Genomic DNA, 141,460 nt, shown 5'->3' on the forward strand with positions numbered 1-141,460 from the left:
CGATAACATCTCTATGCAACTAACAAACTAACATAACAGCCTAACAGATTAACCGCCAATGCCAACGGCTAGTACAGCTCACTGACAGCTGTAGAGACTTGAGCTCGGATACACTACATGCATGAGCATGAGATGAGGCTGCTCGTGTCTTGCAGATGAGCTATCTCTAATAGGCCCCCTCAAGATGGACTATATAGGCTTTTAAAGTCCATCTTGGTAAGTAGAGTGTGAAATGGAGCTACAGCCAAGGGTTTGGTGAAGACATCAGCTAGCTGATTGTTGTTGTGAACATGTATTGTTGTGATTACTCCTTCAAGTATCTTGTCACGAACCGTATGGCAATCGATCTCGATATGTTTCGTACGTTCATGGAAGACCGGGTTAGAGCTAATATGGACCGCAGCTTGACTGTCACAATATAAAGGAACCGGCTTCTTTATGTCTATACCAAAATCCTTTAGTAATGCGATTATCCATACTACTTCACAACAAGCAAGGGCCATAGACCTGTATTCAGATTCAGCAGATGAACGAGATACCGTGTGTTGCTTCTTGGACCTCCAAGATATCAAGGAAGTACCAAGAAATAGGCAAAAACCAGAAATGGATCGTCGGGTATCAGGGCAACCTGCCCAATCTGCATCAGAAAAGATGCTGAGTGAAAGATCAGCTTGTGAAGAGTAGAACAAACCATGGCCTATAGTTCCTTTCAAATACTTGAGGACTCTCTCAGCAGCTATAAGATGATCTGAGCAAGGTTTTGAAAGAAATTGGCTCAGTTTGTTAACAGCAAAAGTGATGTCTGGACGTGTGATGCATAGGTATACAAGTCTTCCAATGAGCCTTCTGTATACTGTGGGATCCTCTAGTTGTGGTCCTGCATCAGCTTGTAGCTGTTTAATGGAGTCCATGGGAGTGGATGCAGGTTTACAGCCAAGCAACCCAGCATCAGAAACCAAATCTAAGGCATATTTGTGCTGAGAAACAAAAATGCCAGATTTATTCCTAGCAATCTCAATGCCAAGAAAGTATTTGGGGTAGCCCAAATCTTTGAATTTGAAATGCTCAGCAAGGAAGGTCTTGAAGTCAGATATCAAGGATGCTTCACTACTTGCTACAAGAATATCATCCACATAGATAACAATTCCAAAATAGCTGCCAGAAGCAGAGTATTTGTAGAAGAGGGAATGGTCAGAGGCTGACTGAGTTAAGCCAAAACCTGAGAGGACTTGAGAGAATTTGAGGTACCATTGTCTGGATGCCTGCTTGAGACCATAGAGGGACTTAGTGAGTCTACAAACGAGCTGTCCAGATCCTGGTGGAGGATCAGTAATGATCAAGCCAGGAGGTAGAGTCATATAAATCTCTTCTTCTAAATCTCCATATAAAAAGGCATTGTTGATATCAAGGTGAGCAAGGGTCCAACCCTTTATAGCTGCAAGAGACAACAATAATTTGACTGTTGTGAGTTTAGCAACAGGGGAAAATGTGTCATGATAATCAACACCAGCTTGTTGAGTGAATCCCTTTGCCACCAAACGGGCTTTATACCTCTCCACAGAAGCATCAGCCTTAAATTTTATTTTGTACACCCATTTGCAAGAAATGGGGACTTTACCCGGTGGTAGATAAGTGATGAGCCAAGTATTGTTTCTGATCAAGGCTTGCAGCTCTTCTTGCATAGCCAGAACCCATTCTTGGCTTTGAGAGGCCTTTTTATATGTAGAAGGTTCAGAGAGGATAGAGAGCAAGATGATGAATTGCTGATAAGGCTGAGATAATTTGGATAAGGAAAAAAAAGATGAGATTGGATATTTAGAGGTGGAGACAGAATTACAAATGTAATCTGTTAGATGTGAAGGAGCTTTCAATTTTCTGCCAGATTTTGAAGTTTGTGGAGGAATGAGAGGATCAGAAAAAGGAGTTTGCTGAGGAATGAGAGGATCAGGAATGGGAGGATCAGTATGAGTGAGAATAGGAAGGTCAGATTGTGGATCAGAAGATAAGGGAAATTCAGTCTCATGAAAAGAGACATTTCTACTGATGAAAATTTCATGAGTGTCAAGGTCCATGACTTTGTATCCTTTGTAGCCTGATGGATATCCAATGAAAATGCACTTAACAGCTCTAGGAGAGAATTTGTTTTTGCTCTTATCCAATGTGGATGCAAAACAAAGACATCCAAAGGATCTCAGATTTGAATAAGATGGAGTTTTCTTGAATAAGGCTTGGAAAGGAGTTGTGTTGTCTGGAAGCACAGAAGATGGAGTTCTGTTGATGAGAAAAGAAGCTGTTAAGATGCATTCCCCCCAGAATGAGATGGATAAATGAGATTGAAAGAGGAGACTACGGGCTACATTGAGGAGGTGCTGATGTTTCCTCTCAACTCGGGCATTTTGTTGTGGAGTTTCCACACAAGAATGTTGAGCTATAGTCCCATATGAAGATAGAAGAGAATGGAGGTTAAGCTCAGGGGCATTGTCACTCCTCATCACTTTTATTTTCTTGGAGAATTGAGTGTTTACAGTGGCAAAAAATTGGGTGAGAACTGGCAGAACTTCAGATTTGTGTATGAGAAGGAATGTCCAAACAAATCGTGAGAAGTCATCCACTATGGTTAAGAAGTACTTAAAACCATCATGTGTAGGGGTGGAAAAAGGTCCCCATACATCACAGTGAATCATATCAAAAATCTCAGATGATTTGTATGTTGAAGTGGGAAATGGGAGCTTCTTTTGTTTTGCAAGGGGACATATGTGACATGCAGTGAGTTGAGAGTTTGATGGAGACAATATGTTGGATAAAAGTCTCAATTTATTGAGTGAAGGGTGTCCTAATGCCATAGATCAAGGCTTACAACAGAATTTACAGAAGCAGAATTAAGAGAATGAGTTACAGTAGAACTTGAACAAGGCTGAATTGCTTCTGAAAAATCAAAGATGTACAGGTTTCCAACTCTATTACCCTTCCCAATCACTGTCCCCAGTGAAGCTTCCTGAATTGTGAAGGCATTATGAGTAAGGATGACAGTGCAAGATGAGGAATGAGTGAGGGCACTGACAGATATGAGATTGAAAGAAAAAGATGGAACATATAGAACTGAAGTGAGAGTAATTACAGAAGTGAGTTGTATTGTACCTAAATGAGTAACAGGAGCTGTGTTTCCATTTGGGAGATTGACAGAGGCATTTTCAATAGGTGTGGCAGAATTGAAGAGAGATTGATCAAAGCACACATGATGAGTTGCACCTGTATCTAGAATCCAAATAGATGAAGTGGAACATGAAGATGAGATAGAGTTTATGTAAGGAGTGAAGAAAACAGTACCAGAAAAATTGCTGGATGATGAAGGCTGAGATGTGGACTGAGCAGAGAGGTCATTAGCTGAGGTGTTTGCTGGATTTGGAAGGTTATGGAGTTGCTGACTCTGCAGAAGGCTGATGAGCCTTTGATACTGATCAATACTTGGCAAACTTGCAGTGTCTTCAACAAAATTAATAGACTTCTGCTGTTGAGAAAACTGATTTCCAGACTGATTTCCAGCAAAACCAGATTTATGTGGATTAAAACCAGAGGATGGAGTAGGTTTGCCTCTGCCTCGAGCAAAACCTGGAGGAAATCCATGGAGGAAGAAGCATTTTTCCACTGGATGATTTGTTTTACCACAGTGAGAACATAAATATCTGTTCAATCCTCTGCCAAATGAAGATGTGGTATTAGCATAAGGTAATTCACTAGTGGTTGGGATACGAGGAGTGTTATTTCCATTGATGAGTCTCTGTCTTTCCTCTTGAATAACCATGGAGAACACTTTAGACAATGAAGGAAGAGGAATCATGGAGAGTATATGAGATCTTATCTGAGAGAAGGAGGCATTGAGTCCAATGAGAAACTGCATAGTGCAGTCATTCTCTTGAAACTGATTCCACTTCGAAGCGCTATCGCAGGTGCATCTGGAGCAAGTACACCATGAAATAGGCTGTGAACTCTTGAATTCATCCCAAATGATGCGGAGGTCAGTGAAGTAGGTGTTAACATCAGCTGATCCTTGAGAAAGGGACATCAATTGTTGTTTGAGTTGGTAGATTCGAGCTGAATCTCCAATAGAGAACCGTTCCTTTAGATCGAACCAGATCGAATATGCATCATCTAGATACATAATACTCGAAGAAATCTGTGGAGATAATGAGTTGCGAAGCCAGGAGATCACCATACTATTACATCGAATCCATGACTGATACAATAGATCATCACGAGCAGGGCGAAGAATCGATCCATCGACAAAAACAAGTTTGTTTTTGGCAAGGAGCGCAGTTGTGAAGGATCTGCTCCATGCTGCATAATTTGATCCAGTTAGAGGCTGTGGAACAAGGAGAATGCCAGGATTATCGCTCGGATGGAGGTAGTAAGGACTCGATGTATCTTCGGATGGAGCTGGACGATTTCGATTGTTCATCGTGAAGGAGATAAGGAGATATGAAGATTTGAAGATATGAAGAACTCGAACTCAGATGCGGAAGATGATAGTCACTGATACCATAACAAGATAATGAACATGACTTGATCTTAAGAATGAAGGAAGAAAAATATTATGGAGAGAAAGATATTTTCTGTTATTGAATGAATAATGAATTACAACTGATCACCACCTTATATACTAAGATTGTGATGGTGTACATACAACAAAGGCATACGATAACATCTCTATGCAACTAACAAACTAACATAACAGCCTAACAGATTAACCGCCAATGCCAACGGCTAGTACAGCTCACTGACAGCTGTAGAGACTTGAGCTCGGATACACTACATGCATGAGCATGAGATGAGGCTGCTCGTGTCTTGCAGATGAGCTATCTCTAATATAAAACGTTGGTTCCTGTCGCATGCTCAATATCTGAACTTCTTCACCGTCCTCATTCTTGCTTCGCTTACCTGCTTTAACTCCTTATTCCATTCATGTACTTCTTGTCAAAGATCACAAATCAAAGAATTACCAAATATAGAAGCATGATTATAGGAAAGGATATTAAATTGATATGGAATAAATATGTAGTACATAGTCTAGGAATAGATTGATCTATTACCTAATTTACATTGTACATCTTCCCTATATTATGAGGGAAGAGCCGAGAACATCACATATCAAAATATACAACAATCATATTCCTCTAAAAGCTCTCCTATTGCCTAGAATTGTAGTATGAATCGCCTATCTCTCGATTACCATCGTTAAGATGGTATCAGAGCAGGTGATTAGGGTGAGACTCAGAAAAATTTCATCATAGTCTCATTATACCTTTCCCGACCCTTTGAACCTGCAAAAACACAACCAATATGTCAGATTCTGACCCACAAAAAACCAATACAGCCGTTACCCTCTCAGCAGATCAATTTGCTGAACTAATGAGACTAAGCATGTCTCAGAAACCTCAACCCCAACAGACTTCATCAATCGAATCACTAGGCGAGTTGCGCCTGGCGGAGAAACTTAACGGGGATAACTACCCGTTATGGGCGAAGCTAATGAGCCGAGCAATCCGAGGGAAGGGGCTGGCATCTCACATAAATGGAGTTACAGATCCCCTTCCTCAGACAGACCCGAATTACAACCGATGGCAGCAACGGGATGATTGTTGCTTCAATTGGATAATCAACAACATCGACGCCAGCCTCGTGAATGAGGTGTCCCAATACGAAACAGCGTACGACTTATGGGATAGTCTAGCCACGACGTATGGGAGCGGCGCCGATCAATTCCAGATCTCAGACCTGCATAGACAGGCATATAGCATCAAACAAGGAGAATCATCACTAGAGAGTCTCTGGCAGAAACTACAGGATCTCTGGATATCAATCGATACCAGGGATCCAAATCCCATGGAGGATGCCTCAAGTATTGAAAAGTACAATCAGAACACACAGAGGCATCGATTATACCAGTTCGTATGGGCACTAGACGATCAAAGATACAGCAAGATAAAGAGAGAGATCATGAATATAGATCCTATACCAACGGCAAGAAAAGCATACGGGTTAGTCCGAAGAGAATCGGTCAACGAGAAGCTGCTCAACCCAGAAGGAAAAGAATCGGGAATCGGATTAGGGCTCGCAATACACGACCGAAGTCGACCGCCTCAACACCTCCATCACCCATCCAGGAACCCAAACTACTCAAGGGACGAAGACAAAAGCAAATTGGTCTGCAGTCATTGTGGAGGCAAGAAGCATACCAGAGAAACATGTTTCCACATCCACGGGTTCCCGGAGTGGTGGGAGGAGATGAAAAAGGCGAGGCAAGCCCGGAACGCAGGACGAGCCGGAGGAGGCAGGGGAGGCGGAAGGGCCTCGGTCACCATAGCTCACGACCGCGACCTCAGGACCACCGACCGCGCCTCCTACGCCGACAATTCGACGGGTGGCAGCGGTGGCAGTGGTGTCTCCGGAAGCAGTAGTGGCGAGGTCCGAACCGGAGAAAAGTCACCAATCGCACCCTCAATCGCATCAGCTTCAATGGCTCGGACCTGGACTGAAGGTAATGTATCACCAATTGGTGACCGCACAGGCGAAATCGCCGGCAGGTGCAGTAATCGGAGGGACGAAGAAGGCATTAGGGTTCCCACAGGCGAGGCGGCTAGGGTTGCACAAAACCCAAATATACCAAATATACCAAACCTTTTGTCCAAACTACCAAATCACCCCACTACTTCCGGATTTACCGATTTCTCACCCCAAAGATATCCTAAATCCCACATGGACCCCCGAGCAGAAAATACCCCTCAAATTGACCCCAACAGTTGTCAAATATCGCACGCCTACCCCCATAAATGCATATATTCCCAGAACTCACCCCAAAGTGTACACTTCTTGCAAAATTACCCCCCAATTGCGAAAAATTTGCAGATTGCTCCCGCGAGGCCCGATATTCCTACCTATCAGCCAGCCATAGCCTGTCGTAACTCATTCGAAGCACTAGCCTATTCATCTACCTCAATTTCAGGACCCAAGGACACCCACTGGATTTTTGACTGTGGGGCGACCGATACAATCTCATTTGAAGCCTCCGACTTTGTTACCCTCACCACTTCAAAAAAATCCTATGTCCAAACTGCCAGTGGGGACCTAGCACAAGTTATGGGGGCAGGCACCATAAATATCTCGCCAACTCTACGCCTATCTAATTGCCTTTTTGTTCCGTCATTATCTCATAAATTGTTATCAATTAGTCATGTGACTAAGGAACTAAACTGCAAATTACTAACGCAGTCCCGATTTTGCTTATTACAGGATATCAGGACGGGGACGATAGTTGGGCGTGGCACTGAGCGAAGCGGACTGTACTATGTGGACGAGATAGCTCAACAGAGTGCTGCAATGATGCTGACTCCCGGACTGACTGACAGACAGGCTTGGCTTTGGCATCGTCGGTTAGGGCACCCATCCTTGGGATATTTTCATTTACTTTATCCTGAACTAGCTAGAACTCTGAACTCTTTTCATTGTGATACTTGTGTTTTGGCCAAAAACCATAGACATTCTTTTAAGTTAAACAATACAAGAGTCAAATCTCCTTTTGCATTAATACACTCGGATGTTTGGGGACCCGCTCCTATCACAGGGGGCCAAGGCTTTCGATATTTTGTGCTTTTTATAGATGACTATTCCCGTATGACTTGGATCTATTTTTTGAAAAATAAAAATGATGTGTTTGACAAGTTCGTAGATTTCTATAACCTTATTCACACTCAATATAAACATACCATTCAGACACTTAGATCCGATAATGGGGGGGAATTTGTCAACCAAAAAATGCAAGAATTTTTTAGAATAAAAGGGCTAGTCCACCAAACCACGTGTTCCTATAACCCGGAACAAAACGGGGTAGCCGAACGAAAAAATCGTTATATCCTGAAAATCACCCGAGCCCTCCTAATTGAATCCAAAGTACCCAAATCTTTTTGGCCAGAAGCCGTAGCCACAGCCGTTTACCTCATAAATCGCCTACCCACGGGCATTCTTAGCTTTAAGACCCCCTTAGACACCTTTTCCAAACACTTTGAAATACCATCCTCTTTGTCCCTCGAGCCCAGAATTTTCGGATGCTCTGTTTTTGTCCATATTCCTAAACATGAACGCACGAAATTTGATCCATGTGCCCTCAAGTGTGTCTTTATTGGCTATGGAAAAAACCAAAAGGGATACCGTTGTTATGACCCAAAAACCAGGAGAATACACACAACCATGAACTGTGATTTTGTGGAAGGGGAGTACTACTACCAATCTAGCGGTCAGGGGGAGACACAAACCTTAGACAATAGTCAAAATAGTGACCTCCTAGATTGGCTACCCGATATTCAAAACCACCACTTAGAGGAAGAATCACCAGGGGAACCACAGACAGGGGGAGAGTCCGAGCCAAGCCTTGTCACAGAGGTTGGTCCACCTGAGGAAGTTAGCAACACCGCCGGGCCGTCAAATCCAATAGTACAGAACGACGAGCAACGTGACATCATTCTACCGTCATCCCCGTCTTCGATTCCTGAGGTACATAGTTCCAATCTTGATAATATCCCTTTGGAATAAACTAACCTTGATAGGGGAAATGATGAAGAATGTGAAATCAGTGGCCAAAGAAGCCCATTGCCCCCGAGGAGAACAAGAGGGGTGCCTCCTCGACGGTACTCACCAGAATGGAAAGGAAGAAAGGCTAAATACGCTATATCCAACCTCACACAGAGTCACTTGTCAGAAATGGCATGGGCTTTTGAAACTGCTCTGTATGAGGAAGAAGACATTCCACAATCATTTGAAGAGGCAAGCAAACATAAACACTGGCGAGAAGCCATGAAGAAGGAAATCGATGCATTGGTGAAGAATGGTACATGGGAGAAATGTACACTACCAGAGGGAAAGAAGCCAGTTGGATGTCGATGGATATTCACCATAAAAAGACGAGCAGATGGTTCAATCGAGAGGTACAAGGCAAGACTTGTGGCAAAGGGATACACCCAAGTCTACGGAGTGGATTATGAAGAAACATTCTCACCAGTGGCAAAGATGGAAACCGTGCGGACACTATTATCCGTAGCGGCAAGCAGGGACTGGAATTTGCACCAGTTTGATGTGACCAAAGCCTTTCTCCATGGGGAACTAGAGCAGAACAAGGAAGTTTACATGGAAGTCCCACCAGGCTTCTCCGCTGAATTTGGAAAAGGAGAAGTGTGTCGATTACGAAAAACTCTATACGGCCTGAAACAGTCTCCACGAGTATGGTTCGGCAGATTTTGTCAAGCTATGTTCAAACACGGATTCAAGCAAAGTCACTCCGACCACACACTCTTCACGAAACGGAGAGGCGACAAGATAACATGTTTAATCATATATGTTGACGACATGATTATCACCGGAGACGATGTAGAAGAGATACAGAGGTTGAAGGAGAATTTGTTTAAGGAATTCGAGATGAAGGATCTTGGAGCACTAAAGTACTTCTTGGGGATAGAAGTGTTAAGGTCCAAACACGGAATATTCCTAAGACAGAAAAAATATGTCCTAGATCTGTTGGCTGAAACTGGTCTCCTTGAATGTAAACCGGCAGAAACTCCAATGGTTGCCAACCATGGTTTGAAACTAGAGGAAGGAGCAGAACTCGCAGACAAAGACAGGTACCAACGACTTGTCGGAAAACTCATCTATCTCTCTCATACGAGACCCGACATTGCATACGCCGTTGGCATTGTAAGTCAGTTCATGCACCAACCTCAGACTAATCACATGGAGGCTGCCTTGAGAATCGTGCGCTATTTGAAAGGGACTATAGGATATGGTGTATTCCTAGCCAAGAGGGAAGATTTGGAGATTGATGGCTACACCGATGCCGATTGGGCAAGTAATCCCGTGGATAGAAAATCTACAGGGGGATACTTTATGTTCATAGGAGGAAACCTGGTCTCCTGGAGAAGTAAGAAGCAGAAAGTGGTTGCTCTATCTAGCGCCGAGGCCGAGTTCCGAGGAATGAAAAGTGGCCTCATGGAAATCCTATGGCTAAGAAGACTACTCGCAGAACTTGGTTTTCCACCTACTCGAAAGAGTAAGTTGTACTGTGACAACAAGGCCGCCATCAGTATCTCAGAAAATCCAGTTCAACACGACAGAACTAAACATGTGGAAGTTGATCGACACTTCATCATGGAGAAGCTAGAAGGAGGCATCATTGAATTCCCGTTTGTCCGTTCAGAGGAACAACTGGCCGACATCCTGACCAAAGCTGTCCACCCAACTGTGTTCAAAGAAGTATTGTCCAAGTTAAGCATTGGAGATACCCTTGCTCAACTTGAGGGGGAGTGTCAAAGATCACAAATCAAAGAATTACCAAATATAGAAGCATGATTAGAGGAAAGGATATTAAATTGATATGGAATAAATATGTAGTACATAGTCTAGGAATAGATTGATCTATTACCTAATTTACATTGTACATCTTCCCTATATTATGAGGGAAGAGCCGAGAACATCACATATCAAAATATACAACAATCATATTCCTCTAAAAGCTCTCCTATTGCCTAGAATTGTAGTATGAATCGCCTATCTCTTGATTATCATCGTTAAGACTTCTCCTGATGTTCAGACTGCAACTGTGAGGGTAGCTCTTCAAAACCCATTTTATACTGATTGATTTCCCATCCCACACCTACTTATTATTCATAGGTTTTTTAATAATAAAACTTTTTCTAAATACCTATTTATGATATTATCAACCCGAACTCTTGCGGACCTGATTTAGTGGCGTAACAATCTAGCATAGCTAGATATTATTGACCACTATTTAAATTGTCATGAGTGAGAAACTCACATCTTTTATTAAATAATACCACTACCTAACTAATATCATATGTTCAATGTTACTCCTTCCGTCCCTTTGTTTCTGAAAATTTGTTACATTTCATTTTTGCAAAAAAAATAATAGGAGTAATAAATAGTTAAAGTGGAGAGAGTATAAAGTAAGAGAGATAATAATGTAGAGAATACTATCATCTACGTTACTCTCTTTCTTATTTTACTCTCTCTCCAATTTTATCTATTTATTATCATTTTTCTGAAACGAGTGCAGAAAATGAAATGTGACAAATTTTCAGGGACGAAGAGAGTAACAATTAATGAGACATTGGTACTTAGAAAGAAAAACCTATCTCATTGTAAGATTCGTTTAGTGCTCTATCACACCAGTGCTATTAGTTTTAGATATACACTATAATATTTCATGATAAATAGTCAAAGCCTATTTAAATTGTTAAATATTATTTTATTTTTACAATGTGTAAAATTTATTTTTAGAGATGAAATATTTGTAAAACAGAACAATTTTTTTATGCTCCATCCGTCCCAAGTTACTTGAGTCGTATTCAATTTTGGGTTGTTCCAAGTTATTTGAGTCATTTCTTCTTTTTTTTGCTTAAAAACAAAACATTTAATCTCACCTACTTTATTCTTTCTTTTATTTTACTCTGTCTTCTTTCTCTTACTTTATTTTATCCTCAACTTTTAACTCACTAAACACAATTTTCTTAAATCTCGTGTCGAAAAGAAACGCCTCAAATAACATGGAACGGAGGTAGTACTATTTAAGAAGCTCCAAGCATGTTTTACAATATACAATAATAAACATGTTTATCTGCAATTCGTGATTGACAAAATGTACCGATTAATTCGGAATGAGCGACCGAAAATGTTGTGATCCCATAATATGACCGGGTTTGAATTATATTAATGCTAAACTAAGTAACTAACCATTTCCAACTAAAATTCATCTCGGTCACAAACTCCTAGTGTAATAACCTAATTTACCAAAATGTAACTCAAATTAACACCAAAAATAACCACACAAATCTTCCTCTGAATCCAGGTTGCTATCTTGTCTCTTGATTTTGTATACTGAAAATTGAACCACGAATTTTTTTTCACCCCCTTTTTGTACTTCCCCATGTATGCAAAATGAATACTCCTATATATGCAAAATGAATGCTATGCAACTCTAAACAAAGGTAGACAAACTATTTATTGACCGTTTAGTCAAGTTGTATACTCCTATTTGATTGTGGGCTGATTGCTTGTGGTTGTTCGTTATTGTACTCTATGTAGTATTTAATGCAATGAATTTAATAATATAAATAAATGTTTAAATTAAAGTTTGATATCATGCTAGTCAAGATAGAGAGAACCACTGAATCACAAATTCTTTAATGTAAATGTCACGAAGCATAATAGATGGCATCATATGACAATTATATCATCCTATCCACTAGTCTTAATTGTCAAAGGCCATGCAATACTCAAAACAGTAAAATGGTTGAAGCCTTTTCGTCAATCAACCTCTCTCTCTCTCTCTCTCTAAATTGAAGGCAACAAAGAAAACGTTTGGCCCTGAGTAGACAATATCAATATAAAAAGGTCCACTGCCATTCCAACACACAAACAATGATCTTAACAGTAGTGCACATGTGGACCATATTAATTTCAAGGCCATTCCAAACAAACTTCAAAAGATTAGAGGCCCTCCCTATTCATTACATACATGTCCAAAACTCGAATCTTTCCTTCTTCTTTTTCGTTTTCAGAATAATCTTTCATTTCTCTTTCTTTTTTTTTCTGGTAAAGTATATTCCCAAGCAGGAGAGTGAGGAAGATACAAATATGATCAAAGAGCGTCCACTATTCTAACCAAAAACAAGAACCTAAGCTCCTCAGTGTTCTAACATCTAAACTTGTTCTTGTCCATCACCAAAAATTGATCAATTCTCTCCCCCGCCCACTTCCAAACCCACCGAAGTTCCACCATGAAAACACTTGCCGGTTTCATATGTAGCATGTTTACCAGTCGAATAACAGGCGCGTGCACGCAGTAGGAGCTCCGTCCGTCTTCTCTTCTCCCTTGTTCAAATGTCCTCGGCCCCCTCATTGTCCCAGCATATGTCTGTCCCAAATTTCCCTCTCCCTTGAGACTCACAGCTTCTTCTTCATCTTTCATTTTTTCTCAGACTGCCATGGATTTAAATTGTCATTTCCTGGTCAAGAAATCGTAAAATTTAACAATAAATTCACAACTCCCATTTATTATAATTTATGCAGTAAAACAAAGTCATATTTCTCAACCTAATATGGGATTGCAAAACCTATTTATAGTTTTTGTAGATACTTACCAGCAGGTTGTTTCTTCTCAGTAGGCTTCACCTGAACAGCAGCTGGAACGGAATGCGCGTAGGAAAAGCCAGCAGGCAAAAGGTTCCCAGCAGCCTGTGAGGCAAACTGCGGTGCATTGATTATTCCCTGGGAAGCCAATCCGCCACCCTTCGCATTAGCAGTGGCTGCTGCAATTGCTGTAGCTGGACCATTCGTGTTTGCACCACCCAATGTGACAGGAGTGCATAAAGATAAACTCCCAGCCGATGTCACCGGAGCACCCGGTGACTGCTGGTGTTGGTCTGTCTGTCTTCGTGGCATATAATATCCGCTGGCACTGGGTGTGGAAGAGCTTTTACTCGCAGAATGTTGAGATTGGGATTGTGTATATGGATTTGAGAAGTACAACTGTTGCTGCATTGTTTTAGGCATCTGTTGCTGAGACTGGTGTTGCATTTGAGGTTTCTGTACGCTGCCAGAAGAGGCTGAAGCAACATGAAGGTTTCCCAAAATTGATGGAGATTTCTGGTTAGAAACGGATGGTGGGTTCTTGGTTGGCTGTGTTGACAAGGACGAAGCATGACCCGTTCCCATTTTGTTATTCGTAGAAGCAGATGAAGTTGTTCTAGGGCTCCCACTGGCTCCTTTGGAAACGGAAGAGGTCGTCGGAGAGCCTACCATCATAGGGGAAGACGAAGTCTGGTTGTTGCTGGGATGTGCTTGACCTTGTGAGCCTGTTGATGGTTTCTGATTCCCTCCAAAGGATATTTGAGCATGCATCGGGGCTTGAGTCCGAGCATGCTGTTGGGGAAGGTTTTTTAGCGTGGTCGTAGTTACAGAAGGGGTTTGGGGGGTTGAAGTTCTACCAGGGCCTTTCCATTGAGGGGACTGAGATGGGCTGCTGCTGTTGCTCTTTACAAGATTTGTTGGGAAACCAGAGAGGCCACTCGGAAACTTCAAACCCATGGCTGAAGATGAATTGAAATGCTGCTGTCGACTAGCTGCATTTGCTGTCATGTGCTGCTGCAGACTAACTGAATTTGCTGTCATGTGCTGCTGCAGACTAACTGAATTTGCTACCATGTGTTGCTGCAATTGCTGCTGCAGCTGTTGGTGCTGCTGTTGCTGTTGTTGGTGCTGCTGTTGCTGTTGTTGGTGCTGCTGTTGCTGCTGCTGCTGCTGTTGCTGTTGTTGTAGCTGCTGTTGTAGCTGCTGCTGCTTGAGCAGCAGCGTTTGCTGTTGCTGAAGTTGAACTTGAATGCTGTGAGCATTCTGAACATTCACGGCATTAGAACGGGAGCTGCGAGATGCACCAGACGAAGCATTTAGAGACCGTGTGGAGCTCTCAATCACGTTGTTCGTCTGAATTGACGAAACATGCCCATCAGTCAAGTCCGACCTTGCAAATACAATGGATTGCTGCCCACCAACACCCATAGCCTTTCCCGTCAAGATCTTGCGTTCATCTTCTTCTGTGGAATTGGAATCTACACCGCTAGATTTAGCATCATCAGAGATTCGGATGTTCTTCTTTTGTGCAGCCTGAGCACCAGCCATCAACTGGATATTCTGTCGCGTGGCTTCTGAGGAGCTCTGAAACATTGCGTGATTCTGAGCCACAGATGTCATATCGATGCCTGGGCCACCACTAGTTCCATTGATAGTACCAAAACTCATCGCGAAACTATGACTTGCAGGCAATGACTCCGGTCCTGTCTTTGATACCGGCTGCAGCTGATGCCCTTTCTTGTCAGCATGATTACTATTCGCGCTGGTAGCACTAGCAGCGCCACCCCCAGCACCAGCCAAAGTGGCTGGATGAGTCATTAACCCAAAATTCTGTGGGTACATTGGCATCGCAAAATTCTGGCCATAGATATTCATCGAGGCTCGAGAACCGCGGCTGTCAGTCGTTGATGGGCTGTCTTCCCTACTGGGTTCGCCCTCAAGGTGTCTTGCCCGTGATTGGTGTACATACTGGCTGTGACTCTGTTGCAATTGTTGCTGGGATGGCTGGGAGGACTTCAGGGACGACATGTTTTGCAAGCTAGCAGTTCCAGAATCACTGGAGATGCCAGCACCAGTTTGCGTTCTTGGATGCTGGCCCTGCAAATGCTTCTGTGAATTCGAGGAACCACCACTCGATGGGCTTGCATTTTGGTGGGCTTGCATCAACTGTGACTGGATGGATGGTGGCTGAGCGTGCTGAAGTTGTGAAGGATGAATCATCTGTGAGGAATAGAATGAACCATTGAACAAAGGCAGCGCCTGGGCTGGTGTACCCCGGTAATTCGGGGGTCCCCCTACAGCAGCAGCCGGTATGGGAAACGGGTACCCGTTGTTCTGTAGGATCGCCAAATACTGTGTCTCATTAGAAGGCATATTCGGGTAGTTGAAACTCACTGCAGCTGCTGAAGTGGAATTCGTAACACCAGAGCCACCAGTGTTGGACGAAACCCCAGCAGCCGGAGATTTCGCACCACTAGGCCGTGGGGCAGCCGACTGCTGCTGGTTCAAGGGGAAGATGAAAGTAGGCCCCTGCTCAGCACCATACAAACACTCAACACCACTCCACCAGAATAGAGTTGCAGCAAAATTAGAGACGTAAAAGAAAACATACCAGTATATTACTAGGAGCAACGGGAGGCAACGCTTGCTGGATTAGAATCTGTTGCTTTCTCTGAGCAGAACCAGACGTACTGGCCGGCTGAGAACCCTTCTCTTTCCCAGCATGATTGGGGACGTTCTGGGCCTTATCCTGCGCACCTTTAACAGCAACATTGCCGTGCAACTCCAGCCCAGGTATGACGTTAAGATTGCAAGGCTTCGACCCAAATAAAGAAGCTGAGCCAGCAGGTCCAGGCCAGAAGGGGTTCATCTTCATGAACTGCTGGAGGTAATGTATGTTCCTAGCAATGTGGCAATGTGTAGCACAGCGTTTTGGCCGGGGCTGAGTGAACATCGGCTGCAAAAATTTCAACATAAATGATCACCAAAGATTCACCACAAAGGCCATCATCATTGCTCCATAACAAAACAAGTAGAAAAATAGTTTACCTGAATATGTGCAGGAGCAACTGGACCACCATCCATCGATACAACTCCTTGCAATGGGGCCATATATCTGCTGACAAAAACAATGAAACACCATCAAAACAGAACCAGCATAAAGATTTCAATGAAATCAAGCAAAAGCAATCATACCCCATCGGAGGAAGCCCACCAGGCCAGTTTCCCATGGACATTGGCAGCGGTAAAGAGCTTGTTGAATGACCTGAGTTCAGGAAACATACAAACCTCTCAGCATCAATCTACACACCCAAGGCACAAGGCCATATATTCACCATATAAAAAGAAAACCTACCAGATTTCTCTGTGGGCTTCAACGCTGACTGTGATTTGTTTGCTGCAGTAACTCCATCTCCGTGGCCAAGGTCCCTTTCAGACTTCTCCAAATCGAGATGCAAATCAACATTCCTCTCCTTTGATTCGGCTTCTTTTAGAAGCTTCTTTTCTTCATCCCTCCCGTTTCCACTTTTGCAATTTTCGTCGGCTGGATCTCTCAAATTCTGCAGATAAAAACATCAGAAGGCTGCCCATCAAAATCTAAGAATCCAAATAAAAACAGTAATCATCTATCAACGTACAGCATCAGTGACCTGAACAACCGGCTTCTGTTCCACTGGCGAATCCCTCAAATCGATCTTTGCTTCTTTTTCTGGAGAAGGTTTAGCTTGCGGCGGCGTCGCCTGAAACCACCGGACTCAAATTCCATTTAAGCAACAAAAACACAAGAAAACGGACTTCAAAAAAATCGTTTCTTCGCTCACCATCAGATCTATTTCAAATTTCTCTTCCTTCCCATTCTCCAACTCCATTGCCGTGGAATTGCTAAATTCAAAAATACCAAAGTTAGGGCAAATGATGAGAAAATCATTCCCCCAAGAAAATTAAACCCAAATTTCTGTACTCACATTTTAGTAGTCGCCGCCGCCGGTGAATCGCCGTTTTGGCTAACCTCCGCTCTCACCGCCGGAGAGTCTCTCTCTTTCGGCGACTTCATCTCTTCCTTGCTCTCCCTTAATTCTTCAGAGACATGCTTCATCTCCGACTCCACCTTCGGCGCAGCCGGCTCCACCGCCGCTTGCGTCTGTGGATCGACCAAATCGGCAGCCGCTTCGTACACATTTTCAGCTGCGGACCCCGATTTCTCCGTAGTTATTGATGAAATCTCGCTCTTCGGCGTCTGATCCGCTTCAAGCTTCGCCGGAACGGGGCTGCTCCGAACGCCGTGGCTCGAGTTTTCAGGTATCTGCCGCGGCCTCTTTCTCTTTGGAGCTGCAAAACGATAAGCGACATTTTTAGCTCTCTCAATCAGAGAAAATCTGAAACTGAATACGGCGTGATTGAACACTTACGGACGGCTGAAAGGGGCCCAGAATTGGCACCCAAATTGGGATTATTGGCCGAAGTAGAATTAGAAATCGGCGATGAATTATGCGATTTCACATCGCTGCTCAATCTGTTGATTTCTCTCGACTCCTCCTTCTTGGATGAAGGGGCTTGTGACTGAGTCATCAAGCCGTACAACACCTCGGCGATTTCAATCTCCAACTCTTCCGGATTCGAAGAGCTCGGCTTCGACGCAGCCGCCGCCGCCGCCGCCACTTTAGGCGGCTTCAGCTTCGGAGCGGAGTTGCTCACCGCCTGTTTCTGCAGATTGCAAAAGTTCAGGATTAAGAATCTTTGGAGTTTTAAAAAATTATTAACCGATTTCAGGCACTAACAAGCTTCTTTCTCATGGCATTGGAAGAAGAGGGTGATATAGGAGCCGCCGGCAAAGGCGTCGCTGGAGAGCTCCCGAGATTCGGTTCTCCACCTGAAACTCCGCCGCCGCTGTTGTTGTTGCTGCTGATTGAAATCCAATCGTGAGACCTTTTCGTGGATGCTTTACGAAAATGAAAAGAAATCAAAAGGTTTGACCTAAAAAAACATCGAGAATTAGGAATCGGAGAAATGAGGTGAGTTTTCCGTGTCTTACCGGAACGTGCCTTTCTAGGAACGGAGGCGCTGATCATTTCATCGCCGGATTTCCAAACCGGTGGCACTCTAGAAATCTTGGCCGCCGTTGAAGAAGTGGGAGGGAAGCTTTTTCTGTGCTGGAGATGGTGATGATTGCTGCTTACAGTGTTATTATTGCTGTTGTTGTTCTGTTGAGGTTGACTAAAACTACTAGTGCTATGGCTATGGCCGCCGTGATGGTGGTTTGGAGCGGAACCAACCGCCTGCGACAACAATCTCACGCCTCCAGCGGCGTTGTCTTCATCCTCGTCGTCTTCTTCATCATTGACGCTCTCTTCTGAAGTTTCGTCTCCACCTCTTCTCCTCTTGCTCCGGCTAGACCTTTCTCTCAAATCCCTTTCTCTATCCCTCTCCCTTTCCCTCTCTCTCTCCCTCTCCCTCTCCCTCTCTCGATCCCGATCCTTCTTCACTCGATCTCTTAACCTCACCGATTCCTGCAACTCCAGACCCGCATCTTCATCTGCAAACAGCAGCAAAAAAGGCTTGATTCGTTAGTATAAAAAATTGGGAGTCGGAGACAGATCTGTTGATGAGAAATGAGAAAAATCAACCTGGAGAGTCTCTGAGACTGTTAGTTCGGTGGCGGCGGCGATTGAAGCCATTGGAGCCGACGATACTAGCTCTTCTGGCTTCTCTGTTTCTGTCCATCACTGAAATTTCCCCCCTTTTGATGCAGAGTTTCAGCTTGACCCAGATGAATAAATCCAATCAGATATCTCATCAGAGGTGCCTATTGCATAATTCGCCGGAGAAGGAGATGAGACTCGCCGAGAAATCAAGATTCAGAATGAATCCGGCGGATAAAACAACAATCTTTTTTCTCCAAATGGACTCCTCCTCTTCCACAAAATCCCCTAATTCAGCTCTCTGTCTGTCTGTCTGTCTCTCTCTCTCTACCCCTATAAATGAAGCTTTTTTTAATCTCATCATCTATTCATTTGTTGGAAGGGGGTATTTCACATCTACAAAAGCCCTCGTGGAAACATCACATGAGGTTGCTTTGTCACACGAATTGATCTCAGTCGTTGAGATTGGTTTGATCGAACGCCCCAGAAAAGCCATATGCCAGCGTGGCGGTATTACGAACAGAACTACTACACCACTATGAAATCGAGAATCCCACCGCTACGTGTCGGTTTCTATCTTTGGATTCAAGCTTCCATATTTTCCGATTTTTAATATACGGTGGTCATTTTGCTTACGTCTCTAGCAAATTAAGAAAATCGCATGAATACAAAATTATACTACTAGTATTTAATCTCATTTCCTTTTTTATCGTTTTATCGTAATAGAATCTCTATATATTTTGGGAATATTACACACTCAAACTATGGTACACAAATATAGCAAAGTAAAAGGAAAACGACGATTATAAGGCCATCTACAACGTTGTTCCTATATTGTTCCTAAACCGTTCCTTAAACTACCATTTGCGGGGCTCACTGTACTTTTTTACTACATTCCTTAACTAAGGAACGGAACATGCAACCCTCCATTCCTTAACCGTTCCTTAAATTACTATTCATTCAATTTCATTTTTTTTTTCCAACTCAATTCAATTAAAAAAATACACTTTAATAAAAAACAAACACACTTTATTAAAAAACACACAACATTAAAAAAAATTACAACTTAAACTTAAAAAAATAAAAAACACATAATTAAAATCCTAAAAAAAATAAAAAACACAATAAAAAACACACAATTAAACGTGGGAAAATAAAAAAACTACTCCGCCGGCGAATCATCCTCCGGAGGCGGTCGAGGTTTAGGGGGAGTCGGAAGGCCAAGTTGTGCTGCCATAGCAACAATTTCGTTCCACCAGGCCGTGAATTGGGCGTACTAGAAGCGGGAAGTGTCCGCCATTGTGGCGGTTATGTACGCCACCATAAGTGTGTCCGAGCCTCCCCGCGAGCCCGATCCCGAGGTCGGCTGGCTTGATTCGCCTCGGCCCTTCCCGCTCTAGCCGCCTTCGCCGCCTTCGTCCCTTGCGGCCGACGGCGCCCACGGCTGGACCCCCCGTATTCGTCGGGCGTTGGATACCCCGTACCCCCAAACACATGCGGTTCACCCTCGCTGGCCTCACCGGTGTCACCAGACGAGTAGTTGCCGGTCGTCGTGTGCTTCGTGCGCTTTGAGGTTGAGCCCGAGCTCGAGCGGACACCGCCGCCCACCTTTCCTCGTCCTTGACGAGCTGCCAAATATCAATAAATTTGAACTGTAGACCGGTGTCCTGGTGGAAGGCGAGCAAAGCCGCCCTCAGAATGTCGGCGCCCGAAGCTCCGCTTTGGTATTGCGCCGCTTCGGCCGAGTAGATGCCGCAGAATTTTTTGACCTGTACGTCGACCCGGCGAAAGTGAGCACGGAGCATTGTATATTTCCGCTTCCGGGCCACTTTCGGCTTAGTCTGGTGGTAGACATCACGGACCTTTACCCAGAAGCACTTGGCGGCTTGTTGATTCCCGACGATGGGATCATACGAGACGGTGAGCCAGGCGTTGTACACCGCCTTTGTTTCTTCGTTGCTGTACGGATGCCGGCCCAGATCCTCTGGTTCATCCTCCTGTTCCTCCTCCTCCTCGGCCGCCTCAGACGCAGCCCTGGAGCTTCCACCGCCTCGGCCTCCTCCCTGGGTGGGTGCAACGGGGATATTGACAAACACAGATTTTGCATGTTTTTAAGGACTAGATTTGACTTGTTTTAAATGTCAATCATGCAAATTATGTTCTTAAATTGCATATGTTATACATTTGGTATTTTTGACGTGTTTGTTGATAAATGATAGAAAAAGATAGAAAAAGGTGTAAAAATGGCCAAAGTGCAGCAGCCTCTGTTCGAGCCCATTATGGAAGCGATTTTGAAGTCCAATCAGTGCCTACTAGATACTAGTCTCTTCGTCTTCTAAAGAACTTCGCGTGGATACCTTAAACATCTAAATCGGAGTTCTGTGGAGAAAGTTATGGCCATTTTACAAACATCGCGCAGTGCAGTCAAAATCTGGCGGAAATTAGGCGGAAATTCACGGAAGAAAAGAAATTATTATATTGTGAAGCCAAATCTCTCCTATTTCTTGTAGGGCACGAAATTTATCAAAAATAAACCTTTTTCAGCTTATAAATACCCATAACCTAAATTATAATCTTTATCTCAGAGCCTCCAATCCTTCTCCATCTCTACACCTCTTTCCATTCCATAATACACACATAATTCATCCATCTTCCATTGGAGCGGAGCTCTGCAGATCCAGGCAAGAGAAGACTGAAGATTGAAGATTCAACCTTGGGTTTTATCAATTTCTTTCATGTCTCGTACTTTAATTGTAGTTTTTACTTGTCTATGAGTAGAACATCTTTTGTAGAATTTTTGGTATAGATATTCGATTGATTTTCCTTGTTAGCTCTTGCAGTTAATTGATTTATCTGGTGCTTTCTGTGTTCAATTGATTAGCTACCTCTTGAATACATGTTAGAGTTAATTAGAGTACTCGGGAGACGAAATAATTGACTTGGAAAAAGGGATAATTCACACCTTAATTCAATAGAACTCGGGAGAGTTGAGGTTTTGAGTGAGGTCTTTGATCTTATATGCTTTTAGGAGTTAGGGGTTTAAGGGTTAGAAGGGGACTTCAATCCTATCACCTAATCTACAGGTTTCTCACCTCGGGAGGGGGTTTAATCTATAATTGTGATCGACTTAATAGCTCTGGAGACCGTAATTCAAGAAAGTCGATTGTGTTTTTGGATCCTAAAATTCTACATTCTTAAGCCTGCTTTGTATTATTTCTTTTTATGTTTTCCATTTTTTTCTTTATTTCTTTCAATCTAGTTTAGTTAATCAACCAAAAAAACACGTGTCTCTGGATAATATATGACGCTTAATATATGGTAGTCAGTTGCAATCTTATTCCCTGTGTTCGATATCCGGTACTGACCTTTAGCTATACTAGATCTACCCTGTATGCTTGCAGGTATTTTTAGTGCTAATAAATAGTGCATCAAGTTTTTGGCGCCGTTGCCGGGGACTATTATTGCTTTAAGCTGATATTGTAGAACGGTTGATAATACTAATTTGGAGTGTAATATTTTGTTTAGTTTTGTTTTAATTGTTTTTATTGTATTTGTTTTGCAAGGAGCACGAAACACAACAATGGATTACTCTGCGCTCCTATGGAAGATGCAATTATCTGCTACAACATTTGATATACTCCGTAGAGCGTGAGTGAGATATAAAATATGCTTGCTCTCTTGTTTTTATTATTTTTTTTGCTTTTAGTTTTCTCCTCCGTAGAGCTGAAGTTTTTCTCCATAGAGCTTAAGTTAAATAAAAAAAATAATAAAAAAATCTTTTCTTTAAACTTTTTTTCCTTTTCCGTTTGAATTTTTTTTTCCTTTTCTTTTTTTTTTCTTTTTCCTTTTGTTAAAACTTCTTATTCTTCGTATTTTTTTCAAGAAAATCTTTAAAAAAAAGTAGAAAAACTAGAACCTCCTTCCCCTTATTTTTATTTTATTTTATTTTCTCCACATAAATCACTCACACACACTTTAAATTCACATCACTTAAGCAAATTCTTTGTACTCTACCAATTATTCATGTGCTTAGCTCTCAATCGACACAAGGTACGTTCTCTTTTAATTTCTGAGCTTTGATCTTGAATTTTTTCCTTGAATGGCCTTGTTGTTGATTTATATATTGGAAGTTTGGATTGGAGTTTGATGGAGGTTGATGAATTTGTGAGTCTTGGATTTTTGGAATTAATTATTGTTGGGTGTGCTTGAGTATGTTGATCTTGTTGGATGAAAATTGAATATCACTTTTATTGATTGTTGATACACATAGTTCATGTTCATAGCATTGCGAGGCTATTTTATCTTGCATGAATTGTGTATATTTCTAGAGCTTAAATTTTTTTGCTTGATCTTAGTCTATTGTTGAAAATTTTTGCAATTAATTGGGAGATAGAGAATATTACAGGGGATGAAAAATGATCACGTTAAGGTACAAAAGGCATCCCACAGGAAGTCCCGAGAATGGGGGATAATTTATGAGCTTCAAAGAACGTCAAGCTAAAGACGTTAACCAAGCGCTTGTTGGGAGGCAACCCAACATCGGTATCTTTTTTTCATATTTATTTTGTTTTCTTAGTTTACTCACGTCCCTACCGACTCTACAAACTTATTCTTAACTTAGTTTTGAATAAGTTTGGGGGGATGAAGTGGTGGACCGTGAGTTTAGTTGTTTTTGCTTATTTTTGTTAGTTTTTTTTTAATAATCCCGAGGTGAATCTTGTCACGGGCATAACATAGAAAATTTAGAAATACTTATGTTTAGGAACATCAGACCGAGTTGCCTATGATAAAAATTTCGTTTATGTGTTGGTTGAGTTGACTTGATGCACTGATTTGAAGGTTTAGTGAAAATGTGCATAAATAATGAATTGCTTGTTTGCCTTGAATCATGCTTATACCTTGTGAGACTTGAGCCATAAATTTCTTTCTTGTGTGATCTATCTATGTTCATGTATTTGTTTCTAGAACTTGCTCCTAGTCTGCCTAAGTTTACATAGTGTTTAAATGATAAAAGAGGACGTTAGGCCATCCTTCTTAGCTACTTTATATATCTAAATTTATGACCTTATTCAAAATATTTTTCCCTAGCTAGCCACTTTGAGCCTTTAAAGCCTTTTTCGTTGGAAGCTAAATAAGGGGGAATATCCATACGCTCTTTGGAGAAAGTTAGTTCATATCTTATGAAAAGAGTTGGAGAGATAAGGTAGAAAGAAAAATAGTGTGCTTACTTGTGAAAAGTGCATAGACATTTGTGGTTTGAATGAGATATTTGGTTGTGCATAAAAGAAAAAAAAAGAAAGGATGTACAAAAGAAAAAAAATGAAAAGAAAAAAAAATCAAAGGAATTTGGGAAGTGAGAAGAAATTTAGACAAAATCTAGAATTTACTGAGATTCGAATTGTTGGTGCAGTGCTATGTTTGATGTAGTAGAAATTGATCACTTTTGCTATGTTTGGGATTAGTTACTTTTTAGCCATATTTCCTCACCTTACCAAAGAGCCTACATTATAACCGAAAATAAAGACCTTTCGGATTTTTTATTTTAATTACATAAAGTAGAGGAAGGATTAGACATCGAGCAAGCCTATGGTAAACTTTGCATGTTGCATGATCTGAGAGCATATATTCTTTACCTTATACACTTTGAGAGTGAGTGATAAACACATTCTAAACACTTGTGAGCGCATGTACTTCAAGGTGATCAACGAGCTAGTAATGAAAATGCACTAATAAGCTTTGCTTAATTTGATTTATACTCTTGTCAAACTCTTCATTTCTTGTTACAATTTTTGAGGCAACTATGAAGTCTAGTACTAAGCATCCGTGTTTCTTTAGTAGTTTTTCTCTTGTTTTGTTTGAGGACAAACAAATAATTAAGTTTGGGGGAGTTGACAAACACAGATTTTGCATGTTTTTAAGGACTAGATTTGACTTGTTTTAAATGTCAATCATGCAAATTATGTTCTTAGATTGCATATGTTATACATTTGGTATTTTTGACGTGTTTGTTGATAAATGATAGAAAAAGATAGAAAAAGGTGTAAAAATGGCCAAAGTGCAGCAGCCTCTGTTCGAGCCCATTATGGAAGCGATTTTGAAGTCCAATCAGTGCCTACTAGATACTAGTCTCTTCGTCTTCTAAAGAACTTCGCGTGGATACCTTAAACATCTAAATCGGAGTTCTGTGGAGAAGTTATGGCCATTTTACAAACATCGCGCAGTGCAGTCAAAATCTGGCTGAAATTAGGCGGAAATTCACGGAAGAAAAGAAATTATTATATTGTGAAGCCAAATCTCTCCTATTTCTTGTAGGGCACGAAATTTATCAAAAATAAACCTTTTTCAGCTTATAAATACCCATAACCTAAATTATAATCTTTATCTCAGAGCCTCCAATCCTTCTCCATCTCTACACCTCTTTCCATTCCATAATACACACATAATTCATCCATCTTCCATTGGAGCGGAGCTCTGCAGATCCAGGCAAGAGAAGACTGAAGATTGAAGATTCAACCTTGGGTTTTATCAATTTCTTTCATGTCTCGTACTTTAATTGTAGTTTTTACTTGTCTATGAGTAGAACATCTTTTGTAGAATTTTTGGTATAGATATTCGATTGATTTTCCTTGTTAGCTCTTGCAGTTAATTGATTTATCTGGTGCTTTCTGTGTTCAATTGATTAGCTACCTCTTGAATACATGTTAGAGTTAATTAGAGTACTCGGGAGACGAAATAATTGACTTGGAAAAAGGGATAATTCACACCTTAATTCAATAGAACTCGGGAGGTTGAGGTTTTGAGTGAGGTCTTTGATCTTATATGCTTTTAGGAGTTAGGGGTTTAAGGGTTAGAAGGGGACTTCAATCCTATCACCTAATCTACAGGTTTCTCACCTCGGGAGGGGGTTTAATCTATAATTGTGATCGACTTAATAGCTCTGGAGACCGTAATTCAAGAAAGTCGATTGTGTTTTTGGATCCTAAAATTCTACATTCTTAAGCCTGCTTTGTATTATTTCTTTTTATGTTTTCCATTTTTTTCTTTATTTCTTTCAATCTAGTTTAATTAATCAACCAAAAAATCACGTGTCTCTGGATAGTATATGACGCTTAATATATGGTAGTCAGTTGCAATCTTATTCCCTGTGTTCGATATCCGGTACTGACCTTTAGCTATACTAGATCTACCCTGTATGCTTGCAGGTATTTTTAGTGCTAATAAATAGTGTATCAGATATCCTCCCGAATCTGGGACAATCCCTGAGAAGGCCGCGAGGCGGCGGGTCGAGCGTATGCATCCACATCGAAAGTGGGTGGTTGGTACCCACCCAGCGTCGCCGACCTGGGTGCCCGGCGTCGACGAACTGGAACCACCAAGTGTGTTGTACATGGTCTCCCAATCGCCGAACGCGTTGAGATCCCACCCACCGGAGCCGCCACCGCCGTAGTTGCCGTCGCCGGACATTTTGTGAAGAGATTGAATATGAAAATTGGAGAGGAAATGAAGTTGATTTAGGAAGAATAGATGTTTAGTTGTGTGTGAAATGAGGATGAATTATGAGTATTTATAGAATACTGTATAAAAAAACGGTAATATTACCGTTAAAAAAATTTATTAAATCAAATTTTTTTAAAAAAAATAATTATTGCGTCAGCACGTGACGTCGCCCGGCGAGTGGGCGTCACGCACGAAGCGGGGAGAGCCACGTCGCCGAAGCGCGTGGCGGCACGGACCGTGCCGCGGGTCGAGCCGTCGGCACCCGGCACGGCTTGGAAACGGCTCCTCGACGACACCATGCACCGCAACGCGTTCCGCTGCGAAGTCGTTCCGGCGGAACGGCCCGCGGAACGCCGGCGGCCCGCGTTGCGGGTGCTCTAAGAAATCTCGGTGTGACCAAATATCGGTAAAAGCCACGGTCAAATTTCACTATTTTTCGGTTTCACATAAACAAAATCTTTTTGAATTCAATACAAAATCATTTCCACTAAAAGAATAAAATTGAAGGTCCCACGAATTACGGGTAGGTGTAAATAAAATTTAAAACCCTTCGTCCAAATAAAAATAAAGCATTTCCCATTTTTAGAATCAGATTTCAAGATTTAGGTGTAATTAATTAGTTGGGGTTGAACACTTTTTCGCATAAGTGACAGGTGGGCCCAATTCTTTTAGAGCATCCCCAATGGCGGCGAGCGGTCCGGCAAGCCGATTTCCGGCGCTCGCCCGTCCGCTCGCCGAACCATTGAAACCGGCGAGCGCCATTTCGGCGAAAAAATCGGCGAGCTCTGGCCGATTCGCGAGCACTCGCCGGTCTGCTTGTCGCCATTGCAGGCTCAGGACCGTCGAGCAATCGGCGAGCGAATTTTATGTTTTTTTTTAATTTCGAAACACTATATATACCCGATTTGCACGTCATTTTCATTCGCACCATTTGTTTTAACGAGTACTCTCTCTACCTTAATTTCTGTACAAGATCAACAACGGGAAATGAGCAACGTTGGTGGTAGTAGTGGTGGGGATGATGTGGAGTACGATCGTCGAATGAACGAAGCGTTAGAGGCCTATACGAACCGTGAGATTGATCGGCTGCTGCAGAGGGCCTTGCAGCCGGCGGTACCTCGACCTCGACCACGACCAGTTGTCCACCACCGAACAATGATTGAACGTGATCACGTAGTTGCACATCAGCGCCTATACGCAGACTACTCACAGGAGCCGCGGTTCAACGACAACCATTTCAGGCGCCGTTTTAGGATGAGCAGAGCCCTGTTTATGCGTATTGTTAACGCCTTGGAGCAGCGATATCTGTATTTCCACTTCAGGCACTATGCGGCTGGCATACCCGGCCACACACCTATTCAAAAGTGCACTGCGGCAATCAAGCAGTTGTCCTACGGAGGCGCGGGAGACATGTGGGACGAGTACCTCCACATCGGTGAGTCGACTGCCCTTGAATGTATGAAGTATTTCTGTCAGGGCGTGATTGAAATTTTCCGTGATCAGTACCTTCGAAGCCCTACTCGCGAAGACTGTCAGTATCTGATGCAGATGCACGGGGAGAAGCATGGGTTCCCGGGTATGTTAGGCAGCATAGATTGTATGCCTTGGGAGTGGAAGAACTGTCCCGCTGCCTGGAAGGGGTTATACACGACCGGCTACAAGGGAAAGAATCCCACGATGATCCTGGAGGCCGTTGCTGACTACCGGCGATGGATTTGGCATGCCTATTTTGGGATAGCCGGGTCGAACAACGACCTCAACGTCCTCAACTCGTCGCCCCTTTTCAACGAGCAGTGCCAGGGCGTCGGTCCGGCCATCAGTTTTGTCGCCAACGGGACCCAGCATGATATGGGCTACTACTTGGCGGATGGGATATACCCTAGGTGGCTCGTCTTTGTGAAGACGATCAGATGCGCATCGGATGAGAGGAAGGCCTACTTTGAGGAACGCCAGGAGTCGGCGTGCAAGGACGTGGAGCGCGCATTTGGTGTGCTCCAGCCTCGATGGGCGGCAATTAGGGGTCCAACGCGTTTGTGGCATATCGACTGCATTGCTGATATAATGTACACATGTAGTATTATCATGCACAATATGATTGTCGAAGATGAAGGTGTACGACTGACCAGTTTGGCCAACGACGATAATGAAGCCGGTCGAAGCCACGGCATAGCCGCCCCCAACGTACGAAATGGGGTCCCGCATGATGAAGCCGGCCTCCTCCAAGCACATGCCGACATGCGCCAAACGGATGCTCATATTCGACTCCAAAAGGATTTAATTGAAGAGTTGTGGGCGCGGAGGATTGCACGGCGCTAGTTTTTTTTAATTATGTAATTTTTTTAAATGCACTTTTTTTAAAATTTAAATAAAATAATTGGATTTTCTTGTATCTGTGTCGTAAATTTAATTCCGTATTTTGTGTGATTGTCAATTATTTGTTTTATATGGGTGATGTGGCTAGGCTATTGCTGGGCTATTTGCTTGTCCTAATGACGTGGCAGGAGGAATTTTAGTGCTGATAATGCTGCAGAAGGAGTTTGTGGCTGGGCTATTGCTGGGAGAAAGCCATTGGAGATGTTCTTAGGGCACCCACAATGGGGCGCCCGATGGCACGCCTGATGGCGTCCATCGTCCTCGGGCACGGACGATGGCACCATTGTGGGTGCCTGCCATCGGGCGCGCCCGATGCTCACGGCCGATACATCGTCCGCGGCGTATAGCTCGGACGATAGGCTATCGTCCGCGTCATTGTGAGAGCGGCGGACGATGTCGCTGACGATAGGCTATCGTCCGCCCCATTATGGGCTCCGCGGACGATGACACGCGGTTTGGTTTTTTTATAAATACCCTTCATTTGTAACATTTCATTTCGCGATTCCACTCTCGAAACTCGCATTTTTTATTACTACGAAATGGATTCATCAAGTCCCAACAGTCCGATGTTCAGTGGTGAGGCGGGTTGGCCGGGTACAGAACCTGACGAATATCGTTCATTCGCCGCCAACACGCAGTACGATCCCGAATTCAGCACGGAATCGTACGATTTGTCTGACATGGAGCCGTCACCAAACCGACCCGTCGCCCCCTCCCGCTGCGCCGCCGCCGAGGCCGCTCCATCCGCCCCCCGCCAAAAAGAAGCGGAACCGGCAGCGCGCGTACAAGTTGCCACCTCCGGAAGTATGTGAAGAGTACGCCCCCAACCGTACAAACTACGCTCCGGATGAAACCCTCATATTGGCGAGGTGTTGGGTGGATATATCGGAGGACCCGATATTCGCGAACAACCAGAGGCAGATCGCGTACTGGGAGCGCATTGCCGATCGCTACAATGAGGCTAAGCCGCCGAGAGCGTACAAGCGCCAACGGGAGCAGCTCCGCAAGCACTGGGACCAGGTGAAGAAGCAAATCAACCTGTTCTCGGCGGAGTACGAGAAGTGCGAGCGGGGGCAGGGGAGCGGCGAGAGCTTGAGAGACGTGCGCTCCAAAGCGCTGTTGTCGTACCAGTCCCTGTACGGCGAGTTCAAGCACGAGGCCATCTGGGCTCTCTTGAGGGACAAACAGAAGTTCCAAGGCGGGATTGTGCACATCGGGGCGGTAAAGAGGACGAAGACCACCGAATCTGGTGGTTACACGAGCAGCGACAGCGGTAATCGTCCGGTTGACCTCAATCGGACGTACATGGAGGAAGATAGTTCCGGCACACCGATGTCCTCCCGGCGTCCCATAGGCGTCAAGGCTGCGAAGGCCAAGGGGAAGGAGCCGACGACATCATCCTCGACCGCCGCAACCCCATCGCCGTTCCCGATCCCGACCCCGACCCCGACGACCGCCGCGTACGACCAGTTGGCAACAGCCTCGATGGCGAGGACGATGTTGCAGACGCACAAGGCCCTCAAGAAGTGTACGGACCCCGAAGAGCCGAATATCTCTGGCCGTTGATCGATGAGCTGTGTCGAAAGTTGGGAATTGCGTAGATTAGCCGGTTTTTTGTGTAAATTTGAATCGTGTAACTTGTTTTTTAATCAATCTTCGCCGGTTTTTAGTTACTTGTTCTTTTTTTTGTTAATTTTCATTTGCACACTATATTTGAAAACATTTAAATTATTTAAACAAAACAATAGTACAACTGATGACGTGGCGCGCTATAGGGCGCCCCATGTAGGTGGAGGGCTAGGAGGATAAAACTGATGACGTGGCGCACCATAGCGCCTTAGGGCGCCCCACTGCTAATGCTCTCAGTTGAAGTTGGATGTGCGAAATATATATTAAATATGTCCTAGCTGGCAGATAGTGGAGGGGCTGGAACGGATCTGGGCCGTCCGAGTTTTTTTAGGTGATCGGACAGCGGAGAATTAAGACTGGAAAAATATAACTGAAGTCGCGGTCACGGAACTACCGAGGAGTGAGTGGGCCCACCGGTTTGTCTTTCTTTTTTTTATATTTTGATTACTCATAATTAATTATATTACACCAGTATTTATTTTATTTTATCTAACTTAACTCTTATGCTTAACTAATTGTCACGTTGCGGTGGAAAAATTGGAAAATGTTTATAAGGAGTCCCACTAAAGTCTAAAAATACGCTCATTCAATGTGCCACCGCCGCTTCCTTGCTCCTAGTCATTATGAAAATATTACTAATATTGTTTGATAAGTACTATTAAGAAATTTTTGCCACTTTAAGATGGGATTTCACTCCATTAGTATAAAGCCTGGAGATGTTTTCAAATATACGCAGAATAAATACTAGTACATGTTATTTTTAATGCGTACTTGTGTAGTGCATAAAAAATATACCCATGCAATCAACTCTTCCTACTTTTATGTTGTGATTATTCTCTGATCAAATTCCTTAGATACTATTTTGATCGGTGTTTAGTGTATATAGTCAATTGTATGAATGCATGCATATTTGAATGCGGACACTTTTGTCTAACAAATAGTGTTTCCGGATATATGATTGGACATAATCCATTAACTCTCTACTATTCAATTAATCATTTATAGTATTACAAATCCACTTAAATGGCCAAATACTATATGGTTCGATCTTTGCAAAAAAATTACAGTATCATAACTGTTGCATTGCTATAAAATCAAAGGTAGCTTTTTCGTATGACAAAAGGGAACTTAAGTAACAATACTAATTTACTTAGTTGTTTCCTATATTAGAGTATAGATGAACTCGTGCTGTGACTATGCAAGTGTTGTTATGTGTCATAATTAATTAAGATTTAAAATTTGTATTGAAATTTTATTTGGAATATGAGAATAATGAAATTTAGCCAATCCCGTTACTTAAAAAATTAGTTACTTACTAAACTATGCAATTTGTCTTGGAGTATTTTGAAGAATATGTGGGGTTCTTTGCGAATCTTTTATTTTAGCTACTTAATAAATGTATCTCGAAAGCGATGCATTACTTTATTCATAAGTGGTTGTAATATAATATGACCATAATTAAATAATGGAGGTTGGAAGCAATCCACAGAAGAGTAGATGATAGTACTCCCTTGTGCATGTAGGAGTTACATGACGATATTATAATTTTGTTACTTGCAATTGTTAGGAGTATTTGTTATTTCTACCATTTATAATCACTAATTTCATCGACTTGGAATTTATATTATTTTGTTATTTCGATCATTTATAATCTTATTCATTGTTCTGTTTAATTATTTATTGGGTGTTTGTTTGTGTTAACATGCCCAATAGGTCATTCTCAAATTAATTACAAGAATATGAGTTTTGCACAAGCTTGTAGTATATAAAATAACATCTTTTGATGCTCAAACAATGTTGTTTAAAGCAAGTTTTTTACCTATTTTTTTGCATATTTTTCTTTTCACTTTTTAATTTTATTATTTTAATGAACATTATTATTCTGAGCATCATTAAGACATTATTTTGTACACTAATGAGACAATTGTGAAAAATTAAAATTATGTAATTTGATACTTAATTTTTAAAGTATATAAAATGGGTCAAATATTGTGATTTAACCGACTATTATAGCATCCACATCTCATTGTGGAGATATACAATAGCATTTTAACAATCCAAGTGCTATCTCCATTACTCGCATCTTTGTGCATACAAGGCCCTTAAATATTAAACACTTCACACTCTCTTATTTAGATTTTTGTATTTTTATAATTCTGATTAAATATGGCATATATTATGTAAATATTAATTTTTCATTATTAAAACTTTAAATTACTTAACTTTTAAAAAAATCTGATAATCACATAATCTTTAAAAAATAAAAAATTTACATAATTCAAAAATAATCACAAACTTTAAACCAAATTAGGTAAATTAAGTCGAGAGTGTATCAATAAAAACAAATTTATTGCTTAATCTACTCATCGTTGATACCTAACAATCTTTAGATATGACAAATGATATAGTCGTATTTTACATAGTTTGGGGTTTGATTTAGTATGTTTACTTGGCTTCAGAGTGTCCACTATGGTATAGCCGCGGCCATAGTCCCGCCGGGGCGATCTCGGGGCGGTTATAGTGGAGGTGACGCCCGCCCCCGGGGCGGACGAGGAGTGTGGGCGCGGTAGGTGGCGGACGGGCATGCGGCGACTCCGGGGCGAGGACGCGGCGACTCCGCGGCGGATAGGCGTGGCTCCTATAGTGGAGCGGTGTCCGGCGCGGCGGTAGGGGGCGAAATTTTTTTTTTTATTCAATTTAATTCATCTATAAATACATCTCATTCCATTCATTATTTTCACACCATTCCAACTCTTCATCACTCAAAATTTCTCTCACTAGAAATATGATAATAGAAGATGACGGATTTGCGGCAGAGCGCTGGGCACCGGAAGAGGGCGCAAGTACAAGTCACGGTGTTGCCTCCGCGCCTATCCAGATGGGCGTACCACGGAGCAATGAATTGATCCAACGTTTCGCTGATATGCGCAAGACCACATCACATACCACACTCCAAGCCGATTTGATTGAAGAAGTGTGGGCACGTAGGGGAGGTGGCGGCGCAGTGTGAACACCTTTGTGATTTGCACTAGATTAAATTTTCGTTGTGAGTATAATTTTTCCTGTACTTTAATACTACGAAAATTTGTACTTTAATTTTAATTTTAATTTCTTCACTATAGTAGTTTTCTTCTAATTACGTATAGTCCGATAAATTTATTCATAATTGCTTGAAACATTAAAATAAAAATTTTGGGGCTATTGGTGTCCACCATAGTGGCGGAAGCAAAAATTTGGGGCTGTGGATAAAAAAATTGGGGCTATGGACAAAAACTGAGGCAGGGCTATTTGGGTGTCCGCTTTATAGTAGACACCCTTAGGACTTGTTTTTCTTGATTTTGTCTAACTTCCCATCAATTGCTTTTTATGATGAGTTTGTTGAGTTTTAAAAGAAGAGGAGATAAAAAAGATGAATTCAAATCAGTCTCTAAAGGAAAACATTGTTTTCAGTTTTAACTTTGTGTGGGTATCTGATACGAGTAGTCCTTTAGTTTAGATATATTTTATCTTCCATATCTTTTGTTTAGTTATCTTTTGATTCCTAGTATCTTTTCGTATCTTGTTTTCTTGTTCCCTAAGCTAGTATTCTAGTATTATAAATAGGGCTAGGTTGTTATCATTTTATTCATTCAACGAATATATTATTTTCCACAAACTTGTCCTGAGTAACAAGAATATCATATTTCATTTCCAATTTGTTGTTCATCGGAGAACGTCCGTAATCAGCAATTCGTGAGCTTTCCTTCGAGCACGTCGAAGGTTCGATCACCTTATCTCTCCGAGAAGTTAGCCATCCGGCCTCGTTACGGAGAACGTCCGTAACAACTGGTGCTTTCATCCAGAGCTCATCCTCCATCTTCGTTCATCCCTATTTCTCCAAATAAATCACAAATATTTCTTACCGCGCTTGCGGCTGAGAGTGACAACTGTGTATCTCATCGATCAATCGAAACCGCTTTCACTTCCGCGGCAGAGCGTCGAGATCTTTGCAACTACACCGGAGATACCGTATATCTCATCATGTCACGCAACTACACCGGAGTCGGACTGAGGGATCAAATCTGCATGCCGCCGAGTACAGATTACATTCGAGACATAGTGATACCTCCGTTAAAAGGCTCGACGCCACAAGAATTGATCGGCGATCCGTCGCATCGCTTGTCGGCGAACAACCGCCACCGCGATGGCCAACCGCGGCGGCCACTGCGCGATAATCCAAAGGCCAGAAATCCGCCGTGCGACGTTACAGGAACAACCGCGATTTCCTCCACCGGTTTGGAGAAGATCTTAGCGCGATTTGACAGAATGGAACGCAGGCTGGAGAAGTTGGAAGTGCCCGAACATGATCCACACTATTTCTCGGATGAAATTGATGACGAAGGGTATCACTCCCCGCGCGACGCTTGGGCGGCAGACGATGATGTCCACCGGCCTTTCATCCACGGACGACGAGACCGTGGTGGGGATATCTGTCATCGACGAGGCGCTGCCTGCGCATTACATTGGCGCGACGACCGTCTTCCGCAGCAGAACGTTCATCGGGCGCCGTACCGCGATCGCCCCGAGCCTCGCCACCGCACGTGCTGGGACAGGCCGCAGGATCGATACCTGGGGATGGACGAGTCCGAACAACAACACTATGTGGACTTCTATTCTGGATCGAGGCGTCGCCGGACTTCTTGGGATCAGCCCTCCCGAACATCTGGTTGTCGTGTGGGAGAGATTCGCGCTCCTCCGCTGCCGAAACCACCGCCACAGCCGGTACCAGAGCCAGAACTGTTCTATGGCCCGACGCATCGTGGGACATCGGACACTCCCGCATCAAAACACACGACGCGCCCCTCTTTCGGCCCCCGGGGCTTTCTTCACGCTGATTCAGACGTGCCGTCACGATTCCCACCTAGCGCGTATACTGGCCAGCAGCGAGAGCAGTCCCAAACCCGGAACCGGCACCTGCACCCCACGTTCCCAAGCCCCCGTACCCCCGCACATCCACAGCACGTGCTCGACCAACAACCACAGCCAAGTCACCGCCGCGCAGCGCCACCGGCCCCTGTTGCTGCGCCGCCCCCGCCGCTGCACATGGATCAGCAACGATCGCCATCCTGCGGCCATCCTACGACTCGCCTCCGTCAAGCTGAGGCCTGCCTCGAATTGTCCGCTACTGTGAAGCAGCCCCTGCTCCAACGCCCGCCCTCCTACCTGCGTTCCCCGAGCCTCCACTCCGCTACGAAGCTTGTTTCTTGTGAAGAGAAATACGTGGGAATTGAGGGTGATGCAAAAGTGTTGAATCAAGTTGACTTGCGGCTCAATGAGAAGAAATTAGTAGATGATGAAGTACGAGCTATAGAGGTGGATAAAATTGATGACGATGATGGTCTTCATGATTCAAGTAAAAGGAATGAGGAAGAGGCATATGAAGAGGAGGACGATTCCACAGAGGAAGTGCTGAAGGTCATTGCCTCATTCCCCCCTGTTGTTCAAGTGCAATCCAAATCTATTGTTGAGAATTGTTGGGGCAAGAAAGGAGATAGTGCCTACACCGGTTGGTGCATAATTATTGGTGTATGTGTGGATTTGAGTATCAGTGATGTTACAAGTATGAGTCATCGATCAACATCGCTCGATACCGATGCAAGGTTGATCCCTCCGCGCAATGACATGCTGGATTCGAACATTCTCGGAGGCGTGGACAAGCTTGTCGTTGTGGCGTGGAATTTTGCCGACCACATTGGGTCTCCTATGTTGATTTTTTATGGCTGTGATGAAGAGAGACGTTCAGCTGTTCGTTGGGCGTTTGATCCAGGAGGAGATACCTCGCCAAAGCTTCTGCGTTCGACTCTCGCCCTTGCTTCGTGGTTCCCACCTTGAGGACAAGGTGGATTTTAACCGCGGGGGAGTTGATACGAGTAGTCCTTTAGTTTAGATATATTTTATTTTCCATATCTTTTGTTTAGTTATCTTTTGATTCCTAGTATCTTTTCGTATCTTGTTTTCTTGTTCCCTAAGCTAGTATTCTAGTATTATAAATAGGGCTAGGTTGTTATCATTTTATTCATTCAACGAATATATTATTTTCCACAAACTTGTCCTGAGTAACAAGAATATCATATTTCGTTTCCAAATTGTTGTTCATCGGAGAACGTCCGTAATCAGCAATTCGTGAGCTTTCCTTCGAGCACGTCGAAGGTTCGATCACCTTATCTCTCCGAGAAGTTAGCCATCCGGCCTCGTTACGGAGAACGTCCGTAACAGTATCTAACAAGTCTTAATTGGAGTCCAGTAAAGAAATTATGATTGTTTTACTAATATTTCATAGTCCAATCATAAGTGACGAGTTTTTGGCATAAATTCAAGATTTTCAAAATATACATGCCTTTTGAAACCAAATCTCTTCCATACTGGAGTTTATGCCTTATAAGATTCAAAACTTATTAAATCTTAACCCCCTCCACCCCTAATAATTTAGGCATGTCAAAATGGATAGCGGGTATTGGATACCCGATATCCAAATCCGAAAAAATCAGGTAATTGGATACCTGATATCCGATTTTTCGGGTTTTGGATCGGGATCGGGTAGTGAGAATTTTGGATTATCGAATATCGGGTTATCTGATAGCCGATCAGGTATACCCGAATTACTCGATTTTTTAATTAATATATTATGTTTTCATTATAAGTAAATGTAATTTTCTTTCTTAATTACATATAACTTAATAGTTAACGTATAGGATTAGGGTATACCCAAAAATTCACAGCTCCTCACTCCCCTCTCCTACTCTCTCGTTGCGCCTCCCTCCGCCGCCGCGGCGTTGGCCGTCTCCTCTCAGTAGTCTCTCCCTCACCTCTCCCCCGCCGTCCTCCCTTTCTTCCACCCTCTACTGCCCAGTCTCTCAATCTCCTCTCGGAATAGTAGTAGTCCCGTCACTGCCTTAGAGCACCGGCAACGCATCTCGCGGGTGTCTCTTATCTTGTCCCCCCGAGACGAGACAGACGCGGGACGCGTTGCAGCGTCCCGTCTCGTCACCATCCCCCCGAGACGCCCGTCCCACCGAGACAGATGGCGAGCCGTCTCGCCACGCGCCCGCGTGACGTGGCGCGCGTTGGCGCTAGGCGTGACGCCCATTCGCCGGCCCGTGAGTGGGCTTCGTCACGCTGATGCAATAAATTATTTTTTTAAATCGAATTTAATAAAAAAATAAATAAAAATTCAAACGGTAATGTTATCGTTTTAGACCGTTTTTTATTTTTTTACTTTATAAATACTCATATTTCATCCTCATTATACACACAAATATACATCTATTATTCCCAAATCATCTTCATTTCCTCTTCAATTTTATCTAACCTCTCCAATTTTCATCACAAAATGTCTGGCGACGGAAACTCTGGCGGTGGCGGCTCCGGCGGGTTTGACATCAACGCGTTTGGCGACTGGGGGCATGTACAATGTATTGGGTGGTTCGGGTTCCGGTTCGTCGACGCCGGGCACCCAAGGCTCGTCGACGCCGGCGGGGTACCAACCACCCCATTTTGATGTGGATGCATACGTCCGTCCCTCCGGCCCGAGGTATTAGCAGGGATTATCCAAAATTAGGAAGGATTATCCGGATGAACCCACTCCGGAAGGAGGACGAGGTAGTGGAAGCTACAGGGCATTCGACGCCGTGGAGGAAGAGGCGGAGGCGGGCGAGGAGGAGGAGGATGTAGGCCAGCATCCGTACAGCCGCAAGGACACGATGTCTGTGTACAACGCCTGGATCAGCGTCTCGTACGATCCCATCGTCGGGAATCAACAAACCCGGAAGTGCTTCTGGGAAAAGGTCACCGATGCCTACAACGAGATTAAGCCGAAAGGGTCCCGCCACCGCACATTGAAGATGCTCCGCACTCACTTTGACCGATTCGACAGAGAGGTCAAAAAATTCTGCGGCATCTACAAGACTGAAGCGGCTCATTACCAAAGCGGAGCCACGGGAGCCGACATTCTGAGATCAACTTTGCGAGTCTATTTGGACGACACCGGCAAAGAATTCAAACATGTCGATGTTTGGGAGGTAGTCAAAGACGAGGCAAGGTGGGCCAGCGGTGTCCAGTCCAGCATGGGCTCGACCTTGAAGCGCACGAAGCATACGGCGGGTGGCCAATACTCGTCTAGTGGGGGCGGTTCAGGCAGCGCCGCACAAGAGGTTGCCTCGCATGAGGTTGAGGGCACGGCGGATGATGCAGGGGGTCCTCCCGTGGGCGCCGTCGGCTGCAAGGGACCAAGGCGGTGAAGGCGGTTAGAGGGAGGAGGGGCCGAGGCGAATCAAGCCAGGCGAGCTCCCACGGGCCGCCCCGCCCTCCTCCTTAATGTCCATGTACTTCACCGCCACGATGACAGACACTTTCCGCATGACGTCTGCCCAATTTCAAGCCCATCATGCCGACATTGTGTATCTGGCGGGACAACTTGATATTCCGCCTCCCGGGGATGATTCGCCGGCGGAGTAGTTTTTATAATTTCTATAAAATTGTATTTTAAATTGTGTCTTTTTTTATTTATTTTGCCACAAATTTAATTATGTATTTTTTTAGGATTTTAAGTTGCAATTTTTATTTTATTTAATGAAGTGTGTTTTTATTAATTGAATTTGTTGGAAATAAATATAAAAATGAAATTGAATGAATAGTTAAGGGATGGGATGGTTAAGAGACGGATAAGAGATGGAGCCATGCCCACCGGTTCTGGTTCCGGCGGTTAACCGGCGAACCAGAACCGTGGCGATTTCCTCGAAACGGAACCGTCACAATTCGGGTCGCGGTCCGGTTCAGGTTCAAGATTTTTCGAACCTGAACCGTCACCGAACCACCGGTTAACCGGATGAACAGCCGATTCGGGCGCGGAAACCAAGGCATCGGGGAGGGCAGCTTTTCGAGCATGAAAACCGGCCGGTTCCGGCGGTTTTTGGACCGGAAACCGCCGGTTTTCCGCCAAAAACCGTTGTTTTTTCCGAAAATTCAATTTTTTTTTCCAGATTTCAAATTCGAATTCTTTCATTTTCCCCCCATTTTTATCTATAAATACCCCAATCTATCCTCATTTACATTCACCCCACTCGTGTGTTAATAAGAGTTTCTCTCTTCAATCTCTCAATTCTCTCTCTTTGTCTCCAATTTATCATTTGTGCTATTGGGCTTCCATTTAATTACTCAAGTGCTACTCTTATTACGCATTGTTATACACTTATACTTGTTCCCGTAGTTCTATAAGTTGTCTTTCTTTCTCAATTGCTTAAACAAAAAAATATATATTGTTCCATATTTCTACATTTCTATTATATAATGTTGTATACTTGTATATGTATTGTAAATTGTAATGTATCGTTGTCCGTTACAACTCAAATTCAATAAAATTGATATCATTTTCATCTTATTCGTCTTATTTCAATTTAAATTATCCATTGTCTTGTTCCAATTTATTGTATAAGTCCAAATTTCAAATTTATATTACATTATTGTATGTTGTATACTTGTATATGTATTGTAAATTGTAATGTATCGTTGTCCGTTATAACTCAAATTCAATAAAATTGATATCATTTTCATCTTATTCGTCTTATTTCAATTTAAATTATCCATTGTCTTGTTCCAATTTATTGTATAAGTCCAAATTTCAAATTTATATTACATTATTGTATGTTGTATACTTGCATATGTATTGTAAATTGTAATGTATCGTTGTCCGTTACAACTCAAATTCAATAAAATTGATATAATTTTCATCTTATTCGTCTTATTTCAACTTAAATTATCCATTGTCTTGTTCCAATTTATTGTATAAGTCCAAATTTCAAATTTATATTACAATATTGTATGTTGTATACTTGTATATGTATTGTAAATTGCAATGTATCGTTGTCCGTTACAACTCAAATTCAATAAAATTGATATCATTTTCATCTTATTCATCTTATTTCAATTTAAACTATCCATTGTCTTGTTCCAATTTTTTGTATAAGTCCAAATTTCAAATTTATATTACATTATTGTATGTTGTATACTTGTATATGTATTGTAAATTGTAGTGTATCGTTGTCCGTTACAACTCAAATTCAATAAAATTGATATCATTTTCATCTTATTCGTCTTATTTCAACTTAAATTATCCATTGTCTTGTTCCAATTTATTGTATAAGTCCAAATTTCAAATTTATATTACATTATTGTATGTTGTATACTTGCATATGTATTGTAAATTGTAATGTATCGTTGTCCGTTACAACTCAAATTCAATAAAATTGATATCATTTTCATCTTATTCGTCTTATTTCAACTTAAATTATCCATTGTCTTGTTCCAATTTATTGTATAAGTCCAAATTTCAAATTTATATTACATTATTGTATGTTGTATACTTGTATATGTATTGTAAATTGCAATGTATCGTTGTCCGTTACAACTCAAATTCAATAAAATTGATATCATTTTCATCTTATTCATCTTATTTCAATTTAAATTATCCATTGTCTTGTTCCAATTTTTTGTATAAGTCCAAATTTCAAATTTATATTACATTATTGTATGTTGTATACTTGTATATGTATTGTAAATTGTAGTGTATCGTTGTCCGTTACAACTCAAATTCAATAAAATTGATATCATTTTCATCTTATTCGTCTTATTTCAACTTAAATTATCCATTGTCTTGTTCCAATTTATTGTATAAGTCCAAATTTCAAATTTATATTACATTATTGTATGTTGTATACTTGTATATGTATTGTAAATTGCAATGTATCGTTGTCCGTTACAACTCAAATTCAATAAAATTGATATAATCTTCATCTTATTCATCTTATTTCAATTTAAATTATCCATTGTCTTGTTCCAATTTATTGTATAAGTCCAAATTTCAAATTTATATTACATTATTGTATGGTGTATACTTGTATCTGTATTGTAAATTGTAATGTATCGTTGTCCGTTACAACTCAAATTCAATAAAATTGATATCATTTTCACCTTATTCGTCTTATTTCAATTTAAATTATTCATTGTCTTGTTCCAATTTATTGTATAAGTCCAAATTTCTAATTTTAAAAAAATCGAACCGCGAAACCGCCGGTTTTCGAACCGGAACCGGAACCGTGAAATAGCCTCACGGTCCGGTTCTGGTTCCGACTTCGACCAAACCGGAACCGGCGGTTCCGAACCGGAACGGCCGGTTTTGGAACCGTGGGCAACACTAGATGGAGGGTTGCAGGTTCTGTCTCTTAGTTAAGAGATGGAGTTAAAAGTATAGTGGGGCCCATGAATAGTTAAGAGATAAGACGTTTAAGAAACGGATAAGAGACAACGTTGCGGATGGCCTTAATATTTAAAATTGTTTACATAACTTTTAATATTTGGTAGTACATGGAGAATTGACAGTATATAGTGTAATTTTTAATATTTGGCCGTTCATGGAGAGTTGGCAATATACACTTTCAAAACTTGGCAGTATACGTTTTTTAATATTGTGAAATGCTCATTTTGTGTTTAGTTTTTCCCTTAAATATTAATTTAACTTTGTATTAAATTTAAACTAAATAATATTAAATAAATTCTAAAAGTTTGTAGTTAATTTTTTAAATAAAAAATCGGGACTGGATATCCGATTTTTCGGGACTGGATACCCGAGTCGGGTATTTGGGTACCCGAAATTAAATTCGGATCGGGTATTGGGTATGAGATTTTGAGAATTTCGGGATCGGGTACCCGGAAATTTCGGATCGGGTATCCGCATGTATCCAATTTGACAAGCCTACCTAATATAAATTAGAGTAATTGTCCAGATCTTAAATATCTTGGAAATTTTCAAAAAATAATTTAATAATATCTGAAGTTCAAGATAAGAAGAAGAAGATAGAAGACGTCAAGATTCATCCTATGAGTTTAATACAGATGTTTACTTATGTTCTACTTTATAATATTGTTTTTGTGTACCAGTAAACGGGTAAGTAAACTATATTCTAGGATTTGAAACTAAATACTAATTGATAGGGGTTATGGTGCCCCTTTATAGCGGAATACTTGCAATATACAATTGAAAATAAACACTAATTGATAGGGGTTATGGTGCCCCTTTATAGCGGAATACTTGCAATATACAAAAAAATCAGACATATTTGACTGATTATTGGCTTAATACTTCACATGTTAAACAATATGCATGCGAGAATACATATACTTCATGCCAAGGAAATTAACCCTAATTCATGAAAATATTAAGGTCTAGAATTACCGAATAGATTCTTCAAAGAATCGCCGATCGCTTATGCTTTCTCCACGTGAAGTTCTTTGTATTCAACTACGAATCTTCTAATATGTTCTTGAAATCGGATATATGACCTTTGAGTGGGCAAAGAATTGTCAGAATCGAAAAGGACTTGACAAGAAAGAAGACAGAACTTCAAATACGTGAATAACTGAAATTTTCAACCACTTTATCACTAGGCCAACTCACGTATAGAATTATCATTTTTTTTATACTTCATTCGTCTCTTAAAAATTGAAACTTTTGAAACGACACATCTTATAATGTAAAATGGTAAAGTAAGTGAGATATAACGAAAAGTGTGTTAATGTAAAATGAGTCTTATCTCATTACAGAGAAAGAAATTTCTTAAAATAACACTCCAATATTTATTTTTAAGGGACAAACAAAAAGTAAAAGTTTTCACTTTTAAGAAGACATTTGTAGGGAGTATAGGGTGTGTGATCAAATACTAACCAGTAATAACTAATAACTAATTTCAATTTTGTAGTTAAAAATATCAACACAAAGACATAAATTTACCAATCTTCTTGGGTTGATAAACTTATATTTTTGTATTGCTATTTACATTTACATGTTGTATTGATATAATTATGTCTTTGTGTTGATAATTTTAATACACATAATTGAAAGTTATTAGTTATTACTATAAATTAGAATTCCCTCCGTCTAAGAAAAATAGAGCATATTTGCCATTTTTGGTTGTCCATGAAAAAGAAAGCACATTTGAAAAATGAAAGTTTTCAATAACTTCTCACTTATTTTTTTCCCTTCTCGCTTACTAATAATATAGACCTCATATTCCATACACTACTACTCTCTTACTTGTTTTTCTTTTCTCTTAATTTTTCTCTTCTCTCTTACTAATAATATGGATCCACCTTCCACTAATACTACTCCTATCTTACTTTTTTCATTTCTTTCTTATTTTATCAATTACACATTAAAACCCGTATTATTCACAATGTGTCTTATTTTTCGTGGACGGAGGAAGTATTACCCTAACGCTGACCCGGGAGTATAAGAGTATAAAATATGGCAATACAATAAACTGAAATTACGATACGGATCAATGTTAAATGTTAGTTTTGAACCATGCTTCTCAATCATAGCATTTTCCATCACGTTCAAATTTGATTCTGCACTAGTAATCGATTAATGGATTAACATTATATGTGAACTATTCGAATAACGCATAAAATAATAAAATAAAATAAACTAATTGAAACACTAATGCAAGTTTACATTGTACAAATCTTATAAAATCTCCAGACATAAAAGAGTAACACGTCCTTAGCTCTTCTTTTTTGTTACATCGAGATTCAATAAATTTTATATTTGTACTAGGCATATCATTTTACATATATAAATAATATATATTCGCCTTCCACACATTGTAAAGTGTGTATAGACTATAGATAGTGTCAACGTAGCAAATAAATATGGGCATGAATTGCCACAAGCGTGTTGATACACCGAACTTCACTATTTTAATCAAAATTAAGTTTTATTATTCCAATATTTATCATATGCATAAAATAGTGGGCACTAGCCTTAGACTTAGAGCATCCACTATGGATAGGCGCGGCGGTAGCCGCGAGGCGCGGCGGTGGGGCGGCGGATTATAGTGGAGAAGGTGTCCGGCCCGGGGGTGGACGCGGCGAGGGGGGGAGACGCGGCGGACGCGCGATAGCCGTGTGCGCGGCGATGTCGCGGCGAGGGGTCTATAGCCGCGCCTATAGGCGCGGCGGCTATAGTGGAGTGCACCGCCGCGGCGAATTCGCCGGTCCCGAGAAATCTCTCCTTTGAGCTTCTCTGCTGCTAATTTACTGGTAAATTTCTTCCTTACTATGTTAGAGCTGCTTGATTTTGGGGTTTATATTTTGCTAGCTGTGTTTCTATTCCACTATTTCTCGAGAGATATTTCCTGGGTTTTGTGTTATTAGCGTGTTGTTAGTATGCTAGCTTCTTCAATTTCGTCTCGCTGTTGTGTTTTTTTTGTTTCATTTCATTTCTATAGAATATAGTTGTCAACATTTTTCACATGTTTTAATTTATGCATTTTCTCTGAAACAGTAGGTTTTTGCTCCATTTAGTCAAAAATCTGTTGTGCCGTCTTTGTTTTGATGATTTCCTTTAAGGGAGTGAGCTGTTAGATTTAATTAATGCATTTAATTTTCAACAAAATACAGCAATAATTAAACATTGAAAGTGTTCGGTTTTCTGTTTAATCTACTCCATGTTAGTATATGAAGGTGTTGGCATGGCTGTGGAGCTAAAAGAAGACGAGAAGGAGGAGAAGGAGGTGAAGAAGAAGACGACGAGGAAGCCGACTCCGACACCGAGTAGGCGGTGGCGGATTTTTTAGTTGTATTTTATTTTACATATTCGTTGTAAAATTTTACCGGTTTGAAATACAACGAATATTCGGCCCTAATAATTACCTAATTTTCTATTTATTTATAATGCGATTATTTTAATTATAAAATTTTGGGGCTATTGGAAGTGTCCACTATAGTGGCGGAAATAGAATTTTGGGGCTATGGACAACAAAACTGGGGCTATAGACAAAAACTGGGGCGGGGCTATTGGGCGTGTCCACCTTAGGGTGTCCACTATAAGGTGGACACGCCCAATAGCCCCGCCCCAGTTTTTGTCTATAGCCCCAGTTTTGTTGTCCATAGCCCCAAAATTCTATTTCCGCCACTATAGTGGACACCTCCAATAGCCCCAAAATTTTATAAATAAAATAATCGCATTATAAATAAATAGAAAACTAGGTAATTATTAGGGCCGAATATTCGTTGTATTTCAAACCGGTAAAATGTTACAACGAATATGTAAAATAAAATACAACTAAAAATTCCGCCACCTCCTACTCGGTGTCGGAGTCGGCTTCCTCGTCGTCGTCTTCTTCTTCTTCTCCTCCTTCTCCTCCTTCTCCTCCTTCTCTCTCGCTGCTGCCGGCCGCGGTTTCCCCAGGAGCATTATCAACAGACCCCAGTCGACTCTCAATCCGAGTGATGAGCCGCTTGTAGACGTTCCTGAGGTACGGGTCAGTTTCCCCTGCGTATTTGCTGCATACGTCTTGCAGTTGTTGCATCAACTGCACGTCTATGGTATTGGCCAATACCTCGTGGGGTTGCACCGTGGGCAGTGGGATTGGGGCAGACTGGGGGAAGCGCGATCCGGACGCGGCTGCCGATATGTGGGAGGCACTTCTACCCCCTCTGGCGCTGCGGATAGAGGCTTGTTGTCCCGGGGGCCGTCGTCGCCTTATGTGAGTCGCGGCTGGCTCTTCTACTTGCTCGTCGGACTGCTCGAACTCGTGCGAGCCGCTCCCACTGCTGTATTGCCCGGCAAGGTTGTGCCTTGTGCGCTTCGGGCCAGGAGCTGTTCTGGGTCGCGCTTCTCAGCGCCGTCGGGCTTGAATTCCTCGTATGCCACACTGACGCGCCTCCAAAAGCTCCCCGAATCCTGATCGGTGCCCACCACGGGGTCCGAAGTGATAGAATCCCACGCCTTCGCCACGGCAATGCTCTCGGCTTTGGTGTATGGCTTGCCGCGGCTGGACCCCTCGCCACGGCTAACGCCGGCGTCACTGGCCGAGCTACTCGCAATGCCGGCCCAGCTGCCCGAGCGTCCACGACTGCCGCCGGTGCCACGACTGCCGCCTCCGCCCCTAGGGCCTCCGCCCCTACCGCCACCAGGGCCCCGACTGCCGCTACCTCCTCGGGTCGGAACGGGCGTTTCCACCCGCGCGGCCGGCGTGTCTGGGATGCCGCCAGAACTGAGCAGACCCATCATAGTATCAAATGCGTCTTGATCTGCTTCGGTGATCGGAGATTGGCTGGCTTGGAAAGGGGAACCCGGCCGCGGCTGGTGAAGCGCGTCTAGGTTGGGTCTGTAATCCCCAAATGCGGAACGATTCAGATTCCGCTGTAAAGGAGGCGGCGTTGGAGAAGACCTCCACGGCTGAGATGGAGGAAGGGGTGGACTCGATGCCCATGGTGGGGGAGATTGATTCCAATTCCAATACTGGGACGGAGTCCCGCCATATCCGGCAAAACCCGACGGCTGTGATGGATTGGTGTCATATCCCGATTCCTCAGAGTCGGATGAGTCGTCGTTTCCTCGATTCATTTTTTTAGAGAGTAGTTGTGTGGATAGTGAGTGGATGGATTTTGTGAAAATGGTGAAAAATAAGTAGAGGGGGTGTGGTATTTATAGAGGGGATGGTGGAAAAAACGTCAAATTTCTCGTTGCCGGCGAAATCGCCGCGGCGGTTCGATGCACTATAGCCGCCGCGCCTATAGGCGCGGCTATACACCCCTCGGCGCGACATCGCCCCGCACACGGCGATCGCGCGTCCGCCGCGTCTCCCACCCCTCGCCGCGTCCAGCCCGCGGCTATCCTCCTTCTCCACTATAATCCGCCGCCCCACCGCCGCGCCGCGCGGCTACCGCCGCGCCTAACCATAGTGGACGCTCTTATAGTGGAGAGTCTTATACTGATCAAGGTCCCATTTCCACTTCCATCTGGGAATGCATAAATTGATTGTTTATTAGATTAAAATATACAGATCAATTAAATATTATTGTACTACCTCCTTTTATTTTTGTAGATTCTGTTGAACTCTGTATCATTTTGACCTTACTTAATTAAAGTAGCATATTAGAATATTATTACTTTGATAGTGGAACCAGACAATCTGGCTTGCTCTAACTAATAATATTAAAAAATCAGGTGGGGATAAAGACATAATAATTTTGCATTTTTTAGTCATCAGATCCCAAGCTACATGGTTTTGGACAAAATACCAATCAAATATTTATGGTTTCTAAGAATTTATTTATTCCGCCAGATGTATTTAAAAATAGGGTGATTTTAGTTAATTAATAAAGTGAGGTGTTTAGTCCAGGTTTCCCCTAATGATGGGCTTTTTATTGTTGGGCATCAGCCCATTTCGATTTTAAATAGTAGATCAGTTATAAAATTGAAAATTTGGAAGAATTCTAGTACTTTCAAAAGTTCCATCTTTTTTGTTCATGCTATCTTTATAGGTTCAATTTTGGTAATATGATTAATATGTTCTGTCCAAGTATAATATGATTAGATAAGAGTTTTATTACTTTCAAAAATGGAGTTTTTATACTATTTTAAATAGTTGTACCTCAAACTCAAACACGCACAACGAAATTAATAAATATGTTGAAGAAAAAATTAATATGTTTGCAATCCGTTTTATATGTGGGCCGATTTTAACCATATTATGCGTCAACTTATATGAAGAAAATTCCACAAACGACACCATTGCCTTTTGCCTTTTCCGGAGGAGCATAACTAGCATCTACTATAATTATTAAAATAGTTCAAAATGATAGTATTAGTTTGATTTTAATAGTGTCTTATAGAAGAAATCCTATATTCTTATCCAAAACAATGAAGACACCTAAAAGCCACACAGTTGTACACATGTGTCTAGATACCAATGGTAACATCCTCTACCCCACCCTACCCTCCCCTCCCCTCTATTAGTTCTTGAATTTCCGCACTCTATAAATAGCTCAAATCCATGACCTAAATACTCATTTTCTCTCATATCCTGGTTCAAATTAGAGAATTTTCTCACTTAGCAATACACTGATCAAACTTGGACATGGCCGGAGGCGGATTTGCAGGCTCGGGAGGGGGCACAGAGTTCGAGGCGAAGATCACACCGATAGTCATCATTTCTTGCATAATGGCCGCCACCGGCGGCCTAATGTTCGGCTATGATGTTGGTGTCTCAGGTTAGTTACTTACGTTGATTCGATCATATAATTATGATTTTGTTAGAATTTTAATTTGGATATTTAAAAATAAACAGTATTTGTTGTCCTTTAATATCAAGTACTATATGTCTAACAAATAATCTTCATTATTATCCATAGATAAAAAATACTAATGTTTTGCAGTAAAATCTTCATTATCCATAGACGAAATAAAGTTGAAGATACTACTAATTCTTCATCATGGAAAGAATCACGTGATTATGATATATTTTATTTGATTCTTATACAAATTTCAAGAGCCCACTTTGTAAGTTTAAAATTTTCAAACTCGTGATCTTGTGAAGATTTTGTAGTACTAATAATTTTCAAAATGAAACTAATATTAGTCTGATTTAATTTATAGGCGGCGTTACGTCAATGACTCCTTTCTTGAAAAAATTCTTCCCTGCGGTTGCTGCGAGGGCAAATGACCCAAAATTAAACAGTAATTACTGCAAATATGATAATCAAGGGCTGCAGTTATTCACATCATCACTCTATTTGGCTGGTTTAACTGCAACCTTCTTTGCCTCTTACACAACAAGAAAGCTTGGGAGGAAACTGACCATGTTGATTGCTGGTGTTTTCTTTATTGGTGGAGTTGTTCTTAATGCTGCAGCCCAAGATCTTGCCATGCTCATCATTGGTAGGATCTTGCTCGGCTGTGGCGTCGGCTTCGCTAACCAGGTACAAGTTTGTTACACATGAAATGCTACACAATATTCCATATTTTGAACCAATTTTTTCTAACAAGATGGTTTGATTATTGGGTCGATGACATCAATAAGTTGTTGTTTGAACTGATTTTATTTTCACTATATATAGGCCGTTGGTAGTTTTAGACGTTACAAGTGCTATCTTTAGTAAATCACATTTTCGACTTTAATCAATAATAATATGTGTATAAACATATTCAAATTTTGTACTCCATATAATTATGATTTATAGGGTTTCAACTTTTTAGAAAATATTATAATGCGGATTTTATGTGGTCCAATACTTTTCACATGTCATGGGGTATCATTTAATATTTTACTATTCATTCATGAGATTAAAAATAAAAGTTGCACCAAAAAATAAATGCCAAGTGGCGAAGATATTTTGTTTTTGTGATCATTTGGTTAACTTTTTTAGGCTAGTAGTTTTCGAGTTAACAGAATAGGTTAATTTCATATCAGAAACAATATCAACAAATTTTCCCAAGAAAAAGATGTTTCCATGGTTAGTCATTAGTTATGTGTCGGCAATTAACTGGAGTTTATTTGGACTGTACAAAGAAGTTATACTCCATAAGCACTTAATAATTTTCATATTTTAAAATATTTGGAGATCGACTAAGTTCCCTATGTATGGATTAAGACACTTATGTCGCGCAGTGTGACATGAAATAAACGTATCCAGCTTTTTATCTTGGTGGAGAAGAAAAAAATCCCTTTTTCTAACTTTATTCTCAGCAAATATCTTAACCGTCAATCATTACTTTTTCCAACTTTATATTGGGACTATTATTATAATCCTTTTGTTTTACATATATACCACTTGAACATTCACCTCTAAAACAATTTAATCAACGCCTCTGAAAAAATCAATCAATTTCCATGTGAATTTTAATTATAGTAGTAATAAAAAATGGTGAATATTTCAGGCTGTCCCACTCTTTTTATCAGAAATTGCACCTACGAGAATACGTGGAGGGCTCAACATTTTGTTCCAACTTAATGTTACGCTTGGAATTCTTTTTGCTAGTCTCGTCAATTACGGCACTGCCAAGTAAGTTATTTTTTTAATAAATATTTGAAGGTTATTTCTTGATCGAATAATCAGTATAAATTTGTATTAGTAAAGTCAGTACGTCCCAGTGCATGTAGGCTTCCTATTTGATGAATGTGGTCATAGTCAAAATTTTGGTTTTGCTCAAACTTTGAATTCATGTCATGTCGTATTCAATTTCAAATAAAATAATTTACAATAAATAAACACGATAACATAATTTAGTGGACACATGTGCCCATCGTCATCAATATAGGGTGACAAAAACCCCACAACGTGGATAGTGAACTATTGGTCTCTAGTTAAAGACAATATACTTGATAACTACTTTAAAAGTTTGACAATTTGATTTTTCCAAAATTTTAATATTGAACTGTTGGTTTCAAAATTAACTATGTTGTTACACCATCAAATCTGCATAAATTTTCTTAAAATTGTGCAGATATATGTAATGATCATGGTGTTGTGCACTTTATTTTTGCCAATGTATATTATTGTAATGAAATGGTGCAAAAGCAACTAAACTGCTCTTCGTAATAGTAGTTATTAATAGGAGGAACTATAAGATAAAAAAATGGTCACAAATTTAAATTAGTACTACTATTTTAAAAAATTGAGTGTGAATTTTAGGAGTTGTATGTAACAGAATCAAAGGAGGATGGGGGTGGAGGGTGTCACTGGGGCTGGCAGGTGTCCCTGCCAGCCTCCTCACCATTGGCGCGTTGATGGTAGTCGACACGCCAAACAGCCTAATAGAACGCGGCCATTTGGATGAAGGAAAGGCCGTGCTCAAGAGGATCCGGGGAACAGATAATGTAGATCCCGAGTTCTTGGAGCTCGTTGAGGCTAGCCGCGTAGCCAAGCTCGTGAAGCATCCTTTCAGGAACCTACTCATGAGGAGGAATAGGCCTCAATTGATCATAGCTGTTGCCTTGCAGGTTTGTTCAATATTTGTTTTAGTTTTGTTATGTTTATGTTTTTTGTTTTAGTGTTTGTTGATTGTAAGGTATTTGTTTGTGCAGATTTTCCAGCAGTTCACAGGAATTAATGCCATAATGTTCTATGCACCTGTCCTGTTCGACACGGTTGGATTTGGGAGCGATGCAGCTCTGTATTCGGCCGTGATCACTGGTGCTGTCAACGTGCTATCCACGGTGGTGTCCATCTACTCAGTGGACAGATTAGGGAGGCGCGTGCTGCTGCTGCAGGCCGGGGTGCAGATGTTCTTATCGCAGGTGGTCATTGCGGTGGTGCTAGGCATAAAGGTGAAGGATCACTCCCTGGATCTCAGCCATGGCTATGCGATCTTCGTGGTGATCTTGATATGCTTGTTTGTGTCTGCCTTCGCGTGGTCTTGGGGCCCGCTCGGGTGGCTCATCCCGAGTGAGACCTTTCCCTTGGAGACTAGGTCGGCCGGGCAGAGTGTGACCGTGTGCGTCAACCTGCTCTTCACCTTCGTGATAGCGCAGGCCTTTCTCTCGATGCTCTGCCATTTCAAGTTCGGCATCTTCCTCTTCTTCTCCGGTTGGGTGCTCGTGATGTCGTCGTTCGTGCTCTTGTTGGTGCCAGAGACGAAGAACGTGCCCATCGAGGAGATGACGGAGAGGGTGTGGAAGCAGCACTGGCTGTGGAAGAGGTTTATGGATGATCATTATACTGATGTGGTGAAAAATGGACATGATAAAGGGTTTGATCCTCATTCTCAATTATGAACATTTTTGTTGTTGGGATTTACATGAATAATTCAATAGATAGATGTTAGTATCATATAGCACAGAGCTGTTATGTATCCTTCTGTGTTATGACTCACTCTTATATGCTATTCCACACTTTCATCTGAAACCGATGTGAGATCGTATCAAAGTAACTGATCATAACTATAAATAGTTCAGATATATTTATGAAAGCAATAAATCCCAATAAAAACAATTTCATGGTTGCACTTGTTGGCATACTATGCTGCTCTTGATCATCTTTGCCACAATTTTGACACAAATTGCGAATCCAATCCGTGACCGTAACACATAAAAATAACGAAAACTTCAAGCCAAATGCGCGTACATTTCATCGATCTCTTTAGCAAAGTGAGCTTTCGCTTGTGGCCTCTTAATCTGCAATTCACACCACAAACATTTATCAACATAACTCAGACCAACTAAAACCTTCCATTTCCTATTAAAAAAAAAAAGAAACAAGAAATCTCTAACTACAAACTCTTGCCTTGAATGTTGGAGTGAGCAATCCATTCTCCAAAGTGAATGGTTCAAGCACAAGAGCAACATCTTTTGCAAACTCAAAGCCTCTCAGCTGCAAAACACAATTACCAGAAACTGCAGTAAACAACATATTTCTATTGATCTTATACTGTTTTTTTCAATCTAATCATGCTGTTGGCTATTACTTGAGCTTCCTTTGCTATGGAGTCCATGTCAGCCAGCACAGCACCCTTCATCCGAGGATCACTGCATAGCTGCTTCAAATCTTCATACTACTCAAAGAATCGAAGATATCAAGAAACGCTGAAGAAATAGGCTTGCTGAGAAGGAGCAGAAAACAAAAGGCATCATTATTTACCTCAATGCCTTCAGTCGCAGCCCATGTTTTCAATGCATCATGATCCACAGCAATAATTGCGACTAGAGAAGACTTCAGGCTGTCGCCTACAAGCAAAAAAACACGAAACAAAGTCGTTAATCTCCTCTTCGTACACAAAATACTACTAATATATTTTTTCCTTACCATGTATAAAGCATTGTGCAATGAACTTGCATTTTGTGTATACATTCTCTATTTTCTCAGGAGCTATGTACTCTCCTTGAGCCAATTTGAATATGTTCTTTTTCCTGTCAATAAAGGATGTTAGAATAGGGCCATCAACAAAGCAATGAATCAATCAACCTAATTGCTAAAATCGCGTATTCTCACCTATCAATGATCTTCAATCGGCCTTGTGGCAACCATGAGCCTATATCTCCAGTGTGAAGCCATCCATCCTCATCGATTGCTTCCCTACTGAGAAAAATCAGATAGCTACATAAGTGCTTCTCACAGGCAAAGAAAGATAACGAGATATCAAAGCATGTACGTTAGTTCCTCCGCTTTATAGTATCCTTGGAACACAGTGGGACCTCTCACGCAGATCTCACCCCGTGGATGGGGCTGGTCCTTGGATGTATAGTTCATCTCCGGAACATCTACGAGCTTCATCTCTGACAGGAAAAACAACAACGTTAAATCAAGAGTTCTTTTGAGAGTGTTTGTGTGTGTCTGATGATCTGATCACACTCACCACAAGCAGGATGGGGAACACCAACATGGCCGGATAAAACATCGGTTTCATCCATGTTGCTTATGACACAAGAAGCCTCTGTCATTCCATATCCTTCAATAACTGTGCAACCAAAGCATCTTAAAAAAGTCCATACTGATCAGTACCAAAATATTCTTCGTTTTCTATTTTTGAACAGTTAGTAGTGATATATACTTACACTCGTAGAAATTCCATGACTTGAGGAGACAAGGGTGACGCGCCAGACACCATGTAACGAACTCTGCCTCCCAGTATTCCCTTAATATCCTCAAACACCAAACTCTCGAACATTGGAGGCGGTTTCTTTCCTGAAACAGACACGAGCACATCTGATAAAAGTCTAATAATCTCTGTAGCTATTTTCGTGCGTGGAATTTGAGTTTACCGGTAACTAACGACTGCTTCTTAGCTTTATAAGCTGCATCAAACAGCCTCTCCCTCAAATCACCGGATGATTTTACAGAGTTTATCACTCTGCAATGGAGTAGGCATCTTAATCATTCTGTGGAATACAAGTAATGATGTTTTTTTTGGAAGAACAAGTTTTTTTTTTTTACCCTGCGTATATCCGATTATATAGCCGTGGGACACTGCAAAATACAGTCGGTTTCAAGACAGCGACATCCTCGAGTAATTTCATGCTGTCCTATGTAGCAAAAATGAAAGAACTGAAATAATGTACTAACAAATAAAAACTGAAATACAGTTTGTGAGTTATTAACTAGAAGACTCTTCATTCATATTCATACCCCTTGAGAAAAACCAGAAGCTCCTCCAATATACGCCACCGTGATTTGGGTAACACGCTCGTATATGTGTGCTAGAGGAAGATATGATATGAAACTGCCAAGTGATAGTGCAGAAATTTGTAACATAAATATAGTATGAAACAATATCTAAAGATAAAATGGACACATTTTATTTTATCGTTTCAACTCACAGATCAGATGGATATAACTTGAATCCCATGCTCGAACCAGCAACGTTGGCAATCAAATTTCCATGAGACAGCACGACTCCCTAGCCATAGAGAATTTCACTTTGTTTATGAAAGTTATACACAAATTTAGGCAATGAGGGCTCGAAATTGATACCTTTGGAGTTCCGGTTGTGCCACTAGTATAGCATATTGTGGCAATATCGTCGGATGTTGGTGGACAGAAAGGCTTAAAGCTGCTAAGACCCTAAATAAATATTGTATTACAAAATGAATATGAAGTCTCTCGATAGGGATTCATTTTGAAAATACAACAGATGGAGAGACTTACTTCAGTATGTAGTTGTGAATATGAGATTATTTCTACTCCTGTTGTTGAAGAAAGTGATGCCATTTTACCTTCTACTCCTCCAACAACCTGAAAAATACTAAGGAAGATGAAGCAACAACCTTATATGGTTCGACTCTTTTTTACCACGAAAATCATACCACAATCAGATGTACTGATGGGATCTCAGGCAGAAACCTGAGCAGCTGCAATTCAACGCAATAATCGGACATTAGACACAACAAACAGGATTAGATTTGGCAAATCATTTTCCATCATATGAAGCCCAAAATCCCGAAGAAGCTTCGTATTTGCTTAGATCATACTTACGATGTTTAATGTTTTTGTATCACAAAATATAGCTCGAACAGCTGCATGATTGACAATGTATCTAACTGCTTCCGGACCTGAACGAAGCACTTTGCATTTAATCGACCACATCTATTCACACGAAGATATAGAGATAGTAAATCACTGACCTAATGTGTTGTATAAAGGTACAGAGACAAACGAATATGCAGAGCAGGCATGATCGATCACAACCCATTCGGGTCTATTAACAAAATAAAGCCCGACACAAGATCCCTGTCATGCAAACACGAACACAGTCAGATAACAAAGGGATTTTAGACTCAGAGTTTGCATCTATCTCACCTTTTGTATCTGACGTCTCACGAGGCTAGAACCAATAGCTGACCGCGAAGTGTCCGCTTCCCCATAGGTCATCCATCTGTACCTGTTGTAGCATGAAACTGTAAACGAATCCAGTTTTGATTAAATCCCAATACAAGCAATGTTCTTAAGCAGGAAACTTACTCTCCCACTGTTCCATCTTCTTGGAATCGCGTTCCTAAGTACTTGTGATCCCGAAATGTCTTAACTGCGTGCCTACACGCTCACAAAAAGTTACGAACAAAACAGTGAGCATCGATGTCAAATAAGCATAGTTGTGATTGAAGAAGTAAAGTTGCTTACACAAAATTGTCGTGCAAGGTTGCGATCTCAGGATGATCAGGAAATCTACTAACAAGTTTGAAAGGCGATCGTCGATTTCTAGAATAAATAAGACAATATATTATCTGAAAAGCAACAAAAAATTTGCAATACTAGTAGGCAAGACAAGTCTAAACCTGTAGACATTCCATTCTCCACTCTGCAGCTTCTCCGGAAGCACAACACTGTATCCTTGCTCTGCTCATAAACAACAAATCACTGCTTCAACTTAACCAATCATGATTAAATTTAAATCAATATCAATTTTATTTTTGGTGACAATCATGAAACTCAAAATAAATCGCCCTATAAAAGCAATCAGTGAAGTGATCAAGTACCTGAAACAAATTCACCGGCGATGGGGTGGTGGCGGAGATGCAACGGCTGATCATTGCCGGCGGTAGAGTTAATGAGATGACTAGTAAGTTTGTGGAGACGGCGTTGGGCTGTGGAATCCATTCTTTTTCCAGCTCAAAATTTTACAAGGAAAGAGACGAAGTAGATGAGTGGTGGCATGGGGAATACATAAACGTATATTCATATAGTTTTGTGAACATTTATTTGTCACATTTGATATGGACATCTTACTATATATACTATGAAGTTTGAAGTATGAACTAATCTACATGTCGTGTGTAGGTGTCAGTGTCAGTGTCAGTGTCAGTGTGTATGAAAATCCAGTGCGCTTACTATTAATTAATTGATTATTAATTGGAGGGTAATGAATTAATTAAGGTGATTAGTGTCTTCTCTTTCGTGGAGACCAGCTCATTTGTCGTAGAAAATTATTGGATTTCAGTAAATATCATTTAAAAAAGAAAAAAAAGAAGAGTGATTTAGTTTTTAATAGAAGAGTGTGCCTGAAAGAAGCAAAACGGGAGAGCTCAGAACTCATTGTTACTTCATTAAAATCTTGTGTGAAAATATAAAAAATAATCTAATACGCCATTGTCTTAGTGCTCATCGATCCAAATGTACAAGCTTGAAGCTTCCCCAAATGAAGAAAAATTGAGTTAAATTAATGTATGCTAGTGGAACAAACAAAAGTAATACATGTCCTAAACGCAGTAAAGATTGGACAATAATATATTTACGTTTCTTGAAAACTGCTTACTTGGAATAGATTGCAACGAATTTCTCATCTTGTTCAGAACATTTCTCTATTTGTAAATTTATCATATTAAGGATTAAAAAAATTCCAGTATTTTCCCTCATTTCTACAAAAAATTATTTCGCCTTTTTTTTGTTCTTTGTTTTTACTTCATGTAAACATAAACTAATGGTGTGATAATATTACTATCTCTCACAGAGTGGAAATAAAAAAGAATATCAAAGGGACAAAATATTTTGATGAAAAATAGATGGAAAAGAAATGAGGAGTTTACAAGGAGAGAACTTTTTTATCCATCATTTTTCAATGGCTTTTCAACTCTCTTTGCCTGTGTCTCACTATTTACATCAAGTTATAACATAATATTGGAGTCGATGCATACAACGATATAAGGGGAGTTTGTGCAGTATATACTTACAATTAGTGTGGTTTTCTTGATTTACTTTGCATAAAGAAGGTTTTGTCATTGACTATGTGAAAAACTTCAATAAAACCGTGATGAACTAGAGTAGAGTGGGAGTTTATGGAAATGTAAGCTGAATCGGCAGTTCATCTTAGATCTTCTAAAATAATTCCATTAGCTGATGTGCAACATCTGCATCGTAAGGTTGCAAACAAGTTAACGATAGACAAGCTAGGATATCATCGTGAATAGGGAGTCGAAAAGTATGTGCGAATTGCGATAAACATTTTCCATGAGAAAACTCTAACAAACATCTTTCTGGCAATTCATAAAACTTAAGCCTTCGACATGGAACTTTTTCAATATATTCGCATAATTGGATAGAACTCATGACAAGTGTAAGTATTGCCAAACCATGGCATTCAACACCTACGGCGTAATTCACCAATTGAACTCTCAACAAGGACAATTTTAGGCATTCCAATGAGTTTGATCCCATAAAGTGTGTATCTTATTCTCTATTTAAATTAAGATCAGAGACAGACACAGAATATAATGTAAAAAAATTATTGTGAGTGTGGTACCTTTAAGTACAGATGGCGGTGTGTGGAACTCATTCCAGATGCTATCACATGAAGCAAGATTCATATTCAGGAATTTGGCAGCAAGGTAGGCAGCACCAGCAGCTATCTGGTGAGGTTTGAACTGAAGCCATAGTGAACTTCTAAGTCTACAAAAAAAAAGAAACTTCATTTCAGAATAAATGTTGTCTTCAAAATATGAGATATGTTTATAAAGGCAAACCATTTGAAGCAGAAGCAACACCAACAATTCAACTGGCATGGTCTTATTCTCATTAAAAATGCTTATGTTTTGAGATGCAGTTGCCACTTTCCACAACCAGAAACTGTTCATACTTAACCAAATTCACATTTCATATAACAAAATGCAAATAATGAATCCCTTACCAACTAATAAGGCAGCAACCAAGTTGGATATACCAAAGATTCTTCTGGGAAATGCTGGCTGATATCCCAGTATAAAACATGTCAAAACATCTATAGATCAATTAACTCCAACTCCAATCTCTGCTGCCACAGTCTACCAACAACAATGCTGATGTTGATGCACATAAAAGAGAATAAACTACGTTCCCAGGAAAGCTCGGGGTCACCTTGTAAGGCATAGGACTAGCAGCAGAAATGCTATAATGTCCTTAAGACTTACTGTGACTTCATAAATTAGTTTTAGCACTAGACTGTCAGTCCACCAGAAATTGAGAGTATACTTTGCTTTTGTTGAATGCTCAGAAAATACAGACTATATTCAGGGTGTTGGATCAGCAATATATTATTGACTAAGTTACTAATTCAGATATAATATCAGTATAGCTTACTACTGGTCATGGTATATGTATATATGGACTGATAATACTTGAAATAGTAGAACTTACCCTTCACTGACAAAGTTCAGGGCCATATTCAACAAGACAGACTGCGCAAAGCCTAGTTTCTGAAGCGTAGATGTCAGAGATTCATATGGATGCTGCACATTTAGCTCGAAATTTAAAGTTGTTAAGACCAATTGCTCAGCATCAATCATCCGTTCACGATATTTTTCTAACCAATCCTGTTCAGGAAATGATCCACACAGCAAAACAACTAAATTAGAGCAAGTTTAGACTCTTAGGTAATGGAAACAACAGAGTAAATCAAAGAACAGTTCACCTAGGTTATATCTGCAAAGGGGCCTTTCCTACCCAGCAATTAAAAAGGCCAAACCAAAAACTTAGGAACCCAATACATCAACATTGAATTCTCCAAGAAATTTTATTCGTTGGTCATGTTATGTTATCTATCTTGCTCATAATCATATTATACGTTCTATGCCTTGATAAATCTCAAACATATCCACAATTTACTGAAATGAAGTAAGAGCATTAGTTTGCTCCGGCACGCTGCTATTATCATATCTCTTAAATTCTTGAAAACTGCCTTTGAATACCTTCTAGTATCCTCTCAAAATGTTTGACAATCTATTACACACATAGTGATTAGAAGAATGAGAAGATTGCAGAAAAATAACATATTGCCTAATAAATTAAGGAGATATAATCAGTTATTGTAGAATGATGCGTGAATAAAATAGTGCTCATTGTATAAGAAGGAACAAATGCTAATTATATTCCTAAAAACTCATTACAACAGAATTGATATTGCAAGTTGAGAACCATACACTTCAAACCAAATCGGGAATGATCTTTTAACAGTTTGCATCGATTAACTTACACCATAAGGAAGAAAGTCAAGCTAAGACAAGGAAGGACGAAAGAAGTAAAGAGGATACTAACAATGGGTAACATATATGAGAGAAGTGAGAAGTCTTGCTTGTGGAGAATTTCGCACGATGCTTTTAGTACATCATTCAGAGCGCATGGTGTCTCCTCAGACTTGGAAGCCAGGAAAAGTACTGCAGTAGATATCAGCTGCAAGCAAATGATAAAAGTACCACTCAATTCAAACCTCCAAACGCCAATTATTTTGAAAACCAGCATATAATTTAGAAAGCATAAGCAATTAAATTACAAAAGCAAAATGCCTGCATTCATAAAAAAGAAACTTACGAATCTATCATGAGAGGCATGAGAGCGGCGAACAAAGAAACGATGGCAGAGAACCATGGCAGTCCCAATGGTTGTTGGCGGTCTGATATTTTAATAATATTGCATCTGAATTTTTGGATAACTAACATAAAACATAGCAAAACAAAAAGATACTCGATCCAATATAGTTCTAGAAGGAGTGGAATTTTAAACTAAGTCATGTACAATGCTTTTTTAAAGGCAATTTTTTTAAACCCTTCATGGCAAGATACTTACAGATGAAGCCTAGCCCCAACATTTTGAAGGAAGGAACAATATGAGTATCGCAGATATGTTTCATGCAGCTGATCAATGCCATCTTTTCTCGAAGGTGAGGACTTCTCTATGTCATCCCTCGACATGAAAACCACTTCCTCATCCTCAAACTTTAACCGGTCACGCTTCGATATGGACAAAGCATTCACATTGGCACCACCAGACCTGGTTTCAGCAACAACAGCAGAAGTTTTGCAGACTAATTGGGCACCGCAAGCATTATAGTATTTGGAAGGTTTGCATGGGTCAGCAGTACGATATACAAGATCATTTTGGGATGTCTCTTGCTGCTGATAAATAATCGCAGTGCTTTCACAAGAGAAAGTTGAAGTCCTTCTCCTTTTGGAAGATGGTTCATAAACAGGCTCATGACAGTTATACGTGAGTTCATCCAAACTATATGTTTGACTAGAGCCATGGTAGTTGTTGTAGTCATGTGTGCCATAGACCCCATAGTAATTAATAGATGTGTCAGTAGTCCTCACGATCATATTGCTATTTCCACCACAAGGTGATCGATGATCTCTGTGAAATTTTCCACCTCGTGGTTGCTGAGGGCGCGCAGAAGACATAATTCCTGCTCAGTTAATCAAAGTCAGAGAAGATACAAAAATGCTACACCCAGAGATTCTATCAGTGATATTTGTCATGGACTTAGGAAGTCCATGACAAATACAGCATACCAACAAAACTTCAAATTATACACCGTTATTCATGAAATACAAATCAAATGTATAATTATTTCAGCACTAGCAAAGCTACAAAATATCATACTGTTCGTAATTTAGTTAGCTATTTGACTAAAAGATATTACTAGTATATACCTTTAGGGATGCATCAAAACTAGTATTTGAGAGTTCAATATCCAAAATCCTATCAACTTTAGATGAATATGAGCAAGATACAGCACAAAATCGATATCCAACGCAATTAGATGCAATATTCTGCAAAACAATTTTAAACTCCAATCATTTACCCCGAACTCAAACCCATTTTCGAGTACATGTCATACCAAAAAGTAGTTTTACTCCAACCATTTACACCAAATTCAAAATTTACACAATTTTTAAGTTTTTGTCTCACAAAATTTTTGCAGTAAGACCGTATTTGGGGTTGTTTCACAAAAAAACACTAAAAATGAGTTTGCGTTTGGTTGGAGAAGATTTCTTTACCAAAACTCATTTTTGGAGTATAGTTGAAGATGGTCTAAACCAGTAAAAAAGAATTCAAATTGAAATTGAATTGAAATAATAATAATAACTGATATAAAGTAACAATGCCTGATTGGAAACAAGTAGATAGATATGAAAAGGATCGATCGCCAATTTCGCGCTGGAAATACGCAATTCCTATTGAGATTAGGGTTTGTCTATGGAATGTGTGAGAGAAAATACAGAGTTTTAGAAGAAGCAATGAGCTCGAGCAAATGTCATTTCATTAAGTGGAGTACCAAATATTTCTGGCTTTATTATGAAGAAGAAGAAGATATAAAATCAAACATAAATGTGGTTCATGACATATCTAAGAATATTAAAACGAATAATAGTCATTTAAATCGCGATTAACTTCCTTTGAATTTATGAAATTGGAATATTAAATTAAAGTTTCAATTTTTTCGGTCTCTGATTATTATTATTATTATTATTATTATTATTATTATTATTATTATTATTATTATTATTATTATTATTATTATTTAGTTAGTTAATTATGGATTTGCATATCTTTTCCATATCTTTTGTCTTGCTCATTAAGTTAGTATCCACTATTATAAATAGTGGACATTGTTATTCATATTATTCATTCAAGAAATAAAATACTCCCTCCGTCCCGGACTACTTGCACTTATTTCCTTTCTGGGCGTCCCAAGTTATTTGCACTCTTTCCATTTTTAGTAAAAATTATCACATACAGCCGCAATTGTTGACTTTGCTATAAACTCATTCCTTAATCTCCGTGCCGAAAAGGAAATGTGCGAGTAGTCCGGGACGGAGGGAGTACTTCTTTTACGCAATTTAACGTTTTTTTCTCTCGTGCACAAAGCACGAACCCTAGAATTCGACGCCAGATTGATCGACGGGCAAAGCTCCCGCGACGTTCGACGCGATTTCCTATCGTTGAGGAACTTTATCCTTAACAAGTGGTGCTTTCATTCTCGAACTCATGGCCGAAGTCAATCTTTGTTCATGGTGGGAGATATTGCAAGCATCTGAAGGCTTGCAATTGAATTCAACAGCAGCAACATGGGAGAATATTCTCGCTAGGCTCGCCCGGCTCGAGACCCGATTGGTTGAGCATAAGAGCAGGGTGGCAGCAACGCTCCCTCCATTGCAACCCGAACCTGATCCACCCAACCAACCCCGGTTGTACACCGCCGCACAGCCACCTCACGCGCCCTACTAGCCACCGTTGCAACCCGTATATCAACCCTCGCACCATCCGATCAAAGCGTTAGATCAACAGCCATCATATCCATATCCACAGGATGGGCGACTCCACCCACAACACCATCCCTACCAAGCCCGTCAGCCCACTTCCTGGGACCCGCCATGGCTGCGCCAGGAAACTGCATATCAGCAACCATCGTCCTACGAGCCAGATTTGTACTCGCCACCACCACCCTCTTGTTGGGACCCGCCAAGGTTGCGCACGCAGCAGCGATACTCACCATATGATCAGCCTTATCCACCGCCACATCCACCCCCGCAACACTCACCGTCCTGCTGGTGTCCACCGACAGCCACGCCGCTGCCCACAGCTGCTGTCCCGATCTCAACCCCGGCCAATGGTGACGTAGAGATGCCGGTCTTGGAAGAGGTTCAGATAGAAGAATTGCCTCCGATTGAGGTGATAGACGAGGAGGATGGCTCCATTGATGATGGGTTTGATAATTCCACCGAGAAGATTCTTGATTCTTCTGCTGGTTTTTGTGGAGTTGAAAAGGCTGAGAAGGAGACGAAACCCAGTCAGGATCACAAGCGCGAGGAGAAACAAGTTCAATGGCAGTTTGAGTGCTCGATGCAACTGAATGCTTTTCCAATCAAGGTTCTTCAAGCTAAGGTTGATTTTGGTAATTCCATGAGGCGCAACGCATCAATGGAATTATTGAGTGATTCATCACATGTTAAGAATGTTGCAAATATGAATCATCGATTAACATCACTCGATGTCGATGCCCGGTTGATTCCTCCGCAAAATGACACTCTATGCTTGAGCATTCATGGACGCATTCACAAGATTTTAGAACTGAATTATCATGTCCATAAGGGTCATCCCTTTGTGATTTTTGATGGAGATGATGCAGGGAGACGCTCAACTATTCGGTGTATGTTTGACCCAAGAGGATTCTTCGACACTCGTCGTTGCTTCATGGTGCCCACCTTGAGGACAAGGTGGATTTCAACCATGGGGGAGTTGATACGATGATTATTATTATTATTATTATTTAGTTAATTAGTTAATTATGGATTTGCATATCTTTTCCATATCTTTTGTCTTGCTCATTAAGTTAGTATCCACTATTATAAATAGTGGACATTGTTATTCATATTATTCATTCAAGAAATATCAATTATCCTTCTATTTTATTTTCTCTTACTCTCTTCCCTTTCAAACGTGCAAAACGCACAAAACCCTAATTTTGACGCCGGATTGATCGACGGGCAAAAGCTCCCGCGACGTTCGACGCAAAATCTACGAGTTAAGAAACTTCATCCTTAACAGTCTCATTCGTGCATAAATTAACGTCTTTTATGATATTAAAAACGATAATATTTTAATAAAATTATGAAGGTATATTTCAATGAAACAGTGGCTTTGAATATCCCACTTGAATATCGTTAAAAGACGATATTTTGTGCATGAATGGAAATATTGCGAAAATTTGAAACTTGTGATAAATGATAATAATATTACAACTTCAAAATAAATAAACAGACCAGAAGTTGATCAAACTTCATAATTTAAAAGACTATTTACCCTTTTAAAATATTATACCACCAATTTAAAATTAAAATAGAAACTATTTCCATTCTGATCCGTTTTTAAAAATAAAAGTTTTCTAAACTTTCTATTTTAAGAAATGGACCTCTCAATTTACTAATATTACTTTTACTATTTTTTCCTTTCATCTCTCTTACTATACCTGTTTTTATCTCTTTCTCTTATTTTACCAACTACTTTAAAACCGTGTTGTTTTAAAAGTTTATATTTATCAAGCACATAGGTAATAGTAAAACACATACTCCCCTCTGTCCACAATTATTTGACATAACTTTTCTTTTTCCCGTCCATGATCAATTGTCACTTTTCTATACTTTGTTAATATTTTATGATAATATACCTCATACTCTACGAACGCATCCAACTCATATTTATAAAACTAGTACATTGTATAAAAGTGTTACCACATTTTATTAAAATTTTTCACCAATTTTTCATTTCATCATTAAACCCAAGCCAAATCAACTTATGCTAATTAATTATGGACGGAGGGATTAAAATATTGATTATGCACATTTGACATAACAAGAAAATAAATAAGAAATGAATACTACTGTTTTGGCTAGCGTAAATCACAAATATTGGCCTAATTTTGTACTCCATTTCTCATGAATAAAAAATTTGGTAAGGAAAATCATGAATTTATCCCTTGAATTTCCTATAAGTTGGGAAAATAACTAAATTTGTAGGAAATTCACAATAAAGTTTAGATTTATGATTTTTTTTCAACTAACTTTATAGTCCGCTCATAATGCCAAATTTTGGATCAAAATTTATATATTTTTAACTAATATACAATTATGTTATTCTTTTGAATAGTAAAAGTATAATCTAAAATTCATTTCAAGAGCATTTTACTCTAAAAAACTAAAGATGTAAAAATATTTAAAATGTGTCAAAGTGCAAAGTCTATAATTTCTCGTCATATTAGAGAGAAGTTAAAAATATGAAGTTCAAAGACAATGATTCAGTTTTAAGTTAGAGGTTTGATATTTTAATAGGATAAATAGTCTTTTAAATCATAAAATTTGGTCAAATTCTGATTTGTTACATGTATTTTTGAAGTTGTAATATACATGATGCTAACATATATGATGATTTTCACGAAACATGATGTGCCACACCCACACTCCATTAGTGTCACTAGTAGGTAGTTCTTGTAAAAATATGGATAGAATCTCCTAGTTGTGAGTCAAGAAGGATCATTATAAATTCACCAGAAAAGTTAGCCTTATTTATATCTCATTCTTGAATGAATATTGCAAAGCCTTGATCGTGAATATACATCTAGGTTTTTCCATCTATGGACTTGGATCCTTTGTGATCAAACCACAAAATTGCTTGACATTCTTTTTTGCATTTTTTATTCAATATTATAGTAATATCTGCACCGCACATATTCAAATTATCTAATTGTCACTATTGAATATTCTTGACTTTTTGTGGTGATTTTTAATGATCGCATGTGAAAATAAATATTCTAATAAATTGTCAATCAGATTAATCGAATTAGAAACTGAACATTATTAGATAGATGATCTCCACCACTCATTCCCACCTGAAGAAAGAAGTGAGTATTCAATGCGAGAGTGGGGGACTGCCTATTACAAGCACGGTTAAATGAGTAAATCAATTAAAATTGATATTTAATGATTAATTAATACTCACTCGGTCCCCAAAGAATATACATTTTTTATTCGACAAATTTTAATGTAAAATTAGTATGGTAAGAGAGAGGTAGAGAGAAAAAAATAATTAAAGTATTGTTAATAGGGAATGAGTCCCACCTCATTACAGAAAGAAAAAAAAGTTTTTAAAATTGAAAAGTGCATATTCTCGTGGAAATGATTAAAAATGAAAAAATGCATATTTTTGCGGGATGGAGGGAGTAGTATTGCGGGATGGAGGGAGTAGTATTGCAGGATTGCACGCAGACAAGAAAATTATGTTTCGAGTCTTCTAGTTTCCCACCTCCAGTCCCACCTGGATCTGTCTCTACTGAAAATCAACAACAATTAGTCCTTGTTATATGATGAGATTATACTATCTTCCTTTTATGCTTAGATTCCACGTGAAAACTCTCACCTTTTTGCCATCAATCCCAATCAAGCTTGGAGTAGTAGTTTTTATTTGAAGAAATAGGGTAATTAATGTTCCTTTAATTGCGTAATTATTCTATTAATCTTACTATTCTTGTCATTATCTACAAAATAAATCCATGCTCAAAATAATCATCCATAGTATGAATATGAATCAGTAGTGCTACCAATTAAGTTCCCAAAACTTCTGATCCAATTATTGCAACAAATAAAGTCAATAGCTGTAACTATCTAACTAGTACCAACAAAAATATTACAGTATTAACTAATTAAGACTATAATGTCCAATAATAATTTATAATTAAGGGGCGAAACATTAAATATAATTATGCATTCCAATCTAAATCATATGGTCGACCTCCACATTTCACGATCAGGACACGTGACACGGTGGCAGAGCACGCGACTCGGCGGAGGGTATGCCCTTTCAACTTCCCATCTCACCAAAATATTGAGAGGGTTATTTGATTGTATTTTATTTTTATCTTTAACTTACTTAAATAGCTTAACATTTTCAAAGCTATTTAATTATGTTTTGAGGTGAACCATTTGAATTTAAACATGAGTGACTATGAGATTAGTTTCACCACATATGTACAAAGCTGATTCATACACATGCATACTTTGTTTAGGAGTATAAATGATTAACGTAAAATAGTTACAATTAATACTAATATTTTTAGACTTAATAAAATAGGAATAATGAGGAAGTTATATATATGGAGGCAAGCAAGCAAGGGGCAAGAGCAGCAGCAAGATGGGGCGGCGCCACCGCAGCAAATCGCAGACCCTCCCGTCCTCCCCCACCTACTCATCTTCCTCCTCGGAGTTTGAATTCCGCACCTCCCTGTCCCCCCACAAATCCTCCCGCCCCGCCGACGAGCTCTTCTACAAGGGGCAGATCCTCCCCCTCCACCTCTCCCCCCGCCTCTCCATGGTCCAGTCCCTCCTCCTCCTCTCCTCCTCCTCCCCCTCCTCCTCCTCTTACACCTCCCGCGACTCCACCGCCTCCTCCAACCTCCTCCTCGACTCCGACTCCTCCCGCCCCAGCTCCGCCACCGACGACGACTTCATCAAACGCCCTTCCGCCGCCGACATTCTCTCCCGGAAATCCCCCAAATACTTCTCCCTCGCCAAATTCTCCTCCAAGACCACCTCCTCTGTCAAGCGCGTCAGCACAACCGCCAGAGGAGTCCTCCGCAAGTACTTCAACAAGGTCAAACCCCTCTACGAAAAGCTCTCCCACAAACAACACCACCACCACCACCAGAAAATGCCTGCGCCGGCGGCCGTGGCGCGGAGATCGAACGACAATTCTAGAGAAATCTCGATGTCTTTCTCCGGGAATTTGAGATACCCCAGGCGAAGAAGCAGCATCTCGAGCTGCCCTTCCTCGATGACGTCATCGCCGCGGCGGGGCGAGGTCCCGCAAATGGGTCGGGTCGGATCCGGATCGTACAACCCGGGAGCTTCGTCGATGGCGGAGCTGCAGAGTGCCATCCAAGGCGCCATTGCTCACTGCAAAAACTCCATGATCAAGAACAATGCGGTCAGCAACGATTAATTATTTTTATGTTACGTTCAACAATTAACATATATACCTTGCTCATTCATTAGTCTAATTATAATCGATCCAATTCATAATTGAATTCCTTATCTCGAAGTTCTGTATGTAATCTTGTTTGGTATAATCATGATAAGTTTAATCTTTCTTCGACAACTACAATTTCTATATGTCCGAAATCATTAAATTCAGTAGAGAAAGTATCCTATAATTAGAGTAAATAATTGTTGAATTAAAGCTATTGAGTTTGGAGGTGCATGATTGATTTGAAGTTTGTGTGAGCCAGATCTGAATAGTGCACGAGCTACCTCATCCCCACAGGCAATAATTATAAATATGGATTACTACTAGTACTATTTGGAATACTAGCTTATTTTGAAATAGAGGAAACATGGTTGGTATTAGTAATTTTGGTACGAGTTGAATTTATTTTTCTTACATATGGGATAATCTTGCATGTGCACTAAGATGTAGCATATGGCATTTAATGTGTGAAGTAACTGTGAAGTTTCTTTTGGAGTATTCAGTATTTGTCTTGTTCCTTAGTTTGTAGTACATGCGTATCTGTATTTGACTACAAGACGCACACATTAATAATACTTCTATGTATTACCAATTATTTAACATTTCATTCCGTATATTGACATCATTCAATTATTTTTTCAAACCGAAAATTCCAGTGCGCTGCAAACGGCCGCATTTATAAAAAAAGTTTTAATTAATTACTTATTACATATAAATTAATTAAAAATTTTATTATAATTTATTACCTGCACAAAAAAAGGGATAAATGAAAGTCGGCGATTGGAATCTTTGGATGGTCACGATGACACTCTATAGTACATGTCCAAAACATCAAGGAAAAGTTGTCGAAAACCTAGTTCGGCTTCAATTATGAAATTTTAAAAAATAGTCAGAATTTTAATGTTTTTCTTAATTGTGAGTATTAATTTTGATTTTGAAAAGAATTATGGAGTATAAAATTTGGATGCCAAAATAATTATTTTTTTTTTGCAAAATTGTATATTACTCAAAAAATTACTCGCATTAATTTTAATATAAAAAATATAATAGATTAGGCTAAAGTATATATTTTAGCTTCCAAATCATACATAATTTTTCATTAAATATAAATTAATGGAATAATTGACTACTGTTAAAATATGCAATATTTATTAGAATTTGATCAAATTGTATGATTTTTTGGCAAATTATCTTATAAACAAGTAGTAGTATGAAGTATCTAATAACTTGAGAAAGAAATAGAAATAAAATCTTTAGAACCTTCTGTGATTTCTATTTTAATTTTAGAAAAGAACCTTCAGTTATTTAATTAGTGAATCCTCTTTGGTTTTCATGTAACCCTTTCACAATCCTTTTATAATCCCAGATTTGATCATGCCAAACCTTAATCAGTCTTTGGAATATATTCCTAGTTCATAATCTACAACCGTTCCAAAATAGATAAAAATTCATTTCGTATAGTATTACTATTAGTTTCTGCTAATACTATAAAAAAAAGTGCGACGATATCTAATAATAATAATAATAATAATACTTATTATTATTAATAATAAATAAGTATAATATAATGATAATAACACTCCTTATATAGTAGTACTAATAATAAACGTCAACATCAGAGGAACACTCACGGGAATACTCCTTTTTTTCAATGAAAAGCAAATGCTCAAGCCACAAAACAATGAGCTAGAAAAAGACAAGCCAAAAGGTGATGGCACCAACAAAAAATGAAACCCCCTACTTCTCAGAAAAGGGATTCAAAACAAGCGAAAAAAACAACTTAAAAAAGCAACCTGGTGAGAATATTGCTTAATTTCGTTGGATTAATTAGGATATTTGAGTATCGTTTACTCCACAAAAAAATTCGTTGGATTAATTAGGATATTTGAGTATTGTTTACTCCACAAAAAATTGATAAAACAAGTAAAACATATTCATCGTGTAGAAGAATATTATATACAATAATTCATTTTATCTGTCACGTATAATTTGCAGTATTTAATATCATTGCAGCAAAAGGAGATTCCGTCGCCTTGGCGGCCCCTACACTCCGGCCCGACATCATGTAAGGGAGTTCAATCAGGGTATGCAGTAGCCCGTTAAAGGGGAGGCCTTAATCCACTGGCTGTCAGAAGCCCATCTCCCAAAGCCTCACACTTGTGCCTGAGAGATAGAAGCAACTACACGACAGCAGTGGGATCAGCGGTATATAATATCATAAAACATCGTGTAAAAGAAAAAAGGTTTGTATGGACATATAATTATCTTATTGTATGTCATAAAACAAGGAGACGTATCGAAACATTATAAATCCATTTTATTCTGATTATCCAATAGTTGATACAACTTTTAAAGCACATTTTCTGTTGAAGAGTATATCAATATATCATCAGTTGAAAACATAATGACACGCCCGTATTTATGTTTGGTTGATGAGAGAGTTTTTTTAAAGAAGAGATAGCGTTATTTTGAGAAGACTTGAATTCAAAAAAATTGAAAACGAAATGGGCCTTAAATTCAGAATAATTAGGAGTTGGCAAGATCCATCTCTCTGTCTGTGGTTTTTTTTTTTCAAAAACGCCCTCAACTCCTAAGATCCATCTCTCTGTCTGTGGTTTTTTTTTTCAAAAACGCCCTCTGTGGGGGCGAGGAAAGGAGATTTTTGAAGGGATTTTTGAAGAAGTCCATCTTTAGAGCATCCACTATAAGGTAGACACTTCCAACAGCCTCGCCACATTTTTTATCCACGGTCACTTCTTATTTGTCCGCGACCACAAAAAAAAGTGTCCGCAGCAATAGTGGACACTTTTTTTAGTTACTTTTCATTTTATTTTATTATTTTATATATTTTAATTCAATTATAGTTAAAATTATCGGAATGTAAATAATTAAAAAAAAGTATTGGGACCAAATATTCGTTGTATTACGGAAACGGTAAAATTATACAACGAACATTTTAAAAAAATATAAATAAAAACTCTGTCACCGTCTACTCGGTGGCGGAGTCGAATTCCGCCTACTCTTCTCCGCCACCCCCCCTCTTCCTCGCCGCCCCCCGGGCGCTGTCCCAGCCCCAGACAACCCCAGTTGATCCTTGATCCGACACATGAGCGCGTAGTATATATCCTTGGTGATCGGGTCGGTCGCGGTCTCGTAGAAATGACAGTTTTCTTGCAGTTGTTTCATCAACTACACATCAAGGTTCCTCTGCAAGACCTCGTGGGGACCAGTGCCCATGGAGTGCGGTATAGGGGCGGACTGCGAGATGCGCGATCCAGACGCGGCCGACGAGAGGCGGGAGGAACTTGCAGGCACTCTAGCGCCTCGGATAGAGGCATGTTGGCCCGGAGGGCGTGGGCGCCTAGAGTGTGTAGCGGAGGGCTCTTCCGTTTGGGCGTCGTTGAGGTCGATTGATTGCGAACCGCTGCCGCTGCTGTAGTCCCCGGCTATGTTGTGTCTAGTTCGCTTCGCCCCAGGACCTGTCCCCCTCTCCTCCGCATAGATGGCCTTGAATTTCGGGCAGTTCTCGAGAACGAGATACTCATCCCAGGAGTTGAACTTCGGCCAGCCTTCCATGTTGAATTGGGACATAGACAACGCTTTCACGTCGGCTTCGCTTCGACCACTCTTAGCAGTGAGCAGGTTGTTCTCGTATATGCCCGCAAACCTCTTGGTGGCTCTTAGAATCCTAGACCACTTTTTGCGGAGCTGTTCCGGGTCACGCGGTTTGGTACCTCTCAGCCTGAACTCGTTGTATGCCAACAAGACGTGCTTCCAAAAGCTCAACTCGGTCTGATCGGTGCCCACTATGGGGTCCGATGTGACGGCTTCCCACGCCCTCGCCACAGCAATGGACTCCACTTTGGTGTAGTGCGTGGACCGTTTACCGCCGGCCCACGTTGCCTCGCTGCCCTCGCCACCGCCGCTGCCGGCGTCGCTGCCCTCGCCGCCGCCACCGCCGCTGCCGCTACCGCCTCCTCCCCTGCCGCCGCCGCTGCTTCCACCCGCCCCACCGAACCCGCCGACTCTCATCGGAACGGGCGTATCCACACGGGCTGGCGGAGTATCCGGTAATCCCGGACTCAAACAACCCATCATCTGCTCTAGTGCGAATCTATCTGCATCGGTGAAAGGAGATTGGCTGGATTGGAAAAGGGGTCTCCGGTTGCGGTTGGTTAAGAGCGTCCGTGCTGGGTCTGTAATCTCCAAATGCCGAGCGACCCAAATTCCTCTGAATAGGGAGAGTTTGACTCGATCCCCACGGCTGGGAAGGAGGATAGTCGCCATATCCCGATTCGTCAGAGCCGGGTGATTCGTCGTTTCCACCGTGCATTTTTAGAGAGTGAAAATTTTGAGAGTGAATGAATGGATGGAGTGTGAAGTGTGTGTGAAGATGTGTGTGGAGTGGTATTTATAATAAAATTTTTGAAAATAATTAAAAAAAAGTGTCCGGCCTCTGGCGGCACGCCGATGACCGGCGCTCCTATCGGCGCGGCGAAGCACGCCCGGTGCGTCCTCGGCGCCTTCTCGCTGATGGGCCTTCCGCCCCAAAAAATGAGTCCGCCTCAGGGCGGACGCTTCCCACGCTATAGGTAGGCGCGGCGACAGTGGTTCGGGGGCGGCCGGCGCGGCGACCCTATAGTGGATGCTCTTAGAGGTATGTGGTGGATTAATTCATTTAATTTTGGAGCGATCACAGTACTGGCCGAACTGGAACCGAGGATTTAAATAAGACGAACTGGAACCGATGATTTAAATAAGACGATGCTGAAATTTAACGACTAGTGCGGCACGCAACGACTGATTGATATAAAAAAATTATTATACATACTACCTCCGTCCCACATTAAGTGTCACAATTAGTGTGGGTACGAGTTTTAAGAAATGTGGGTTGAATAAGTTAGTGGATTATGGGCCCCACTTATATATATTAGTTTTATAATAAAATGCGAGTAGAATTAGTTGGTGGAATGTGGGTGGAATGGTAAAAGTGAAATGTGACTTTTATTGCGAAAGTACCGAAATAACAAAATGTGACACTTAATGTGGGACGGAGGTAGTATTAATTGTACCTAAACAATACGTCACTGCATCCAGCCTCCTCTGCGTCGGCAAGCAGTAGCAGCCACAGTCCTCAATGTGTGATCCAGCTGCAAAAGCCTTGGTCCTCGGCGTCTCGGTGTTGTGACGAATGGAATGAGCCAAAAATGAATTTGGTAATGTACACTTGTATAAGAGCATCCACAGTGGGGCGCCCTAAGGGGCGCCTTAAAGCCCGCCCTATGCATCACCACGTCAGCATTTTATCCTCCCCCCTTCCACCTGCAGTGGGGAACCCTAAGGCGCGCCCTAAGCATTTTACTATTGTTTTGTTAATTAATTTAAATATTTTCAAATATATAAATGCAAACGTAGAAAAAACACAACGATTAACTAAGAACGGCAAAAAATTCATTGATTATAAAAAAAAGTTACACGGGTTAGAAACAAAAAAAAAATTGACTATCCTACAGAAGTCCCAACTTCCGGCTCAACTCATCGATCAACCTCTGGAGGAATTCGGCTATGGCTGGATCCGTACACTTCATAAGGGCGTTGTGCGTATCCAACAACGTCCGTGCCATCGAGGCCTTTGCCAAATCCGTGCGCGACCCAGAACAGATCCACAAAAAGTGGTCTAGGATTCTACCGGCTACCAAGCGGTTCGCGAGCATATACCAGAACAACCTTCTCCACGCTGAGAGTGGCCGAAGCGAAGCAGGCGTGAAGGCCCTGTCGATGGGCCAATACAACACGGAGGGCTGGCCGAAGTTTACAATGTGGGAGTAGTATCTAGTCCTCGCGGATTGTCCGAAATTCAAGGACATCTGCGCGCAAGAGGTCACTGGAGCTCCTGGGCCGAAGCGTACAAGACACAGCCTTGCCGGGGACTACAGTAGCGGAAGCGGCTCGCACTCGTTCAAGCAGAACGAAGAGCAAGTCGAAGAGCCCGCCGCTACACACACTAGGCGAAGACGGCCCCCGGAACAACATGCATCTATCCGCAGCGCTAGAGGGGCTAGAGTAAGTTAAATAACTATAAATAAATTGGGCACCCAATGCCCTGTCCACATCCCTCAAATTTATGTTTAATGCGTAAGTTAATAAAAGAAACACTTAAATTATAAAGATTGGGTAAAAGAATGAAAACCAATATCCAAAAGTGTTGTAAATAACGAAACGTAGCGTAGGCAATAAATACTCGGATTCAAAGTTTGAATTATATCTTATTCGAATGAGAGGTGTGTCTTTTAAGTTGCAATTCAAATAAAACTATCCACGTCCAATAAATATATTCATGATGGTCACGCACACACCAAACTTAATTGACAATTTGCTATACAATAGTCAAATGACTTAAAGATCAACGATACATGCTGCGTACGTAGTGCTATCAAATGTTATTATTTTAGATTAAAAAGACTAATGCATGGTAATGGTATGGAGATAATAATATACCCTTCTATATCGGGAAACGTAGCGTTTAAGCTTATACGGAGTATTTAATACTAATACAATTCGGATTAATTCGAACTTAGAGTTCAAATTTATTTAATATGCTGAACTTGTACATTCAATTTAAACAACTAGGCATCGAGCAAATTCAGTATCAATTCTGAACTCCCGGCCGTCTTGTCAACTAAATTTCGATTATGAATTACAGAATTCATTATTATTATAAAAGTAGGTGCTTTTACACATTTGATGTATAACTGTTTAGGGTTTAGGTATATTTGCAATTTAGATACTCCACACTAAGCACTATTATATTTTCCGTAAATAACACATCACTTTTTTTTTAGTTTGATCACATATGTTTCGAACCCGCATTTGGAGGAATCGGAATAATCCTGCTCGGCCAACTTTGCATATTAAAGCCAAAAGTCTCCAGCGGGTGGCGGAAGTTTGAAGCCGTGACCTTACGGTTAATTAAAAAATGTATGAGACCATTGTTTGCATGACTATCCTTATAAACTTACTACTCCTAATTACACACCCCAAAATACATAAAACAAAATTAGAGTAAAGGTTAATGAAACACCACATCTCCTTTGTTTATAAACTCATGCACACCACATGACTCCACAACTCAAAATTTAGAGATGGTCTTCGAGGAGCCCCTCCTTTTTCTCTCCGACTCCGATGAGATGGGATCCAGTGCCCGGTTTTCCTTCTCGTCGGAGTTTCTAGACGAGAGCAACTTCATCACTATATTCCCCAACCCAAAGGCGGAGCGGGAGGCCGCAGCCGACATCGAGTTCCTCTCAGGAAACCTAACCGGCATGATCGCCGCCGACGAGCTCTTCAGCGAAGGAAAGCTGCTCCCTTTCCAGAAAATCCATCTCGCCGAGAAGCTCGACAAAATAAGCCTGAAACCGGAGGAAGAAGGTAGCAACAAGAAGGATGGGGAGAGAAGGATGAGCTGGTTCGTCGACGACGATCCGTCTCCGAGGCCTCCCAAATGCACTGTTTTGTGGAAGGAGCTGCTCAAGCTGAAGAAGCCGCGCCCTTCCACGCTGTCTCCGCCTAATTCATCATCTTCTACTTCTTCTTCCTCTTCCTCCTCGTCCCGAACTTCTTCAATCGAAGTTCGGGGTGAGGTAGTGTAGGAGAGCGGGGAAAGTAGCAAGAGAGTGAAGAAAGGGAAGGAGAGGACGCAGTCGTTTAGTATACGGATTAGGCCGGTTTTGAATGTGCCTATCTGCACGCAGGCGAAGAACGCCGCTCTGCCGCCATTGTTTTCATCAAGGAAAGGTAGACGAGAGAGAGAGAGTATTAATTATAAGAAGGCGCAGTTTGTATTTTTTGCTTACATTGATTAATTTCATGTTATTTTTTTCATTGTAATAGATGATTTGAATTTATGACTGAATCTGCTTGTTTTTTGTTTTAATAAGTTTGGATGTGCAGAAACATGATCCAGGTAACCTGGATAACCTCCAGTTTTCTGGGGCCAAACATAGCAATCAATTACTATTACATAAAGAGTGATGAAGCATGATTAATTTCTGGTTCGATTATTGTAGTTTTATTGTTGTCTACAGTATTTTATTTTATTCTTGTGAAATAAACCTTTAGATCTAAACAACGCACACTGCTTTTGTGAGAGTGTATAATTACAAGTAGCATGAAAACCTTATAAACATTAGCTGGAATAGCTCAGTTGGTTAGAGCGTGTGGCTGTTAACCACAAGGTCGGAGGTTCAAGCCCTCCTTCTAGCGAAAATTATTTTTATAGAAGCAGAATAATAAGCTTCAAGGCTAAGATGATACCACGCTTTGTTTGTTTTTTTTTATTTCAAATGTATTTCTTAATTTCAAATGTATTTCTTAATTTCAATTTTGTAATAATAAAATTTTAGTGCTACACTATTTTATTTATTCATAAATTAGTTTGATTAAAAATATAATTAAAAAAAATAAGAAATGAAAATAGGGAAAATAGGTAAATAACACTAGTACATTGTTTAATAAAATCATTGATGTATTAAAACAATGTCATGATCATACTTTGCTAAGGATGAAGATGCCATGGAAACTGGGATTAGGGGAGTGATGTAAAAGATGCGAATAGAAAAGAGGTAGATCTAAAGATTGCACATGCATTAAAAGATAACGGATATATGAACATTCGACAATACATGCTCGATCACAACAAATAGAATAGTAAATTCAACATCAATCATTGTTAAACAATCAGTGTTTAAGAAGTAATATTAATTAGATCATGGTTTTCTAGACAAGAACAATGAACAAGAACTGCCCCCAATTACATGGGTGAAGATATAAACCTTTGAGAGTCCCATGCTAAAACTGAAATAAGCCAATTCTGATCATCACTTGCCACTCCGTTACAATTCAACCCAAAAAGCAAATTCATACAATATATAGTTGTCATGCCACATTAATACTTGTAGATTTTCTCTTAAATGAGTAAAAAATAGGGCTGGGAAAAAATACCGCAATACCGGGCTTATCGTACCGAAAAAATACTGAAAATATCAATTTTTCGGTATAACGTGATTTTCGCTACGGTATGATACCTTACCAAAAGATCGATAAGGTAACGGTATGAATTTTCATACACCGGGGTATACCACGGCATATCAAAATCCGGTATATATCGTAAATTAAAGTATATACCGTAAAATATAAATATAATTATATATAAAATATATTTATATATTTTTAAATTATAAAATCTATTGAGAGATATAAATTAAATTATGAATAAAATATATTTAATATATTTTTTAAAAATTATAAAATATAAATAATATTCTAAAACTCAAATATTCTATTTTCATTGATGTTGAAAGTGAGGTGTACCGCAAAAGTACGGTATACCGAACATCGGTAAAGTATATCGAAAATGAGGTACGGTATCGGTATGGAAATTCGTCATACCGAAAATAAGGTATGCCGAAGTTCGGTATACCAGAAATTTTGGTAAGGTAAATGTACGATTTTTTCGCATACCGAATTTACGATAATGTATACGGTATGGTGGTTTTGATAAGGTATACCGTACCTACCCACCCCTAGTAAAAAATTATTCTTATTCTAGATTCTAGATGCTAAAAATAATTTTTATTTCAATCAAATGCAATATTGATACTATTATATAGTAGTATAACATAGTTCAACAAATATTACCAAGTGTAAATTTATATATATATATATGAAAATGGGGTTGTATTATATACCAAACTAGTTTTAAACACCAAATGCCAAACACATCATTATATAATAATGCGGAGTTCATAACAACTTTATTTGTGTTCATTATAGGGAATTCTGAGATTTAAAAACAATGACATCATCATGCATAATTTAGAAATCTGAAGTTCATTATATGTTTGTTATTAGTTCATTATAATGAACTTCATGTTATCATATAATGATGTTGTTCGGCGTTTAAGGTTTAAGAGTGGTTCGGTATTGATCACAATCCTATGAAAATGATCAATACAAAACTTGATCTCAATACAAAATCCAGACCAAATCCTGACCATGAGATTTGACAATCCAATGGTCAATAATTAAACAAAAACACGGAGGGTCATTGTAAAGCAGTTTTAGGTCATATTATAAACTTTGGATTTGAGGTCGTGTTAAGATCATTTCATGTCATCCTTACTATAATGACGTAAAAATAAGCTTACCATGACCTAAAAATGACTTTTGTATGCTTGGTTCTGCATTTTTGTATTAAGAATGGTTTTGCATGGATCAAAACCCTATATATATATATATATATATATTAATTAGTGAGTTGTGATCAATTTAAATTTTTTAGCCTAATTAGAATTGATGCATTATCAGCCACTCATTTTTATTAAATGAGTGGTCCAGAATTTACCACATGGAAAATATTTTTAGATTAATTAATTATGAAAGGACAGAATGGTAGTTTCATAGTACATTTTATTCAATAAATATTTTTTTAAATTTTAATTTTTTTAATTTTTTTTGAAATTTTTTTTTGATTTTTTTGGTCAACTACATATACAATTCATGTCAACTACACGTATAATGTCAACTACATATACAATTCATGTCAACTACACGTATAATGTCAACTACATATACAATTCATGTCAACTACACACATATAATATCAACTACATATACAATTCATGTCAACTATAAGTTGTTGACATTTGATGTGTAGGCTATTAACTATAATACCCCCGAGTTGACATAATCTACTTGCAGTTGACATTTCGAAAATGTTGTGGATGGGTGGCTGAAAATGCATCTCAATTGTCAATTAAGCTAAAAAATCTCAGCCTAACATGACCCTATATATATATAGTGATTTATTCATATCCTTTTTCTAATTATTGTTCTTTTTCCTTCTAAATGCTAGCCCCACGATTTTGATGATCTTATGGACGAAAATTAAGCAGATTATGATTATTTAAATTATTAAAATAATAGAAAAAGGTTAATTTTGGTATAGGAATAATTTTCAGTTATGGTATCTTCCATGATCTCCTCCATCAATCTTTTTCCAAAATCCGTTGAAACTTTTATGCATATTCTTCAAAGATTACACGCCAATATTAATGTCTCTCTCCCACAATGATCATCGTTTTTTACAGTTTATACGTCTGCACTATTATTTTTCTTGTCCCATAACCATTTGTTGAGAGATATAGCAGTCAGTAGTTGTACACGACAATCTTAATCTCTCTCTCCTACGGTGATCATCGCCTTCTACAGTTTATGGTAAGTTGCTTGATTTTCTCCCTCAAAAGATCTCAGTTGTTTTTCTACTGGAATTAATCGAATCTTTCTTCCCTCTCCAAAACTTTAATTTTTTCTTCTCCGTTGAAAACATTCTCTGTTGAAGACATTAGAAAGAAAATTCTTACGATTTTTTTCTCGTAAAAAAACGTTGTTCTTGTAGCATTCGTGTTTTGTTTTCATTTTTATTTGTTCCTGTATTGATTATTTGTTCCTGTATTGATTATTAAAAAAACGTTGTTCCTGTATTGATTATTCAACAATGGAAATCATCGTGGATCGTCTGATTGTCGTCGAGCGATAAAACGATCTCGTTTGATTTTTTGCCAGTGGAGAGGTTGGTGAAACGGAGTCCTCGAGCGACGGGAGGGAGGTGAGGTAGAGCGAAACGCGGCGGTAGAAGAGGTTGCGCTGGTGAGTTTAATGGTTCAACTCAGGGACTTTGAAGTGCTTGTGAACGTGAACTCGGTCGTCGATCCACATAATGTATACATAATGTACATATTGTATAGTATAATGCGTAGTTTAGTTTCTGTAATGCATTATATGTGATATGTAATGAACATTTATACTGACGCGTTTAATTTAAGTTGTGTTGTGTTTCGATGTTTGGCGCACGTTTCTTGTTTTCCCTAAGGGTTTAACAAGCCTAGGGGCTAGGGTGTAGTATGTTCTAAGTCTAAAAAACGTTGTCCAAATACACGAGCTGCAGTAATTCGTCTGGGGTTGCACATAATGTATATTTTGTATAGTATAATGTGTAGTTTAGATTCTATAATGCATTATTTGTGATATGTAATGAACTTTTATCCTAACCCGTTTAATTTAAGTTGTGCCGTGTGTCGTTGTTTGGCGAACGTTTCTTGTTTTCCCTAAGGGTTTGACAAGCCTAGGGGCTAGGGTGTAGTATGTTCTAAGTCTAAAAAACGTTGTTCAAATACACGAGCTGGAGTAATTCGTCTGGGGTTGCACATGCATAACGCGTAGGTATATTTTAAAACAAATATACATAATGTACATATTGTGTAGTGTAATGCGTACTTTAGTTTCATTAATGCATTATTTGTGGTATGTAATGAACATTTATCCGTACCCGTTTAATTTAGGTTGTGCCGTGTTTCGATGTTTTACGCACGTTTCTTGTTTTCCCTAAGGGTTTAACAAGCCTAGGGGCTAGGGTGTAGTATGTTCTAAGTCTAAAAAACGTTGTCCAAATACACGAGCTGCAGTAATTCATCTCGGGTTGCACATGCATAGCGCGTAGGTATTTTTTAAAACAGACATACATAATGTACATTTTAGTATAGTATAATGCGTAGTTTAGTTTCTGTAATGCATTATTTGTAACATGGAATGAATATTTATCCTGACCCGTTTAATTTAAGTTGTGACGTGTTTCGAAGTTTGGTGCACGTTTCTTGTTTTCCCGAAGAGTTTAACAAGCCTAGGGGCTAGGGTCTAGTATGTACAACAGCAACCACGTGATGCATAAAACAAGATAAATAATGCATTCAAATAGCCAAATAATGTACAGAACCACTCAATTAATGAACATACAAATATTGCATTCATTCTTAGACTCATGTACAACAGCAATCTAATGATGCATAAAACATGATAAATAATGCATAGAAATAGCTAAATAATGTACAAATATTGCATTCACTCTTAGACTCATGTACAAGTTCCGTGACAGCTTCCTTCTGCCGTGGAGTTAAACTCTTTATACAATTCAAAAACTCGGTAGGGGTTCGTCGACAATACAGATGGTCGACGTTCCTACCCCTTGGTTTCCTATCCTCCGTCTCTTCCAGAGCTGTACTAGTCCCGGCCTCTGATAATTGGTCCCGGAATTTCTGGGCAATTCCTACTGGCAGTATATCATCGACCGCCTCGTCGATGTCCAATCTTAGCTGCTTTGATGCTGTACAACATACAGAATAATAACATACAATTAATTACATAATGTACAAACTGAATAAAATAATGTGGACAGTTATACTGCATTCACTTATACACTCTTGTACAGAAGCATCAAAATAATGCCTGAAAACTGATACATAATGCATTTTAATAATCAAATAATGTTCAGAATAAATCAACAAATGCACAATGAATATTGCAATCACCCATTGTCCCATGTCCAACAATAGTCACATAAAGCATAAACCATAATAAATAATGCACTAAAATAACTAAATAATGTACAGATCCGGTCAAGTAATGAACATACAAATATTCCATTCACTCTTTGACTCATGTATACCAGCAGTCACATGATGCATAAAACAGTATAAATAATGCATTCAAATAGCTAAATAATGAACAGAATCACACGAGTAATGAACATATAAAAATATTCCATTCACTCTTAGACTCATGTACAACAGCAGATAAATAATGCATAAAACATGATAAATAATGCATAGAAATAGCTACATAATGTACAGATTCAGGCTAGTTATGAACATAAAAATATTCCATTCACTCTTTAACCCATGTACAACAGCAGACACTTGATGCATGAAACATGTATATAATGCATAGAAATAGTTAAATAATGCACAACATCAACCTAATAATGCATAACATTAACCCAGTAATGTACATTTAGAAAATAAACATTCAGCCTTCACTCATACTACAATAATGTACCACACCAACCAAATAATGCAACAATACAACAGAAATAATGGACTCAGATTGCAAGAACAATACCTCAATCATCAAACAGTAGTCACTTGATGTTATATACATATACTTTCAATGAATAAACATAAAACTTGAATTCACTATTTTACCAATGTGCAACAACAGTCACTTGATGTTTCTACCAGTGAACATAATGCATTCATATAGGCAAATAATGCAGAGATTATATCAGGTAATGAACAAACAAATATTCCATGTACTCTTTGACAATATAAAACAACAGTGACATGATGCATAATACAGGATATGTAATGCATAAAAATAGTGACATAATGTGCAGATTCATTCAAGTAATGAACATAAAACTATTGCATGTACCATTTTTCCAATGCCCAAAGGCAGTTGCTTGAAGGTTGTACCCGTGAGTATAATGCATTCATATAGGCATATAATGCAGAGAAATGTCAGAACAAACAATAAAACCCAGTCGGATACCACAATCCATGCATTTATACCCAAAACAATAAAAACCCGTCTGAATTTCATGAGCCGCGACAATTATCGATGTTCCAATTTATAGTTTTCGTGCCTTCAAAATCATTAAAGCGAAGTCACGTACATTGTCGCCGGTTGCGGTTCGGTGTTAGCTACGGCCTACGGTGGAGGGTGGGTGCCGTAATCTTGGACGATTGCTGTCGATTATTTCGCTGACTACCGAGCGGCGAACGGGATCTAGGGTTTAGAGAGTGGAGAGAATGGAGAGAGTGGAGAGAGTGGAGAGTGCTTTTACAGCGTTTAATGAGAGAGAATGAAGAGACGGAAGTTTCAAATCCCAATAATTTCAGCCTTTCCAAATTCTGGCGGTTCAATTTTTGCTGGATTACAATTTTACCCTTATAATGCATACACACAGGTTCAATAGTGCAACACAGATAGAATTTGGTAGCATCAATCTGGACCGTTGCTGCATAAGATCTAACGCCTAATAATAGGAAGAACAAAGGAGGTTAGTATTGAATAGGAGAATAATGCTCCCCTATATATATTCATAAAGGAAAAAAAGTTTGTAAAGCTATTATAGTAGTAGTAGTCCGAATATTGTATGAACATACAAAAAGGAAGTACATACTCCTATTTTTTAAGTTGACGGATGGTGGATGTAATGATATGATTTTTCAAATCTGTGGTATAAAAATGAATGACTCAATTGAAAATGTTTCAAAAGAAAAAAAAGTATAAAAGATAACGAAAAACAAAAATAAATTAAAAAGGCGGAAGAATAAGCAAAATCCAACTCAAAAATTCCCAAATTGAAAAACCCTCCTTTCCCGTTCCCTCATTTGCGAATCGCGCCACCGTCGTCGCTGTTCGTACGCCACCACCATACATTCATTCCACTCCACTTCTCTCACTCCCTCTCTCTCTCTCTCGACGAGCTGCAACTCCAGAAACCGCGACAAAGAGGTAATCCCACTCCATTTTCCATCCGTATTTCTCTTTTGCTTCTTCCGCACAATATTTGATGCCCTATTCCGTTTTAGGGTTTCTATTTCCCGCTTTCTTTGCTGTGAGTAAAACCCACATACGCATGCATATTCCAAGATATGCAAACGTGGGTTCTGTTTTTTACTGTGCTTTCCGGAGCAGTTGAGATTTTATTTCTTTCTGTTTTGTCGAATTAGAGGCTCGGAACTTTCTTAGAGGTTTCATTTCCCTCGTGGATCTGTTAGTTCAGGATGCTGGTGTTTCTGCTGGATCTGCGAATAAGAATGAAATTTGAAACAATATAAATTTATTTTAAATTTTTTACTTATTGGATTAGAAATGAGCGTTGATGAAATAAGCGTTTTTGGAACGTTGTTACTTAATGCGATAGGAAAAATGCTCTTAGTTGATGATAATTAAACGCTAGTCATGTTCTCGTTACCACAAGCGTTTGCTTCTGTCTTACTACTCCCTCCGTCCCCAAAGAGTATGAATTTGTGTTCGACACGAGTTTTAATGCATTATTGGTAAAGTAAGAGAGATATAGATACATAGAGTTTTTTAAGTATTGTTAGTGGAGAATGAGTCCCACCTCATTAGAGAGAAGAGAGTTTCCAAAATTGAAATGTTCACTCTTTGGGGACGGACGAAAAAGGAAATAGTGCATACTCTTCAGGGACGGAGGAAGTACTTTTTAAGAAACTAATTGAAATTTAGTTGTTGGAATATTAGTGGAAAGCAAACTGAAACATGGATTACATATGAAAATACTTGACATTTGTTTTGAATTTAGTTGTTGGAATATAGTGGAAAGCAAGCAAGAAGCTAAGAACTTTGATTGCATATGAAAATACCTCACATTTTCAAACATTCTTATGCTTCTCTTCTTTTTGTGTGGTCATATGTGATTGTTGTCAGCTGAAGATTTTGGATTTCACAGGCTCTTCTGCTTGGTAAATCAAGCATATATATGTGCACATATCTTTGGACAATTTTATGATACACTGTTCATAATTCTCTGATTCCCTTAGAACTTTACCTACTCGATTGAGGAAAGGCAGAGATGTTGGTGATGTGGTGTTTCAGCTTTCATGGGTAAAAATGGTGTCTTGATAATAATTTAACTAAATATCCAGGTTATCTTTCATATCTGGTGAAAATGGTGAAAAATATACATAACCCCAAAAATAATACCCACCTTATTAAGTAATGACATGCGGGAAGAATTAAACGCAAATGATACTTAACATTAGTGTAGACTGTTCCTAACCATGACTACAACTTTTGATAAATAGTATATGCCTTTTCTTCTGTTTATTCATACTATCCTGCTAGTCAATATTATACCTGGGAGTATTTTGCACGTCTAGTATCTTACTAACCTTTGTAGGTTCATCGCCCCAATAGACCATGGTTCATGAGATCACATAGATAAACTTGTCCGTTGTTCGCTTACTGAGTCACTTTCTAACCTTACTTAAAGGTGATAGCATATATGGTCTCTTTATGTTTTGGTACTTCATCCACAAGGACATGAATTGCATTTACTCATTCAAATTTTGCTCATAATTAGTGTTAGCTCTCCATCTCATACGAGGCATAAGTTGCTAGTGCTGAGTTGCTATTTTTTTTATATTTTGGACAATGCATCTCAAAATCACATAATATCGTTGGCTTTAGCTTGATTTCTAAACCACTATAAGCAATCAAGTGTCAATATATATGGAACCTAAATTTCAGATATTACTGCCTGTTTCTGATTATACTATTATTTTCCCATTAATTCTACTTGCAACTGACATACTATACTGGTTCTGGATAATTTGTTTTAGTTGAGATGGAGAACACCGCCAAAACATCAAATGGAGAACGCTGCCAAATCACCATTAAGCTCTGGCCCCCTAGTGAAAACACTCGGTTGATGTTAGTTGAACGAATGACGAATAATCTCTCCACACCAACAATTTTCACCAGGAAGTACGGTAGTCTCGGTCAACCAGAAGCTGCAAAATATGCTAAACAAATTGAGGAATCAGCATTTTGTTCAGCAAATCAGCACTACGAGCAAGAGCCTGGTGGTGGTGATGGAAGTTATGCTGTGCAGTTGTACGCCAGAGAATGCAGTAAGCTGATACTGGAAGTTCTTAAGGAGGGTGCCAAACTAGAAGAAAAAGAAGCAATGAAATCCGAGGTTGAATCTGCTCCTCGTGAGACCTTTTTTGATATTTCCAAAGGTCAGCGAGCATTTATTGAAGTAGATGAGGCCCAAGTATTATTGAATCCCTTGAAAGAGCCTGGAAATTCTTACACTAAAATATGCTTTAGCAATCGAAGCTTTGGTCTTGGCGCAGCTAATGTGGCTGGACCAATCCTAGCTTCCATTAAGAACCAACTGAAGGAAGTGGATCTGTCAGATTTTGTTGCTGGAAGACCAGAGGCTGAAGCTCTTGATGTTATGAATATCTTCTCTGAAGCTCTGGAGGGTTCTCATTTAAAGTATCTGAATATCTCTGATAATGCCTTGGGTGAGAAGGGAGTAAGGGCGTTTGCAAAGCTATTAAGATCTCAAACTAGCTTGGAGGAACTTTATCTGATGAATGATGGAATTTCAAAAGAAGCTGCACAAGCTGTTTGTGAGTTGGTACCTTCTACAGACGTACTTAAAGTACTTCATTTTCATAACAACATGACAGGAGATGAGGGGGCTATTGCTATTTCTGAGATTCTAAAGCGTTGCCCTTTATTGGAGGATTTCCGATGCTCATCCACCCGAGTTGGTTCCGAAGGAGGGATTGCCTTGACTGAAGCACTTGCACAATGTAAGAATCTGAAGAAACTGGATCTTCGGGACAACATGTTTGGTGTGGAGGCTGGTGTCAAACTGAGTGAGGCTCTCAAGAAACACGAGAACCTCACTGAGATTTATTTGAGCTACTTGAATCTGGAAGATGATGGAGCAGTAGCAATAGCCAATACTCTCAAGGAGTCAGCACCTTCACTTGCAGTGTTGGAGATGGCTGGAAATGATATAACTGCTGAAGCTGCTCCCAGCTTAGCTGCTTGCATTACTAGTAAGAAGTCTCTTGTGAAGTTGAACCTGTCAGAGAATGATCTGAAGGATGATGGTGCAATTCAGATAAGCAAAGCGTTCGGAGAAGGCCAGGATCAACTCAAGGAAGTTGATATGAGCCAGAATTCTTTGACAACCACAGCTAGGAAGTTAGCCCAGGCATTGGTGCATTTGCCTGGGTTTAAGCTCCTGAATGTAAATGGGAACTTCATTTCTGAGGAAGACATCGATGAGTTGAGGAGTATCTTTAAAGAATGTCAGGAAAAACTTGGACCCCTGGATGAGAACGACCCTGAGGGTAATGATTTTGATGACTCGAAAGGTGGGGATGAAGATGAAGGCAGCCAGGATGAATTGGAAGAGAAACTTAAAAAGCTTGACGTCAATCAAGAAAACTAAAAGAAGGTAGGTAGTCTTGCAGTCCTCATGCAGAGTAGAAATCGTTATTGTAGTAGATTATCTTCTGTGGACGTACTAAATTTGAAGAGGAGATGATGCTGATTCTTGACTAAGCCACTGCTCACCATTACGAGTTTGCGTTGATGGGACCTTTTTTCCCCTTAAATCTGCTTTAGATTATTCAGCAATTTGTATCAGCTGAAGGTACCTTCGACTTGGCCTGTAGACTTGTAAACCCCATGTTGGGGACCATGGTAGGATCCTTTTATGCCTTTTCAATCATATTTACTTACTTTGAACCTTTTGTTATGAAAAATACTAATGAGTTCTTATTTTGCTTACTATGTTCTTTCTTATTTATCGTTGGCTGCACGCACACCTGCTTGTTTTTCCTCTTCAGTTTTGTGGTTGTACCTGAAAAGTTGTACTACTAGTCAATTGTTCTTATGAATTTGTGATACACATTCCCATACTAGCAATTTGGAAGCTATGGGCTTTCCTGCCCCACTCACTTTTCTTCTTGTTTGAATTGTACGTCAATTGTTAGTACTCCTACTTATTAAAATATCATAACTAAACAAATGTAATAAATATTTGTAAATCGGACTTTTGTCATAAACTGAAAATTATGTATTCTTTCGAAAAAGATCTCTTACTCTTATTGCAGTCAATGTTGTTACTGGTATGTTATTATACTATTAACATTCCGTATTCAAGATTATCCAAAAACTTTCATAAGTTGTTTTTTGCAATTTAGCAACCCGAAGTGGGGGATTCGATGTGACTGTAACATTTCAATTGGCACAGAAGAAAAATAGAATAAAAACAAACTTGTTCAGGGGAATCAGCGCGGATGCAAGTCAGTAATGGATGCATCATTTTGCGAGGAACGACGAGACTGTTGAGAAGAAGTCTTGCAGTAAGAATTTAGGGAGTCGAAGTTGTGAATAAGTGATGCATCCAAAGCGTAAAACGCTGGCTTCGAAGGCAAGTTTAAGGTTACGGAGAAGCTACTCAGCATAAGCACCACAGAGGCCATAGTTGGTCGATCTGCCGCATTTTCTTGAACACACAACAAACCAATATGGATACATTTCAACATCTCAGCCATTGACCGCGATTCACTCCTCAAAAATGGATCCACCACATCTCCTCCTCTTCCTTCTTTCCAACTGTCCCATGCCTACAACATTCATCAATTTCTCATTTTCATTCACTAACTATAAACTAGTTAAGGAGTAAGAAAATGTTACATGCTTTGTACTTACGAAGCTCAAGAGGTCCCCTACGCTGTCATCCCCATGTTGGAAACCGTTATTTTTCTTGGCGCTGATGATTTCAAGGACTAGTACTCCAAAACTGTAGACGTCGGACTTGATTGAGAATTGGCCGTGTTTTAGGTATTCTGGTGGCATATATCCGCTGCAATTTATAGAATTTAGTATTATTGTAACTCAATAAAAGTGCTAATTTGTGCAACTTACTATGTCCCCACAACTCGACTTGTATTTCCGTGTGTTTCATCTAGTCCCAATAATCTTGCCATACCAAAGTCGGCAATTTTGGGACTCATCTCTTTGTCTAGAAGTATATTACTGGCTTTTAAATCACGGTGAATGATTCTGAGACAAGAATCTTCGTGCAAGTAGAGGATTCCCCTTGCAATACCTCCTATGATCTTGTAACGTCTATCCCAATCCAAATCTGAATGCTTGACTGGGTCTGCATGTCAAATTAATTGCTAACGAGTTAACATATGTTCACATATCATTAATTAAGTAAATTACTGATGAATGTTAGTACCAAATATGAAGCTATCCAAGCTTGCATTTTGAACAAATTCATACACCAGCAGCTTCTCCATTCCTTCTAAGGAGAAACCTAATAGTCTAACCAAATTCCTGTGTTGAAGTTTAGCCAATAAGAGAACCTCATTTTTGAATTCTATATCGCCCTGCCCAGAATATCTCGACAATCTTTTCACTGCAATTTCTTGACCATTTGGAAGTGCCCCCTAAAATTATGACACCACACAATATTTATCCTTAGTTTTTGAATTATGTTGTTGTAGTAATATAGTAATGTATATTTACATTTACCTTGTAAACAGTCCCAAATCCACCTTGGCCCAATTGGTTATGATCAGAGAAATCATTTGTTGCAGCTTTGATTGTACTGAAATCATAGTGTAGGGATTCGACTATGCTAATATCGTCGGCAGCTTCATGAAATTATGAAGAAACATTGGAGGCCAATACACAAAATGAATGAATAAAGCGTATGGTGTGCAACTAATATGAGTAACTTACGTTGAGGAATTTCCGTTGGTTTTTGTTTCTTTCTCTTTCTTAGAAAGAAGATAGCTGATACGATCACAATTAAGAGAACAACAGTTGCAACCACAATTATCACAATAGTTTGAGTTGTGCTGTTATCTTTCTTTCCTGCAATACTTTCAGTTGTGCTATCATCTTTCTTTCCTGCAAAAACAAAATCAGATAACTAAATAATGTATGATCAATTTTAATATTATATCGCATTTTCAGTAAAGTATACTACAATACGGTTATATCATTACATAGTTATATTTAATACTGTAATCCAATGAAAACAAGGTTAATGTGATAACTTTGATAACTCGTCAACTATTAGTCTATAAAAGTGGCAATACATGACATGAGTTTGTTAGCTATGTATTTGTATTGACAGTTGTATATTTTTGGAGTTTTAAATGTCAATATAGAGATACAATTGACTATTTATTATTACAGTAATAACTAATAACCATTTTAATAGACCGGCTTCAATAGACTAGCAACCATCAATATCAATACAATTATATACCGGAGTCGGTCGGGTCGGTAACCTTAAACAAGTCCAAATTCATGTAAGTTGCACTACACAGAAGGTGAAAACATAATTAAACGGGTGTTCGATTTGCAAGATTGTATCTCGAGATTAAATTTGTAGTGTGTTTTGTTGATAAGATTCAATATCAAAACTCAATCCTAGATGGATAATCATAAGATAATTAGTCATAACTTACCTCCTATGACTAAAATAATCTCACAACTCAATCCTATAATATATCTTGCTATTATTTTATCTTGAAAAGCGAACGCCATAGACAATTAGAATTACCCGGCGGCGATGACTGTGGAGGGACAAACTCAAGCTCGTGAAGTCTAGTTTGATTGAAAAACAGAGTGGTCTCGAAACGAAGATTGCAACTTGGCACGAGGACTGAACCCCCAATACTCCCCTCACAGCATTGCGGTATATACGAAATCGCACCGATCAAACAACTCGTACAATCCTCCGATGACAAATCCGGACTGCACTGAACCAACCCATAAATCATTTGATAATCGGGTCCACTTACATTCCCCGCCGCCACCTTCACCCTAGACGACCCCGCAGCCGCTCGTCTCCGGAGATCACCGAGCAGCCCCCTCAGATCCTCCCTAAACTCCTTCGGACTCGTCACGTTCTCCACATAATACCACGAGTTGTATCCGTCGAGACTCTCCAGGCTACCGTAGATGGTATCGTTCGAGTATCGTATCGTGCAGAGCACATCCAGGAGGAGTCCCTCCTTCTGAACCGGGCACGCGTCGGCTAGATCGGCGCAGGCTCTCTCGACGCAGTCGCGGCAGGCGCTGGGTTGAATGTCGGCTCTGCACAGCGCGATGGCGTTGGCTCGGCCGGGGCCCTGCCCGGTCGAGGCGTTGTGGAAGCCATAGTTGTCGATATTTGTGGAGAGAGAAGAGAGAGTAGTGTTGAGGTTGGAGCTGTATGCGCTGTTGCTGCTGTAATTGCCGTTGCTGCCGCAAGTGCTTTGGCCCCACTCCGAGGCTAAGAGATCTGGCGGTAGCATCAACAACAACCCTGCAAACAATGTTTGATAATTCATAGTGCTTGGATTGGAATACACTTATTCTGGAATATATAGAACATAATTGGAGAAATGTTCAATGCAATTAAGCCTAACTCATTATACACCCTTCCCTTCATCAATGAAAGTAGTTGCCAACATATATATCCCTTTCACAGTCTGTCTCGTTCAACCAATCATCTCCCATTCCCATTTTATTTCATTGTTGAATATAATCTTTCCACAGATATTGTCAGCACTATTAAAAGTATGACCAATTTAATCAACTGATAAATAATATTTTACCAACTTAAAAGGTGTAAAATAATAATAAAAATTGAAACCAAAACAATGAGAATTAACTCATTTGGGACATATCTATGAGGTTGGGGTTAATTACTGCCCAACCCTATTAGATAATGGGCTATTTGATTTTGGGTCATTTGGATTGTGTTTTTTTAATTTATTTTTTTAAATATAATCTTATAAAATAATCAAGTTATATATTCAATCCAATTCATAAATTTTAGATTGAATTGACATCCCAATTTATGAATATTGAAAGAGATAGCCCTATCAACTGGGATTGCAGATGTGCATTGACCATATCAACAAATTGTCCTTAAGAGCATCTCCAATGGCGGCGTCAGCGTAGGCACGCCGATTTTTCGCGGACGCCGGTGCTGACGCCGAACTATTGCAGCCGGCGTCAGTGAAACCGGTGTCAAAATCGGCGCGCCTACGTCGATTCTTGAACTGACGCCGATTCTGACGCCGACTCTCACGGCGCCATTGTAGGCTCCGAATCGGCGTCAGACCGGAGTCAGAATTTTTTTTTAATTTTTCGAAACACTATATATACGCGCTTTGGACGTCATTTTCATAAAAAACCGGAGTGATTTTTTATGTACTTTTTTTGTACTTTTTAATTTTTGTATTATTTTAAAATTAATGTACTTTTTTTATAAATTATTGTATTTTTTATAAATTTTAATATTATTATTCAATTTTCCTGTATTTGTCTCGTAAATTAAATTCCGTATGTTGCTACGATTGTAAATTAAATTATATAATTGTTATTAGTGATGTGGATAGGCTATGGGAGGGCTATTGCATGTCCAGATGATGTGGCAGGAGGATTTTAGTGCAGATTGACAGTGGAAAGGCTATGAGAGGGCTATTGCATGTCCAGAATCATTGGAGATGCTCTAACCTAGCTTGAATCCCACACGGCCACACCCACACCTGACACTACAATCCAAATTCTGCACTAGCCATGGACTTGGTCCTATCCTAACACTCATTTCACAATCAGGATAATGATATTTATTGAGTTAATTACTTTTTATAATTTTAGTGATTTATTATTATTAATTGATTTATCTCTATTTAAAATAATGTTAAAATATACTATTAGTCAAGATGTAACATAAAAATAGGAATATTATAATATAGAAACAAATCCTTTCCTTTAAACTCAATCAGCTCAATTAATTGGATTATTTTATCGGTTTGGTTTGTTAGGCTTATCAGACCAAAAATAATTAAGTGAGAATGAGAATGTGTGTCCTATTTTTATATATTTAATTTATAATAAAAATATAAGTGAAATAAGTTAAAAGAATATATAAAATTTATTATTAAATATAATAAAAATGAAGTGAGACAATCAATAAGGAACATTCTAAAATAGAAAATTGACGAGACATATAATGAGGGACGAGAAAGTATCATACATGCACAAAATAAACATTATCGTTTCACTTGTAAGAGCACCCACAATGGGGCGCCCGATGGCGTCCATCGTCCTCGGGCGCGGACGATGGCACCATTGTGGGTGCCTGGCATCGGGCGCGCCCGATCCTCACGGCCGATATATCGTCCGCGGCGTATAGTGCGGACGATAGCCTATCGTCCGCGCCATCGTCCGTGCCATTGTGGGCTCCGCGGACGATGGTCAGGGACGATGACACACTGTTTCATTTTTTTTATAAATACCCTTCAATTTTAACATTTCATTTCGCGATTCCACTCTCGAAACTCACATTTTTTATTACTACGAAATGGATTCATCAAGTCCCAACAGTCCGATGTTCAGTGGTAAGGCGCGTTGGCCGGGTACAGAACCCGGCGAATATCGATCATTCGCCGCCAACGCGCAGTACGATCCCGAATTCAGCACGGAATCATACGATTTGTCTGACATGGAGCCGTCACCAAACCGACCCGTCGCCCCCTCCCGCCGAGGCCGCCGACGCCACCCCATCCGCCGCACCCGCCAAAAAGAAGCGGACCCGGCATCGCGCGTACAAGTTGCCACCTCCGGGAGTATGTGAAGAGTACGCACCCGGCCGTACAAACTACCAGCCGGATGAAACCCTCATATTGGCGAGGTGTTGGGTGGATATATTGGAGGATCCGATATTCGCGAACAACCAAAGGCAGATCACGTACTGGGAGCGCATCGCCGAGCGCTACAATGAGGCGAAGCCGCCGAGAGCGTACAAGCGCCAACGGGAGCAGCTCCGCAAGCACTGGGACCAGGTGAAGAAGCAAATCAACCCGTTCTCGTCGGAGTACAAGAAGTGCGCTTGGGGGCAGGGGAGCGGCGAGAGCTTGAGCGACGTGCGCTCCAAAGCGTTGTTGTCGTACCAGTCCCTGTACGGTGAGTTCAAGCACGAGGCCATCTGGGCGCTCTTGAGGGACAAACAGAAGTTCCAAGGCGGGATTGTGCACACCGGGGGGGGGGGGGGGGAAGAGGTCGAAGGCCACCGAAGCTGGTGGTGGCACGAGCAGCGACTGCGGGAATCGTCCGGCAGACCTCAACCGGACGTACATGGAGGACGATAGTACCGGCACACCGATGTCCTCCCTGCGTCCCATAGGCGTCAAGGCTGCGAAGGCCAAGGGGAAGGCTACGGCGACATCATCCTCGACCGCCGCAACCCCATCGCCGTTCCCAACCCCGACCCCGAAGGCCGCCGCCTTTGAGTCGTTGGCAACAGCCTCGATGGCGAGGACGTTGTTGCAGACGCACAAGGCCCTCAAGAAGTGTACGGACCCCGACGAAGCCGAATATCTCCGGGCGTTGATCGATGAGCTGCGCCGGAAGTTAGGAATTGCGTAGATTAGCCGGTTTTTAATGTAACTTGAATCGTGTAACTTTTTCTGTAATCAATATTCGCCGGTTTTTAATTACTCGTTCTTTTTTTGTTAATTTTCGTTTGCATACTATATTTGAAAACATTTAAATTAATTAAACAAAACAATAGTACAACTGATGACGTGGCGCGCCATAGGGCGCTCCACTGTAGGTGGAGGGTAGGAGGATAAAATTGATGACGTGGCGCGCCTTAGGGCGCCCCGGTGCTAATAGTCTAATCTTTAAACTTTACATATTTGTTGCGTCATATTGTTCTGATTCAATATTTTTCCTCCGTATAAGACAAATCTGAGTAAACGATGTAGATAATAGAAAAAATCAAATAATTACCCAAAATAATAAAACAAAATTGAGTAAATTAACTTTTACAAATTACACTTCATACATCACCTCTATGTAATAAATATTTGACGCGTTATATATTGACTTGGTGGTCTTTGATGTGTCCTATCCACTTATTTCACAAGCAAAATAATGATATTGTTTTAATTACTTTTCATCATTATAATGATTGATTATTATTGTTAATTGATGTATCTCTATTAAAAATAATGTAGGGATATATAAGTCAATATATAAAATTTAAATAGGAATATAGAAACATACATTTCCTTAAATTTAATCAGCTCAATTAATTGGATTATTTTATCCGTTTGGCTAATTAGGTTTTCAAATTAGAAATCAGACCAAAAATAATTCGGCTAATTTACTTATTCATTACTCGTTTTTTACATACCTAATCATAACGTTCCTTGTCTTTTTTTGGAAAGAAACACATATTTTCCATATTTAAATACAAAACAATAGAATACAATCAATATTCACTAATTATAATAACTATAACAGACAAAAATACTGACATCTGAATAAATCAAAGTAAAAGGATTGTACGTTTTCTTCATTTAATGGTCAACTTTATCATATCATTTGGGACGTTTACTCCAAAATGTCTCATTATTTAGATAATTATCATTTAATTTAATACATGTTATTTTATTTTTTTATAAATAAAATGTCTCCTAAAGCATGTTTAAATATCAGCGTGTTAGCTGGATTTACACGTCAATTATTTATATGGCGATAATCTATGAGGTATAATTATCGCTTTATTCATTTTTATAAAACAGTTTTTTCATAATTATCATGTGAGTAGATAGGAGGCAAACAAGATTATTAGTCTTAAATATTCTCATCATATATTCAAAATTGCAATGAGCATAATGGATCTGCACAACGAATTTCGCTTATGCAATTAGTAATTTTGGGAGCTTATGCTTTATAACTTTGACATTACTATTCTATTTTCTTCCAACACCTATCTAATTTTCTGTTAGAATTCAATACTACATCGAAGATTGAAGACATAGTTTTTTTTCTTAACCGAGACGATAATATTCTACTACTATACGTCTAGTCAGTTCCACCAGCTTGACGAGAGAGATTTAGTGCTGATTTGACCTCAAATAAATGTTTGACGATAAAGCGCTACTCGGTTAATAAGACGTTTCTCTAACCAATAAGTTAGGGGACCAAGTCACCATTAGAGTAGATGAGAAACCATTATAGATCTCTTTGGAATCAAGGAGAATGGCCATAGTCATTTGTGTACACGAATAACCCGACAACCTAAGCGAGTTGGCCAGAACCCAAATGAGTTCGCCTTATTGACATCAATGATTTCTAATTCGGCATGTATTATTTTCTTTCCCAAAGCATCCATATTTTATTTAGAAAAGTAGTACTGTACTTATTTATTTTCTTTCACTATTTCTCCTATGTCCCTTATCCTTATCCCCACGCTCATTCTGTAAGTAAATTTTAAGAAGGGGGTTGACAACTAGACACACAAACTAAGAAATTTGTAGGTCAAAAACAATGTATATCGATGTTCTTATTGTTTTGGAACACAGAATCAGAGTAAGCAAAGGCACATTTGCAGAGGTGCTGATGAAAAAGTAGATTTACAGCAAGAAAATATCAATGGGGTGACCACGATTGCAATTTTGTTTTAAAGTAATTAACCTACTTCCTTTAGAGAAACAGCCTACAGCAAGCTCGATCTCCTCCTTTTATGTGCCTTCCATGTCAAGCCATTCATCCCACTTTCCGAAGCTTCTAATCCACTTCTAGAACTTTCGGCGTTCGACTTCTGAGAGGTCCAGCCGGAGGAGGTGTCTTCACTCGCCATGGACGTCGTGGTCTCACTCTTGAGCTCCACAGCAACATTATCTATAGGCAATTCAACAGGCCGGGGAGGATTCTCTCTTCTCCTTTTAGCAGCATGTTTAGACCCTTCGTTCCCGTTCTCCAAAGCCTTCATCCACTGCGAATCACTTATTGCATCCTCACGAATCACCTCCTTCCTGTGCCTCTTCCCCGTTACAGGCAAGTCTTGGTCCACAGATCCTTTACCCTTGCCGTTTATTTCTGGCTCCGCAAATACCCAATCTGGCACCTCGTGTTCTTCTATGAGACGGGACCAGTAGTTTTCTCGCTGCCTTCTCTCCTCATCCATCTTCTCGAATAACCAAAACTCCTCCTCTGTCCGGGCTGCCAGCCGATTGATCTCTCTTTCACTTGGCACGTCTTCTCCAAGCGCCCTTGTGCCTTTACGCATGATTTCCTCCAACATCTCCCTCCTGTCTTGAGCTGTGAATCAAAATGAATAATAACATCAATATCATCTTCAATCAACCTTTTAAGCATACACTATTCAAGTCTGAAAATTCGATCCATTTTGTGGTTTGGTAGTTCCTACTCTAATTGCCCATTTGATTGCAGTTGAAACACATGTTCTCACACAATATAGGAATTAGGAAAACAGACAAGCAACCATTTTTATTGAAATCGACAAACCTGTGGATGTTGTATTAAACAATCCGGCTTGAATAACCTTGGCATCGATACCCATTTTCTGCTTAGCTCTTTCTAAGATAACTTCTTCCACGGATCCAACACTGACGAGCACAAAAACTCTGACCTCCTTCTTCTGGCCGATGCGATGGGCTCGATCTTCTGCCTGCTGGTCCATCTGAGGGTTCCAGTCGCTGTCGAAGATGATTACTGTATCTGCAGTCTGTAAATTCAGACCGAGTCCTCCAGCACGAGTACTTAGGAGAAAAATGAAGTAAGGTGAGTCAGGTGCATTGAACTTTTTCAGTAGTTCACCCCTGTCACCAGTGTTGGTAGTGCCATCAAGTCTAAGGAACTGATAACCTTTCAGCGTCAGATAATCTCCGAGTATGGTCATGAGCTTAGTCATTTGAGAGAAAAGAAGGACTCTGTGCCCCGCCCTATGAAGTTTGGGGAGCAGGCGATCAAGAAGCTCGAATTTTCCTGATGACCTGACAATATTCTCACTCTGCTGCATATAGTAATCCGTAACAAACAGGTATGGGTGGTTACAACATTTCCGGAGCTGCATTGTCAGATTCTGAAGACTTTTCGAACGACCACTACCTGCAAAACAAGATAGAAAGCATGAAGAAAATCTTGTTACTATCCTCGTTAGATTTGGACTAGAACAAAATCGGGGTGACACTAATATCAGAAAACCGATAAATTGCAACACCGAATATAATAGAACACTGAATAGATGAAAACTTGGTGCATTTTTTTTTCCAGCTTGATTCTTATGGAATAGAATCAACAACTGTCAAGATGAAAGGAAAATTGGTTGCAGGAAGTATTTGCAGGCATATGCTAAAATGGAAGCAATATAGCAATTGATGATTACATCGACGAAGCACGGGGATTTTTTGGGGGGCACTGGGAGAAAATTTTTCCTCAATACTTCAAATTTATTGTTATCAAATAAAATCCAAATGTAAATAAGTTAAAACGAACAACTCATACAAGAAGTAGGAGCCTAAGCACATCATTTAAAGAGTTAAAGTACTATGTATAGATGATTAGATATATTCATGCAAATATTTTATCAAAATTTTAAAGTGAACTTTCCTCATAATACTCCTAATCTACGTATTAATGTTGTTTTAGGGAGGGAAATGATTATAACTAATAATGACTTAAGAACATGAAATGGCTGAGGCTGGCAGTTAGATGTTCCTCCATCCTTGGACGAGTGCGTAGAAACCCTTACCATGAGAAAGACCAACCCGTCCTTGCTCGGTCACTTGCTTGTAATATGCTTTCTGCCATGCGGACAAGTCGCATTTTAGTATGACCTGAGTTTTACTAGGTAGGTACTTTTCGACCTCATCCTTCCTCCTCCTCAAAATAAATGGCCTAATGACCTGCAGAAACGCAAGTGGGATAGAAGAAGATTAACAAAAAAGAAGGTGAGTTACAAGCATATAAGAGAGACACATAAAGAATCAAGCCATACATGGTGCAAACGACGAATGACTAGCAGCTGTTCTTCATCTGTTAAGCTGACATCACATTTGTCGGCGAAGGGAGCATTAAACCACTCCTCAAAGTTTTCGACTGAATTGAAGATATTAGGAAGGAGAAAGTTAAGTAGGGACCACAGTTCCTGCAAGCTATTCTGGATAGGAGTTCCAGTCAAAAGAAGTCTCCGCCGAATTCGGTAACTGCCAAATTCAATTACCATTAAGGGTTGAACAATTTTATCTAAAGGCATTATCGACAAACTCTACAATACAATTAAACAACAATTAGCTCATACTCGCGATAAGATGGCATTTTCATAATATAATACGTAATTTGCAACAACTTTCGTGCGCCCAACTACACAGCAGAAATAGGGTAACATAAAAGTGATTCCAAGACAAACATGAGGTAGATACACAAATAAAAAGGACAGTTGTGGAAGTTACTATACACATGATTATAAGTAGTTATAGACCATACCCTGAAACAAGAGTACGTGCAAGAACACTATCATAATTTTTAAGTCGATGTCCTTCGTCCACAACTAGGTAGTGCCAGTGGATTTTCCTCAAAAATGCTTTATCTCTAATGATAAGATCGTAATGGGTAATCAAAACACTGAACTTCCCCTCTCCTGAGTATTTTTCTCTCAAGGCCTTTCTTTCGTCCATGCGTCCATCATAAAGAACTGCAGAAATACTGATATACGGAGAATGTCCATCAGAACTACAGCTTTCGATTCACAAATTACTTATTAAATAGAAAATTCAACCTGTACCTAGGAGCCCAAGTAGTAAATTCATTAACCCAATTTGGCAGAACGGCTTTTGGGGCAACAATCAAGTGCGGCCCATTCACACCCTTGTTTTCCATGAGATGAGCAATCAGAGAGATTGTCTGAATTGTTTTTCCCAACCCCATTTCATCAGCTAAAATTCCATTTAGATTGTTATTGAACAGTGACACCATCCACTGAAGCCCCTCTATTTGGTATGCTCTTAACTCTCCACCTTGAAGCATGGATGGTTGCTCTGTCACCTATCAGTGTTCTTGGCAGGTTAGATCAACATAAACTTTATGAGGAGACATGAACTTGTAAAATTCAACATTGAAGGGTTACATTCCATAATACCACACCCCACAAATCTATATATCCTAAACATAAGATGTGTTGGCAATGAGTACAAATGAAGAGAAGGTGAGTAATTTATATCAATAACCTAATGCATCTGATACTCATGGAATTAAAAACATGATTAAAGAGAACTTGCGAAAACCCGTTTCCTTACCATTCCCCTTTTACAGAACAATTTCCATAATAGATTTGGACTGATATTGTTGCACAGGTTCCTATATAAGTACAGGATTTGTGCAGAGAAATAATTAAAAAGAAAAAACAGCAAAGTACTAGCCTTCTCTCGTTTTCTGTTTAGTCTATTGATGTCCTTTAATACTTTTACCTTACATCCATATTATACCAAATATTAGGCATTTGTACCTCATTTGTTGAGGAGATATATGAGAATCCTATGAGTGTAAGAGAACATTAGTTTTCAGCTGCTACATCCCAGTGAAACTGGCAATCACACACATGCTGGAGGGAACATGCAAAAGGCATTCCAGATGGATTTGATGCGGAAGTATTGCAGTTTCCATTTAAAAATAATATCAGGAAATAAAAGATCACCTTTTCCTGAATAGAGTGTACAGCAGAATTATACTTCCGCTGCCCTTCTAATAAATCACCAGTCTTTGCTTTATCATCAGACTCATCATCAATCTCTTCATCATCCTCAGGAATTGATTGTGCTGGTGTATCAGTCCTTGAAGCAGATAACTCAGGCAAGTCAGCATCTGAACCTTCCAGGGGTTCAATGCTATCATGGGCAGCATCTTTTTCACGTTGAACAGCAGCACCCAGGCGAACTAAGAGATCATTAGTTTTTCCGAGGAGCATCGTCAATCTCTCATTCTTGCTCTCCTCAACCATTTTCATGTAAGCTTCTTGATCATCAGCTTTCAAAGCTTGGAACCTCAGTTTTTCAGCTCGTGTAGCTCTTTGCCTCAGTCTTCCATGCCAAGCCTGAGAATTGTAGAGAACTTCCATTGTCAGTGAGGTATTGAAATGGAAATGTAAAGCAAGATATCAAAGATAACATTCTTAACAATGTATGCATGACATAAATATCATCAACTTTTCTTAACTAAATGAGATATATTGAAGTTTCCCAATACAAAATAATCAGAACAAGTTCAACTCATGAAAAGATATCAATTTGAAGTGTAAGAGAGTTTCCAGAACTCAAAACGTATAAGTTAGACTTTCTGTTCAAAACTGAAAAGCAATATTTAGTCGTCAAAACAGGGAAAATAACCAAATAAAGTTTTAGCTTTAAAAGTTCGCTTATTTTGAAATGTCAAAGCTACCATACAACCTTAATTGTTCCCATGCCATACTGCAGCTTAAGAAAATGCATAAAAAATAAGTTTTGAAAATAGCATCATGCCTGAATACCGTCATTTCTCTGTTTCCGCCGTTTCTGGGCAGCCTGTACTTGCAATTGTAGTTCACGTGCAGTATCGAGTAAATCAGCAAAGAATTTCCTTTGCCTAGACTCTATCCGATTCTTCTCTTCCTCCTCAAATTTTGAAAATCTCTGCAGCAAAACAGCCAATAAATATGCGCAATCCAGCCAAAATCTTTTCCTATAATAAATATATGAGCTTTTTATGTATGAAGCTGTAAGAATTCGATTTTTGGTGTGTTCATAGAAATTTATCTACTTTGAACCCATAATCAGAACTGTGAAAAGTCAAAAGGACAACCCTCACCTCAGCCTCTCGTTTCTTCTTCAATGGGTCATCGGTTGCCATAGAAAAAGCATCTCCAAAGCCAAATGGAGGACGACGTAATCTCATCATTCCCCAATCAAAAAGCTGCTTTTCAGGATTTGCACAATGCAGTCGAAGCCAATATTCAGAACTGACTTCAGAGCGTACTTTGCTCTGGAGCTCAGCTAACTGATAGCAGCAAGAATTTATTATCAAGCAATAATAGACCATAATACTCTTACTCTCACATCAAGGAACAGAAAAACACACACATAGTGCTCGGAATGTGGAGGGTGTGTTTTGATATACTTGGGTATGACAATAAAGTCAGATATATCTAACCCCAGCCCCTACTTTTAGTTGGATGCATAAATGAAATTCAACAGAATTACAACCACAGAGATGTTTAAAATTGGTTTCGAGAACTAAGCATAGTCAGTTGTTTTGTTACTCCCTACCAGCAGATGATCCAAGCAGGATAGAGTTTATTGCTAGCATCAGAAGATACTTTTGGAGAGGAAAATGAGCTCTACTTTAATCCATATATGTGAGGGCAATAATTAATCCCACCTTAAAACTTGTCAAACATCATAACTTTTGTCAACTAGAGTCATCAAAAAAGTGAACTGCACCTTTAGTCCATAGAGTTCAAGCAAGCATCTGGACTGCAGGTCCTCGCCTCTACTAGTAGGCAATTCTGTTTTACATAGAAGGAGAAATAAACATATTTCATGAGCAAGTATTTATATGTAAAGAAAAAAAGATATATGAAGAATATGCCGTTTGTAGCTCTGTGGATATGCATGCAAACCAACCAAATAGTGAATAAGTGAAGGGCAGAAAGCAAGGAAGAAAAATATATGAAGGAGCAGCTAAGATAGCCAAACTAAGATTTACACGGCTATGGCTGTATTTTTTTTTATCAGGAAATGAGTGATCAGCGTTAAACATGAATCATCTAAATTTCCTGCCGCAATAAGACAAGATAAATGCTATACTATACAAGCAATCACACGACTATAAAGTATAAACAATTTGGAAAAGCAATTGACATGTCACTGGAAATTTTTTTTTCCTTCAAGGTAACTACCTTCAAGTTCAGCTAACCGGTGATTTATTTGGCTCTGAAACCTGGTCTCCTTTAAGTCTGATAATTTGGAACTAGGTAAACAAGCTGGTCTCTGCTTCAACACCGCATCCTCAAAGTCCAACATTAACTCATTGTAAGTTGAAACACCCAATTTTTCCTGCAACATTATAACAAGATTAACCACATACCTTATCAGAAAATAAACTATAAATTTAAAAAAGTAAGCATGAGAAGGATATAACAGGAAGGCATAGCCAGATAAACAAAAGTAGAAACTATTCACAATAAATTCATACCCCATTGATATCAAAACCCGTCAATTGACATTATTCTACCCAAAGAGAAGGTTGATGTAGAGATAACTTTCGCTAATCCCAAGCTTTATGGGCCTAATGTGCCTTGTAATAGAGGTTTTCTTAAGTTAAGCATGGCCTTACACTACTAACATCAGAAGTAGATATTCAGCATTGTGTATGAGCAAAAGGAGGAATGTGTTGCTGTATCAGCTTGATACAAGTAACAGGAATGACTACATGGAGGTCAAAGCCAGCCTATGGAAGTTTAAAGCAACTAGCTTTTACCAATAAATGCAAGCTGCTAAGGAAAGGAGGCAAGATTAACAAAAAAGTAAATAGAATTATCAATCATGACAGATAAACTATAATGCAAGAACCCTATGTAAAAAGATGTCAAGAGCACTGTTGTCTTTAAGAACAAACAAGGTACAGAAAGACGTACACTGCATATGTATTCTTAGAAATCGTAAATTAAGATAGATCGAGCAGAACACCAAGTTGAAAATACATCAGTTTTCAGGCAACTGCTTGCAGATAAACTGAATCTATTTTTTTTAAATAAATAATGTAAATCTCTCATTTCACTGAAATTAAAGCCCATTATTAAGGAAAGCCCTCACAATAGCAACCAATATTTAGAGGTAGTAACAAGTAATCTGAGAATAAAAAAACCCTCTGTTAAACAAGTTTTGCAGTATTGCTATCCCTAATCATCAAATTTATCCAAGTGTAATTGAGGAGGGGGATGGACCCAGCAACCTAAAAGCGACACTCTTGAAACAATTAGGATAAAACAAGAAGTTCCAAATTCTTGCACAATAGAATGCAATAATCAATGAAAAAAAAGAGAAAAGGCAAGAGCAGCCGATATCAATGTGAATTGTCTGTTATAGCTACTAAACATTTCAGTAAATTAAACAAGAAATATACCCAAGAGCTGAATTAGGAGTGACAACCCAAAATGAACTAAACTAACGCAGAAAAAAAGGGACCGGAAAGAAAGTGGGAAACCTTTGGCAGCGGGTCGTTGGTGGCATCAGCAGGATGAATACCATGAGTGGGGAATTGAGGAGCAGCGTGGGATTCGTAGATGGAGGAAACGGCGTCGTAGACGTGCTGGGGCAGGGGCAGATTGCGGGAGAGGAAATTGAGGGCGCAGATTAGTGTCTTGGCGTTGGAGAGAGATGGGTCGGGGTCGGCCACCTGTGCGGCCATGGCGGGAAGGGGGAGCAGAATACAGCCTTAGTTTGAAATTTTAACGGATTCTTTTTGCGGATCTACACACTACAATCGATCAATTCGGATTTCTTTTTCTTTTTCTTTTTCTTTTTTCAAGGATTCTTCGATGTATTACGCTTGCGTGAGTGGGTATTTTAAATTTCTATCGCTATTTTGGAGACTTAATTACCGGAATGCCCTCGCCTACGTCCCTGCATTCTTTGGGCCAAAAAAGGTTGAATTCCTAATCCCAAGGCCCGCTAAGAGGACTGCTTATAAATCTATAAGGGGTTCACCTTCAAGGCCCATAGTGACCCTGAGAAATTAGGACTTTAATTTGTAACTACATGACTAAAAGCCTCCACAATAGGGCGGATGTCCCAATAGCCTAGCATACGGACATCCCAAAAACACCTCCTACCATGTCATAAGGGCATCCTACTGCATTTCCACATCATAAGGGTATCTCACTGCACAATAATAGCCTAGCACTATGACTAGCCGATGCCCTAGCCAATAAAACAAATTGAAAAATACGATCAATTCATTTTAATTGTTGGTGTTTATCAAATATAAAAAAATGAAGTGCAATGAGTAGTAAATATTGAGTATAAATAAAAATAAATAAATAATAAAAAATTCGGGAGGTCCGTGCTCTTGTCCGTGCAATAGCGGACAAGAGGACGGACGTCCGCCTTTTACGACGGACGTCCTCTCCTCCGCCCCTCATGTCCGTCGCCCACTAGTCCGCCCCAATAGCGGACGTCCGCGACGGACGAGCCACTAGACGGTCGCACGTCCTTTGGGACGTCCGCTATTGCAGATGCTCTTAGGAGTATTATTTTATTTTATTTTATTACAATTGGACGTAGTTACTAACAGATATCTTAGACCCATCTACTAGGCTTGGGGATTCGGTCGGTCCAGTTCCGACCAAACTGATTTGTCGGTTAACCGACTCTCATTTTTTCTAAAATCTAGAACCGAAACTGAACCCTTAGTCGGTTCGGACCTACAGGTTTTTCGGTTCCACCGAAGGAACCGAGATCAATTCCGGTCGGAGAAGCGGAGCAACAATAGCTGCGGTCAGCGCAGTAGCAGCGTCGGAAGCAGCAGAGAAGAGTGGCTAGGTGGTGAAAGAAACGACGACCAGAGAAGTAGCGGCGGTCGGTGCAGCAACCGCGTCAGAACAACAGCTACCGAGAACAGTGGCAAGGAGGAGAGAGCAGCCGCATTGGATATCAACAGCAAAGAAGAGTGACTAGGACGAGAGAGCAATGGCGGTCGGAGAACCAGCGGCTCGGCGCAACAGCTGCGTCGGAACAACAACAACAAGGAAGAAGGGAGAGGAGGAGAGAACAACGACAATTCTTTTTTTATAAAGAGCAACAACCGTTCTTCTTAGTTAATGACTTAGGGTCTTTTACAATTTTTTTATTTTAATAGATGATTGATTAAAATGAATATAGTAATAAATTAAAATTCAATCAACCATTACGGTTCTTCGGTTATAACCTTTCGGTTCTCGGTTAGAACCGAGAAACGCCTAAATCCAAAACTCACTAACCGAAACCGAACCTTAATCTTATTTTTTCGGGAACCGTTTCCCCACCCCTACCATCTACTATATATATAAGCCCAATATAACCATAGGTCTAACTGGGCTAAACAGTATTAATTTAATTTTAGGATGTCAAAACAATAAAACAAAAAGTGTATTAAAGAAAATATTCTAAAACTTGGTTGGTTTGCATTCTGGTTTTAAATTTTTTGAGTACTTTGAAATCATCTCCTAATTTTTAATTTCAATTTACTTCTGTGCCTAATCCCTATGAATTTTAGTACTCCAGTATTTTGTAGTAACTTCTCGAGGACAAGTTTAACAATCTTTTAGCACTTATTGATAGCATTAAAAGTGCATAAATAAAAGAAACAGGTGCAGGTTATCCTCGAAAAAAAAAACTCGTTAACAATGTTTGCCACATCATATGGCGAAAAAAAATGATAAAATCCATAAGGAGAAAATATATATTTTGGTGGTGTTCAGTTTTCAAGATAAAATAATACCAAAATATAATGTAGAATTGAATTGTGAGATTATTTTAGTCATATTGAATTTCATGAACCAAATGCACTAGAAATTTAATCCCGGAATACAATCTTGCAACTCGAACCCCCCAAAAGGTATTAAATTAATCAGCCGTTAAAATCACAACCTTACCCACATTGCTTAAGTGGGAAATAGATTAATGCCGTGCATACAGCCGCACTTTTATTCTAAACATGTCTCGTATTAATCGAACACAATGTCTACACTACTAAAATTTGTCATAACAAAATCATTTTTCCATGTTTTCCGCTGAAATGAGAAAAAGCCAAATTTGAAAAAAAAGTGTTATCACGCAGACAAAGTTATCGAATTTGAAATCTGCAAACAGAATTCTCAAATTAACTACTAACTATTAGACGATAAACAATAGACATATACTTGTACTAAAATAATTTTGTGCAGTTTGATAGCACAACTTGTAACCGAAAATAATTTACCAAAAAAAGATTTAATTTTGTAAAATTAAATAATAGTATAAAATTAATCTATATTATGAGTAGATTGAGATTAATTTATGTCTTAATTAATTTCATATAGGTGCTTAAGAGACTAAATTATTACTTGTAATAATTACGTGTAAAGTGATGGACTGCAAAGCCCACACACGCACGCCGTAGCCCACCTCGCCGAGGCCGCATGTTGAAAGCCTAGGTCGGGCCAAGTGGGGGCGTAGGTCTTGGGTTGTTATCTGGGCATGGTCGACTTGGGCTTTGTTCGGGCCCGCGCTTAATCCTTTTGGACCACATAAATGGTTCAACTATGCATTGGACATGTAGTCCAACATAACGAGGCAAATATGTATATGTGTTTTCACACGTGTGGTTGTCCACAAATTCGTACATGCACACATAGTCCGTCCAGGTACGTCATTTGAATGACTAACGTCTTTTGAGACATACAGATACATAATGTCCAGATTCAAGCTCTGCACACATCAAACACGCGTTCGTGAAAAACTCCTTTATCTTCGTAACTCTAGGCTGTTATGACCCAATGCTTGTGGACTATGTCTATAAAAGTAGGCATTCCATGCATTCAAACACAACATTTTTCACTGCATTACTTAGCATACGAAAAATTCTCTTTGCATTACAATTGTCTAACCTTTATCCTTGCCTCTTTCTGTTCGTCGGAGTTTGTTTTGTCAATAGTGCTGCTACAAACAAGTCATTGTTTTATATTTGAAGACGACTCGTCTAAACCGAAAGCACTAACATGGCGTACTCGTGAGTTGTGACTTGGCTATAACTTTTTAGCTTTTCTTTCATTCTGTAATTTTAAGCGTCGTAGTTTTGTTCATTGTATTTTCTTTATATTCTATTTGAATTGTATTACGCACGATAAATTACTACTTCTATAATCGATTTTACAACTAACAATTTCATCTGTGCATGTTTTAAAACAACCTTCATGGAATTTCAATCATTAGTACACCTTCCGATTATTAAATTCTTAATTAGTCATTCCCTCGTATTTATGTTCCTTCACTTTTGCTCAAAAGGCTTGACATAAATTAGTAGCATCTTATTTTCGCCTCTAATTTCTTGTTAAAATAGTACAATAAAATTGTTTTGTTTCTTTTATTCCGAGATTCCATTTGTCTCATGCTCGCTTTTTGGTAAATTTATGAATATATAGCTAGGGAATAAAACATAATTTTATTATTATTATCTTATGCGGCCACACCGTTAAACTGAGAATATTTATTTAAGTGTGATGAAAATGACAGAGTTAAAGTCCGATGCTAATCATAATACATATGATAATAATATGAACTGCTTAAATGCGATTCAAAGTACATCTACATGAACTGTCTTTGTGGAAAAGCTATAACCTAGTACCTCAATCTCAACTTTTCTTATTATTTAATCAATTACTTTCATGGGCTCGAGAATTAGTACCTAAACTTTTCATTTACAGTCACAAACAGGTGGTTCTTCAATCTCGACAGAAGACACAAATTTTCGTTTGACCTTTTTCCTTTTTTTTGTGCTTTTTTGTTTTTTAATACATGCAGTAATTAAAGGATACCCTTTTCTTCTGCATCCATGCAATTACGCGTAGTCAATAATTTAGTGAGTTAATACTATTAGATTTAAGATCAAAGTCAGTAGCATATATTGGAAAATACAATAAATAGAGACCGTCGGATTTGAGAGGTCCCCTTATTTAAATCTTTAAATACTGATTAAGTTTGAGAAGTTCGCATTTATTAAAGGCAACCAGCTAGTATTTCGCTCGTGTGCGACACAGATAATCATGATTACAAAAAATCATGTACAGTATATTATCAGTATATGGTTATTCAAATTTATATCCAATCAATCATAAATTGATTATTAAGTGCAGATTTGATAAATAAAAATAAATAAATTTTATGAATATATATATATTGGTAGATAAAACTTGATACTTAATTTCAGGGAAATATCAAGTAGCTAGGATATTACGTTCTTTGCTATCTTTTTCTATTCATAAAAAGACTCTAACCATCTGTTAAGGAACGAATTCCTTAACGTCGATTTCCACACAAAATCAAGAAACGAGATGTCGTCGTTGTCGAGCGCCCAACGTTGGGTCGTGACTTGGACGGCAAAAAGGGGCGGTTGAGCGCGAGATCAGCCTCGTCGGCAACCTTAGGAGATGTTTCTTGTTTGCTACTCAATTGAGCCAAAAGAATGATAATTTCATATATTGATTGACTGAATAAAATGATAACAATCTATCCTATTTATAATACTAGAATACTAGCTTAGGGAACAAGAAACAAATATAACAAAAGATATGCAAATCCCTAATATATCTAAACTAATTAATACTAATGGAAATACTCGTATCACCATCTCAGTGAAATGGTCAGAAACACAACAAACTTCAAACCAAAATGAGGGGAAACAAAGTAAAACAAAAAACAACTAAGACAACAATTGACAAGGGTATCAGAGAAAAAAGCAAAACCAAACAACATAAGCAGTAAAAGGGAAGCAGAGCAATACCTCCAACAATGCATATCAACAAGAATCCGAAGAGGTAGCAAGAAATAGCACAAATTATCAGCAAAAACATCATCAATAGTCTTTGGCTCTAGACTTTATTTTGCGACTCCCTCTCAACCATCTTCTTACTTATTTGCCTTGGTAATAAGGAAATTCTGAGCACCGCTATTTAGTCCATGACCTCAATCTCTTTAGAATTAGTTGATTCTCAGCATTCCAACTAGGTTCCATCTTTTCGAAAATGACTTTATTTCTGAGTCACCAAATGGACCATGCACGAGATCACATAGAAGAGAGAGCTCCAAAATTCTTGTCAAACTTTCGAAAAGGTGTGCCCATCCACGATCAGAAATAGGACACCTAGTCCCGCCTCCCTGGGCATGCAGTAGATGAGATCTAATGGTTACATGCAAAATACCACATAGAACTGAAAAACTTGCATCCAAAATAATGTGATGGACTGTTTCTGGCTTCTCCTTGCAGAAGGCACACACATTAATTATCTTCCAAACTCGGGAATCCAAATCTGTATAGTCGCTCCTTGTATTTAACAAATTTATCTTACCTAACAAAATAAATTACAATTATTTGAAACTAAGATAATCTCAAAAAATAGTTAATACTTCCTCCGTCCTATAAAAATATGTGCATTTTTCATTTTCGTTCGTCTCACAAAAATATATGCATTCCATTTTGAAAAAGTTATCCCAATTTATTACCCCTATATAACAACATATTTACAACTTATACAACCATTAAAAACTACTAATAAGGTGGGTTCCACTATTCACCAACCCTTCTCATTTTATCAATTTTGTCTTAATTTCAGTTCTATATCAATTGCTCATATTTTTATGGGACATACGAAATATTAAATAATCAAATAATCTAGTTTAAATGTTTTCGAATATATTTTGTCCTATGTAGACTTTGTGACCTCAGAATATGCATGATGTGAAAATAGGTTACTAATAATAGAAATAAAAAAACGGCAGTAACATGGTAGTCAAAAAAGATGCATGAACTGGATTCTCTGTCTTTGTTAATCATCTCGCCTAATATAAAATTAATCCCACATAGAAAATATCTAAAGTTCTCCCCAATCAAATTACAAAGCCGAAATGACGTATTCTAATTAAATATTATTGCATGTGATATAGGTTTAGAAAAGCCAATTAAAATATTATGAAAATAAAATACTACTCTAGAGATGGCTCCTGATGTAACATATCCATATCCATATCGAGTTTGATCCATGTCATTAATTATAAGATACATATTTTTTTAGTTTTGATGGAAACTTGTAGGAAGTAGAAGGGGTGTCGGTAAATAATTATTTAAAATATAATATCATTTTTAATAGTTGTATAGTAGTATTTGAACTTATGGTTTCTTTTATTATATTAATTTGGTTCCTTCAATTTAATGAAAAAAATGCGATTTGAAACCAAATTTAAAGACCGAATACCAAAAGTAATTAGATATTAAAGGCAGAAAATATGCGCTGGCCTCGTCTTCCATTAATAAAATTTGTCCAAAAAGAGAAAATGGTACGATTTCCAGACCATACATAAAGTACATAAGTATTTCATTAGTTTTATATAATCAAGATTAAATTTTAAGACTATACATAAAATTAAATTATCGACATATTTAATTAGAATATTAATTCGCAATATAATAAAATATTTGAGTCGTCAGCAAAACTTATCTTAGTCGAGGAGGCTTCCCTCTTTATTGCTCGGAATAAATTCAAATGTGATTACTACTACAATTTATACAATTTTATACATAAAAAGATGAATAAAAGCATGACGCAACCTCCTTTAAGGCTTTAAGCAAATGCAGATGGTATTTGATGCTAATTGAATTGTCCTCTTGCTCTAAGTGGGGTGACCTAAATCATGTTTAAGCTTTGCTAATGAAGAAGCTTTTTTCTTTGCACTTTACTTAATAAAGTAGGAACTAAAAAGGCATGCTCGTTTAGAGTCACCAAGGGTTAAATTGGGTTTGTTTCAAATTTTAATGGAATGTGGATAGGACCACATTATTTCTATTATTAGCTGTGAAATCAAAATTTCCAGTGTTGGTCCTTCTCATCTTATATACTACTACTTTTCACATGCTTTTAATGACCAGCCACTACCTTTCACTCTCCTCTACCTTATGTTGCGTGGTCTTAATTTTAATTATTTATTATTTCGAATTTTGTTTGAGCCTTAAAAGTTATAGTTGGACTTATTTGAGTACTAGTATAAATTTATTCATATAAATTCCATCCATTTTTATATATTTGTTATCTTGGAATTCCATTGAGTTTCAGATTACAACTATGGATATGTTTTACTAAAAGTTTTTTATTTATGACTAAGAAGTTTTGTGGTTATGACTGAGGTTGCCTAAAAGTACATAGTCTCATGTCAGAGGGAAATGAAATTTGATTTATTGATACCTAAACTTATATCTGTGCATTGTTTAATATCATGGTCATTATTAAATATTGTTTTAATACTATAAATAAAGTATTCTTGCAGGGCATACTCCATGTGACTTCAATTTCAAATAATAAGTACTACGGAGTACTATAAAATTTAACAAATGCGAACTTAATATCAAGAAAAGTGTATTATTGCTTGTACATCATCCCATGTATGAACACACTCAGCATTACTACTATACTTGGAATTAAATTTGAGAACCATTTAATGTGGTGCTTCATTTAAGTTTAGTAGACAGTAGGGTCACATTCAAATTTTGTTGTCTACTCACAAGGATTCTAAAATTGATGGAAAGTGAGCGCATCACACAAAAAAGTTTCTTTTGTAAAATTTCTAATTGAATAGTACTTTAAATAACTTTAAAAAAATGAAAAATGCAATTAGCTAGAATAGAACTATATGGAGTATATAGGTATAGAGAGGCGACAAACGGTAAAGGAGGCTTTGGTTAGTGGGGGATGATTTCATCAATTGTGGGAAACCTTTTGTGATGCTGTTGGATTCTCTATGCTTTTATGTTTATATATTTACTATATGCATGTTAATAATTGTTTTGTAGTATTATGCTTTCAATCCATGGTATCAATGACAATTAAAGTGCTTACATCATATGGAGATTTTTGGGAATCTTATATACTCCATCCGTCCACGAAAAATAAGACACATTGTGAATGACACGAGTTTTAATGTGGAATTGATAAAGTAAGAGAGAATATAAAAAAAATAAGAGAGAAGTAGTGTTAGTGGAATGTGAGGTCCATATTATTAGTAAGAGAGAAGTTGTTGAAATCTTTCCTTTTTAAATGTGCTCTATTTTTGTGGACAATCAAAAATAGCAAATGTGCTCTATTTTTCGTAGACGGATGGAGTATATATTTAGTTATGTTGAGATCCCTAATAAATACTAGTAGTACTAGAAATTCACTTCAGTGACATAATTGAAAAGTCAATCAGTGATTAAATCTAAATATTTGTCATAGCAATTTAAAAACGGAGCAACTCCATGAAATACTTCAAGTAGTTCCAACTCCACGAGTCCATTTTGAACTTAAGCCCAACACGCTTACGTGAAATGACATATCCGCCCTCAATAATTTTTGGTAGTTGTAGTAGTACATCTTTTAGTAGAGTAATGCAAAAAAAAAAAAAAAAAAACTTAAAATTTCCTATCTAAGATATCTAACTAAAAGAGAATAAAATAACGATTAATATTATCTCTAAGTATGGACATCCAACAGAAATAAAATTTCGATTTCGATACAGGCTGGGCGGATAGCGGTCAATTGTGTCAATTCAAGGTGGCCGAGGGCATGAATAATGTCCATTTACGTAAATTCCGGCCTTGCAATACTTGTGAGCTTCAAATGTCTATTTTCTTTGTCCAAAATGGATTTTTACTTCCATTATTAGAGAGCTGAAATTTAGTTTTATTTTGTAAAAAGTCGTCTTTCGCTGCATAATTATTGTATTGATGATAAAAAAAACAAGAAGGAAGAAATTCGGTCAAAAACGTGTCTTCGTATATTTAACTAGTATATGGATATATATTGAGCTGTCTTTTGAAATTTTACTTATAACATTTCTCCTTTGGAGGCAGACATCATATAGCTTTCCCCAATACACATCGGTTGTGTTTTCCTTAAAAGGGAATTGGTATGTCTTGGTATGTCTGTAAACTTCCCACATTGTTTTAAATGTGAAATATCTTATAAATGCATTAATACGACATGAAATAGATAAAACATTGGTGACTCCAAAAATGGTTGATTCCATACTTCATTTTAAATGGAGGCAGGGCAAGTCAAAGCTAAAAAAGAATGATTAGAATGAATCAATAATGAAAGTCATATATACTGTGGAGTATGTTTAAGTGACAGAAAATATTATTTAAGAATTCAAGTTGAGCAAAAAGCAGAGCACAGTCACAAGGTGTTGGACACTATAAATTGGCACCCATATTTGCAAATCCTCTCAACTCAACTTCTCTGTACAAATAAAACTTCCAATCTATATCTCTGTGAATACCATGTCGACAATAGTATGCCAGCAGAATTTCGTCACCGAGACCACTACTACCACCCTAAAACTAAGAGTCGCTCAGCCCGGCGATGACTCTCTCGGAAGCTGGGGATTTCTCCAAAACAACTCTCACCAATCATCATCCCCCAATAAAGATTTCTACTACACTCACCCTTTATCCTACAATTCCAAACTCAGCCCTAAATCCCTTCAATTATGCACCGAGAATTTGGGGAGCGAATCCGGCTACGACACCTTCTCCGACAGCGATACCTTTTTCTCCGACGATCACCCAACCTTCTCGCTCCGCCATTGCAAACACCACAAATCTTCTCCCAAAAATTGCCGGAAAATCAATGATTTCCCGCCGCCGCTGACCACAATGAGCGGCGCCAGCTCGCTGCAGGTGCGCCGCCACAGGGAAGGCGGCCGCCTCATCATAGACGCGATCGAGGGGCCTTTCCGAAACTCCTACCTCCACGCGGAGAGGAGCGATGGCCGCCTCAAGCTCTGCTTCACCACCGCTGCCGCTCGAGAGGAGGAAGAAGAAATTGAAGAAGAAATTGAGGAGTCTGGAAATGAATTTGAATCGGAATCAGAATCGGATGTGGATATGAACTTGTTGGAGAAATTTCAGAGGTTTAGTAGGTGCAAAGATGGCGGCAGCCATGAAACCAAAGCATTGTGCAGTAATTGGAAACCTTCTACACTCTGGGTCGCAACTTCCTAATGCTACTATAATTTTTTTTCTAATATTTTTTGGATCTACAAATTTTAATTTTGTTGGATCCTTTTTTTTCACCTAACTAATCTTTTCGTTTTGGCTTTACTTTGGATGGATTGGAATTATGGGGTGTGGTTTGCAAATCATCTTCTTTCTTCTTGCATGTTTTTACCACCCTGCCTAGAATTCCCTAAAACAATTAACGTATTAATTATACGAATAAATTTCAGATTATAACGGGAACTACATTAATTTTACGTACAAATTTAATTACTTAATGGAAGGCCTCGAAAGGGCGCGAATTCGGACCAAGTTATATTAAAAATAACTGAACCGAGTGGATCAGTTAGCAAATGTCGTTGCCACTTGATCGATTCAAACTCGCACTCGCTCAATGTAATTTGTAAACTCCCAATTTTGCACTACTTTAACAGTAAAGCGGCAAGTTCGGGGTCGGTCCCACAGAGAAGTTAGTGTGTCGAGAGTGCGTGTAGTGAACAGGGGGTTGGCTGCTGCCACGCTTTAACTTGGGAGTTTTTAACTACTGTTTTTACTCTAGGCAGAATTAAACTTGCTAACTTGATCAAGGTAAAGTTAACTACTAGGTCAAGTGAATTGCAGGTGAAAACGTAACAGTAAATGCGAGGATGAAAACGTAATAACTTTGATTAAACTAAACTGAGAGCAGTACAGCGTGAAATTGAAACTAAGCTAATACTTCGGAAAATAAGAAAGCAAGTAAAACCGAGAAGAATCTCGGCGGGTAATTTAGGAATACGCCGACAGATAACAAGTATTATGAAGCGCTTCTTTAATTCCCCTTTCTAACTACACATTACTTTATCTAGGCTAAGCTATTCTAGAGAACTGGACTAAGCTAGAGAACTAAACTAAACTAAACTAGACGGAAAGTAAAAGATCGGATTTCTTCTTGTGATGGCACACCCCCTATTTATAAGCTCGATTCGGTCTCCAGCTGGATAACGATCTTGACAGGGAATATTCACTCATGCTGAGAATGAGCGACTCATTGATTGCTACGTGCCCTTCTTCTAGAATGGTGACGCTTTTGAGTAACAGATTCGTGACTCAGCTCCGTCCTTGCGTCTCATAAGCTAGCACGTGTCCCCTTCTAGAACGTCGTCCTTGATAACATAATGGTGCGCCACATCCAGCTCATTTCCTCACGTGTTCTTCTTCTAGAAGCCAGCGGTCCTCGCCTAACTGCTTGATCACTCCCCCTTGATCAACTCCCCCGATTCTTGGCCTTTTATCGCCTTTTGTACTTGCTTGATCAGTTCGGCCTTGCTGCCTTAGTCAAGCAGCATTCCTGCACATTTAACACTTGTTTTGTACGATAAACCGATCAAGCAGCGTACATTTTACCTTTAAACCGATGCATGAAATGAGTCTTATCACTTAAGCATATCCATAGCTTTGCCTAATGACTAGATACTTATAGGTTTTCTATTAACATAGATTAAATTGATTTAAAAGCTCCACCTTGAAATTGATACTCTCCTCGTCCTATTAAAGCTTATTCTTAGTATCATAAATTTGGGGTGTCCCACACACTCATTTTTATAGGAAAAAATAACATACACTATTTATTTAAATCTACTTTTTTTTCTCTTTTATCTCTCCATTTAACTAACAAAAGTATTATTTTCTTAAATTTCATATTCAAAATAAATGTATTTCTTTTATTGATCTTTTATCTCTCCATTTACTCATTCAACCCGCTAAAATAATTGCATTTTCTTGTTATTTATGTTAAATATATAGATAATACTCAAACGAGACAATTTCTTGATAAACACTCATTTAACGTGACTGAAATTTGAGTATGACAACTTTATTGCAAATACACATGATTTAGCCAAATAGTGAAACTTACCTCAGTCTGATCCTTAACGTTTGGAACTTTATACAAACTTTATTTTATTTTATATTTTGTCGGGGAAATCTGTCAATTTAGGATGCAAAATGAGCTTAAAAGTCCAACTTTCAATTCCTAGACAGTATCCTTATTTAAGCTAATTGAGTCTCCATCACAACTTTTTTTTTTCAAATTTTATATTAGCGGAGCATGATTTATTGTTCGGTTCCATTAAAATACAACCATTTATATTTCTTATTCAAGCCGACAAACACATATAGATGAGTCGTGACACGTAGTGCACGTTAAATCTCATAAATTATTGTCAAAATCATTTAGTCTACATACGACATAAAAAATAAAAACTCAATTTATTCTTTTTCGGCAACATAATCTTTTATAGCAAAAAATCTGGAGTGACTTGTTTGACTGATTAAAGTGTTAATTAATTCCAGAATTGCGGGAGCGTAATTACCTTAGTTAATAACTTAATGAGTTTGTTTAAACATAAGTCTTTGATATTTCAAGAGATGTAGGCCCATTTTATAGTGGAAAAATATTAGATTTGTCTAAGTGCCTCAAATGTTTCTAGGAGACAAAATAATCTTCCAAGATTCCTGTAAAAATAGGTGGCAGCCGCCCACCTAACTCAAAATGGAATCCACATAATTCTTTTAATATTAGAATTTTAGTAGACTTTAATCACAAATCACCATCACGACTCTTCTTAATATTTCAAGCGGTAATGTAAATAATTAGACCTGTGATGTCTGGATAAATTTCTTCGATAATTCATACAGTTGGAAGTATGTGTCGTGAAATTTTATATGGAAATATTTTAACAAAATAGTACTGTAACTAATTTGATGGACAATAATTTATCTTTGAGTAGCAGCAAGAAGAATATTCAATTGCTACGTGTGGTGCGAAATTGTTCTGTTTGGAGTATATAATAATTTTAAGCATTTAATAGGTGGCGTTTAGAAAATTACTTAATACTATATATTTGAAATTAGTTGGGTGAGGGGCACTTGCCCCACCTTGCAACTATGCATGTAGGCACAATACATCTTGCTTTGATGGCTCTTAATGCACGCTCCACGTCTTTCACAGTTGTATGTGCTTTTTAGCGAACAATCCTCTATGAAGTTGTTAGACATATTATCATCTTCGTAAACACATGCCGCTATGGATGGATCACATCAGCCAAATAATTGAACATATGAGACTCGTTTAATGCATTGAGGTCATTGTTGGACGTGACTCCGAAATATGCATGTCAGATTCACAAATGTTGGTCGACAACTGTCTCCAACACGCTTGTTTTATGTGTGCCCTTGTGACTGCTACAAAATTTACCTTTTTATTCCACGAGATAATTCTTCTACTCTAAGCACATACAACAATGCTACCAAGCATCTCGGGACATGCACACGCTCGTGTATGTTAACCAGCATCTAGGCGTCGTTGTTGGTTGACCTTCTCATATAATAAGTTTCTTGAAAGCGTCAATCATCCCCCCAACGAAACCTAGTCAAGGACTTTCAACCTGTTGTGTTTGCAACATGAGCGGATCTATTCATACCTTAGGAGGGGCATTTGTCCCACCTCATATTTTCTTTTCTCTATACATATTGCTTATCATATAATTTATTTCTTTTAATTATTCACTAAATGCACCTGCCATGGTTTGTTTTGTATTGGAGATTCGGTACGACCAACGCAGTTGTTCGTATTTCATTTTCTTTTTCCTCTTGCACTGAACTAAGTTACTTATGTTGAGGATAAAGCTATAAAGCGAAAGCACATTCTTTTAAGAAAGACTTCGCCTAATTCTTTTGAATCCTGGTCCGGTTTTCCCCCACTAACTAATTAGCTTACGACCACTGAACAAACTTGGTTGACGAACATAGTTTATGCGCCACTAATGTAGCGGCTTGTCGAGCATTTGACAAACTCACACCATCCATTTCAAATAGGATTTGTCCACACACAAGCAATCCAACCCGTAGGATTTCCTTTTCCCCTCCTCCAATTTTTAAATTTTCATCATGGGTAAATTTGCCCCCGTCCCTACAAATTCCTTGCTTCGCCCGTGGTTGGCAACATGGAAATACTCGTCCAACATATCTGCAGTGGTGTCGTATGTGAGTTGTCTTAACGCCATTGTGCATTTGTGCAATGTCGAAAGGCCTTCTCGTCCAAATCCATCAGGGCGTTGAAGGCAGTACTCGTTACGAGCAACGAGTACATCTGCAATGCATAGAAATAACAGCTGATGCATTTGGAAATGGTGGTGTAGCGTCTGCTCAAGCCATCGGGGGTCCTTAGAGAAATAATCGTGAAATAGGTAGGGAGCAGCGTCATCGCATTTTCGATGAATATACCTTCGGGTCGTGGTATACTTGGAGTACCAAGCGTTGTGTAACAAGCAATCTCGTTCTCTATTTCCCTTTGGATTGTAGGCATGGCCTCCATGGTGATTTTTATTGCATAATCTTGGGCATTCTCGTCCAACATCAGATTCATTTTTCTTGAAAGATAAATTTTGTTGGTGATCGTTGATGGAATAAATGTGAATTGTGGTTGTATTTATAGAGTTTCGAATTTGAATAAAAGTTAATTTCCCACCCTCCCCTCAAGCGACATCATCTCATTCACAAGGGTTGGCACGAAGTGCCTGCGCCGCTCCTTGCGCTGGTCACAAGGGCCTTCCCCAGTCGCCCCTCCCTCCCTTGTCGAGCCTGTCCTAGGCGTTCACAATGGGACGCGCGCTCGGATGCCCCCCCTCCCTTGCCGAGCCCGTCCCAAGCGTCCACAATGGGACGCACGCTCCTCCGAGATGGGATCCCCTGTTGTGGAGGGGTGCACAACATGAGGTGTTGTTCCTCATACCCCATTATTTTATTAAAAAAAATAATTTTGTTGGATGAATAAAATAATGGGTACTGTTGTGCATCCCTCCACAGCAGGGATCCTGGCCCCGCTCATCCACGTTCGTCCGAGACCTTATTTGCCCACTATGAATACTTATCCCAATGTGTAAATAACATGACGAATCCGCTATGGTCATTTTTTTTTACCATAATCACTTTTTTATGTACTTATATTAAGACCAATCTATGATTCATAATATATCTACATTCTTATAAATGACATTAGAGCATCCCCAACGGTGCTCGCCCTGAAGGACCGCGTCAGTGCCGACAGTGCGGCACCTTGCTGTCCGCCGCTGCACTCTAGCCGACGGCACGGACGTGCTCGATGCATCGAGCACGTCCGTGCCGCTGAGCAGGACGACGTGGCAGCACTCCATTGGCCAACGACATAGCCATTGGCATTTTTCATTTTTTTTAAAATCGAATTTTAATTTAAAAATCATTTAAAAAAATATACTTCCTCCGTTCCACCTCAAGTAATCAACTTTCCATTTTGGGTTGTCTCATCTCAAGTGATTGATTTCCTTTTTTAGCTAAAAACAAAACTTCAACCATCTCTTATTTTATTCTATCTCTCTTACTTTTTTTTTCTCTTTCTTATTTTATTCTCTCTTTATCTCTCTTACTTTTTCCTCTCTCATACTTTACCCTCTCCACTTTAACTCAATACATATCATTTTCTTAATTCCCGTGCCGAAAAGGAATCCATCACATGAGATGGGACGGAGGGAGTATATATTTTCCCACTTGTCAATAAATTATAACCGTTTTCTCACCACTTTTAATTTATTTTTCAATTTTTTCCCCAAAATTCACAATTTTCATCTATAAATACCCTCATTTCCACACAAAAAATCTTACACCACACTATACAATTCTCATCTAAATTCTCTCATCAATTCTCAATCTTTCACTTCACTCTTGTAAAAAAAAATGTCCGGCTCCGACGATAACCCCTCCGGCTCCCGTGGTTGGAACCACGAATGGTTCCCTAGTCCGGAAACGGAATTCTCGCCCCCTCCTCTAATCCAAAGTTCTTAAATTCCGAGTGGCTACCGTCCTTACCCGGTGGACGAGCAAGATGCCCCCGATGGGTGATACGGATGGGCACCCGAACAAGAATAGGGAGGGAGCGGCGGCTCCCAAACTTCTCCTCCTCGTAGCACTCGTGTCATGGGTCGTGGCGGCGATCCTCACGTCCGCACCCCGTACACTCAGAGGGAGATGGATATCATGTTCAAAGCCTATTTGGAAATCTCCGAAGATCCTGAGGTTGGCACGAACCAAACCGGGGATAGGTTTTGGTTCCGCGTCTCTCGTCAGTACAATGCCACTCGACCGGAGGGAACCATCGAGCGCAATGAGAGTATGGTGCGCAATGTCATCTTCAGAGCCAACGAAGAAATCCAAAAGTTCCAGGGGATTTACCTCCAGGAACAGGAGTCTGCGGGGAGCGGCAAGAGCGAGCTCGACATCATCAGTGCCTCCATGGCGACCTACCAATCTTGTTATTACAAAGCATTCAAGTACCTCAGCGCTTGGCAGGAGGTGCGCACGCATTCGAAGTATAGGGGAGGCTTATCATCCTCATCTAGCTCCTCCAACAAACGGTCGAGGTCGTTATCCGACATCGGCTCGGATGATGTGGCTAGCCAGCTTGCCGCAACTAACTTGGGTAGCCCCGATACCGGCCCGAGTAGTTCCCAACGCCGGCTGTAAGGAAGGAAACAGGCGGCGGCCAACCGCCGTCGCGCCGCTGCCGCTCCTGCTCCCTTTGTGCCACCTCAACCGCCCACTAACTCGTTGTGGACCCTTTTGGCTCAACTCAATATGGCCAATACATCGCACATGTCTCCCGAGCAACTTGATGCACAATATGCAATGATACGAGGTCTCTGAAAAACATTGGGGATAGAATAGTCTTCCACGAAGGTATTTTAAGTATGTAATTTTTAATTTGTAGGATTTTAATTATGTCATTTTTATTTTTTAGGATTTTAAGTATGTAATTTTTAATTTGTAGGATTTTAATTATGTAATTTTTATTTTTTAGGATTTTAAGTATGTAATTTTTATTTTTTAGGATTTAAGTATGCAAATTTTATTTTTTTTAATTTGTAATAGTAGTTCGAGTATTTTTAATGTATTTTTATATTGTAGAAATGTTTTTAGTAATTGAAGTATTTAAATTAAATAATGGAATGGTGTGACCCTTAAGCATGTTCTTGCGAAAGAGTATGGATGGAGATGCTCTTAGTGTTACATTTCTTAGTAAAATCTAAACAAACAATTTGATGAGTGCAATGGAATGTTTTAAATAAATTAAGACGGCTAATATATTTTATGATAAAAGCAATTACTGACTGATTTAACTTATCCATCTAAAAGGGTGCTTTGATTGAAAATAGTGTATGTGTATATATACTTACTAACTAAGCAAGGAAACGAAAAAAAAGTAGCGATATAAAACTAAGCAAACAATTTTCGAAACCACTCACTAGAAAGTACTTGTTTAATAGACGTATTTCTCCATTAGAATCGAATACTTTTTTCATGTTTTACCAAATAAATATAAGAAATGAATATTATCAATTCTTTTTAGATTAAAGGAACATCACTATGGTGCCCATGCTGCAATAAAATTGTCTTTATCCACAACTCTTCTTCAGCATTAAGGCTTTGATTATTCATAGTTATCAAGAATTAAATTTACCAACACTTACAATTTTTAAGTTTGAACTTATTGATTGAAGTTAGATTTTTTAAAAAAAACATTATTCAATTATATATAGGGCATGATTTAGTGATACAATCTTTATTTTTATACTGTATAATATAAAACTAAGCAAACAATTTTCGAAACCACTCACTAGAAAGTACTTGTTTAATAGACGTATTTCTCCATTAGAATCGAATACTTTTTTCATGTTTTACCAAATAAATATAAGAAATGAATATTATCAATTCTTTTTAGATTAAAGGAACATCACTATGGTGCCCATGCTGCAATAAAATTGTCTTTATCCACAACTCTTCTTCAGCATTAAGGCTTTGATTATTCATAGTTATCAAGAATTAAATTTACCAACACTTACAATTTTTAAGTTTGAACTTATTGATTGAAGTTAGATTTTTTAAAAAAAACATTATTCAATTATATATAGGGCATGATTTAGTGATACAATCTTTATTTTTATACTGTATAATATAAAACTAAGCAAACAATTTTCGAAACCACTCACTAGAAAGTACTTGTTTAATAGACGTATTTCTCCATTAGAATCGAATACTTTTTTCATGTTTTACCAAATAAATATAAGAAATGAATATTATCAATTCTTTTTAGATTAAAGGAACATCACTATGGTGCCCATGCTGCAATAAAATTGTCTTTATCCACAACTCTTCTTCAGCATTAAGGCTTTGATTATTCATAGTTATCAAGAATTAAATTTACCAACACTTACAATTTTTAAGTTTGAACTTATTGATTGAAGTTAGATTTTTTAAAAAAAACATTATTCAATTATATATAGGGCATGATTTAGTGATACAATCTTTATTTTTATACTGTATAATATATCTTTGATTTTTATTCGAAACTGTTTCCATTTTGGCATCTCCAATATAAATAAAAACTTTCTACTTTAGAAAAAAAATCTTTCTAATAAAATCAGACTCATTCTCCATTAATAATATTTTAATTACTCTTTTTTTTTCTCTTAACTTTTCAATTGTGTATTTAACTTTTCAATTGTGTATTAAAACTCATGTTGTTTTAAAAATTTCTAGTATTTATAAAAAATGAAGATTATGAATCTGAAATTAAAAATTTCTAGTATTTATAAAAAATGAAGATTATGAATCTGAAATTCCAATGTATAGCAGCCTTGATGTCATTAATTAGGTAAAAGGATCATCAATTTGAGGCTTATATATTTGGATATGCCTCCTCCAACAATGAAATATTTCTTATTATAACATGCAGTTGATCCCTTTGCTTAACTTATTTAAGCAAGAAATCGATCTTTTCATTTGTTTTAAGCTCAAAGTTAGTGGTTTTCGCATAGGCACGTCATTGGTGACAATGTGATCAAACAATTAAAAAGTATAAGGTTTTGTAAGAAAAGTTTGATGTTGGATTTGAAGAAGTGATTAAATGGAATGACATGAAATTTCACCCCCCCCCCCCCCCCAAAAAAAAAAAACACCACAACTTGATATTGTGTTGTTAGTAGTGATTCAAGAATCTTAATTCTGATATTCAAGTATTGGATTAAGAATACATCGAACATTAGTTTACAAGGTATAATGTATTCTTTTTCAGTATAGGGGCAAACTATATACGACAACAATATACTACTATATAGGTACTTATATAATATTGGAAATGTTTTAAACATGTATATCATAACTTATAACTGTAATATTTTCTCATATCGTTTACGTAACATGATATTTTCACAATGATCATCGAACTAATAGATAATTTGTACTCATTTAAATGAGGAATTCAGATAAATACTTGCAATTTCAGCTTGAATTTCATAATGTAGCAGTCAGGTACCAAATATTTAAAAATATTTGGGATTAAAATTCACGGAAACCTAATTTTTAATCTTCCAACTGAAGACCTTGAAAAATCAAAATGATGTGTTTTACAATTACAGACAAGTACTTTTATCTGATTTTATTGGAGTAGCAGGGCCAGGGCCCCTCTACTCTATGTTGACGGTTGAACATGTGTAAAATGAGCTTTGGATAAATATGAACGAATATAGGAGTATAATATAGTACTACTTATTAAGTTGTGAAATAATTAAGTTCGATATTTATTTTGTTCTTGGGTTGATAATACAAGTTGACTATTATACTATTATAAATTATAGAGACCAACAAATTAAGTCATACTCCCTCCGTCCCGGACTACTCGCACATTTCCTTTTCGGCACGGAGATTAAGGAATGAGTGTATAGCAAAGTCAACAATTGCGGCTGTAGGTGATAATTTTTACTAAAAATGGAAAGAGTGCAAATAACTTGGGACGTCCAGAAAGGAAATAAGTGCAAGTAGTCCGGGACGGAGGGAGTATTTAGTACTAGTGATGATGATATTAGTTAGTTTTGAGTTTAATCGAATCTTCATCAACTTAAATTTTTTTATATATGACCTTTTTATATAAAATTTCCTTGAAAAACACAATTTATATTCAGAAATTACTACTAACACATATGATAAGGTAGCACTACTATGTTACAACTTGCAACAAACAAGGCAAAGTTGATACAACTTGCTGTATTAATCGAGGAAAATAAAAACAGGAAAGAAAACATATTTCCTTCAAGTGTATAAACTCCATAGGTAGGACTGTCCCAAGACACATAAATTCAATTCTTGATTTCAATTTGGACTTACAAGAAAATTGTGAAATTGCTGGATATTATGAATTGACATAACCATTGGAAGAAAAAAACAAGAAAGATTATGCTTTATTGCGTATAATCCTTGCAGAAAATTCTCTGACCCAACAAAATCTCTCATGCCTGTAAAAGAAAATAAACAATTGAGTGGTCTCACAATTTTGTCTAATTCTTTCAACCTCATATTTGCTTTGTAAATTTAGTGAACCTTATTTTATATTTCCATTTTGTAGAAGCCATATACATATTATTCATATAGTGCCTTTTAATTTGTACACATAGGAATAAGAACATACCGTAGGAAGTTTTATTGTGTGCATAGCTTATCTTATTAATTGATTGAAATTTTAACAAAGGTTTTCCTTTCTCTATTATATCCCTCTTTAATTTCTACAAAAGTGATGAATTAATTAATTGATGTATGGGCATGTGCTTATTTTGATGCATTAGGTGGTTTTCACTTATGTCCACTAGAATGTTAATGCTTATCCATTTGGAGGTATAATGTAGACTTGTTCTCTAAGGAATAAAACATCCCTTTTATTTTCCTTTGAGAGTGACAAAAAGGAAGGGATTGCTCACTGTATTTTGGATTTGAAGAGATTTAGGGAGATTTGCTTTTATGAGAGGAATTTACTCATCAAAACCATACCGCCACAATTTGACAGAGTGGAAAATGTTTCAAAGTAAAAGATAGTAATAATCAAAGTAAAATAGGCCCCAAAGCCACATTCATGGCTTGAGATCACACAATATTTCCTGAAAACAATAAATCATTTTGCATGTATGACACATGCACAAAATTATAATCATCTCTTTTCATCCTTTTTTTTGTTCAAACCAATAGGCGATAGTTCTCCAATTTTGGTCATTCCACACATGCAAATTGCAGTAGAGAACTTTTTCCACAACCAAGAAAACGCTTGCCTTTGTATTGAAAATGAGGTAAAAAAAGGAAAGATATTAATCCAAATACACATTTCGTAACACAATATTGAAGACATCTTTCTTTCTCTCTCCTCATATTCAAAGGATGCATCAATTTCCCAACAAACACATACACATACACTCTTTTGACTTTGCACTAAAAATCTCAAGAATCTTAGCCATCATTTATGTCTGAATGATACGGTTATATTATGTACATTTGTTGGGAAACATGAGAGAGAGTTGGGGCGTTGATTGAGTGACGTTCTCACTCACAAAGCAGCATCAATTGATGCGTTTCTTTGAATTCAAAACCCACAATTCAACCGACCAATATTATGGCCGTCGATATGGAAATCCACGGGCCCTATCGTCTTTTGCTTTTTTTAAAAAAAATTTTAGCCGGATAAATAAATAAAGCAAGTAGAAGAAAAAAGGAAGACTTGTTTCCAAATTATAGTATTAAGAGCATCCGCAATAGGATGCGGCCTAGCTATAGCCTAACAATAGCCTAGCCAAAAACTCCTCTTGTCACATCATCAAGGACTTCTCACAACTTGTCACGTCATCAAGGATTTTCCACAGCCCAGTAATAGGCTAGCCAACGCCCTAGCCCTCCCGAAAAAAAACCAAATACAACAACAATGAAATGAATTGAAAAAAAACATAAAAACAAATGAAACGAGAATATACTATAAATAAAAAATCGGCTAGCCGATCGCTCGCCGACGCAATACGAGCGATCGACTATCCTAGCTCTAGGGCGTTGGTTTTTCATCCGTCGGGCTAGCCTAACGCAATAGCTGACTAGCCGAGCGCCCTAGCCGCATGCCGGTGGCTAGGGCGTCGGCTAGTCCCTATTGCAGATGCCTCTAAATGCATTCACAATATTCACAACCAATCTCCAATTTCCTCCTGCCACATCAGTAGTCTATCTCTCAACTCATTTTTAGTCCATCCTCAGCCTATCTCATTATCTCTATAATTCATTTTTATTGTTGAACAAATATAAAATAACAAAAACAAAATAAATTAGAGAAAAAATATAAAAAAACATTAAATAATAATAATAATAATAACAATAACAATAATAACAATAATAATAATAATAATAATAATAATAATAATAATAATAATAATAATAATAATAATAATAATAATAAAAGGGAAAGATGGTGGTCATGAGTTTTATCATGTTCTGAGCTAGATGGCGAGGGATATCTGACAATTCTGATTTCGAGTGTTGCTTCAGCATAGGTGGTTGTGTTCTCACTCCATAGTTCATATAGAAGTCCCTTGACTTGCAAGATAGTGGAGGGTTTAATATGTGCCAAAGATTGATTGAAGAGTTGTCATTTGGATAAGAAATATTAAAAAGATGTCACTGAAGAAGAACATTAAAACGATTTCATAGTGGTAAATATAATTTTAATTTCTAAGTTATTTATATTTCATTTTTATATTATGCTTACTCTTTACAATTTTTATTTGTTTTTATTTATTTAATTAGTCTTCATTGGAGACATGGCTCAAACGAGCATTGCGCATAGTGACAAAGTCAGTGCTCCACGCCCTAAATGAATGTTGATTGCTTGGTGAAAGTGAAACTTGGTTGGTTTCATATTTTATTAGCTTAGAGATCGGAAATATTTAGACTTTTAGTTGGATACATGGAGTTATTTTAGTTTGTAATTTGAACGGTGATTTGATCTTAGATGTGCTTGATATTTCTACTATATTTGAATATTTGGATTTACATTGTAATTTAAATTTAGATAGCAGGCTAACAGGTGAAAACTAAAGTACAAAGGGAATAGTTCAATCTTTTATTAAAAATATAAATCATTATTCGTTAAATTTATGCATATTGTTTGATAAAATTATGTACAAACACTTCATTAATTATAGAATTGATCATATAAAACTAAGGGTCGAGAAAAATACCAAAATATCAATTTTTCAGTATATCGCAATTTTTGGTATGGTATGATATCATACCAAAATCTTTCGATACAGTAACGATATCAATTTTTCTATTACTGCGGTATACCGAATATTCGGTATAACAGTGCATACCAAAAAATCGGTATATGTTGAAATATATATTATATATAATATATTTATATAATTCCTCCGTCCCCCAAAGAGTATGAACTTTGGTTTCGACACGTGTTTTAATGCATTATTGGTAAAGTAAGAGAGAAATAGATAGAAAGTTTTTAAGTATTATTAGTAGAGAATGAGTCCCACCTCTAGAAGAGAATTTCCAAAATTAGAATATTCATACTCTTTGGGGACGGACGAAAAAGGAAATAGTGCATACTCTCCAGGCACGAAGGGAGTATAAAATAAAATTAAAAGAAAAATCTCCGAAAATCCTACTTTTAAATACTCCTTCCGTCCGCCATTAGGAGTCTCATTTCTTGGCGCCACGAGTTATAAGAAATGTTAAGAAAAGTGAGTGGAAAAAAGTTAGTGAAATATGAGCGTCACTTGTATATAATATTAGTTTTAAATGAAATGTGAGTGGAATAAGTTAGTGGAAGATAGGACCCTATTATCATTTATGGTAAAAGTGAACCGGGAGTCCAATTCATTGACGAAGGGAGTATTATGTGTATAAAATAGATTTTTTTGCATAACGGTATTACGGGTTACCGTACCGTACTTCGGTGTTCTGTTATAGGTAACGGTATCAAAAATTAATCATACCAAAAATTATACTAGAATGAAAATTCAGTGTGATATTTTGTCATACCGCAGTTTTCAGTACGCATGCGATATGACTTTCTCGGTATGATATATCATGCTGACCCACCCACCCCTACATAAAATTGTTTAAAGACGATTTTAGAAATTATATACTCCCTTCATCTCATTCAAGATATCCACCTTTCTTTTTTAGTTTATCACACTCAAGATATCACTTTATGTATTTAGAAATAAATCTCTCTCTTTCTCTCTCTCTCATTAAAATATTCAATCACTAGGTTTGAATTTTAGAAATATCATATAATCAGTTAGGGGTGGGTGAGTGAGTGGATCAGTACGGTATACCATGCCGAAACTGTCATATCGTAATGAAAATTAGGTATGAGTAAAAATCTTACCTTTAGTTCACCAAAATATTCGATATGACCAATATCAATATAGATACTATACCATATTTTTGGTATGTGTAACAAAATTCGGTTTACCAAAATTTTACGGCACACAGACTTCGCTACAAAAGTATACTGTTATACTACTCCATCCGTCAACAAAAAATAGTCTCATTTATAGACTACCACATGTTTTAATGAGAAATTGGTAAAATAAGAAAGATAGGGAAAAAAGTAGATAAAGTAGAAGAGAGAAAGAGGAAAAGTAAGAGAGAGTGAGAAAATGCGGACAAAGTATGACATGAAGTGACACGGGATTTTAGAAAGAGTTAGTTAGGTGGAGTAAGTAGACAGAAAAATGTAATAGAATATTTTAATGAGATGAGGGAAGAATTTCTTTACAAATATAGAAGATGGACATCTTGAGTGGGAAGGATGGAGTATAACAAAGAACAAAACATCCAACCACTCTTATTTTATTACATCACCTACTTTACTCTCTTTATCTTTCATACTTTATTCTTCTCTCTTACTCCCTCCGTCCGCAAAATGTTGTCCATGTTTGATCCGACACAGATTTTAAGAAATGTAAAGAAAAGTGAGTAGAAAAAGTTAGTGGATTGTAGGTCCCACAATTATATATTGGTTTTATAATAGAATATGAGTGTAATAAGTTGTAAAATGAAAAAAAGCAAAGTGGACAATTGCGGACAGACTAAAATGGAAAAACTGGACAACATTTCACGGACGTAGGGAATACTTTTCAACACAATTTCTTAATCTCTGTACCCAAAAGTTGACTCAACTTAATTGGGAGAAGAGTATAATATATGTATAAATACATATATTATAAATACCATTTTTAAGGTATATATATATATATATAATACAACCCTATATATATAGCGAGATGATTAAAATAAAAATGCATTTAAATCCAGAAATACAGCCCAAATCTTGGCCCTAGGATTAGATGATCGGCGTTTAAGGTTTAATAGTGGTTCGGTATTGATCACAATCCTATATAGCAAGATGATCAAAATAAAAATGCATTTTAATCCAGAAATACAGCCCAAATCTTGGCCCTAGGATTAGATGATCTAATGATCAATAATTAACCAAAAACACAGAAGGTCATAATTAAGCAATTTTAGGTCATATTATAATATTTAAGTTTAATGTCATGCTAAAATCATTTTTGGTCATGCTTACAAAGCATGACCTAAAAATTAACTAACTATGACCTAAAAGTGCCCTACGTATGATATTGTTTTGCGTTTCTGTATTTAAATATAGTTTTGCATAGATCAAAACCTTATATATATATATATAGAGAGAGAGAGAGAGAGAGTTGTGATCATATGATAACCCCTAATTTGTGTGATAACCCTATAACCAAATCTGGACCACACATATTTTCTAATCTTGTGGCTGAGATTCAAACTTAGATTTACTTCATAAAAAAGGCGCAGAGGGTAAATATGTCATTTCCCTCATTTAATTTCTGAATTTCGCACCATTCTTTCATTCTCTCTCAGTTCGATTCTCTCCTCTTTCTCAGCGATTTTGTTTCCATATTCCTCTTCTCATCGATTTTGTTCCCAGATTTGAATCCGATTTGGTTCATTATTCCATAATCTCTAGATTTTGTTTCATATTTCTCGCATAATTATGAATTGTGACCGGTGTGATGTTTTCAATTTTGCGTTCTTATTTTCATTGATTACATGTTCAATTGTTGTCAGAATTCAGTTCGATGGAGTCTATAGCAAATAACGAAGGTAACAATCATCATCTATTATTTAGCTTATTGATTGTGTTCATATTTTAATTTATTGATTGTTTTGCTTCATGTATTGAATTTGATTTTAGAATAATATTAGCTGTCAATTGGTTTATGTTTCTGATGTATTGAACTTCATATTTAATTATATTATGTAGCGTTAAGATGATACTTTTGGCTTATAAATGTTAGGTGTACTGTATAAAATGATAGTTTTGCCGGATAGAATGATACTCTGAGTTGATAAAATGATACTTTTGTCGGATAGAATGATACTCTGAGTTGATAAAATGATAGTTTTGCCGGATAGAATGATACTCTGTGTTGATAAAATGATAGTTTTGCCGGATAGAATGATATTATGAGTTGATAAAATGATAGTTTTATTGATTTGTAGGTATGTACATTCCTGCATACAATGATACTCTGAGTTAATAAAATGATAGTTTTGCCGGCTAGAATGATACTCTGAGTTGATAAAATGATAGTTTTGATAGAATGATACTCTGAGTTGATAAAATGATACTTTTGGCTTATAAAATGATAGTTTTGCCGCATAGAATGATACTCTAAGTTGATAAAATGATACTTTTACTGATTTGTAGGTATGTACATTCCTGTTTGTGATGATGCTTTGAAGCCAATGATTGGTAGTTAAGTTGATACTTTTGGCTTATAAATGTTAGGTTTACTGCATAAAATGATAGTTTTGCTTCATAGAATGATACTCTGAGTTGATAAAATGATACTTTTGCCGATAGAATGATACTCTGAGTTGATAAAATGATAGTTTTGCCGGATAGAATGATACTCTAAGTTGATAAAATGATAATTTTACCGGATAGAATGATACTCTGAGTTGATAAAATGATACTTTTGGCTTATAAATGTTAGGTTTACTGCATAAAATGATAGTTTTTCCCAATAGAATGATACTCTGAGTTGATAAAATGATAGTTTTCCCGGATAGAATGATACTCTGAGTTGATAAAATGATACTTTTGGCTTATAAATGTTAGGTTTACTGCATAAATAAAATGATAGTTTTGCCCGAGAGAATGATACTCTGAGTTGATAAAATGATAGTTTTACTGATTTGTAGGTATGTAAATTCCTGTTTGTGATGATGCTTTGAAGCCAATGATTGGTATGAAATTCAATACATTAGTAGAAGCATCTGATTTCTATGAACATTATGCTCGTTCAGTTGGTTTTGCATTCATAAACTGGGCAACAAATCAGTTCATGGTATTATTAAGTGGCAGTATTTGGCTTGCAGCAGACAAGGCTCTAAGAATTTTATACCTGGTGATGCATCCAAATCAACTGAAGTGTCTGTTAAGAAGCGTAGGTGTCGGTCATTTAGGTGTGAATGTCCTGCTAAGCTCAACTTGAGATATTTTTCAGATGGCATGAGCAAAGGGTATGAGGTTTATCAGTTTGTTGAGTATCATAATCACTTAATGGTTGCGGATGAGCATAGGCATTTTATGACGGTCAATCGCAGTCTGGATCCTATCCATCGGAGGTTTATGGAGGATTGTGGCAGGTGTAATATTGGTCTCACACTCACATTAAAACTTCTGAAGGAGATAATGGGTGGACCTGAAAATGTTGGATGTGATATTATTGATATTAGAAATGGTTATCGCGATATTATGTCCAATATTGATGGTTCAGATGCTCAAATGATTTTTGATTATATGCGTTCTCAAAAGGAATCATCTGATGCCTTCTATTATGAAATTGAGATAGGATCTCACGGAAAGTTAACTAAACTCTTCTGGGCTGATGCTATTTCAAGACGAAATTATCATATGTTTGGAGATGTAATTTCATTTGACTCAACATACAACATTAACATGTATATTACTTTTGTTGCTAAAAGACATAAAATGATACTTTCGGCTAATAAGATGATATTCTTAGCTGATAAAATGATACTTTTCTGTATGTATGAAAATATAATTCATTTTTATGTTATGTTCTGAAGGTATTGCATGATTTTTGCTCCATTCACTGGAAAAGATAACCATTCCAGAGCAGTTACATTTGGAGCTAGATTGTTATCAAGTGAAGGTAGAGACTCATATGCTTGGTTGTTTGGCTGTTTTGTTCGATGTATGGGGGTAGCACCCAAATTGATTCTCACTGATCAAGATTGAGGGATGAAACTTGCTGTTCAACAAGTACTTTTACAAACAAGGCACCGATGGTGCATGTGGCATATTATGGTTAAGGTGTCAGATAAGTTGCACAAATCCTTGCTTGGTAATGAAGATTTCAAAAAAGAGTCGAATGCATGTGTTTTGTCTTATTTGTTAGAGCCTGATGAGTTTGATATAATATGGAATGATATAATGGAACGGTATGGATTAGAAGACGTGCCCTTGTTTGAATCGATGTTTGAAGATAGAGAATTCTGGGTTCCTACTTATTTTCGAGATTTTCCCATGGGGTCGCTTCTTAGGACTACATCAATGTCTGAATCAGAGAATAGCTTTTTTGAAAACTACACAAAGCCTCGTGCAAATCTTGTACAGTTCATCAATTTCTTTAACTGTGCTGTGGGAGATCAAAGGAATGCCAATTCACGATTGAACTACTTGGATTACTCAACTATTCCTGATTTGTCAACCCAATTACCTATTGAGAAGCACGCATCTACAATCTACAATGATTCTATTTTCTAACATGTACAACAGGAAATAAGTATGGTATGTGAGATTGTTTCGATAACTGTTGAGGATAACATCAAGATGCATAAGGTCAAGGACCAATATGGTAGAACATGGGATGTTAAGTATGATTGTAAGCAAGACACATTCGACTGTAGTTGTAAGAAGTTTTCCAGAATTGATTTGTTATGCTGTCATATATTTTGTTTGTTGAAGAATAAGTCTGCTAATCTCATTCCTGAGAAATATTTTGGTCGAAGGTGGTTGAAGAGCTCTTTACTAAAGGCAACCCATGGTCTACCATCTGAGGAGATACAACCATTTGAACGTGTGCTCCATTTTTAACCTTATTTGTAAAAACTCTATTTTTTCAGTCAGAGAAATGATAGTATTTATTGTAATAATGTTATCTTTTACCTTGCAGATTTGGATGAAAAGCAGGAAGTTAAGAAAAATTTGTTCTCCAACTTTTATCGATTAGTCCAAAAGTCTGAGGGAAGTATGGATCATCTGTCTTTGTTATGTGCTGGTCTTGATGATTTGGAAGAGCATATATTTGGAAATTGATTGTGCAATACCTTCAGTCAATGAATAAAAAAGATGGTTGAGGAATTTTATGGAATGGCAGTACCTGATGTAATTGATGTACATCCTCCGGACGTTGTTAGAACCAAAGGATCAGCTAGTGACAAAGTATCAAAGAGGGAGAGTGCAATAAGGAAAGCAAATAAGCCTCTACGACGGTGTGGTAAATGTCATGAGATGGGTCGTCATGATTCAAGAAATTGTGGTAGATTCAATGAGAAGGCAGATTGAAGCCATTTGATATAAAATGACACTTTCAGGCGATAAAATGATACTTTTAGCAGATAAAATGATATGTATGTTTGGTGTATAAAATGACATTTTGTGGGATAAAATGATAGTTTCAGAAGGTAAAATGATATTTGCACTTGATAAAATGATGGTTTCAGAGGATAAAATGATAGTTTCATAAGGTAAAATGATAGTTTCAGATTATAAAATGATAGTTTCTGTGTTTAGATTTATGAAAACCGTAGTTTCTGTGTTTAGATTTATAGTTGTTTCACTGATGTTAAGTGATTATGAAAACCGTAGTTTCTGTGGTTAGATTTATAGTTGTTTCACTTATGTTAACTGATTATGAAAATCGTATGGCCGTTGTATTATGTTTACATGGTTATATTTATAGTTGTTTTGCAAATAAGAGTGAAGTGAAATCATAATAAGAGTGATGTGTTTTGTGAACAAGAGTGAAGTGTTTTCTGAACAAGAGTGATGTGTTTTGTGAACAAGAGTGAAGTGTTTTCCGAACAAGAGTGATGTGTTTTGTAAACAAGAGTGAAGTAAAATAAGAATAAGAGTGAAGTGTTTTCTGAACAAGAGTAATGTGTTTTGTGAACAAAAGTGAAGTAAAATCAGAATAAGAGTGATGTGTTTTCTGAACAAGAGTGATGTATTTTCTGAACAAGAGTGATGTATTGTGAACAAGAGTGAAGTAAAAACATGCTTAGAGTGAAGTAAAATCATATTTAGAGTGATGTTTTACATGTTAAGTAGTAAATGCATGGTTAGAGTGATGTGTTTTTTATACATGAGTGAAGTAAAATCAGAATAAGAGTGATGTGTTTTGTGAACAAAAGTGAAGTGTTTTCTGAACAAGAGTGATGTGTTTTGTGAAAAAGAGTGAAGTGTTTTCCGAACAAGAGTGATGTGTATTGTGAACAAGAGTGAAGTGTTTCTAAACAAGAGTGATGTGTTTTGTGAACAAGAGTGAAGTAAAATCAGCATAAGAGTGATGTGTTTTCTGAACAAGAGTGATATGTTTTGTGAACAAGAGTGAAGTAACATCAGAATAAGAGTGATGTGTTTTGTGAACAAAAATGAAGTGTTTCCTGAACAAGAGTGTTGTTAGAACCAAAGGATCAGCTAGTGACAAAAGTATCAAAGAGGGAGAGTGCAATAAGGAAAGAAAATAAGCCTCTACGACGGTGTGGTAAATGTCATGAGATGATATATTGGGCTTATAAAATGATACATAAGCTGAAGATATGACATATAAGCTGATAAAATGATACTTTAACGTGACAAAATGAAGTCAGTATGCCTTCTTCCTACCAAAGTCGGTGTCTGAATGGCTTTATCATCTTGAACAACTTTTTTCTTGCATTCTATACCCTGAAACTATCATTTTATCCCATGAAACTATCATTTTATACCCTGAAACTATCATTTTATCACCTGACACTATCATTTTATCCCTGAAACTATCATTTTATCAAGTGCAACTATCATATTACCTTCTGAAATTATCATTTTATCCCCTGAAACTATCATTTTATACCCTAAAACTATCATTTTATCCCATGAAACCATCATTTTATCAACCCAGGCTATCATTCTATCCGGCAAAACTATCATTTTATCAACTCAGAGTATCATTGTATGCAGGAATGTACATATTGAATCAATAAAATTATCATTTTATCAACTCAGTGTATAATTCTATTCGGTAAAACTATTATTTTATCAACTCAGAGTATCATTCTATCCGGCAAAACTATCATTTTATCAGACTGAAGTATCATTTTAATCAAACAAAACTATCATTTTATCAAATAAAACTATCATATTTCGTTTATATAAGGGCAAATTTGTCATTTCGTTATAAAATTGGCGCGTCGAAAGAAAACGTGAACTAGACGCTTAATTCAATTTCTCTCACACTCAAACCCTCTGAATCGCATCCAAACCCTCCGAATCGCATTCAAACCCTTGCTTCTTCAGTTTCGAAGGAAAAAACCATTCAACTTCTGAAATATGACGACGGAAAATGCTCTAGTATCATCGAAGAATGGTTGGATGAAGTTTTTTACTTATTTCACTTTTGTTTTTGCTCGATTTTATCATTTGCCTGCGATTCTCATTTTTTTTAGATTCTATAATTTTTTAGTGTAGATTTAGAGTTACATATGACAGCATGATGAATTTACTTTATATAATAACATAAACCGTTTAACACACTGAAACCTTTTGTGTATTAGGAAAAAACATTCGTGATGCTTCTGCTGATGATGATGATAGACAATTAATGATGGTTTCAGAAGGTAAAATAATAAATCTCATGTGTATTAATGATAAATCTTTAAATTGAAAATAATAGTTTCAGAAGGTAAAATGATAGTTGCACTTGATACAATGATGCTCTCAGGGGATAAAATGATAGTTTCAGTGGATAAAATGATAGTTTCAGAAGGTAAAATGATAGTTTCATGGGATAAAATGATGGTTTCAGGGGATAAAATGATAGTTTCAGAAGGTAAAATGATAGTTTCAGAGTATAAAATGATAGTTTCAGGGTATAAAATGATAGTTTCATGGGATAAAATGATAGTTTCAGTGGGTAAAATAATAGTTTCAGGGGATAAAATGATAGTTTCAGTGGGTAAAATGATAGTTTCAGGGGATAAAATGATACTTTGACTTTATATAATGACATAAACTGTTTAACACACTGGATCTTTTGTGTATTAGGAAATAACATTGGTGATGCTGATGCTGCTGATGATGATAGACTATTGGCAGATGAAATAGAACGTATAAGAAATAACAAGAAAAGAAAGAATTATGATGCAAGTAATAGTAAGGCAGCTTCAAAGAAGGGCAAGAAAATAGTTGTTCAAGATGATATAGCCATTCAGACACCGACTTTGGCAGGAAGAAGGAATACTGAATTCTTCGTTGACATGCTCGAATCTCTAAACAAGAATCAAAGAAGAGTTGTTAGAGAGATTGGGTTTGGCGCACTCCTAAACTTCAAAATAAGAAGTTTCCCAAGATCATTGGCATATTATCTGATTTACAACTTTAACCATAAAAGTTCATCAATTAAATTGAACAGCGGGGAATTACTGTTTTTAGATGATGAAGATGTTCATATAACTCTTGGGTTCCCGATTGGATCTTTACCTATGAATAGGATCAAATTTCAGAAACATATCGACATAAAAACTCAAATTTCTAGATTCTGTAAAGGTGGAGAGAAAAAAATGGTGCCAGCGTATGTTGTAGAGCAGATGATGAAAGATGAAGAAGGTGGTGAGTGGTTCAAATGGACTTTTATGGTTCTCGTGGAGTATGCCTTGATTAACACTCATGCCGATGGAAATGTGAGTCCACAAATTTTAGATTACATAGCTGAGGTTGAGAAGATCAAAACATACAATTGGTGTAGCTATGTCATATCTAAATTGCTTAAAACACAAAAGAGATGGAAAAGAAACACGACAAAGATATTTACCGGACCAGCTATCTTTGTAGTGGTAAGAATATATTTGTTTTCCATTGTCTATGAATCTATTTACAGAAAAACTAATATTTAGTTTTTGTTAATGTAGGCTTGTTACGTGGACAGAATTGTCTTTGAAAAAAAAATGGTGCCAAGATGTTATCCAACAGTTAAGGGATGGACTGCCGAACTGCTGAAAGAAAGACAAAGAGCAGAAATGAATGATTCAGATTTTGGTCTCGGTCATAAGTATGACCGATATAAAAAGCAACCACATGAAGAGAATGATGAAGATGATGAATCTGAAGATGAAGATGATGAACCTGAAGATGTAAAAGCTTTGAAGATGAATGTTCATGATGAAGAGGGGACAACCAGTGGAAGTCAAGAAAAGACTTTCATAGATCAATGGAAGGAAACTGCCAGGGATTGTAAAGCCTTAATGTCAAAGATGCTTGATGTCCTTGAAGCAGCGCCCGATGAACTCAGGAACCTTGATAGCTTTAAGATAATATGTGATACAACAAGAAATGCAATGGGATTGAGAGAGGAAGGTGTGCAAAATGTTACAAAAAGTTAGAAAACAATGTCACATGCTATGATCAATGGTGAAATTGATGATCCTGAATGGATCGATATCATGATTGAGCTAACTAAAGCTGCTGAGAGGACATTTATACTGAAAAATAGGAATGAGTTCCCTACCTTCACTCTGATACCGGAATATGACCACACTCCTGATGAGAATCAACATTTTAATCGGGAAAAGAATATGGAGAAGGAAAAAGATGATGAGGTGGAAAAAGAGCAAGATAAACAGATTGAAAGCGAAAAGGAAATGGCTAATAAAGCAGCTCGAGAAGAGAAGGAAAAAGTTCCAGAGAAAGAAGTTGAATTCTTTCACAATGATGAATATGAGGTAACTTTTAAAAATGATAGTTTAAGTACATAAAATGATTGTTTATATGGTTAAGATGATATATGTTTTAAGATGTTTTTTGGTTGTTCTGTTTTATTTGAAAAATGATACTTTTGCATCATAAGATGATAGTGTAAGGGGATAAAATGATAGTTTCAAATGATCAAATGATACTTTTGCATAAAATGATAAAATGATAGTTTCGGTGAATAAAATGATAGTTTCAGTGGGTAAAATGATAGGTTCAGTGATAAAATGATAATTTTGCATCATAAAATTATAGTTTCAAATGATAAAATAATACTTTTGCATAAAATGATAAAATGATAGTTTCGGGGAATAAAATGATAGTTTCAGTGGGTAAAATGTTAGGTTCAGTGATAAAATGAAATTTTTGTTTCATAATGATAGTTTTAGATTTTTTGCTGATAAAATGATACTTTTGTCTGATAATATGAGTTCCATTGGGTAAAATAATATCCCTTATGCCAATAACAATTTATATTTTTGAATGAAAGCATGACAGAGCATATACCATAATATCCACTGTCATGGAGGATATACATGGTGAAATAGGAGATGATGAGGTTTTAAAAGAGAGAAGAAATTTTGAAAAAGGCCAAAGGGAAGAAGATGGTTTCCCAAGAACCTCCAGTTGAAAAGGAGAAAGTGGCCAGAACAACAAAGAAAATTGTTGAAGCACTGTGCTCTCCCTACAATGTCAGAGCAGTAAATATAAAAGGAAAACTGAATAAAGAAGAGAAAGAAATAATGTACTGGTTGATGACACATGAAGAAAGCGAATAGTAAGTTTTGAATTACATAATTATATTCTTATTAAATTCTTTTAACTAACATTAAATATGATTTTGAAATCAGTTATGAGATGGTTTATGAGAACAACATGATCAGCATGTTGAAGATTGATTTCCACAACCTTGCTCCACGTACATATGTCAGTATCAACATCATAGATGCATGGGTTGTGTACCTCAACTACCATGAAAAATTCAAATCAAAGGCATCACCAAGTCGTCTTTTCATCAACACCACACCTACGGTACAGTAAACGAGTAAATAAATAATAGTGTTATATTAAAAGTTAAATTTATTTACAAAAATGTAAACATGACAGGTATACAATATTAATGCAAGAAAATCTGAATGGACTCAAGCCGAGGCTCAAGAAAAATTCTGCACAGCGTTAAATAAATTTGTGTCAAAGATTGAAAATTTCAAATGGGAAAATTATGACATGGTAAGTCATAATGAGATATACATTACAGAACAACGTACCTATATTTTTGAAAATGACATTTGTATATAATGTTTTGAAAATTAGATATTATTTCCGATCTGGGCACACGAACATTTTTATATCATGTGCTTCAATCTCAAAATGCAAATGATGGATGTGATTGACAATGCTCTGATTAATGAAGAGATGATTAAGAAGAAATATGGAGCTGCACCAAGTATGCTGGTATGTTTAGTTAAATGCATTCAATATTTATTAGTTAAAATGCATTAAATATCATTTAGTACGGAACATAATATCATTTTTAATCAACCTCATGTATGTTTTGTGTTATTTGAATAGAAACATTTCTTCCGAATTTATCTTGGAAATGGAGTTAATCCATCCAAGGGGAGAATTGTCAAAATGTCAAAAATCAGACACATGACTATGCCATGGCAGAACGATACAAACAAAGTTGACTGTGGAGTTTATGTGATGCGCCATATGGAGACTTATATGGGTGGTGTTGTTCGTAACTGGAATTCAGGCTTAACGAAGAAGGGGACAGACACTTTCACAAAACTCTGTGCCAAATATACTGAAGCATTGCTTATTGGAGATACTAACAAGAAGGCTTTTGAGACGTTTACAATGATACAGCAAAAGTTTCAGAATGATAGCAAAAAAGGGGAAATCGATGTTGAAAAGATGATTAGAGAATTTGAACCCCCTAAAGAGAGCTAGTAGTTGCAATAGTAACTTGTAAGACATTTTGTCACGTTAAAGTATCTTTTTATCAGCTTATCTGTCATTTCTTTAGCTTATATATTATTTTATCCGCTTACATTATCATTTTATCAGGTTAAAGTGTCAGCTTATATAGTTTCAGAGGGTAAAATGATAGTTGCACTTGATAAAATGATGGTTTGAGGGGATAAAATGATGGTTTCAGTGGATAAAATGATAGTTGCACTTGATAAAATGATAGTTTGAGGGGATAAAATGATAGTTTCAGAAGGTAAAATGATAGTTACACTTGATAAAATGATAGTTGCACTTGATAAAATGATAGTTTTGGCTTATAAAATGATACTCTAAGTTGATAAAATGATACTTTTTGCCTTTTAAAATGATACTCTAAGTTGATAAAATGATACTTTTTGCCGGATAGAATGATACTATAAGTTAATAAAATGATACTTTTGGCTTATAAATGTTAGGTTTACTGCATAAATAAAATGATAGTTTTGCCAGATAGAATGATACTCTGAGTTGATAAAATGATAGTTTTACTGATTTGTAGGTATGTACATTCCTGTTTATGATGATGCTTTGAAGCCAATGATTGGTATGAAATTCAATACATTATGCAGTAAACCTAACATTTATAAGCCAAAAGTATCATTTTATCAACCCAGAGTATTATTCTATCCGGCAAAACTATCATTTTATTAACTCAGAGTATAATTCTATTCGGCAAAAGTATCATTTTATCAACTCAGAGTATCATTCTATCCGGCAAAACTATCATTTTATCAACTCAGAGTATCATTTTAATCAAACAAAACTATCATTTTATCAAATAAAACTATCATATTTCGTTTATATAAGGGCTAAATTGTCATTTCGTTATAAAATTGGCGCGTCGAAAGAAAACGTGAACTAGACGCTGAATTCAATTTCTCTCACACTCAAACCCTCTGAATCGCACCCAAACCCTCTGAATTGCATTCAAACCCTTGCTTCTTCAGTTTCGAAGGAAAAACCATTCAACTTCTGAAATATGACGGAGGAAAACGCTCTAGTATCATCGAAGAATGGTTGGATGAAGTTTTTTACTTATTTCACTTTTGTTTTTGCTATATTGATTTTTTTTCTCATATCCATGAAGCTGCTGCATCCGAAATAAGGTCTAAGATGCGTGCGGATAGACCGCAACAAATTACTGAAATATTTAGTACAACTGAAATATTTAATTATTTAGTATCTCGGTGAATAATTTTGTGCTATATTAAGTGTGTATTCATAAATTGAACACTTTTTTTGTATGTCTTCCAGCCTCAAAGCGTGGGAGGTCACAAACCAACGATGAAGAAGAAATGCCAGAAAGAAACAGGATAAAAGAAAGAGTGTTAAAGATATTAGTTGTAAAATTAGAAGACCTAAATTGGTCGTAAAGATAGGGGTGAAAGTTCTGGTTGATGCCTTTAAGAAAATGAACTGCAAACAAATAGCTGCTCTGGAAGAGATGGGTTTTGGACAGCTTGTGCATTTTCAGTACTTGAAAATTTTAATC

At 38.3% G+C, this 141,460-nt stretch overlaps 10 protein-coding genes, 1 long non-coding RNA gene, 1 other non-coding gene and 1 pseudogene across 21 annotated transcripts; 8 read left to right on the forward strand and 5 right to left on the reverse strand.

Moving 5' to 3' along the window:
• Positions 1-12,437: 12,437 nt before the first annotated feature.
• Positions 12,438-19,189, reverse strand: LOC121799551 (protein TIME FOR COFFEE-like). 5 transcript variants are annotated; one of them, XM_042198957.1, is made up of 13 exons: positions 18,813-19,189; positions 18,221-18,721; positions 17,967-18,127; positions 17,598-17,892; positions 17,154-17,517; positions 17,010-17,070; positions 16,839-16,928; positions 16,544-16,748; positions 16,384-16,453; positions 16,237-16,306; positions 15,800-16,144; positions 13,200-15,717; positions 12,438-13,064 (listed from the first exon to the last, which is right to left on the reverse strand). In XM_042198957.1, the coding sequence occupies exons 1-13, from the start codon at positions 18,907-18,909 to the stop codon at positions 13,024-13,026; spliced, it is 4,818 nt and encodes a 1,605-aa protein (XP_042054891.1). In that variant the 5' UTR covers positions 18,910-19,189; the 3' UTR covers positions 12,438-13,023. The 5 variants fall into 5 exon arrangements, with proteins under 5 accessions (XP_042054891.1, XP_042054890.1, XP_042054892.1 ...); XM_042198956.1 differs by having other exon boundaries at positions 16,237-16,303; positions 16,827-16,928; XM_042198958.1 differs by having other exon boundaries at positions 12,438-13,038; positions 16,827-16,928.
• Positions 19,190-34,346: 15,157 nt separating this feature from the next.
• LOC121801021 lies at positions 34,347-36,197 on the forward strand. Its single transcript, XM_042200497.1, has 2 exons — positions 34,347-35,925; positions 36,097-36,197. The coding sequence occupies exons 1-2, from the start codon at positions 34,347-34,349 to the stop codon at positions 36,195-36,197; spliced, it is 1,680 nt and encodes a 559-aa protein (XP_042056431.1).
• Positions 36,198-44,190: 7,993 nt separating this feature from the next.
• On the forward strand, positions 44,191-45,061 carry LOC121800267. Its single transcript, XR_006050467.1, has 2 exons — positions 44,191-44,456; positions 44,871-45,061. It is a non-coding gene; the product is annotated as an uncharacterized LOC121800267 (long non-coding RNA).
• A 3,107-nt stretch (positions 45,062-48,168) lies between these two features.
• Positions 48,169-52,049, forward strand: LOC121799556 (sugar transport protein 13-like). Its single transcript, XM_042198963.1, has 5 exons — positions 48,169-48,416; positions 48,802-49,124; positions 50,083-50,207; positions 50,854-51,145; positions 51,230-52,049. Exons 1-5 carry the CDS (start codon positions 48,284-48,286, stop codon positions 51,917-51,919), a joined length of 1,563 nt encoding a protein of 520 aa, XP_042054897.1. The 5' UTR covers positions 48,169-48,283; the 3' UTR covers positions 51,920-52,049.
• Positions 52,050-52,081: 32 nt separating this feature from the next.
• On the reverse strand, positions 52,082-56,424 carry LOC121799555 (long chain acyl-CoA synthetase 6, peroxisomal-like). 3 transcript variants are annotated; one of them, XM_042198962.1, is made up of 23 exons: positions 56,114-56,424; positions 55,913-55,973; positions 55,758-55,835; positions 55,599-55,670; positions 55,437-55,518; positions 55,262-55,367; positions 55,113-55,189; positions 54,944-54,988; positions 54,786-54,872; positions 54,612-54,701; positions 54,458-54,537; positions 54,267-54,360; positions 54,075-54,163; positions 53,903-53,991; positions 53,696-53,825; positions 53,497-53,615; positions 53,293-53,416; positions 53,133-53,219; positions 52,947-53,050; positions 52,782-52,867; positions 52,609-52,677; positions 52,428-52,514; positions 52,082-52,318 (listed from the first exon to the last, which is right to left on the reverse strand). In XM_042198962.1, exons 1-23 carry the CDS (start codon positions 56,232-56,234, stop codon positions 52,250-52,252), a joined length of 2,046 nt encoding a protein of 681 aa, XP_042054896.1. In that variant the 5' UTR covers positions 56,235-56,424; the 3' UTR covers positions 52,082-52,249. The 3 variants fall into 3 exon arrangements, 2 of the variants coding, with proteins under 2 accessions (XP_042054896.1, XP_042054895.1); XM_042198961.1 differs by having other exon boundaries at positions 52,609-52,695; positions 56,114-56,420; XR_006050329.1 differs by lacking the exon at positions 52,082-52,318 and having other exon boundaries at positions 52,439-52,514; positions 52,609-52,669; positions 56,114-56,422.
• A 696-nt stretch (positions 56,425-57,120) lies between these two features.
• On the reverse strand, positions 57,121-61,693 carry LOC121799557 (cyclin-T1-5-like). Of its 4 annotated transcripts, none has more exons than XM_042198965.1 (7): positions 61,487-61,692; positions 60,168-60,783; positions 59,913-59,994; positions 59,640-59,774; positions 58,743-58,918; positions 57,874-58,019; positions 57,121-57,481 (listed from the first exon to the last, which is right to left on the reverse strand). In XM_042198965.1, exons 2-7 carry the CDS (start codon positions 60,776-60,778, stop codon positions 57,450-57,452), a joined length of 1,182 nt encoding a protein of 393 aa, XP_042054899.1. In that variant the 5' UTR covers positions 60,779-60,783; positions 61,487-61,692; the 3' UTR covers positions 57,121-57,449. The 4 variants fall into 4 exon arrangements, 3 of the variants coding, with proteins under 3 accessions (XP_042054899.1, XP_042054898.1, XP_042054900.1); XM_042198964.1 differs by having other exon boundaries at positions 61,031-61,691; XR_006050330.1 differs by lacking the exon at positions 57,121-57,481 and adding an exon at positions 58,258-58,390 and having other exon boundaries at positions 57,881-58,019; positions 61,031-61,693.
• A 5,348-nt stretch (positions 61,694-67,041) lies between these two features.
• On the forward strand, positions 67,042-70,183 carry LOC121799036 (probable membrane-associated kinase regulator 1). The gene is made up of 2 exons (XM_042198356.1): positions 67,042-67,856; positions 69,909-70,183. The coding sequence occupies exons 1-2, from the start codon at positions 67,065-67,067 to the stop codon at positions 69,996-69,998; spliced, it is 882 nt and encodes a 293-aa protein (XP_042054290.1). The 5' UTR covers positions 67,042-67,064; the 3' UTR covers positions 69,999-70,183.
• Positions 70,184-75,037: 4,854 nt separating this feature from the next.
• On the forward strand, positions 75,038-75,757 carry LOC121801022 (annotated as a pseudogene).
• A 326-nt stretch (positions 75,758-76,083) lies between these two features.
• TRNAN-GUU lies at positions 76,084-76,157 on the forward strand. Its single transcript has one exon. It is a non-coding gene; the product is annotated as a tRNA-Asn (tRNA).
• A 6,932-nt stretch (positions 76,158-83,089) lies between these two features.
• On the forward strand, positions 83,090-87,137 carry LOC121799560 (RAN GTPase-activating protein 2-like). Its single transcript, XM_042198967.1, has 2 exons — positions 83,090-83,303; positions 85,157-87,137. Exon 2 carries the CDS (start codon positions 85,162-85,164, stop codon positions 86,791-86,793), a length of 1,632 nt encoding a protein of 543 aa, XP_042054901.1. The 5' UTR covers positions 83,090-83,303; positions 85,157-85,161; the 3' UTR covers positions 86,794-87,137.
• A 374-nt stretch (positions 87,138-87,511) lies between these two features.
• Positions 87,512-90,837, reverse strand: LOC121799561 (putative receptor-like protein kinase At4g00960). The gene is made up of 7 exons (XM_042198968.1): positions 89,935-90,837; positions 89,103-89,273; positions 88,893-89,014; positions 88,597-88,807; positions 88,278-88,515; positions 88,062-88,215; positions 87,512-87,976 (listed from the first exon to the last, which is right to left on the reverse strand). Exons 1-7 carry the CDS (start codon positions 90,704-90,706, stop codon positions 87,638-87,640), a joined length of 2,007 nt encoding a protein of 668 aa, XP_042054902.1. The 5' UTR covers positions 90,707-90,837; the 3' UTR covers positions 87,512-87,637.
• A 4,855-nt stretch (positions 90,838-95,692) lies between these two features.
• On the reverse strand, positions 95,693-103,739 carry LOC121799566 (probable ATP-dependent DNA helicase CHR12). Its single transcript, XM_042198973.1, has 12 exons — positions 103,416-103,739; positions 102,109-102,265; positions 101,651-101,715; positions 101,019-101,207; positions 100,694-100,843; positions 99,874-100,269; positions 98,965-99,224; positions 98,667-98,885; positions 98,179-98,386; positions 97,933-98,086; positions 96,687-97,289; positions 95,693-96,479 (listed from the first exon to the last, which is right to left on the reverse strand). Exons 1-12 carry the CDS (start codon positions 103,617-103,619, stop codon positions 95,875-95,877), a joined length of 3,210 nt encoding a protein of 1,069 aa, XP_042054907.1. The 5' UTR covers positions 103,620-103,739; the 3' UTR covers positions 95,693-95,874.
• A 9,476-nt stretch (positions 103,740-113,215) lies between these two features.
• LOC121799567 (protein FANTASTIC FOUR 3-like) lies at positions 113,216-114,115 on the forward strand. Its single transcript, XM_042198974.1, has one exon. It carries the CDS (start codon positions 113,253-113,255, stop codon positions 113,973-113,975), a length of 723 nt encoding a protein of 240 aa, XP_042054908.1. The 5' UTR covers positions 113,216-113,252; the 3' UTR covers positions 113,976-114,115.
• The last annotated feature ends 27,345 nt before the right edge of the window (positions 114,116-141,460 follow it).

This window comes from Salvia splendens, chromosome 4 (assembly GCF_004379255.2).
Source record: "Salvia splendens isolate huo1 chromosome 4, SspV2, whole genome shotgun sequence".
NCBI lineage: Eukaryota > Viridiplantae > Streptophyta > Magnoliopsida > Lamiales > Lamiaceae > Salvia > Salvia splendens.

Coding starts and splice junctions, on each gene's coding strand:
- LOC121799551 (XM_042198955.1), bottom strand. CDS start 18,909: ATGGACAGAAACAGAGAAGCCAGAAGAGCTAGTATCGTCGGCTCCAAT. Junction 17,893..17,966: donor ATGCCATGAGAAAGAAGCTT/GTTAGTGCCTGA, acceptor TGCAATCTGCAG/AAACAGGCGGTGAGCAACTC. Junction 16,454..16,543: donor GAAGCCCACAGAGAAATCTG/GTAGGTTTTCTT, acceptor TCCTGAACTCAG/GTCATTCAACAAGCTCTTTA.
- LOC121801021 (XM_042200497.1), top strand. CDS start 34,347: ATGTCACGCAACTACACCGGAGTCGGACTGAGGGATCAAATCTGCATG. Junction 35,926..36,096: donor GAGTATCAGTGATGTTACAA/GTATGAGTCATC, acceptor GCTGTGATGAAG/AGAGACGTTCAGCTGTTCGT.
- LOC121799556 (XM_042198963.1), top strand. CDS start 48,284: ATGGCCGGAGGCGGATTTGCAGGCTCGGGAGGGGGCACAGAGTTCGAG. Junction 48,417..48,801: donor CTATGATGTTGGTGTCTCAG/GTTAGTTACTTA, acceptor TTTAATTTATAG/GCGGCGTTACGTCAATGACT. Junction 50,208..50,853: donor GTCAATTACGGCACTGCCAA/GTAAGTTATTTT, acceptor TGTATGTAACAG/AATCAAAGGAGGATGGGGGT.
- LOC121799555 (XM_042198961.1), bottom strand. CDS start 56,234: ATGGATTCCACAGCCCAACGCCGTCTCCACAAACTTACTAGTCATCTC. Junction 55,671..55,757: donor ACCTTGCACGACAATTTTGT/GTAAGCAACTTT, acceptor GTGAGCGTGTAG/GCACGCAGTTAAGACATTTC. Junction 55,519..55,598: donor GAAGATGGAACAGTGGGAGA/GTAAGTTTCCTG, acceptor ATGCTACAACAG/GTACAGATGGATGACCTATG.
- LOC121799557 (XM_042198965.1), bottom strand. CDS start 60,778: ATGTCTTCTGCGCGCCCTCAGCAACCACGAGGTGGAAAATTTCACAGA. Junction 58,020..58,742: donor CTGAACTTTGTCAGTGAAGG/GTAAGTTCTACT, acceptor TTTTTTTTGTAG/ACTTAGAAGTTCACTATGGC. Junction 57,482..57,873: donor ACCGCCATCTGTACTTAAAG/GTACCACACTCA, acceptor CTTACGATGCAG/ATGTTGCACATCAGCTAATG.
- LOC121799036 (XM_042198356.1), top strand. CDS start 67,065: ATGGGGCGGCGCCACCGCAGCAAATCGCAGACCCTCCCGTCCTCCCCC. Junction 67,857..69,908: donor CCATGATCAAGAACAATGCG/GTCAGCAACGAT, acceptor ATATCATTGCAG/CAAAAGGAGATTCCGTCGCC.
- LOC121799560 (XM_042198967.1), top strand. CDS start 85,162: ATGGAGAACACCGCCAAAACATCAAATGGAGAACGCTGCCAAATCACC.
- LOC121799561 (XM_042198968.1), bottom strand. CDS start 90,706: ATGAATTATCAAACATTGTTTGCAGGGTTGTTGTTGATGCTACCGCCA. Junction 89,274..89,934: donor TCCACAGTCATCGCCGCCGG/GTAATTCTAATT, acceptor TTGTTTTTGCAG/GAAAGAAAGATGATAGCACA. Junction 88,216..88,277: donor AGTCGAGTTGTGGGGACATA/GTAAGTTGCACA, acceptor TATAAATTGCAG/CGGATATATGCCACCAGAAT.
- LOC121799566 (XM_042198973.1), bottom strand. CDS start 103,619: ATGGCCGCACAGGTGGCCGACCCCGACCCATCTCTCTCCAACGCCAAG. Junction 101,208..101,650: donor TTGAACTCTATGGACTAAAG/GTGCAGTTCACT, acceptor TGCTGCTATCAG/TTAGCTGAGCTCCAGAGCAA. Junction 98,886..98,964: donor TTTACTACTTGGGCTCCTAG/GTACAGGTTGAA, acceptor TCCGTATATCAG/TATTTCTGCAGTTCTTTATG.
- LOC121799567 (XM_042198974.1), top strand. CDS start 113,253: ATGTCGACAATAGTATGCCAGCAGAATTTCGTCACCGAGACCACTACT.